The 144,179-nt window shown below is 42.7% G+C and overlaps 3 protein-coding genes across 6 annotated transcripts in view; 1 reads left to right on the top strand and 2 right to left on the bottom strand.

Annotated features, from left to right (window-relative positions):
* NSD3 (nuclear receptor binding SET domain protein 3) overlaps nucleotides 1–37,298 on the bottom strand; it is a 55,139-nt gene extending 17,841 nt beyond the window's left edge. The window contains 14 exon segments of the mRNA XM_042473326.1: nucleotides 2,453–2,626; nucleotides 4,354–4,551; nucleotides 5,048–5,174; nucleotides 6,723–6,851; nucleotides 7,571–7,701; nucleotides 8,130–8,175; nucleotides 10,661–10,761; nucleotides 12,796–12,922; nucleotides 15,001–15,513; nucleotides 16,937–17,088; nucleotides 17,300–17,459; nucleotides 18,622–18,693; nucleotides 21,514–22,235; nucleotides 36,951–37,298. Coding sequence (XP_042329260.1) covers nucleotides 2,453–2,626; nucleotides 4,354–4,551; nucleotides 5,048–5,174; nucleotides 6,723–6,851; nucleotides 7,571–7,701; nucleotides 8,130–8,175; nucleotides 10,661–10,761; nucleotides 12,796–12,922; nucleotides 15,001–15,513; nucleotides 16,937–17,088; nucleotides 17,300–17,459; nucleotides 18,622–18,693; nucleotides 21,514–22,191 — 2,608 coding nt within the window. The 5' untranslated portion in view covers nucleotides 22,192–22,235; nucleotides 36,951–37,298.
* Nucleotides 37,299–42,670: 5,372 nt separating this feature from the next.
* On the top strand, nucleotides 42,671–52,108 carry LETM2 (leucine zipper and EF-hand containing transmembrane protein 2). 2 transcript variants are annotated; one of them, XM_042477200.1, is made up of 11 exons: nucleotides 42,671–42,725; nucleotides 43,496–43,575; nucleotides 43,993–44,440; nucleotides 45,510–45,653; nucleotides 46,489–46,626; nucleotides 47,155–47,358; nucleotides 48,532–48,651; nucleotides 50,166–50,279; nucleotides 50,895–50,972; nucleotides 51,241–51,315; nucleotides 51,705–52,108. In XM_042477200.1, the coding sequence occupies exons 2-11, from the start codon at nucleotides 43,529–43,531 to the stop codon at nucleotides 51,753–51,755; spliced, it is 1,419 nt and encodes a 472-aa protein (XP_042333134.1). In that variant the 5' UTR covers nucleotides 42,671–42,725; nucleotides 43,496–43,528; the 3' UTR covers nucleotides 51,756–52,108. The 2 variants fall into 2 exon arrangements, with proteins under 2 accessions (XP_042333134.1, XP_042333133.1); XM_042477199.1 differs by lacking the exon at nucleotides 42,671–42,725 and having other exon boundaries at nucleotides 42,997–43,575.
* An 11,874-nt stretch (nucleotides 52,109–63,982) lies between these two features.
* Nucleotides 63,983–141,926, bottom strand: FGFR1 (fibroblast growth factor receptor 1). Of its 3 annotated transcripts, none has more exons than XM_042476235.1 (18): nucleotides 141,469–141,926; nucleotides 118,424–118,658; nucleotides 97,588–97,851; nucleotides 96,436–96,519; nucleotides 95,967–96,142; nucleotides 91,375–91,498; nucleotides 85,330–85,520; nucleotides 82,239–82,383; nucleotides 78,828–79,030; nucleotides 75,854–75,999; nucleotides 74,879–75,000; nucleotides 74,317–74,427; nucleotides 73,528–73,718; nucleotides 72,609–72,731; nucleotides 70,571–70,641; nucleotides 69,225–69,362; nucleotides 66,996–67,101; nucleotides 63,983–66,559 (listed from the first exon to the last, which is right to left on the bottom strand). In XM_042476235.1, exons 2-18 carry the CDS (start codon nucleotides 118,512–118,514, stop codon nucleotides 66,383–66,385), a joined length of 2,463 nt encoding a protein of 820 aa, XP_042332169.1. In that variant the 5' UTR covers nucleotides 118,515–118,658; nucleotides 141,469–141,926; the 3' UTR covers nucleotides 63,983–66,382. The 3 variants fall into 3 exon arrangements, with proteins under 3 accessions (XP_042332169.1, XP_042332167.1, XP_042332168.1); XM_042476233.1 differs by lacking the exon at nucleotides 141,469–141,926 and adding an exon at nucleotides 139,829–139,848; XM_042476234.1 differs by lacking the exon at nucleotides 141,469–141,926 and adding an exon at nucleotides 139,829–139,848 and having other exon boundaries at nucleotides 78,834–79,030.
* Nucleotides 141,927–144,179: the final 2,253 nt, after the last annotated feature.

Below are 144,179 nucleotides of genomic sequence, written 5' to 3'. Positions count from 1 at the left end.
TCCATTTATCTTTAGAAGATGATTAATAGCACATCTAATGAGCAAGCACGACTTTTTGATCAGCAGCAGGCATTACTGTGCTTTTAGAAGAATAATGCTCAACACCAAACGCTCTGGCTGTGTGTGCTGGGGAATCTTTGAAAGTATAAAGGCGAGGAAAAAATGTGTCAGCATATAAAGTGCCCCCCCTCCGCTCGATTTCGTAGAAAATGCTTGACAAATTATTTCTCTAGAAAGAATCATATATTTTTATAGGCAAGTAACTAGCTACAGAACCCTTGTACAAATTCTATAACCCAAGAAATCTCAGCAACAAACTCAAGAAGTGCAAACGTTTCATAACATGTATTTCTATAAAATACACTTTTCTGTCTTTTCTAACACTGCTGAACACAACTTTCTTCTGCATATCTTATCACTGGCTTCACAACCAAACAATGCTTCTCAAGAAGAGTGTACACAGATTTTAAAATGCTGCAAGCCAACAGGAAGAAATCAGCAAGCCATCTCTTTTGTACATACACAGTGTGACAGAGCCAATTTTGACACCTCTGAAATCTAACTCTTTGGTGGAAATTTTCTTGTTACCATTCCTAGAGGACTTTGGCCCAACTGTGTAGCTTATCTTTGCATCAAAAATGAAGAGTAGCTTGGTATAAAGGCATTCCATGCATGTGGGGCAATCTATAAGTAAGGCTACCGGGCAACATTATGAGTCTGCTGTGCTCCAGTCCTTAGGACTGGAGCGTGGGTTTTGCACAGCTTCCGACCTCTTAGGATGCATGCATTATTTAAACAGCATACCTCCAAAGTGACACGAAGCAGCTTAATTTTAGCCTGTCTCTTTGGGCCCTTAGATATCTATAACTAACTTAAATTCAGAAATCTGAAGACTTTAAAAAGAAAAGCCATACTTTTTAAAAATGAAGATGATGTCAAGATTAAAGTGAGAGGAAAAGGCAGCTACAAGCAATCTAAATCTTAACTGGTAAAGGCTACTGAAGCACACAATACTACCTGGATGTCTACAAGCAGAAGTGAATACTTTGTACCATTCCCTGTGTCACTGCTGCCATCCTTACAGGTTTCAGACTGCCTCAAGGCACATAAAGGGATTCAGACCACCCTTCTCTTCAAAATTTCCTCTAAAGTACAGTATATTGGAAATACTTGCTTTCATACCGTTTCAAGAACCCCTCCTCAAACTCAGCACTCTCAGAGGGTGATAAGGTTCCCCAAATCTCTCACTACTGTTCATACTGGCTGGGGCTTCTGGATGCCAAAAACAACATCTTGAGATCCAAATTTGGGTATCATTGATCTAGAACCATCTATATGCATTGTACATATAAAAATAATTTTACTGGACCAATTTCTATTGATGATACTTTCATGAACCAAACAGAATAACAAACTATCCATTTACTGGCAGAGACATCCATTGGGCTCCATACTTGCTCATATTTTTCCATTTCAGCACAAGAAAGGTAGGTACCATGAACTGTCATTATGGAACATCAGTACCTGTCCTGGCATTGGAGTACTAGTGCCACCCCAAATCACTGCTTGTATCCACAGAATATAAACTAATAGCCCCAGCACCCAGTTATTCCCACTCCTTAGCACTTTCTTCCATAAATGCTTCTATGAACTTTGCCACTACATTTTAAGAATAGAATCTATATAACAGATTCCATTATATATGTAGTTATCTTTTACTGTGTTGTTGTTGCTAACCACCCTCGAGTCAATCTTGACCCATGGCGACCCTGTGGATGAGATATCGCCAAGAATCCCTATCCTGCACTGCTTTGTTTAATTTCTACAAAGTCATAACCATCTTTTACTATCAGATGTAATATAACTAAGTTCATATAGACAAAGGCAAATTAACTATCAAGTCTCTTTCCTTTAAAACAGAAAAAAATGGAAGGTGAAAGATTACTGAAATACTGGTAAAAATTAACTAGAGAACCCCTTCTTAAATCCAATTTAATAAAAAGTACTTTTTCTAAGTCATGTTAGTTATGTTGAAAATTATTTCATATAAAAGCGATTAGTTCATACTATATGAAAAAGTGGCTGTTTTCTAATCTATAAATGGCCCAATCCACCTAGCTTCAAGATGACCCAGCAGGTTCCATTTATATGTCCTCAAGATATTCATGCTTGCAGTGGATGACTGAGGAAATCAATATCACAACATGCTTAAAAGTCCAATGGCTGGCCTGAGGCACTAGGCATCTTAAGAATGGGCATGGACAACTACAAGGCTATGGGAAAATTCAGAGCTGAGACTATCTGTAAAAGCCACGGGGGAAGCTTGAGAACAAAATAATCCCCCAAGGCTTGGTATGTATGGATGTTTGTGAATGTACAGTTCAGTTTTTTAATAAAATCAAGGACTCAACATCAAAGATATAAACAGAGGAAGACAAAAAACAGGGCTCACCTCTTGCACAAACGAAACAAAAGCCTACATTTACAGCTGATGAAGAGTGATTGCTCCTTTTGGGATGGTTACTACAGATGAGAATGTGAGATGACACAAACAAACTTCCTGCAGCAATACAGCCATCTCCCGAGTGATAGGCAATGGGGCATTTCAAACATCTCACCATGCGACCTGTTCAACATAAAATGTATCATACGATAGTCAATTTAGAACATGGTTTGATTTTAGTTTGATATATCCAATCATAGATGTAACAGTTTTCAAAAAGGAATGACATTTTAGCTTCCCTAACATTTCAACACCTCACACGATACAGAGATGTTGTGGATAAATCTAACAGCTACATGTATGCTGGGGATTACTCCAGGGGAACAGAGTTTCAGAACATAGCTGCTTAAGAAGATTGAGGGAGAGAGACGGAGAGAGATTCTTCTGTCCTTATTTCCAAAAACACCCTTGGTTCTAGATCAGTGACACCCTTTCAGTTTATACATCACTACAATACATGAATGGTGAGTGCCACCTACACCCTTTCCTTTTCATTTTCGTCACTAGATTGCCAAAGTTCAAATATGCTGCTTGCTTCCCTTTGGATTAACAGAATTAGACTAGGTCAAAATCTGAATGCCCAAATCTTTCTGTTCTCTTCCTCAACTTTGAAAGCTGCAGCATTAATAGGCACACAGTAGGGCTGGAAAACCTGTGATTTTCTCAGTGCTGACTGACTGAAACAGCCATATATGGGGGTCATATAACCCCTAACCTTCTTAAAAACTATTACCCAACCAAGATATCAAACAGTAATGGAATTCTTTGTGAATGCTTAACAATCTAATGCAGAATGTCTGTAGCTACCTACACTACTTTAAATGAAAGTTCCACTTGTCTGCTTGCACTGTGCACAGAAACCATGCAAAACATAACACTGCTTAATGCTACACACATCTTCTTGCCCCCTTCACGCAGCACAGCCTCAGTGTTCACTGCACCAAAGAACTCTATAAGAGAAAACTCTATAAGATAAGTGAAAATAAAAGAACAAACTTTGCTTTATTGGTTGATAGCCTAAAACTGTATCTACAGTGCAAACAGCATTAAAGATAAACAAATTGTGTTAGAACAATAAATGACACTCCAGCTCTTGGGAGTGAAATTAGTAGAGGAAGTCAGTAATCTACATGTATGTACCTGATTAAGAGCCATACAGATTAATGGAGAGCCTGGGACTAATTTAAGCATACCTCTGTATCTGATGCCTGAACATCAGGCAAACACACAATCAGACACTATGATTTCATTTTTGTTTTTGACAACTGCAATATGAAAGGGCACCCTGAGCTCCAACTGCTGTAGTTCAGCCTAATGATCCAGAGTAGATTCACACATTTATTACATGAAAGTCTACAATCTCCTCCCACCATATCTATTCCAATCTTATAAATGCGACACCTAGATAACAAACACTCTGAAGAAATTCTGCTTCCTCAAAATAAATGTACATTCATTCTCCCATCCTGGCAAGATGCAAAATGCAAATGCAGGCAATACTACTTAAGACTACTAGTAGCCTGTTGTCCCACTACTGTGCAAGAATAAATCTAACACATTCTCCAAAGTAATGCAGTGACATAGGTAAACCTCATGCATGGGTGTCTGTTTCGGCATTATCAGGTGCCTTTAGTTGAAAATCCCACCCAATCTGCCTTTAATGGCAGCTAGAAGTCTGTTTCTCTGGTCAGGTTACTGGAATCCCTGTGTGCTTCCTTATTTTAGCAGTAATTCTAGCTCAACAAGATGTGTGGAAAATGGAAAGTCTGAATACCTTGGGCTTTCATTTAATGCTCTGGAGAGCATGCGGCATCTTGCTCTTCCCCAAAGGGAAGATCTAGCTGTCTTACCTTTGCTTGCTTTATGAATATCCTTGTCTACAGAGCAGGCAGTACAGCAATGCTGTGGACAACGGAATCCTCGGGACTCAAAGACAGCTGTGGCAAACTTGCGCACACAGGCTTCGTGGTAAAATTTACCACAGGTGTTGACAGAGCAGCGTTTCACGTCTTTGCCAGGAACCTTGCAGGAAAAGCATGTATGCTGCCCTTTAGGGGGGGAAAGGAATGAAAAATATCAGTTTGAACTAGAAAGAAAAAGCAAAGACCAAAATAATAGTGTATTAGGACAGAGTAGAATTCCTCATTCAGAGGTGACCAAAAAAGGAAGCCACAGTAGCAGAGTCACCATAACATGGAAACGTCTTGAAGGCATATAACCACAACAAAGCTGATGGCACATCAATGCCATCTTCCTGAATACTTAGTGAAAAGGAAAAGGATGGGACTCAGAAAGGAAACAAGTCAGACAAGAGAATACTCGATCAGAATTTACATGCATAATCATGCCAGTGAATAAGATGTAGACTGGGAAACTGAACACTTTAGTGCATTTTGAAAAGACACAGAGAGGAAAGCCATTACATTTGTTGATGAATATGTCAGGGTAGGAACATGAAGGCTGAGCTGAATAAGCTCCAGGCAGCAGTCTTCAGCACTTCAACCAGCTGAGTTTTGTGTGACAAGATATCATTGGCTCATTTACCATTTTTGCATTCCGAACAGATGAACTTCCCATCAGGCTGTGAGCTGAGTCCCAAGCATTCAGTGTGGAAGACTCTGTAGCATTCGCCTTCACAAGGTACTAGGGACTCGCCAGAGCTTTCACAAATCTTAAAAGAAAGTAATCATTGTAAGAGAACAAAGCAACTAGCAGAGGTTTCAAATGTAACCAACTAGAGAACATAAAAACTGAATTTTCCTCAGCCTGAGTATAGTGCTTTTCCACTTGCACCATTTCCCCAGATATCAAGAGTAGCACAAGTTGAAAGCCCCCAAGAAAACACGACTCAATCCCAGATGGGGCTATTCCAATGAAGACTATGGAGACAGGGAAAGGACAGATTACCAATGACTAGGTCTACCAGGAGAAGTTAGCCCACATCCCAGTGGTGTATTTTATACTCCTCTTTATTTTCTTCCATAAAACTGAATGACTGCCATCCACTCCTATGCCAAAAATTTTCATTTCTGCCATGCAGCTGCAGTGAGCATTCACCTCACTGTGAAAGATCCTGAAAAAAGTGATCACTGGGGTGGGCAATATAGCCTGTCCTACAAACTACATGTTCCTAACTCTCATATTATAAAAAACACAGACAGACGATCACAGAGTATGATCACCTATTCTTATTTGCAGTAATTTGTTTAGATGTAATTTGTACCAAGCAGAAAGGGATCAATATCTTCATCCCTATATTAAACGAACAATATACTGGGATACCCACATCAGAACATCATACTTTATGAGTGGACAAGATTCAAAAATCTCTATTGCCACAGCTCGGTTCCTTCATAAAGCATCGCTGTTGAGATCTAGATATGTCGGAATGATTGGTGTTAATTGTAAGGGGGATGAACAGATTTGATGTATGTCGACGGATATTTTATGTTACTTCTGCCTCCCATTTCAATTCCAATTTTAATTCTGTTTTATTCCCTATGGTAACTATCTTACATACTACTGTTTAATTGTTAACTATTTTATTTTATCTGTTTACTAGTATATCCTTCAGCACATATTGTATATCTTTTAGATATATATATAAGCTGTAGACAAGTAGTGCATGTTCTGGTTCTGGTGCACGCTTAGGTTATGCATATGTATTTATATTGTATGGAGGTTTATTGCACCTAGTGCACTGTATTTACATTTTATATATAGCTGTGTGATACTGCTTTTTATTATGTTACTAGTATTTTGAAACGGCCCTTGGGCTACTCAATAAATTGTATTGTTATTATTATTATTATTATTATTATTATTATTTGCAGTAGCAGCCAGCACCAGAATATTGTCTCAGTCAATGGGTGACTATGCCGAAGTCACAGAAAAGCTTTACCCAATCTGGTGCTGTGTTGGACTACAATTCCCATCAAACCCATGTTACATTTAAACAATATGAACCATAGTGTCAGACTAGTCTTACCCACACTTTTTCTCTGAAAACAATACAGTCATTTCCATGGATGTTTATGGTAAAGTAAATATTTCAGCTACTTAAATGGGACTTGCAACACTGTCGGGGATGCTTTGACTGAGAGTTCCTGCATGGCAGAGGGTTGGACTGGATGGCCCTTGTGGTCTCTTCCAACTCTGTGATTCTATGTGATGGGACTGTATTCTTGACCTATCTGACTGATGTACACCTCTCATTTACCTGACAAATAGTGTCTTTTTTACTAGTCCCAGAACCTCTTCTTGATAAACTGGAGTCCACAGATTGTACATCTGAAGCATCAGCATCTGCTGCAGCTGATGGGCTGTCCGACTGCTTTCCAAAGCTACCCTAAAAGAGAAATCACAACCATATTTCATGCTGCTAAATTTCTGAAAGAGCAATATAAATGTGGCTGATCAAAAGTGAAAACCCCAATCAGAATCCATGATTCTATATGATACATATTCAATTTCCCATGAAATCTTATGGCTCTCATTTTAGGTCAATTCAGAAAAGCACGCTTTGCTGTTTCCAGACAGAGCTGAAGAAATGTTTTTCAAAAAAATCAATACAATGTGCAAAACGGAAAGGCTCATAGTCAGTGCTATTTTAAAAAAGAGATATTGCACCAATATGACCCAAAGGGCGTAAGAAAAGCCAACTTCTGCAACGTGTAAGTTATACAAATATGCCTGATACCAAGAGTTTTCTTCTGCATCTCTTTTGCCCTTATTCATCAGGCACTGCCCATGCTTTCCAAGCACATTTTTCATAGTCATAAGGGCTGGAAAGCTGCTTATTATTAAAAGGGAAAGTAATAGAAACAGCAAGCTAGATTCTTAAAAGGTTGAATTCTATAGCCAGCAAATTTTCCACACACTTTAAAAACCACAGTGTTCATACAGCTTCACGCATCATATTCATTTAATTTTGCATTCAATTTAGGCTCTTCTTCCACTACCCTCAAATAAAATTCTGTGAGATTTTCCTATCAAGCAGTAATAAAAGTGGATAATTATTTATCCATTTCAAAGCTGTAGTGTATGAGAAAATAGGAAACATTTTACCTGTAGATCATTAAGCCCTCTTGAATCAGAATCAGACGTATCTCTGTATGCTGAACTAGTCAGTTCCACATCTGTTGAAGCACGACTCCTTTTCTTTAAAGGCTTACAAGAATCTGAAATCTCACTGGCACCTTAATGCAACATACAGGAATTAATCACAATGATCTCTCATATGTACTCATCATTCAAGGAAAAATTAATGTTGACAGCAGGAAGGGAGAGGCATAGGGGAAATGACAAAACTTAAAACTCTCATTAAAAGTTTTCAAAACTTCAAGTAATCCAATTATTTACAAAAGCAAGCAAATCCACTGTTTTGAAAACTACTCTTTCGCTACTGCAAAATGTCAAATGATGTATGATGACAGGGCACACTCTACCCTGCAGTGATGTATGCACTGAAAGGTATAGAAGGCAGTGTGTTATCAGATCTGGAGTTAAAGAATCTAGAAAGATAGGTGATTATTTCATACTTGTTTACGTAACGTGAAAGGGACAGATGAGTAAGAGTAAACTGGCTAGTCACCAAGAGTGCTGTGTTATAAGCAGCAACGCTCACCTTTCTGTAATCCAGTCTTCATTGCTGTCTGTGGGGCTGTTTCTACCTATTTGGACAGGAAAACAAACAGTTAATAAAGGAATTTTCTGTTCCCTAGTTTATTAGCAAGATGAAATTAATTTCAATGCAAGCAATTAGCATTTAGGGGAACTCATGTTGTCAGTCCAATCCATCCCACCCATCCCACCCCTCCCCAGCTAGAAACTTCAGTTCCATCTCTTAGGGATTTCACTGAGGCTGCCTTCCCTGAATCAGGGAACAAGGCAAGTCTGTGTTTACTTCAAGCATTTATTTTGTGTATTAGGTGATACAGCATGGCTTTATCTTTGGTCCAAAGAGCAGGCGAAGGATTTTAGCAGCTTTGCCTTGGGCTACAGGAAAACCTCACAATAGCTAAGGAAAGGAGAGAGAAGCAGGACGCTCAAGTTCCACGTGACACTTAACTTACTGCCCCGCTTTTAAAAGGTGCTTCCACCCAGCAAGTGCTTGAGCTCCTGAGGCCATGGGCTATTCCTCTGTATAGAGTGCTGCAAAGGCAGAGGGGAGCAGAAGAGAGAGAAAATGCATTGCAGGCCTCTATACAGCTGGAAACGCAACGTCGGTACAGTGCTTGGGGAGACAAGATGGTGACCTTGAGAAAGCACTTCGTAGCCCTTGTGATCAGTGTCTTGGATCCTATATTGGAAGGCGACTTTCTGCCAGGGTACACCCAAGTTGTGAATTTGGTAGTTGCAAGCAGCTTCTTTGCTAAGGTCTTGCTTTTAAGCTAAAAATTGTAATTTGAAAATAAAATAAAATAAATAAAAATAAAATTCTCCAGAGTGTGGTTATATATGCATGTAAGAAACACGTGCCATAAATATATTTATTAAGGATTATTCTATACTTTTTTAAAAATAATTTTATTTCATTGTACAATGGATAAAAACATACAATAGAAGGATTTGTATAGGATACAATTGATAATACAAATATAAAATCTAGACAATCACTTGTATTTCGCTACCACTCACTGTAACAGAATTAACATTTTGACTCTCATTTGTCGTTAAAATTCCAGTTATAATTTTAAACCCAAAAGGATGCAGAATTAATTTGGAAATTCACTGAAACAAAGCTCACCTCTGGGAACAAAATATGGTTGTAGAATTCTCAAATATCAATTCGCCTTTCTGAACATATAACATAACGAAGTTTATGCATTACAGTGCTTCTCTGACCATTAAAGCTTCCTGCCATACACTTTTCCTGAAGAACATCAGTACAATATACTATGTTGTTTTAATTAGCTACATAGTATAAAGCAAGCAAGCAAAACTACTTGGGAAAAGATGACATGTGGCTCTTGTGCTGCAGATAATTAAAAACATATAAATTACTACAGGTTTATCTTTAGGAGGGGATAGTTCAACAATGTGAAGGGGTTTTTAAAACATATGTGTATGTGTGCATATGTGTGTGTGTGCTATTTCTAAGTGTTCAAAGTTTAATCTGAGCAAAAAAAAAAAGTTGTGCTTTAGTCTAATCCGTCCAACTTCATCTTTGTGGGATCCATTCACAAAAGTATTGTGCAGGGGCAGCTCAAAGTCACTTGAACAGAACAAATACTTAAGTAGAGGAATGAAGGTGTACTTTCAAACTCAACCAGGAAATTGTGTGCACCATCCTTATTAAAAGTGCCATCTTAATTTTAAGGAAATTAACTTCTCCAACATGATCTGGCTTTTGAAGGAGCTGTTAGGGGACGATTACTAAAAAGTGTCATGCCTCAAGGTGAATTCCCTTTAAATGTAAAATTAGAGCACACTGAAGAGGATGTAGGAAGAGGGGGAAATCCTATGATGCTCTTCTTGAAACCTACAGAAGCCATAATCTTTATGAGTGGTGCAACTGTGAAGCTTTCCTATTCTTCTTCACTTGCAACTGGCTGTTTTAAAAAGCAGTATCCGGTTTTCCTAGGTCCGTATTCAAAATGAGCGCCATCTGCAGGTTGCTCCTACTTTCCCTGCTTACTCTTGGCACAGAAGGCTTTTTGCCTTTAAAGAACGATCGAGCTGAAGAGCCAATTTTCAAGAGTAACCAAACAAATCCATCTAACTTTGTTTTGGGAGAAAACAAACAAAAACAAAACCTCAATACAGATCAGCAGCTAAACCAAGGGTAAGACGAGAAGGAAGCTGATAGCAATTCCAGAGATTAAAAACACTGAAACATAAAAATCACTCTGCCCGTAACAGAAATAGCAAAAAATGAAACAAAGGCATCAGCTTCATGAAGAGGGTCTTGTGTCACTGTGTTCCCATTCATCCAAAGCATGACTGATGCTGTAAAGTGATACCAGTTAACAACAATGTTTACTGAGGGGGCGGATCTCAGGAAGATAGTCCAAAAGTAAACCCAATGAGAAAAATGGAGGGATGGGTGGGCGGGTGGGTGGGTAGAAATGGAAAAAAATAATAAAGGCATCAATATAAAAGCCACAACAAGTATGAATACAGTATATTTTAACTCTCTACATGGAGGAAGCCAACCTGCTCCTTTTTGATCTTCTTCTTTGGCACAACTTCTGTGGATTTCTCAGACTCTGAGCGAGTTCGTATTGATCTTCTCTGTTGCTTCTTTTCTACAGAACCTGAGGGAAGAGAATGGTTTTCCATTACAGGAGTCTCTGTTTCTCTTTCCTCAATGAGGGATGATGTTCAATAGCAAAGTCCTGATTTCTCTACATTCTTCTTTGAGCGCACAGACTTTAATCCGCCAACTGGCGTTCTGGATGCAGGCAATACATCTCAGCGCTTCAGGGAGAGTCCTGAGTTCAGGAAAAGATCAGCTTTAATATGAAGATAAAGGGGAAAGCTAGTATTCAAACTATGAAGAAGGGAGGTCTGTTGTCTCCAGAACTTTCAGATCAACTAATGAATGTGTTTACATTTCATAAGTTTACCAAGGACACCTAGGATCCAAATATGATCTGAACTTTATTTTCCATAGTATCAGACTTCAGGAGGTGTTTCTACATGTCTTTAGCTATGCAAACATCCAATTCACACAAAAGGAGTCAAATGCTCAGCTGCCATTTAAATAGTCTGATGCAAACAAAAGCAAGTGGAGAATACTTCTACATTAACGTGGACACAAGCCACAGAAAGACTCCAAAGTGGTTTATTGTCACAGCTTAATTCCTGCCTCAGAGTAAAAACTACCTTCAAATCATGCCCCTCCTTCACCAGCCAAGACACACACAGGAATTGGGTCCTGAATACATATTCATAGACATTGTTCACATTGCACGTCCTGGACTGTGCATTTACAATGAAAACAATGATACGAGGTGAGCTCTATTTCTAGTTGTTTTGCCAGGACATGCATGGAAATGGAAATGTGCCTATCCCTGAACTCTTTTTCTAGCCATTCATGGAACAGTAGTCCCTGACATATGCTGTGGAAGTAGGAGAAAGGCTGGTTCCAGGGAGGAATTGTGGAGGCAGTTTGCAAACAACTGCTCAACCCAGCAGCAAATTGTGACAAATATGGAAAATAAGGCATCTTGGAAATGAGTGGTATTCAACCATCACCCAAATACTGTCAACACTGTAGATCCCCCAAAAGATATGAAAGAGTTCTTTTATCCAGTACTAAGCACTTGCAAGTACGTTGTGTCACACAGGAAACACACCACTGATTAGATGTGCCACTAATCTTCATAATTCAAGCTAAAATCACCAGGAACTGCAAGCATACTCAGTTGCACACCTGCACTGTCATTCTTTTCAGAGAGAGTTGTGCATGCTTCAAATGATCAACACTTATTCAACCTTTGAGTACTGCGCAGCTGAAACATCAGATTAAAATCAGATGTGCTTCACTGATGAATACTTAAGCCATGACATTAAACATATGACCAGATTTCAGTCAGAGTGGGAGGATATTTGCAGGAGTTCTTCCATTCCTAAAAGGTCAGCTCCTGTTTGGTTGCTTGTATCAGTCCATCTGCTACTGCAGCACTGGCTATTTCCTCCTCTGGATGGATGGGCAAAGGGATTCGGCAAGATTAATAGTTACTTCTTCTCACAGAAGAAAAGACAGGCCAGTCCAACAAATGTTTCAAGTACATGAGGCCCAAAGTTCAATCGCCCACATATCTTTGCTGGAGGGAACAGCATCAGACTTCTTCCCTAGTCAGAATTTGACAGCACAGAAGAAACCATGCTATTGTTCTGATTGTAAGGTACTTCCTTTATAACTGTCCCCAGAGCTTTCCAAATTGTATTAGCCTCTACCAAACCCTGAGGCTATATCTAAAATCTGAACATCTGATACCGTTTGCTTCAAGTATCAGAACGAAGATGGGCACACACCACCCAAATCTCCATCCCCTCTAATAATATGATTTTAATCTTCCTTGGAGGAAACACATATACTAAGTTTGAAATCAACTGAAACAAATGCAATTTTAAAACTTGTGTATTAAAGACTGCTGCAGTACTGTGTCATAAAAGCCCATTAACCCAAAATATTTTTCTCCATGATCATTCTGGATTCCACATTAGCTACAGATATGGCACTGCTGAACGGTGCTCATGGCTTGAGTATTTTCAAGATACCCACAGTCACCATTTTATGTCAGTTGTTTGGACTTAACCCACAAGTCTTGAATTTTACCTACTTGCCAACCCAGAAGACGTTTCAGGAGAGGGTGACCTCTGTGAAGAGGCTCTCTCATTTCGCTGGCTTGAGACAGAAGTAAGTTTGTCATGTCCCTTGATTATTATTTCTGGTTTGTTTCCTAAACCCTGTTGCAAATCAAAAACAGAAAACAAAAAATCAGTAAGAACTGGAAAAATATTTTGGTTAATTACTATACTGATTAGAAAAACGCCCTTTAAAATTATTTTGGCTGTGTGGTGTAAGCATGCACATATATACACAATTATGTGGATAAAGCAGAACACGCACACACACAGTGTGAGAATAATTCTGCATCTTTGGGAGGGAAGAGCTGAAAACGTAGATCTTCACTGAGACTGGAGTCTTGCAAGGCCTTGCCTCAAAATACTGGGATAGTGAGGTGTTTAGCAACTTATGTTACTTATCATGTGCGATGTTGCCATGAAAGCTAGCACAGACACATGTACTAAGTAGCTAATAGCCTCCATGCCATCAATGTTCCAAAGGACCTCTCTATCCAGTCTGCCTCATCTGACTTTTTAAGCCACTAATGTAGGAAGGCCAGGTTGGCCAAGAAATGTCATCATATATTAAGGGAGGAGAAAGGTGAGGTAGCAACAATGAGTTAAAATGAGAGGAAGATAGAGAAAAAATGTGCATAGGAAAAGAACAAAGTAATTTAAAAGCAATATTAGAAATGGGGATGATGGGGGGGGATCAAAAGTGAGAGGGACAGGGCTCCCAAAGGAGAGGGAGCAGAGATAGGATGGGAAATGCCCTTTCTGCTTTACTCAGGTTCCCTGCCCATTACAAAAATGTATTATGTGCATGTGAGAGACCAAGACAGGTGTCTCCATAACAGCACACATGTTCGGGGAGTGCCTGAAAATGAGGGGAGATATGTACCTGTTAGTGTATTGGGTGTGGGGAGCATCCACTGTTGGTGGAAGAGTGAGAGAATGGTCCAGGCACAGATTCTCCCTGTGCCAGGTTTCCCTGCTGAAACATGTGCCCTCCTGAAAGTACTTATGCCCATGATCCCATAAAACAGCAGATAGAATGATAGACTTTTATTTGACTGTTTCGTACGAGATTGCAGGTAGTGGCTCACATAATTAAATAACCCCTACAATCATGTCAGTTTTCTATACTCATAGAAATGAGGCAGGACATGTGAATCACCACCTGAAGTCTCAGGTTTTACAGTCCAGGCACAGGCTTATTTTCTTTTCTATTTGTGAAAACTAGGCCCATTAAGAACAGCCTTCCAAGATGAGGCAAGGGTCACTTAGTCTAGTACAGAGTCCAAGACTTGCTTTTCTAAAGCAGGGTGTGAAGAGTCAGAAAAGAACCATAGCACAGAGTTCCTCACTCCTCTCCATAACTCTCCCATGCGCGTCCCTCCTTTGCTTTCTGGAGGTTTTTTTTTTTGGGGGGGGGGTGTCATTAAAGCTTACTGCGATGCTCATATTGGAAGACATTTTACAGACAAAATAATTAACTCAAGTATCTTAGCTTGCAAAGATCACATTCTGAAACATAAGTAAGCATACAAGATTGAAGCTCCTATCTCATGTATGGTTGGTTACCTGAGAATACGTCTCAATTCAATGGGGCATACTTTGGAATTGTAATGCTGCCTTATATTGAGTTAGACCACTGGTCCATTTAGCCGTCTGACTGCCATCCATCAGCTCTCTGTGGTTTTAGGCACAAATGTCTCTGCCCTACATGGAGATGCCACAGATTGAAAAGCAGAAAGTCCTTTGCCTTCCCCTAAGGCATAGGAAATTGCCTTTATACTGAATCACACCATTTGGCTTAGTTTTGACTGCATCAGAGATAAGGAACCTGTGGACCTCCAGATAGAGTTACGGTTTTAATTTGTTAGGTTCACACAACACCATTGCAGTAGGTGTAGTCCTTTTGAGGATAACAGGTTCATCATCCCTTGGCAGCATCCTTCTAAGGTTTCATTTAAGCAGGAGCCCCCCCCCCCCCCAATCCAGGGATTGCCAAGATGCCAGCGATTGAACCCGAGATCTTCTACATACAAAAGTGCTCTGTCTGTTAAGATGCAGCCTTTGGGAACAAGAGTAGGCTAAGTGACCCTTGCCTCATCTTGGAAGGCTGTTCTTAATGAATTTAAACCTTTTAATTCACTACACATTTATGCCCTTTACAGAAATACACATCTCTTTACCTTGGTAGAGTAAACAAACTGATCAATGAACTTTCCATTCCCAGCTGCATTCTGAAGAGCAAAAACTTGTTCAATTTTAACAACTGGAGACATATTACATTTCTGAAGGTCCAAGGTGCCCTGATGCATGGTTATGGATGCTGGTAAGGATTTTCTGGCTGCAGCAGTCTTCCATGCTATTTTCACGGGAGGCGGCTCTTCTTCCACACTAGGCTGCCTTCTCTGACTATGCCTCCGCACCTCAGTATTGGATGGAGAGGATGTTGCCAAAACCTCACTGGTCTGTTCTGGCTGTGGACTAGGTGACGGTTTAGATCGACGATTCTTTTTAATCTCTGCCTTAGGCACACCAGTTCTCTTGGGTTTTGTCAAACCCTCCACAGGCTCCTTATCTACATAGATGAAGGTGTACTGTTCTATCCTCTCTTCCCGGCTCATTTTCAATGCTTTCTCAGCATGGGCAATACCAATATCCCACTGTGCACGCTCTCTCTGTGGCCTTGGTTTGCGAATCTTAGGAAGAAAGAAGATAGGCTTATTGCATGTTTTCATTTCCACTTACTAAGAATACCCAGTTGATAACAAAATGTTTGTATACAGCCACAACTTTCTCTGTTCTGAACATATAACTACAATACATGTTCTGAATCTCTCTGTGCTCACATGTACACAAGGCCAATCATGGAAGAGAAGCATGAAACACTGGAAGGAACAGTCAGTAGAATTCAGGATGTACACATGGCGATATCCATAACATACTGCCAACATCTCTCATCAGTTAACATAAAGAATTCAGACTCCAAATTCCCATCTTAGTGGACAATTTGAAGTATGCAAACAACCACTGTATCTTTAGATAATATTTGGACTTGGAAACTCGTGAACAGAAGAGATTTGGTAAAAATCCAATTAATAGTATTACTGCTGGATAGACAGGGCACAGGGGTTTTAAAAAGTGTTTAAGAAGTAGTTTGGGGAGACTGAAACTAACCAAATACCTCTTTTGTGCATTCAGATATGCAGGTACATTTCAAATGTGTGCAGTGTCAAAATCAGGGCTGCTTCAAGACACTGTCATTAAGTTTATTTATTGATTGATTTATATCCTGCCTTTCTCCCACAGTGGGAGAAATAAGTTATTCATTTATAGATGGTGCATGCAGATGCTTTTATGGTTTTTAAATGGCTGCATGCAGAACACAAACCAATCACAATGACACTGGGGGGAAAAACAGAAGCTGTTCTAGACTTCTTTTTGCCACTAAGGTAAGTGCAAGCAGAGAACAAGCAACAGGCACACAAGAGAGATCATTAATGACTGGACATTTGGATTTAGACTCGATCCTAACAAATCAAAGGAAATTAATTAGCCCTTATGTCCCGTTACCAGTAAGATGATCTGAAAATGTCTTTAACTCACTTTTCCTCCCTCTTTTCTAGACTTTCCAAACAAAGGTGTCTAAACAGGATTTTATCAATATTGAAATATTGTGACTGAAATGGAAAATTGTACATTCAGAACCACAGCAGCTATGTGGCTGACCCTCATCTCAGATTGCTGGCACTACTTTCCTGCTCCTTTTACCCAAAGGGGTAAGCCTAAGAAGCAATCTCCTACCCTGGCTGGTGAAGTACCTACATAAGCAACCCAAGAAAATAATCTGAACAGTTATTCTCTCATCTAACTGGCAAAGTGATGGGAATACTGGATTAGTACTCCTGGAGACCAGTGTTCAATTCCCTCCTTGGACCATGGAATCCCACTGAGTGACCACAGGCAAGTCACACGTTCTCAACCTTAAGAGGATGGCAATGGCAAATCTCCTCTGATCAATTTTTGTCAAAAAGCATTGTGACAAATTTGCCTTAGGATCGCCACAAGTTGGAAATGTCTTGAAGATATGCAGCAACGGCATTAATTTCAAACCATACTCACCTTTAGTTTTTCAGACTGGTTGGCTTGCTTAGTCGCTTCTGCCACCAACTGATCATACTGTTTACGCCCTTTGTACTCTCGTACCCGCTTTTCATGCACCCATGCCCTCTCAGGCTGATTACTAAAGAATTGAACATGATATTCTCGTGCACCTGAAATTGATAGAAAGCATTCTGCTAAGAAATCTTTTAGCACAAACCTCCTTTATGTTTTGGAACAAATACCCTTCCACACTTTTTTCAACGGCATAGACAATAAAATTTTAATAAAAGGGTGTGTGTGTTTTATGAACAAAATCATAAATTACGTTAGCCACACATGACAGGTTTCTAATGCATCTACTAAGAATTCTTATTTTCTTACCTCTTGTGTTAATTTTGGTATGAACCTCAAGTTGTGGGTCTCTTGAAACCATGCAGGGCCACCATGGATATGTCCCCACTTTGGACCAGACAAGATCGCCAACCTCAAAATTGACATCACTCTCTACTTGTGTTGGATGAGAAGGAGAGACTTGCTGTGCCTACACAAAAATAATAAAGCGGAAGAAAGGAAGTTACCTACCAGACCTTCTGCACATAGTGTATACAACATATGAAACTATGGAACATGTGGATAAACCAGCAGTGGGTAACTGTGGAAGAGTAGGGGACCAAATCAGTCAAACATAATTTTTGATCCCCTGCAAGCCAGGAAATAGTCACACTTTGTCCACCCCAGGATAAAGAGACCTTTCACAAGAACACCCCAGCAAATGTAAATACTATAATATGTTTCAGGCCTCTTGTATTTAGTTTTTGTATAGCTGGAAGAAAGACGTAAAAACTGTTTCTATGGAGTTATCCATATCTTCCTTTTTTGGGCTGACTACAGCACGCCCGCGCCATACGCGGCCTTGAGCATACATGCTCAAGCTGCGGTGTGCGCGCAGGGCAGAAGGGGCGGCGCGTCCCATTCAATTGAATGGGCGTGCGCACCCGTTGCGCCCCGCGCCGCCGCGCACAAGCCCCATTGTTTCCAATGGGGCTCGAGCATAGGCGGAATTCGCCTTACGCGGCAGGATCCGGAACGGATCCCCCGCGTAAGGCAAGGACGGACTGTACAATCCTTAATCAATCAGCTAGATATATCAGTTAAAAGCTTTTCTAAAATAATTAAAAAATTGGTCCCCCACTTAATTGGGCAACAGTTGAAGAAAGATTTAAGTTGCAGATGACATACATAATTTCAAAAACAGGAATTTCATCTTCTGTAGGGAAGAATGCGTCTTCAGAGATGGTGCTGACTGTGACATGTATATGGACCAGCGGAAAATATTTTGCTGCAATATTACTGGCTTAGTTATAGGCAAACATATGAAGTCTTAATGAGTGGACCAAGTGAAATTCATGTGATCAGTCAGCAGCAGCCTCCATTTTTGAATCACTGATTGCTTCAGCACACACATGGAGTCTATTCATCATATAAACTCCTTCTCTGTAGCAAGGTCTTGGGCTTTTACATTCTCTCAGCTGCCTTCCACCCCTCTGAGAAAAACTGCTCTAGGACACCTGTCCTGTGTCATGACCTCCTCAAACCTTGACCCAACAAGCTCATGACATTTCTGGTAATCAAGCATCACATTTTGAGGCATATTTGTTTCAACACCATGAAGTATGTAGAAATAGAAATGCACATGTACTAACCGGAGTTTCATCCACCACTATTGGTTCTTCCCTTGGTCTTTCAGGCGGTGTGCTAAGTCTCTCATTTGGTCTCTATAAAATAAGGCAAAACAAAAAGGGAAAAATCAAACATGGAACAAGCAAGAACAAAGAGAGGGGGAATTACAAAAGAAACAGATCAGCAGAGACTGATACATGATCTCAGTAGTGCTGCCCTGAGTCCCAGTAATATTCACAGTGAGCAACCATGTGCTAACTCCTTTGGAGGTTTATGTTAACAGGATATAGGTCAAGGTATATAGCAATGGGAAATACAGGTTGGGAGAGCTATTATAATCAATGAAGACATGCAAACTATAACTGTAGAATGGTTATATGTAGCACTGTTTACATTTAGCAGCCCAAGGATCCTTCTTCAGAAAAAAAATACCCATCTAGATCAATAGGTTATTTAGCTGGTAATGAAGTCCAAAGCGCTAAGTTCACTAACAAGCCACACAGATGAAGGTGGAAGAGAGGATACATGATATTAAAGACACATTTCCACAAGATATTTACCTTTGAAACAAGATTGCTGACTGTACTTCTCTTCAAGTACATTTATTCCCTAATTAGATTTATATTTTGTGCTACAAAACCTGTTTAATACTGAATTGACTATCTCTGTATGAATTCAGTCAGTGCAATGGGTTCAACACAAACAGATGACTGCTCTGGTCCATTAAAATCAAAGAGAGTAAGTTAGGAATAACTAATTTTGTCATTTCCATGGATCAACCCTAAACATGGCTAATGTCTAGCCCAATTTTCTGAGCTAAGGAAACATTCCAACACCCACAGCACTGCAATGACCAGTTTCACTAGCAGACAAGCTGATCAACTAGAGACAGGAAAAAGACAACAGTCAAGGGTTTCATCGTGATTCCACTACAACCTCTCTTTCAGTCTTCAACTCTGTTTGGCAACACTGCAGATCTTTCAGCCTGGCAGTTTGCAGCAGGGATGGACAACCTCCAGCCCACAAGCCAAATTTAACTTCTTTAGGCTAGCCTTTCCAAACAATGAGATGGGTCAGGATGAGAGCCAACTCTGCCTCCCCAACCAATCCCCTCACAGCTGTCAGTAAATAGAGAAATGACTGATTCACAAATTTGAGGCCATGATTCTGCCAGTTTGCTCCTTTCTAGCATTTCCTAGGCAAGGAATGTTAGAGAGAGGATCAAACTGGCTGTGGACTCAGACAGTGCATTCAAAATACTGGTCTAAGCATGAACATAAAATCATAGAATCATAGGCCTGTTACAGACTGCCAAAATAAAGCTGCTTCAGGTCTCTTTGGAGGTATGCTATTTAAATGATGCATGCAGCCTAAGAATCCGGAAGCTGCACCAAAGCTGCACTCCAGTGCTTAGGAACGGAGAGTGGCTTTGGCGCGACCTCCAGACTCTTAGGACCCATGCGTCATTTAAACAGCATACCTCCAAAGAGACCCGAAGCAACTTTATTTTGGCAGTCTGGAACAGGCCATAGAGTTGGAAGAGACCACAAGGGCCATCCAATCCAACCCCATTCTGCCATGAACTCTCAATGTTGGCATGTATTTCCCAACTCCACCTCATAGTACTGTATAATGCCATTCTAGTACATACTGCAATTCACATAAAGCTTAGCCTTATCCTATCTCATTCCAGCCTTACTTCTCTAATCACCTGAACCAAGGAACAGATGCCAGCACAATGTGGAAGAGGCAGAAGATATGTAGAGGCCCAACGACAGCACAAAACAGCCTACAAATGCTTGATACTTGGTATAAATTGTGACTTCAGTGCTTCAGGTGGACAACTTAACAATTTGTACATTAGAAAGGAAACACTACAGCCCTACAAAGTATGCAACCCATTTCACTAAACAAGCAGTTTAGCTGCTAAGAGTTTAATGTTGGTGTACACTTATATGGGAACAAATTCAGTGAATAGTGGGATGTGAAATAACATGCATAGTATTATTCTGCCTTAAGAAAATGAATTTGAATTTCTTGAAGAGAAAGGGATCGCACAACTCTCTTGTTTCAACAGATTCACATGTGTTACGATGTGTGTTTTAATCTGGTTTTAATTTTTTTGATAGTTCAATCTTCTTTTAACTTTTGCATCTTGTGAATTTTTACCAAAGTGTGTTTTAATGTGTTGCAAACCACCTTGAGCCAGGAACTGGGGAAAAGGCACGATAGAAATAAACATAATAACAATAAATCTCCCTCTCCTCTATATTTTGTCTAAACTTTACACAATATGAGTCTGATGACCTAAGCAAAGTAGATTACATTCACTGACAGTTTCATGCAACTACAACACATGTAGTCAGTCTACATTAACTGAAGTCTGTTCTGGGACTTATATATACAAAAAACCTTTTCACACTATTGGAAAAGGCGTCCTTTAGACAGAGTTTGCTTGTTTGCATACATTCAGGTTTCACAATAAGCCAGAACCTTCATTCAGTGTAAATGAAACAGTATATTAATACATGCAACCCACTGCAAGAAGGAGCAGCTAAACAAACTACAGACCCCAAGAGAAAATATGATGTAGTTTTTAATAGCTGTCATCTTATCCGGCGGTAATAAAAATCACTGAAAGGTAGATTAATCCCATCAACAGTACAATTTAACTGTGGCAGGATTTCAAGCTTCTGACAAACCTCTCTGATCATTTGCATACTTTATTGTGAAGGCAGAGTTTGGAGTCTCTTTACATAGAGAGCAATTCACCAAAATAAGTTTAAATCACAAAAAGAAAGTAAACTGTGGGATTCTAACTGCAGTGTCTGATTTCTTTGATCATCTTTTAGCATGTAAACAATAACAAAAACAAAAAGGAAACAAAAAGGAAAGACAAAGCTTATTACACTTACATTTTGTTCCTCTGGCTCTAGTTTTGGAATTTTATGTGATTTGCGCTCTTCTGAGTGAGAGGCGTCATGTTTGTTACTCTTTTTCCTTTTCTCTTTCCTCCCTTCATGCTTTGACTTCGCATACTCACTTGCTTGTACTTCATTTAAAAGGTCCCCGCATAGAGAGGACTCAAACAATTCCCTGCCGTTCTGGATAGTTTTGGTTATTTTTAATTTGATTTCTGGTGAACCAGTCTTCTTTGGGATCACCGTTTGGGATACGGAAGGAGGCGGAGGCTGTGGGGGAGACTGTTTTTCCAGGATTTCATGTGCCCTTAAGTTAGAGTTCTCCATTTGATAATACTCAGGTGGACTAAAGTTTCTAACTGAGCCGAAGCCATTGGCTGAGCCATTGGGATACTGACTGTACGACTGATATTTGGCTTGGGGTTCATACATGCTGATTGGTGGGAATCCATTAATGAGGGGCGGGAGGTCCTCTGTGGTTGGCGTAGGATACTGAAAACCTTGCTGCAAAGCAAGGGCGGCTTCGTATGGTGTCTGCCTGCCATCTTCAGTGATGTCACTGCTGGCGTCAAAAGCATCCTCTTGGCGGTTGTTAGCCGAGTCAATGAGTTGAGGTGGTTGCTGAATTGTGTTTCCCATGATCCCTTGCATGAAAGAGAAGGAGAAATCCATTGTTCTGCTCCAGCATCCTTAGCTTTCCCTTTTTCTCATAGGGCCTAAAAATGAGAAACAGAAGGTAAAGCAGTCAGTGGAAATCCTGTGCTGAAGTTCAGAAAACCAAGGAAACTGCTTGGAAGTGGATTTATAAACAGTTCCCCTCTTCAATAATACAAAGGGCCTGGGACATCTCAAAGGTTTACTGTGAGATGGGCGTTGTTGCATTAGAATTCACTTCACATCAGATTCATGAAGTGCTATCTATAGTTTATAATTATATGTATCTCTCTCAGGTCCAAAACACACTGCAGAAATAATCTAGTGTGAGACCATTTTAACTGCCTTGGCTCAATGCTAGGGAATTCTGGGAACTGTAGTTTATTGTGGCACCAGAGCTCTCTGACAGAGAAGGTTCAGTGTCTCACAAAACCAGTTCCCAGAAGTCCCTAGCATTGATTCAGGGCAGTTAAACCGGTCTCACACTGGATGATTTCTGCAGTGTGTTTTGGACCTCAGACACACACCAGTACAGAGGGGGAAAGCAGAGGGGCTAAAAGGCCATGAAATGCAAGGATGCTTTGACATTCCTAGAAACATCACAGAGTATACCTTCTTGCATTTTGCCACGTGGTAGCTGCCTATATCCATACATATTTGCCCACAATAAATCTGCTTGCTTTTGAAGGCATTGACTACACGGCTCTTGTAGCGACAGACTATCTCTGTGAATCTTAATGTATTGCCCTGAGTCAACTGTTGTGTTTCCCAACTGTTGTGCTTCCCATGTATTATCAGTCAAGAGATATCTACCTATACATTATCCCACTGTATTCCTCCTGGGGATGATTCTCCATTATGATGATTGTGTATAAGAATAAAATACATTTTGCAGCACAGACAACAAACAATGTTAGCATGCATCTCCTATGTGTAAGTTTCAAAAACAAAGTTTTGACATGCAAATTTTGGCAACCCCTCTTGGTTAAAAAGTCAACTAATTAATCTACAGAAATGCAGTGTTAGAAGGTCAAACATAATCCCTCTATGCTTCTATAATTCAATCTAAATAAATGATTCTCAAACTTTGGTCCTCCAAGTATTTTGGACTTCAGCTCCCAGAATCCCTAGCCAGCTTGGCCAGCAGTCAGGAATTCTGGGATCTGAAATCCAAAGCATCTGGAGGAACAAAGATTGAGAAACCACTTATCTAAGGCTCTTTTCACGGTGGTGGTGGGAGAAAGTGAAAAAGGTGGTAGGATCTGTATGTGATTTTGATAAATGACTGATTGAACAAGGGACTATCTTTGAGAAAATGAAATCCTTGGTGAAACTATTTTTACAGGAACGTAATATCCCAACAAAACTCTGGTCCTAGGATAAGGTCCCACCTCGCAATAATACTGGTTCAGGTGGTAACACTCCTGGCAGCAAGAAATCACACATACACACACACACACACCAAAGTACCAAGCAAACAATGTGGTTTTGTAAATTATTTGTTTCCTTCATCCATTTGAGATGCTTTGTGGCATATTTGCCTATCTATATCTCCATCCACACTGAACACACTACACTCAAACCTCCACATTTGCTGGGGTTAGGGGCATAGGACCCCCATTAATGTGGAAAAACCACAAATAATAAAAATACCTCTCTAGAAATCTCTAGGTCCTCCAGTGCAACTCTGTGGTCAACATCTGCCAGACATTGGAGAGAGAATTGCTCTGGAGGAGCCACAAAATGCTTAGTGGAGTGTTCTCTGTAGGAATCTCTGGGTCTTTCAGTGAGTCTTTTAGTTAAAGTTGACCACAGAGTTGCACTGGAGGACTTAGCTATTCCTAGAGAGAACCTATTAATCAAATCCATGAATCATTAAATCCACACAAGTCAAAGCTGCAAATGTGGAGGGATGTAGTTTTTTGGTACAGTACTGCTGATCCCTATCCAGTAAATTGAAAGCACAGCCCTCCAACAACCCACAAACTATTTTGAACACACACACCATATCCGCAATTCAAAATCTAATTCTAAATATCCTTTCACAATGTGCAAAGCCAAAATCTTTCTGCATTCATTAAGCATTACTTTGAACTTCTCTAATTATTGTAGCTGAGGAACTGGAATCCCAAAATTCAAAGGTGTTCCTAGCATATGTAAGAAGCTGCATATTTAGTTGGCTATACCCCTTCATACACAAGACTTATTTCATCTGGAGATAAAAGTAAAATACACTGTTGACTATTTAAAAGCAATATGAAGAGACAGGGCTTTACTTTTAAAAAATGGCATTCGGCATTAAAATTCTTTCCATAATCCTGCAAGTTAACTTATGACAAAAACCAATGGATGCTCAAGTCCCATTAAATACAATGGCATAGTAAAATGGTGTCCCTTGTATAAAATGGCAAAATCAAGGGTTGCGTTTTGGAATTTATATGTTTTTTAATATTTTCAAACAGGGGAGGGTTGAATCCGTGGATAAGGCATCAGTGGATATGGTTACTGTGCTGCCATTCATTTATACAGTGGAAAATGAACTGCTGCACTGGGGGAAAAAATGCATGTCACTGAGTGCAAGGTGTTTAAGTGCGATATACAGCTTTCCTATAGCATCTCTCTCATACACATGGTTAGCATCCAGCATTCCCTTAGTGTGGCATAAATATTCTCTCTTATGCGCATGCTGCCATCCAACATTCCCTCAGCGTAGCGTAAAATATCTGTATGTGAAGGTACACTATGGCAACACTACTCAGCACCCATGCAGAACAGCAACACTGCAGAAGACATAGCAATGACCAAGTTCCACTGTGCAATGCATATTATGCATAATGTGCAATCACAATGGGCAACACTGCTGTATGCACTTCATTTCCTCCACCGTCAGCAGAATACATCTGCTGTACGACACAAATAATTCACCCCAAACGCATATACGCTTCTGTATGTCGCAAACAGTACGCCAGTCATTTTTGATAGTTAAACACACATACTGCACAACATTTCATTCTGTGGCTGTCTAGCATCCAGCTTCTCAGAGGTTGCTCTGGAATTGTGATTTTATTCACAACCCATTTGCCCAATGACTTTGAAGATATTAAATCAAAACCTGTGGACACCCAGAAGTTGTCTGGTTTTAATTATGCATAAACCAAAGAAAAAAAGGGAAGGAGGGAATGAGATACTTCTTCAAAACAAACACACTGCGCACAGCCTCAGATTTACCCAGACAAACTAGTCTTTCAGTCCTTTTTCATTGTGTTGGATGGAAGCTGTCTTGTGTTCCCAACCCTGGGAGAAAGGTGGATGACGAATCAAGTCAATCACAAAACCCTCATTGTAAAAGCCAAATCAAATGGCTGGTCACCAAATGGAAAACCAGCCATGAGTTACAATATAATGTGATCTACAGATTCTAACTTCACATATATAGTGGTAGGGTCCAAAATAAAAAGGCAAATTCCACACTGGAGATCATACGGAAATGAATCAGTAACAAAACTGGTAATATCCTTGTGCCTTTTACAACTCTGAAGTGTGATCACACCTGGAATGTATACTATAGAAGAAAATGTATACTAGTGTATACACTGTATACAAGTATACTGTAAATGTATACTATAGAAGAAAAACAAAACCAAAGTACAGTATGCAACTGTGACCCATCACACATCCCTGTAGTTATGGAGGGAAAGAGAGAATTCTCATATGATATTGTATTTGTAATCTAATGGACAATTTTGTAATGGAAGAATGAAAGATTCTTTTAAAACCCACTTATCTTTAAAAGCTAATGCTAAGTGACTTATTGCTTTACCTCAAGGAGTGCTACAAGGCCTCCCTTTATCCCTCATGAGAGAGGCCTTCTGCGATGTGGGAGTGGGATGTCAATCTGTATGCAGCTGACATCAAACTTTGCTTCGCCTTTTCACCAAGCCTTGCTGGAATTGTGGCAGTACTAAATGTGTGCCTAGGATAAGTAATGGAATAGTTATGTGCCAAGAAACAAGCTTAATTCCAATAAAACAGAGATGCTGTTGGTAGGTGGCTCAACCATACCAAGAGATGGTGATGGGCTTATTTTGGACTGGGTTGCACACTCCTCAAAGGATCAGGTTTGTTTGGTCTGTTATTAGATCAGTCTGATCCTTTGAGGATCAAGGGACCTCAAAATGTGTGGCACCAAGCAGGGCTCATGCTCCAGCTAGAACCTCCCCTGCACAGGTACATAGCCGAGAAGCAGCCTTTCAGACTCTTCTAACATCTCAATTGCCATAATGGAGTGCATTGTACCTAGGAAAAGCTCTGACAATGGCTTGAAAGCTATAGTTAATATGATGGGCCGTTGTTATCCGCTGGTGTTTGCTTCCAGGACCCCTTGAGGAGACGAACATCCATCGATGCTTAAGCTCCATTAATCACAATGGTGTAAAATGGCATCCCTTACATAAAAAGGCAAAATCAAGGTTTGCTTTTTGGAATTTATATATTGTTAAAATATTTTCAATCCGTGGATGGCTGAATCCGTGGATATGGAGAGCTGACTGTACTTAACACAGCAACCGGATTACTAACTGGGGTAGGCATACAAAATGCATGTTGCCATTAAAAAACAACATCTAGCCACAATGCAAAGCGCCTGTTTCAAGTCTGAAACCAGTCCCTGTACTGGTAGGATGGTGGGATATAAATAAACAAAATATTACTACTAATAATAATAACAACAACAATAATAATTGGCTGTTTAGATGCTGAGTGTGGTAAGAGTTTGAAAATGTGATGTATTGATCCTCATGCACTCTCTATCTATCCATTCATCCATCTATCATTTTTTGGTGTTTTACCTGTGTTAGCCACTCATCTGAATAAAGGCCTTTAAATGAATTAATTCAATATCACTGCAACATAGAGCAGAGCTTAGATCATTACAGAAAAAGCAATATGTTACTCATTAGATTCCCCCCAGTCCTGCATAACTCATTAGTAGTAAGCAATGTAATGTATTATTAACACATTACTCTCAATGTTGTGCTGTTGTTTTTACAAAAGGAGTCGTTTAAAACAGCCATCAGTGGTTGCCAGCCCTGCCAGAAATGCTTCTGAAATAATATGCAAGCGTTTGTTGTGCAAAAACAAACATCAATAGCACTGTCACTAAAGCAGTTATAACTAAATGCGTTGGCCTTTGTTATACAAAACATTTTTTAAAACGAATGATCACATTACTTTCACTATGGCATTTTTGACCTCTGACATCGAACCATGGAGATCAGCTAGAGGCAGCATGAAACTTTACACATATTGTATTTTTACACATACAGTTATGTATGTCTTGCGTCTTGCATAAAACCCACTGGAACTTGAGGGAAATGGCTGCAAAAAAGGAAGCCAGCAACATTTTCATGGTAAATGTTCTTTTCAAAGAATTCATAATAAAATCTGATACCCCACAAAATCTGTTTTTATGTCAGAGGCTTTACTTTCAGTGTTTTGCTGGGAAAAAACATGACATTTGCTGGAAAAATAATGACATTTGCACTAGGAATTATATATGGATTATTGGGTTTGACTGAGCATGTGAATATATTAGAAAAGGTGTAAGAAGCTTTAGGCCCAGAATAATTAGAATTCTGTATTATCCCCTAGATTTATAAACACAGAATTCACTGCTAAAATATATGTAGCTGAAATGGGATATTTCCTCAAAGCGATCAACAATATGCTACTCGTTTTTATCTTGGGAGGAAAAAATTCACATTTACATTTCCTGGAGATGTGTCACCATCGGCGACAGAGGAGAGTTTTTATTTTATAAAGTAAACATAGAATTCAACTCTAAACATTTTAATATTGTGATCAATGACCATTATTCAACATGTACTAAGTATGTTGAAGTCCCGCCATTCGCTTAGGTCTTTGGCAAAAACCGGCAAGACCTAAAAATGTTTCGTAGGTCATGCGCGTTATTCCAAGTCTATGTGAAAGAGCAGCAAATGGCTGCTGATGTTTTATAAACTTTGAAACCAAAGTACAACAACTAGTTTTAAAAAAAGAAACTTGATGCACGCTGTGAAAATTGTAAGGTATCAGCCTCACATATAAAGCGCGATCAATTGAAGTGCTTCTACCCAGGACTCAAAAATCGTATTCAGAAACAGAGAAAATGATGATGAAGCTTTGGAGACGTCAAACATATTGACCCAGTTCTGGAAAATCTATTGTAACTTCCCACTTGTTTCCAAGCCCAGTTTAAGGTGGTAATTGTTTTGTTGTTGTTAACTGCCTTCCATTCGACTTCAACCCATGGCTACCCCTATTTGTATGAGAGACCTCCAAGTCAACCTCCTTAGCTCCTCCAGACTCATGGCCATGGCTTTTCTGATGGAGTCTATCCACCTGCAATGCATTCTTAGTCTTTTACTAATGCCCTCAACTTTACCAAGCACTATAGCCTTGTCATGAGAGGGCCAACATACAACCACTTCAGTTTAGTTGTTTTTGCTTCTAGGGGAGAGTTCAGGCCTGATGTTCTCTAGGACCAATCCATTGGTCTTTTCTGTAATACACAATATTCTCAGAATCCTTCCCCAGCATCACATCTCAAATGAATTGATTTCCCCCCCTCTATCAGCTTTCTTTACTGTCCAACTTTTACAACCATACAAAGAAATGGGAATACGATGGCATGGAAAAGCCTAATCGGTATTTAATGATATGACTTTGCACTTCAGGATCTGGTCTAGCTCCTTCATAGCTGCCCTTCCACGTCCTAGTATTTGTCTGATTTCTTGATGATTATTTTCATTATTGATCTTTTAATTATTGATTTCTTCATTACAGTACTATTATTTCCCAAATCACATGCTGTGTTGGTCAGCCTTCAGCCAACCTTCTCTTCAACAGGCCAGGGACATGGGAGTCTTTGACCATGGCCAGCGCAAATCTTCATAGGGATTGGAATAGCTGAATTACAGCACCTAAACTAGGCTACTAAAAAGATGGAGTGGTTTTTGCAGAGTCCATTTGCCCTACAATTTTGAATGGCATCTGCATTGTGTCTTCCGTTCCCTTCCTTCCCTGAGAAAGGGCAGCTCTGATTGGAAAGCCAGGGAGGAGGTGGCTGGCAATACCATTTTCACTCCTTCTGCTACTACTCAGTACTGTTTTCCTTCTCCCCCCCCCCCTTTGAGTACAAACCTATTTCCCTCCCATGTCGTCTGTGTCGCTTTTGCCTTCTGCAGCCCTCTCCTCCTCCTGGAATAGCTTCCAAAGTCCTGCCACTTAATCCCAATTTTAGGTTTTTTTATTGAAATATAAACTGGTTAACTGGCAGAATTGGATAATGCGGAATACGATTTCACATCTTCCTTTCAACTCCCCTTTATTTTCTTCTCTACAAGCTTTTCTTCACAAGCATTTATACACTACAGTCTTTTCTCTCTCATTCCACTCTTCGCCATCAAGAAAAAGAAGCTTTCATGATCTGGGACAGTGGATCCAGTAACCTCCTGGCATACCTTCCATGAAAAGCATCTGTACATGAAAAGGCCTTCTAATTAAGGTTATATTGCTATTTTTCACATACAGCTTGGTATTCTGTTTTAATTTTAATTGTATTGCTTTATTGACTATTTGTACTAATTTTATTTTACACATCACACTATCCTGTACTTAGGAAGTATACGTAAACAGCACGGAGGAAAGCACATTGAAGGGCCGAACCTTATGTCTTAAACTTCAATAGCAAACATAATAAATTACATGGAGGTTTCTCTGAAATCAATGGCAGTCCAACAAAAGTGTGCTTGGACGTAGGTGTTAGGGATTCATCACCATCAATGTTGCATCCACACAGTCCTAGAGAGAAGCAGGGCCTTCCTTCTGTCTGCCATTTTCATGTGCATCTAAGCAGCCTTTTGCTCTACAAAACCTTCTCATGGATTGATTTCTCCTCGGCAAAATGAAATAAAACCGTAAGTGTTTTTATGCATTGAGAAACACAATGTACTGATTTTAATGGATCGACTGGCTTTCAAAACATGAGAAAGCATGCAATACACAGTTCTAGTATTTTAAAGCAAGATTGGTCCATTATAGCTATTGTCTTAATTGGCGACTGTTTCACATTCCAGTAGAACTATGGACATCTGAAGTGTTTAAATAGTTAACACAATCCAGATTATGCTTTCCATAAACAGCTAAACAGTTTATCAGACCAGCCATCATAAAATGCGATGAGTCATTTCAACCTTTAAATACGTGCTGCAGCCAAGTTGAAAAATAAAAGCGATTCAAGTGAAAAATTATAATTCCTAGAAAGCATTTTGCTGCAAGCTTCCTTCCTTTCCCCTTCTGCTATGAGGGTTTATATGAACCTTCATGTATCTTGTCCTCTCCACTGAAGCCAAACATCACCACTCGATGCAGTTCAGGAACATCTTGTGTCACCCATTGATCATCTTTTACTATGACCCACTTAAAAGGAAAACAGTCACTGGAAAGAAATGCAGCAACACCACAGTTCCGACATTGAGCATGACCGAGTTGTGAAATGCTAATGAGATATTAGTATATTTCACCAAATTATTTCAGCCAACTGTAACGATAAATTGTATTTTGCACCAACAAAAGATATATATTTCTAAAAGGCAAAAAACAGAATCACTGAAAAATACCTGAAAGGGGCATAAGAACGAAGGGAGCATTCAAAAATCTGCTAGTTGGTTTGGGCATAGGCTTTATCAACACCGACAATGGAGAAAACACACAAAGATTGTAGCTTATTTACAAGACATTCACATTTGATGCTCCAGTTGTGTCAACGCAGTAAAAAGAGAAGGAACAAACTGAAAAAATATTAAGGAATATGGAGTCTTCCAATGCACACAGACACAAAAAAACCTCTGAAATGCTATCAAACTGAACAATATTAATCAAAACACCACACACAAATATACCTGCATCCCACTAACCAGATACCTGAACCGCAATTTGTCTCACATCTGTCGTCTGCTGTATGTGAAATTCAAACAACAGCGTTTGCTCAATTCAATGACGGTTAAAATATAGGCGCATCTAGCCATTTGCATGAGAATACAGGCAAGAAAGACCACTGAGGGGAAAAACCTGGGGTTGGGGGGGGATCCTTCCATGTATTATATTTAAACATAACCAGCAAATAAGTTTCAGTGAGCTGTGCACAAACAAGTGTGCTTTTTGCCAGCAGCCTTGGCAAGGAAAATTCCTTGTTTACTCAAAAGGAAATCACGGGGAAACGGTTGCATCTCTTTCAGCCGTTTATGGCGGAGGCGGCCCCCTCTCTACCTATTTCTGTTTAAATCTTTGTGGAAACGGAGAGGGTGGTGGGAAAGAAATGTTTCTATACAACCCCACTGCAGATTTGTATTGAAAAGGGTTAATTCCTGCACCGCAGTCCCTTAGCAGTCCTGGCTGCGGAGAAGGAAAGGGAGGGAGGGAACGACGTTGCTTTCTCCGCTTGCTTAGGATAAATGTCAATAAATGGTATGATTGCAGAAAACAAATTAAGGAGCAAGGAGTCAGAACCGAAACACCATTTTAAACCCAAACCAAGGCTGGTTTCCTTTTGGAGGGAGGAGGTGTCAGGAAGGGAAAGAGATTTACACTGCAGTATCTGGCAGCAAACATGGCTGCCTCGGCCCCTTTAAATCCAAATGGCCCTCCTCTTCCTCCATCATATTATCTGGTCTATCCACAATTATCCTTCGCCCTCTTTAAAACAAAAAAGCAAGGGGAGCCTCTCCTATGTCAACAAGAGAGCAGGATTTTGGAACCCCAGGTCCCAGCTCCAATGGGATATCCATGCAAATGTATATACGTAGGCACTGGGTGCACACACACACACACACACACACACACACACACAAGGCTGCTTCATTACCAGTCCAGGATGAGACTTGCCCAACTCCAAGCCCAGCGCAGTCCCATGACTCTTCACGCCTTTCCACTCAAAATGTCACACAACAGCAACTGGCGTCACACAACCACACAACCCACCGAGCCTCTCTAATCCAAAACCTCACATTTCTTCCATACTGCTTTAACTTAAGGCCATCTCTCCAGGCTCCCACACATGCCTCTTCTATGACTAAACTGGTCAACGCACAGCACAGTGCTCTGCAAACCCTTTCCTTCGCTGCCCATTTTTGTTTTGTATTATTTAAGCCACTGGTGTTGAAATTCAAATACTCCAAATCACCTAACATCTGTCTTTCCATCACATACAACCCTTTTACTATATTTCCCCCATAGCCTTCATATATGCCAATGGAGTTCCTCTTCATCACAGAGCCACCCAAACAATTCACAAACTGGGTTGGTTGCTTCAAACCTCCTCCCTGACACCCATAGCTTCATGTATTCCCAAAATCTTGATGCCCAGCCCTTCATACAAGGCCTGCGTTGTTGTTATCATTGTTGTTATTGTGTGTCTTCTAGTCATTTCCGACTTATAACGACCCTAAGGCAAAGCTATCATGGGGCTTTTGTTGCAAGTGTATTCAGAGGGTGTTTGCCATTGCCATCCTCTAAGGCTGAGAGAGTGTGACTTGCCCAGGGTCACCCAGTGGGTTTCCATGGCCAGGCCAGGATTTGAACCCTGGCCTCCAGAGTCATAGTGCAATGCTCAAACCACTACACCTTGCTGGCTCTCTACAAGACCCACACAAGACCTATCCTCCTGCCATTTTTCTACTTCTATTCCACTTATTCTCAGCCCTTATGTTCCCTGTTTCCTTAACGTTATGTCCTCACACTCCCTGATTCTCAACTGCTCACACTTACCCCAAAATGTCTGCTTCCTCCTCAAAACACTATTTATCACATACTGACAGGAACTAAACTGCGGTGACTATTATTACCCAATTCTATGTTCACGGAAACACTCTGCAATGTTATTTTTATCATATGTTTTGGAGGCCACTACTCTTAAGCATCTAATGTGTACAAATACTATGCTCCTGTCTTATACTAATGCCCAGGACATATCCTTCCCTATGTAATGGTCTTATAAGACTCTCTTCCCCAACCTGCTGCCCTTTAGATGTAGCAAACACTACAGTACTATCTGCAACCAGCATAGCCAACGTAAACGTTGGCTGGGAATCATCCAAGGTATTCCCCAAGACATCTAGGGTTTGCTATTTTAACTCCCTTTCCATAGGAGTAAAAGTCCCCATTTCTAACATCACCTTTGCCATGATCTTAAACCAAGTCCCCCTCTCTCAAGAAGTACCTGTGCTATTGGTTATTTTTGTATCTTGCAATTTCTCCGAAGACTTTAAGACTTCTCCAACGTGTAAATTTCTTCCAATTTAAGTTTCATACAGATTTCTGAATGTTAAGGTTGAGAAATGGTGGCTGGCTTGAGGTCACATAGTGCGCTTAATGCTCAATAGGGATTTGAACTCCTATCTCCCAGCAACACAAAAGCTCAAGATTACTGAGGACTACTTACTTTGGAATATTATGATAATATATATAGTCGAAAGTGCTCTGTAGTTGCTATTAAAACAGGCTCCAAAACCAAACAGCTGCTCTTGTTGACAACATGTACAACTGGTTTCTCAAAAGACAAAGCTCTGCTTTCCTAAATCGTTCTTCCTTTCCCCTTTTAAGTCCCCAAATATCTCAAGCATATGTGGGAAAGCTGGAAAGAAAAGAACAAATGGAGGCAAAGTACCATGCAGCAAGTGAAAAAGGAGAGGAAGAGAAGATACTATGACTCTGGAGACTAAGGTTCGATTCCTCGCTTGGCCATGAAACCCACTTGCGACCTTGGGCAAGAAGTCACACTCTCTCAGCCTCTGGGGAAGGCAATGGCAAATCTTCTCTGAACAGATCTTGCCAGGAAAACCCCATGATAGATTCGTTTTAGGGTTGGAAATAAGTTGGAAATGTCTTGAAGGCATGTAGCAACAGCAAAGATGTGGAGAACCTAGTAAGGAACGAAGAAATGGAGGCAAGACGCAACACAGGAAACAAGAAAGGAGGAGAAGAGAGGCACACAAAATTATAATTATGCCCAAATAGATGTGGGAAAGTTGGTAAGAAAAGAAGAATTTGAGGCAAAAGAGATACACAAGATCACAAGTAAATGTGGGAAAGCTAGTAAGAAAAGAAGAAATGGAGGCAAAGCAGGAAGGAAGGGAGGGAGAGATACACAAAGTTACACTTATGCCCAAGTAGATATAGGCAAACTAGTAAAAGAAGAAGCATTGGAGGCAAAGCAGGAAGGAAGGAAGGAGAGGAAGAGGAGATACACAAGATTACAATTACGCCCAAATAGATGTGGGGAAACCGTTAACAAATGAAGAAATGGCGGCAAAGCACCACGCAGAAACACGAAAGGAGAGGAAGAGGAGATACTCAAGATAGTCATTGTGCCCAGTTACATTTCTACAATACAAACTGTCCCCCATTTCTTTTTGTCTTCAAATTTTCACACATCTATTGGGTATAATTACAATGTTAGGTATCCCTTCTTCTTTTTTACCAGCTTCCCCACATCTTGTGTTGTTGTTGACGTTGTTGTGTGCCTCCAAGTCATTTCGGAAATGCATTTGTCATAATTACAACCTCGTGTTATAATCTTATATCTTGTGGTTTTAACTTGGTAATGGTTTTTTTTTGGGGGGGGGGGCTTTGTTCTAGTAAGCAACTTTACACACACCAAAAGTCCCTCCAAAATCAGCAGAACAATTAAGAGATCAATCTTTTAATAAGCCTACACTGAGCTCAATTTCCATGAAAGGGAAACTTTCTATCTGACTCTTTGCATTATCATTCTTAAACTTCTCTTTTTGCTTCCTTCCTTCCTTCAAATTCAAGAGCAAAAAAGGGGAAGAGATTATTCGTTTAGGAGGACTTTGCAGAAATCAAAATTTCTTAATGCATTTCAACTTAAACTTCTACTTTCATGATATTTCATTTTTACTTTTATGTTCTTACAATGCTGTTCTGATCACCTAAGACTGGCTTGCTTTCTTTAACCTAAAAAAGGGAAGAGATTATAGCACAAAATTGGAATTATGCCCAACGCATTTCTAGTAAACAAAATAACACACACCAGCCCCCTCCAAAAATGCTCTCTATGGCAATGAACCTGGGTTCAAAAGACACAGCAGACATAATCCAGTTTGAGACCGCTTTAATTGCCATGGCTCAATGCTGGGGAATCCTGGGAACTGTAGTTCTGTGAGACATTTAGCCTTCCTTTGCAGAGAGCTCTGGTGCCACAACAAACTACAGTTCCATAATTCCAGTCAAAAAGTGGTGTCAAACTGGATTATTTCCACAGTGCGGATTGGACAGTATGCGCTGAGGCTGCTTCCGCATTGCAGAAAAAACAAATCCAGTTTGATACCACTTTAACTGTTGCAGGGTTTATGGAATGCTGGAAACTGTAGTTTGTTGCGGCTCCAGGGCTCTCTGAAAGAGAAGGCTAAATGTCTCACAAAACTACAATTCCCAGGATTCCCTGGCATTGAGCCAGGGCAGTTAAAGTGGTCTCAAAATGGATTATTTCTGCTTTGGAGATGGAAAACGAAGGAAAAACCCACTCCCACTCAGGACTAGAAACTCTGAGAGGCTCATCTGCAACAATGGGAGGGGTGTGTGTGTGTGTGTGTATATCTCCATAGATCTCCTGATCATGATCTGCAACTGCAGCAGCTTCATCCAGTGTTTTTCGCTCCTTGTCTATGTATAATATAATAATAATATACATCATATATTATTATACATTATATTTGATATTACATATAATATCATACAACATATTAATAATGTATATACTATATATAGTATAATATTATACATAATATTATATATAATATAAATGTATAAAATATTATCATATATAATGTTAACATATAAATGTATAATATATTATTATATATATTATTTACATATAAACATTTAATATATTATATATATTATTTATAAAATGTTGTAAATTTTGCACAATGCTGTATATACAGAAATAATATAAAAAAATTAAAAACCTGCCTAAGATGTAAAATCTTAAAATACAACAAACACAGATATGTAATAATAATAAAATATATAATAATAATATTATAATAGATTAATATAATGTATATATAATATGTTATAATATTATATATATATAATCCTATATAAATTATATATAATAATGTTATAATAATAACAACATAATATAATAAAATAAAAATAAATCATTTATAAAGTGCTGTAAACAAGTATATACTGAAATGAAAACAAAGTTAAAAATTAAAAGCCTGCCTAAAGTATTCAATCGAAGTAAACAAAAATAACACCATTAAAAATTATCTTAAAATACATCAAACAGAGATATAATAGCAAAATATATAATATAATAGATTAATATAATCTATATTATATATATTATGTTATAATATATTAACTATATATAAATACTATATATATAATAATATAATAATAATAATAGTAAAATAATAGAATAAAAAACAAAATTAAAAAAATTAAAAGCCTGCCTGAGGTGTTCGATATAAGAAAACAAAAATATGTATCTTAAAATACAACAAACACAGACAGATACTAATAATAATACAGTAATACTAATCATTCAAGTATGAATTGGGAAGCTTCCCTAAAGACTGAACTTCCCTAAGCCACGCCCCTTATACAAAACCCGCCCTCTTCACAAGCTCCTCCCACCCCTCCTGAGGCCCCGCCCCTTCCTCCCTCCTCCCGCCCCCTCCTCCTCTCACCTTCAGTCTGTTCCATTCTAACTCCCCCCGCCGTATCGGACCGATGGCAGCCGAGACACAAAACGCGGGAGCCGAGGAAGAGGAGGAGGGCCGAGCCAGGCTGGGCCCGGCGGGAAGGGGCGGGCCAGGCCCCGCAGTAGGCCGCGCTCGATCCCCGGCCTCAATTTCCGCGCCTTCCCGGCCTCCCAGCGCGGCTTCAGGCACGGCCGCCGCCGTCGTCCCGGAAAGAGGCCTCAAGGAGCCCCGCAAGGAGGGAAGGAAAGCGGCCTGGCTGCCTCACGCAGAGTCCCCCGTCTCGGCCCCGTTCCTTCCCGCTGCCGCCTTCGGCCTCCGCCTCCGCTTTCTCCTCACGCACACAAAGCAGCGCCACACACAGGCAGCGCCGAAGAAAGGCGCGCGCTGATTGGCTGAGCGCGCTGTGACGCGCTATGACGCGCACCGGGGGCATGCCGGGAAATGTAGTCTATCCTCCCCTTTGACAGCCTTAGGGAGCTTCTTGAGGAGGGGACTTTGCCCTCCTTTCTAACCAAGGCTGCTGAGGGGGCAGGATATTAAATATTTAGATTTAATTAATTTAATGTAACTAATTATAATTAAGTTAATTTAATTATTTAATTTAATTAACTGTAATTTGTTTAATTTAATTATTTTATTTAATTAACTATACTTAAATTAATTTGATTATTTAATTATTACATTAATTAAATTATTAAATATTATATCTGACATCCTTTTAATTTGTTGTCTGCCTTATTTCATTGAATGTTTTTAACATGTACTAATATGTATTATGTTTAATGATTTTCTTAGAATGTATGCCACAGGCGGCTTTATTTAAACCTATTTAAATATATGCAAATATTACAATTTTCTACAGTATCCTCCTATTACCAGATATGCTCATGTATAAGTCTGCCTTGTGTATAAGTCGAGGGCAGGTTTGGGGGCCAAAATTATGAGTTTTGATATGACCCATGGATGTTGAGGGTAAAATTGAGGGGTTTTATAGCAAAGGATGCAAACTAGGATGGAGCAAAGGGGAAATGGTGCCAAAGGGCTTAGAAATTTCTAGTTGGTATAACTGTTTGTGCTTTCCTTAAAGGCTGGATGAATGAGGAGGAGACTATGGTAAATGGAGGGTGTGTGATACATGGAGGCTAAGAAAATGTGTGCATCATGTCAAAAAGGATGTAAAGTCAAGAGTTAAGGTAGAGTATTAACTCTCATCATAAAAGGAGCCATCATCTTCTTTGAGTACAATGATAAAAGGTGAGAGCTGAGTCTGTCCCAGGAAAACTTAAAGAAGCATTGACTCTTTCTACTCTTTTGGCACTCCTTTGAGCAGAAGTGCCAAAGGGCTGCCAACACTACTACTGCTATTTGCCCACCCAGGCATTACGATGCACCATAATGATCCAGTGATGCTGAACCTTTCAGAGGCCAAGTGCCCAAACTGCAACTCAAGACCCACTTATTTATTGCAAAGTGCCGTGTCCCTCTGGCTTTCTAGTAACAAACTCTGGCAAACTCTGTGCTGGAGTGACGGCACATGTGCCAACAGAGAAGGCTCTGTGTGCCACCTCTGACACGCGTGCCATAGGTTTGCCATCGCTGGACTAGACTTTGGGACCTGCAGCTAATGGAGAAAATTGCAGACAGTAATAATAATGAAGGCTCACACTCTGGATTGACTTTCCCCACGATTTGGCACCCACTTATTGAATACGTCCAGCAGGCCTTGGTTTCTAGACACCCCCCGATCTCATCTAAATTTTTACGGAAAGATGCCTTCCAGGATCCCTGAACGCTCCTTTTGTCTATAATTACCAGGGCATTACTTTGGGTTATGGTTTCATTCCTGCTTTTTTGATGAATTAACCACATCTGAGGGTTTGTTGTCTCTGCCATTGTTTTTATCTGTTATTGTTCTTTTAGTATATTGTTGCTCTCATTTAAAAAATATGCACCAAGGTGGAGAGAGTGGAGGTGTTTGGTGCATCATTTAGGCTCTCTTGGGTCGGATTAAGCTCTCACCTTTCAGAGAATGGGACGGTTCCTTTTTCTTTTCTTAAAATAAGAATTAAGGTACAGTACTTACACTGAACTTTTTAATACATTTAAGGTATACCTAAGAATGGTATGCGCACTGGCACCGCACAGTGTTACTTCCAGAGAAGTGCCCATAGGACTTCAGCCTCATTAAATATTGTCTGACGTGAGCAAGGCAGTATTTGGTAATGCTGAATATCGCATGCCGTTTTGAAACAGAAAGAAGCAAATGATTGAATGTCTGAAACAGCTCCCTCCTCCTCCCCTTTGCAGCCAGAAATGTGTGGCTGTCATGGGATCTTGAAAAGATAGGAGCAAATCAGGAATTAAACTGGCTGATCAGTTTACATCTTTAAATTAAAACATATACCGCACGCCGCACGCAGCAGTGAGATGTTGAAATGGCTTTAATTAGGGAATAAAGTGCATTTAATTATGAATGCATTGTATACAGAGAAGAGAAAGATGGGGAGAGGAGGGTCATGGATCACAGCATCTGTCTTGGTTTCTGATTGTAGCTTCTCAAGGTTTGCTATCCTGGCAAGAGAACTGAGAATGCCTACAATGGTTCCAATGCAATTTCGGATGGGAGCTATTTGCAATTCAATCCATTCTTGCCTGGATCTCAAGCACCCTAAGTAAATAGCTTTGGAGATCAAATCTCTTGCATCTCTAAGCCAACAGGACTGTGGAGGGGTGGGAGGAAAGGACCACTGAATTGCATTTGCATGCATTTACAATAGCTGTTTAAAAGAAGGAAAGTGGATTGGGCGAGGTGTGAAAACAGTTGCTTGTTACTAGAATAATCAGCTGAAGAAGCAAGATAAAGGAGCAAATGATCTGAGATGTTTCTCACTTTCTCAACAGAGGCTGAATATGCATCCTCACACTTCTCCATTTGCAACCACTGTCACAAGCAAATAAACAAGGTTTTTGTCTTTTCTGGGTTCATGATATAGTCAGACTCCTCAGAAGGAATTATTACATTTAAATGTGGAAGCCTGTCTAAAATAGGGCTGGCCTAGAAAATGGCCAGAGGTTGCCCTTGCTTTCTAAAACGGAGCCCCCCCCCCCATTAATTGATATTACTGAAATGATCTTGCCGGAGAAGTAAACGAATTTAAACAAAAAGGGATTGAAGTGTGTCCTGGTTCTTATTGTGTTTGGAATTGAAAATAATGAAATTGTTTGGATTTCCCCTCTTTCTGTTATTCCTCTGCTTTCTTCCTTTTACACACTGTCTTGGGAGTGAATCTCGTTGAATGGTGACATGGATGAGCAATTGTCAATGTGTGTGGGTGTTAAATATTTCCCCTTGCCATAGTACAGTAGTTAGTAGGAGGCAGGGCCTAAATTGCCTTTGCCATCCTCTGAGACTGAGAATGTGACTTGCTTAAACTCACCCAATGGATTTCCACGGCCGAGCCGGGATTCGAACCTTGGTCTCCCAGTGTCCTAGTCCAACACTCAGACACCATGGTGACTATCCCTCTGAAGAAACTTGACAAGAAAACCCTGATATGAAAACCTTCAGAGTTGTCATAAATCAGAAACAAAAGCACACCACAACAACAATGGGCACATACAGACAGGCCAAAATAAAGCTGCTTCAGGTCTGTTTGGAGGAATGCTATTTAAATGATGCATGCGCCCTAGGAGTCCGGAAGCCACGCAAAAGCCATGCTCCAGTCCTAAGGGCTGGAGTGCAGCTTTGGTGCAGCTTCTGGCCTCTTACGATGTGTGTGTCATTTAAACAGCATACCTCCAAAGAGACCCGAAGCAGCTTTATTTTGGCCTGTCTGTATGGGCCCAATGTAGCCTAAATACCCTAAAGGCACCATACACTATCTCATATTAGATGTACTTAGTACTGGGATGGGAGCTGTGGGCTGTTTTTCAGAGCAAAGACCTGGCAAAACCACTTCTGAGGAATTCCCAGCTAAGAAAGCCCTGTGAAATTTGTGGGGTCATCTTAAGCCGATAGGTAGCTGGAAGACATATGTACACACACACATATATAAATTCTTTATGAGAGGTGGAGGGATGAGGCATAAAAAGGCTGGGCACGGATTGAAAGAGTGTTCAATATTACATAAGTGTGCTTTTCTTTGTTCTGTGTTGCTCACAACACTGCTGTGTTGTGACTATTCTTCAGGCTTGATAAATATGTTTTCTTTCCCCTGGATGTCATGTTGTTGTTCTTGGAAAGTGTGCAGAAATCCTGCTTTCAGGGATGCTTGTTTTTCTCTATGGCTCCTCTCCTCCAAAACCAAGGACACTGGGAGTGTGGGAACGTTCATGAATCGGAGGCACCTGGAGACTGGGGAGTCTTAGCTGGAAGCTACTCAATGGTTATCCACTTTCATTTCTCTGGCTCTGTGGTTCCTCTCAGTCAGATCGCAGCTGGGTTTGCAATGAGTCATAACAACGTTTCTCTTTTTTGGATGGTGCTTTTTAGCCTGTTTTGTCGTATTTTTCCAACAGATTTTACAAATTAAAAAAAAAAGAAGTGAAATAACATTCAGAACAAAAATGCAACAATATTCAGAACAAGCATAATGTATAAAGTTGTAATTTTTAGTAATCCCGGTAATGTATGTCACCGTTGTTTGTTGTTGTTGTTGTTGTTGTGTGCCTGATTTCTGATTTATGGCGACTCTAAGGCAAACCTCTCATGTGGTTTTCTTGGCAAGATGTGTTCAGAGGAGGTTTGCCATTGCCTTCCCCTGAGGCTGAGAGAGTGTGACTCACCAAAGGTCACCCAATGGGTTTCTATGGCTGAGCCGGGATTTGAACCCTGGTCCCCAGAGTCCAACGCTCAAACCAAAACCTTTGCACAAAGCGCAAATTGCCAGTTTTATGACTGTATTCGTTTTCTTGTTAGTTTTGTTATTATTTTATATTATTATTTTCTTATGTCCCACCTTTCTCCCAATACAGGGACTCAAGGCGGCAAAGAAGATAGTTGAAAACAATACAATTTAAAAAAAACAATGCAAAATATTAAAATACACAAATACACAATTTAAAAAAAGACATGCAAAATATTAAAATACACAAATACACAATTTAAAAAAAGACAATTAAATAATTTTAAAGATTACAATAGTAACCCTGAGGACTGCTTTAAAGCTAAGAGGGACTCAAGTAAACAGATGTATGGCTTGTCTTTGGCTGCATCTACACTGCAGCATTAATGCAGTTCCACCCCACTTTCAACTGCTGTGGAATCCTGGGATTTGTAGTTTTTCTGTGGCCCCAATGGCTCTCTGACAGAGAAGGCTAAACACCTCACAGAACTAAGAATCCCAGAATTCCACAGCAGGGAGCCATGGCAGTTAAAACGGTGTCAAACTGCGTTAATCCTGCAGTGCAGATGCAGCCTCAAAAACAACAGTCCTTGTTTGAGTGTAATTTAACTGAGAGCAGGAGGCACTCAATCTTCCCTATCTGTGCTGCCATTGGCTCCTTTTGAAGCTATGCCCCGCCTCCTGGCTCCGTCCTGCGTTCCGATTGGCTGGATTTAAAGCCGCCTGGTCTCATCTGCGGTGGAGAGCAAAGCGAGGGAGCAGTAGAGGCGAAGTGCTAGAGCGGCACGCTGACCTGTTTCCTGGGCGGGGCCGCTTGGGCTGATTGGAAAACACGGATGACCCGGAAGAGAAAGAAAGAAGGGCGGAAGTGGCCGGTTGTGGGTGGGGGAGGGGGTAATTCATCCCCGGGAAACAGGTAAGAAGGAGAAAATGGGAGCATTGTGTAGTTTTTAAGTGTGTGTATGTGTGTAGTTGAAAGTCTCTAGCTTAGTTTGTATATATATACATAGATAGATATGGATAGATGTGTGTGTGTAGTTGAAGGTCTTTAGTGTGTGTGTATCTATCTATCTGTATAGATGTGTGTATATATGTGTGTGTGTTGTTGAAGGTCTCTAACTTGGTATATACACACACACACACACTTGTTTCTTTGTGATTATGTTTGTATGTATGTATATAGATACTGTGTGAGTGGTTGTGTTTATATATGTGTGTACATGCAGGTCTCTTCATTTGTTGTGTGTGTGTATATAGATACACACACACACACACTTATACCTCCTTACCTGTGAGTATGCCTGAATGTGTGTATATAGTAACGTGTGTGTGTGTGGTTGTGTTTATGTTTATGTCTCTGTGTGTGTGTGCTTGGAGGTTTCCAACTTGGGGTGTATATGTGTGTGTTTATATATATGCATATACACACACATACACTGCCTACTTGCCTGTGAGTCTGCTTGTATGTACGTACTATGTATATAGTATGAACGCATGCTTGCATGGGTATAGAAACATGTGTCAGTGGTTGTGTCTGTGTGTACTTGGAGGTCTCTAACTTGCTGTGTGTGCGCATACAGTGGATTTCCATTCACATTGTTCATCGCTGCGTTTGTGGAGGGAATCTTTTTAAAGCAAACCTAAAGTAATAGTCAGCTCTAAATGCATCTTTTCTTCCTGTTCCAGGCCATAGACCCAACAGACCGGCTCCAAGGGACCATGGCCATCTATTGCTATAAAGCTTTCCGCGCAGTCGCTAGGTCCAGGTAAGAAAGCGATTCTTCATTTTGTTTCTGTGGATCACAGCATGTGAGTGTATCTGTTTAAATGTTATGTATATCTTCTTAATACTTCTTGATAATCTCAAATATCTGATTTGGGGGAAATAGCCAGAATATACTTATTCAAAAAAATGAAGTAGGACTTTCAGGGCACCACTGAACACACGAAAATACATTTAAGACTCACATGCGTAAAGAGTCCTCATCATCCACAGGCTTGCCATCCTCAGATATGAGCAACCACTGATGGCAAACCCTGTTGTCCCCAATAGCGGCATACAGCTGTGTACATGTCATGCCACCATTAAGGACTTGTGACCAAGGCATGCCAAGATGTGTCCATTTCCAGATGACGTTGCAGTACTTTGTTATAGCAAAGATTAAGTCTGTTTTCTCTTACAGGGGACCTCATCTGCTTGTCCACTCCAGCTGCTCCCCATTTTCCCCGCTGGTTGCATTTGTACAGCTAGTGGATTCCCACTTTAACAGCACACCTCTGAAGGACTCTGTGAGCCAGCAGCTTTTCTTCAACACACAGCAAGGCATTGCGCTACCTCACTTGAGAACTAAATCTGTGCGTATGCTACACACATCGGCTTATTGGCACCAAGAGCTTCAGGACAAGCCTCCGCCTAACCAAAGCACTGCCAAAACAGACAATGAGGCAGCCAAGATTCCAGCGGATCAAGCTGTGCAGGTTGCCAAGAAATCACTGCGACAGAGGATTGTAGATGAAGTGAAACACTATTACAATGGATTCCACTTGCTTTGGATAGACACTAAAGTTGCTGCTAGGATGGTATGGAGACTGTTACATGGGCAGATCCTCACCAGGAGGGAAAGACGACGGGTGAGCACTGGTGAATGATGTCAGGGGTAGATGAGCGCAGTGATGAGTGCAGCAGAGCTGTTTCTCCTTCCTGAATGGGTGGCTTCAGCAGTGGGTTCCAACCCACTAGACAAAGCAAACAAGCCCACTTTTGGAGCCTTCTCCAAGTAGGAAGGGCACAACCTTCCTGACTGCCCAATTTGTTTCTGGATAAGGGGCAGGCAGTGTGGGTGGTTTGGGTGGGGGTTGGATGGATGGCTGGGTCTCTCTTTTCACCTCTTTAGTCACTAGTCTGATGGAACCTCTTGCACAGGTAAGCCTAACATTAAAACATGGAGTAACATGACATTTTAATTAGGCTTCAGAGTTGCTGCTTTATACTGCTTTAATACATGGAAAGTTTTGTCATTCTGATTCAAAATTTAATTTAGCTTAATTTTATTTCTAATTTTATCATTCTACTTTGAATCATTTGCATTGAAAAAAATGTTTAGATGGATTTTTTTTTGTTTTCTTGCAGAGTTCAGTTCTTTCAAGTAAATCTGTTGGAAATTATTCACCATCATTCTTTGCAATATCAGGGCAGTTTGTTTTTTAAGTTGGGTGGGTTGCCTATGGGCTTCATCCCACTCCATTCTGTGACTTCCAAAAGCCTCCCACTACTGCATTTTGATATATATATTTCCCATTTTCAAAAAGGAGGATTGTAATCCTGGCTCCTACAGGAAGAACATCTCTTTTTTAAACAAGAAGGATTCTGTCCCTCCATCCAACTTCTTTTTTCAAGCAGGAAAGGTGTGGGTTAAAAAACCCATATTCCTGGAATCTGACCAAGGGGGAAAAATATAGGAGAATGGAAAGTTGCCTAAACAGAATTATTTACCTGGCTTCCCAAACAAATAAGCAGAGATATGTACTGGGAAGCCTTTTGAAGTAAGAAGTTCTAGACAATTCTATCTACATGTTCAAGGGCCTTACTCTTGCGAATAGTTCTTCCCTAAAATTTGTTCTATGGTTCAGGGCCTCCCTGGCTATCTTTGTGGGCTGAAGATCAATGTACTACTTTGCTTTGTGGTCTTTGTCTCTGCAGCTGATGAGAACATCTGCGGATCTCTTCCGGCTGGTCCCCTTCTTGGTGTTCATCATTGTACCTTTTATGGAATTCCTGTTACCAGTATTTCTGAAACTGTTTCCTGAGATGCTTCCCTCAACATTTGAAACTGAATCCAAAAAGGTCAGCCATGATATTTCCTGGGCTAGTCATCCTTCCTCAGCCTGACCTCTGCCTGCAAACTCTGGGAGAGTAAATGGATGGAGGGAGAGTGGCCTACATTGCTTTTAAATCCATGGATTGAGCAGGGAGTTGGATATGATCCATGAGGCCCCTTTCATTTCTAGGGTTCCTTGTTTTTTATTGCACCCCCCCCCCCCCTTGTTGGCAGAAAATCTGTTACAGGGAGATAAAAGATGGAATAGCTGCATAGTATCTTCTGATTGCTAGAGCGAGGAGCCCCCATTTTGGAAACACTGTCAGTAACTGATCTACTATAAGATAATGCTAAGAAAAATAACTTTCACTGTCAACATGGCTGGGAAAAAAGAGTGAGTGGCTTCAAGTGAAAGGATAATTATATTGCTCTGCTTTATGGAGTTGTTGGAAGAATAAATGAGAAGGGCTTCTAAAACATAGATGGGCAACTTTGGCAGTTTTAGGAGCCAGTCTTGGCCTTTTCCAGAACCTGTTAGGGATTATAGCTGGAAAAACTGAGTGGAACAGTTGCGTGGAAGTAGAGAAGAAGTATAGTGCTAGTGTAAAACAAGGAATGTGGAGAGTGCCCAGTTTGCTTTAAAGGAGAACTGTGCTCCTAGGAGGTTTCCAGGAGCATGAGTCTCATTTTGAATAAAGTGTGCCACCTTGGTGTAGTGTGAAAATACAGGAATAGAGAGGGGTATTGCTGTACTGCCAAGTTTGAAGGGATGGCAGGAGGCTGCCACCTCACCAGGGTGGGGAGGACCAGATGTGGATTGTACATTAAGTGCTGTTTTTAATGACTGTTGTTTGTTTTCAGGAAGAAAAGCAAAGGAAGAAACTGAGTGCGAAGTTGGAACTGGCCAAATTCTTACAGGAGACCATTGCAGAGTTGGCTAGAAGGAACAAAGCCAGTACAACAGACGCTACTCAGCAGTTCTCTTCATATGTTCAAAGGGTACAAACAACTTACTAATTCGTGCAATGGTAGTTCTAGAGCAGTGGTTCCCAACCTTTGGTCCCCCAGATGATTTGGACTTAATTTCCCATAATTCCTGACTGTTGGCCAAGTTGGCTGGAGCCTTTGGGATCTGATGTGCAAAACAAATGGAGGACTGAAGTTAGGAATCACTGCTGTAGAGGAAGATACTCCAGTCCCTTCATTTCAACACTATAGGTGGATTTTTAAAACCTAACTTGCTATAATGGAACAGAAAAATCTTTAGCTCTTTTTAGAAGATGCTCTTAAACCAGAAAAAAACTTCCCCTTGTACCAAAGCAGCCTAAAAGACAAGGCAAAGGAAGCAAAGCCAGCAGAGGGAAGGGAAAGTAGAGTCTCAGTACCATTTAAACCTCATAAGCACAAGAGAGATTTTGAATCGTATCCAAAAATTACATAGTATCAGATGATCTTGTATAAGGATTGAATTCTTCAACTTGTTTGTGGTTTGAAAGGAAACAGAGTGACATCCTTTGCTTTGTACAGGTTCGGCACAGCGGCCAACAGCCCAGCACCAAGGAGATTGTACAGTTTTCCAAGCTCTTTGAAGATGAGCTGACCCTGGAACACTTGGAGAGACCACAGCTGGTCATCCTCTGCAAACTGCTTGAGCTACAACCCATTGGCACCAATAACCTCCTCCGATTCCAGCTTTTGATGAAGCTCAGGTCTATCAAAACAGATGATGAAGTAAGAAAGGGGAAGAGGGGAAAGGTTGCATAATAAATATGGTTAAATCCCCCCCTTTGTCTCAGTTATTTCCCCATCTGCCTTTCTGTCAGTCATTGTTCTTTTCTGATTTGTGATTTACTACTTGAGTTTAAAATAAGTTTAAATGTGTGCAAGTCTCAGAAATAGGAATTTGTTGCTTTAAAGCGACAGTATTTCAGAACCCCCATTTCTAAAAATGATAAATCCAAAGACATGTGTTCAAACCCATTGAAATTTTCAGCTGATGTAAACCAGGAGTGGGCAGGTTGTATTTTTCTAGATGCAAGTGGACTATGATTCTCACCAGTTCAAGCCAGGTAAGGCTGATGGGAGTTCAACCATTTAAAAGTTGCTCACAGTTTACATTCTGGCTTCACTCAGTATGGTCAAGTTGAGCTGTGCCATAGCATCTCCAACCTCTCTGCTTTCCAAGGCCACTTAACCAGTTAGTTGCTGCTGCTGAAGCAGCTGAGCCAGTGGATGTGAGGGGGGCCAACCCAGCCGAGATATGTCCACTGTGAGATTCAAAACCACCCAGTTAATACCATTAAGATGCTTGGCATAGATGATTAAAAGCTAGGTAAGAGACTGTGAGAAGGAGTCAAATTTTAAGGAGGAAACCTTTTACAAGAGAGTGAAAATACAGCCCTTTGTTCTTAAGAGCTTTATCTATGATTTGTCACACCATTCAGTGGTGTTAGACTGAACACCAAAGTATTTGGTGACACTTCTTCAGCATCTATTGCTGTTGGCTTCCATTGACTTTTGAGTGTGTGTTCTTGCAGTTTTGAATTGTAAGAAAGGTCTCTTAATCCCTACGGAGTTGTTAATGAATTGACTTATCTACCTTTGAACTCACTGATTGTTTAATTGTTGAAAGTGCATTTCACTAAAATGTCGGTATAGCTAAACTTCAGCAGCTAATGGAAACATGAGAGTTTTAAAAAGTAATCTGCTTAAATTTACAAACTAAGATGGAAGTTTTTTCTTTAAAAATCATGCCTGGGCATCCACATCACACAGAATATTTTAATGCGCTGTTTCCTACTTTGCTTATGGCTTTCTCTCAGAGTGTGCTGCCTGCTGAAAGGGATTGCGTTTGATTTCTGGAAGAGTTAAGCAAGGTTAACTTGAATTCTCTTCTCTGTGTAGATGATTTCCAGGGAAGGTGTTAATGGCTTGAGCGTGTCTGAGCTGCAAGGCGCATGCAGGACAAGAGGGATGAGATCGTTGGGCCTTACGGAGGAGCAGCTGAAAGAGCAACTCAACCAGGCAAGTCAAGGAAGAGGGAGGATGAGGTGTAGAGCCAAGAAGGAAACCTTCCACCTGCAGCATTTACATATTACTTATTATAGATGCGTAGAAGGTGCATAAGGAGTCTAAGCACAAGGTTGCATTCACTTTTCTTGGGATTAGTCTTAGTCATAAAAGATTTGGGCACTTTCTAAGGAGACAGTATGCGGCTGACCAGCAATCAGTTTTCTGAAAAATGTAGGACCAGAAAGAATTTTCTTGGAAAAGTGAAACTGGGAAATTTTACAGTGCGCTGACAATGCTGTCTGATTTAGCACATTTAGTTGAAATGTTATATTCAAACATATTCTAAGCCAGGGGTAGGCAACCTTTTTGAGCTGGGGGCCGGGTTGCTGTCCCTCAGACAACTGGGGGGCCAAAGCCAAAAAACAAATAATTACATAATTCTTTAAAAATTAAATAAATAAATAAACCGGGACAAATGTAGGACAAAATTTTCAAATGGAGGACACTTTTCTAAAAAGATGGAGGACATGCAAAAAAATTGCTGATTTTTAATTTTTTTTAATATAAATGCATGTTTCAAAGGCTTCTATAGACAATTGCCCCCCTTTGCTTGCTGCTTGCCCCCCTTGCCTGCCGCTTGGCCCCCCTTACCCAATTCCTCCTGATAGGCCAAAGGCTTCGGCGGCAATCGGCGGCAGGACCAGGCTGGGGCCGGTCCCAAGGCCTTGCCGGGCCACATCCGGCCCGCGGGCCGCAGGTTGCCTACCCCTGTTCTAAGCTTTATGTGGAAATTATGGGAGTATGATTTTAGAGAGCCACTGTGGTGTAAAGGTTTGAATGTTGGATTAGGCCTCTGAGGGATCAAGATTCGAATCACCACGTGGCCATGGAGAAATTACAATTCTCTCAGCCTTAGACAAAATTAAAGCCAAAATCCCCTCTGAATAAATCTTGTCAAGAAAACCCTGTGATAGATGTGCCTTAGGTTTCGCCATAGGTTGGAAATGACTTGAATACACACAGCAACAGTAATTTGTATTGCAAATATAATTCTCTCTTGTGTGTAATGTGTCATGTGGAAAAATTTCCACAGAAAAAATGTCTCCTTGGCAAATGTTCCACTCTACATATCTGCCACTGAATACCAGTTGCTAGGATATAGCAAAGGGAGATGCAGATGTTCTTCATTCCCTGCTTGTAGGTTTCCTGAAGGCACCTCATTGTCTGCTATGGGTCTGGCTGATTTATTTTGGGAAGGAATGCAAGGATGTAATAGGATGGTTTCTGTAGTTTAAACCTGACTCTTCTTGTAGGATAGACCTGGTGATAGAGCCTGTGAAAGCAGGTAGCCCAATAAGGGTCTAAAGCCTGACCTCTGTTTGAACATCTGCGTAAAGGAATGCACTCTAAGATAGTCCATGTTCCAGCTCTGTAGAGGCCTCTGTTTCCCAGCAGGTTCCTTCCCCATAGCAGTCGTAAGTCAAAGTTCTCTTCAGCAATCTGCATTTTCCACTCTATTTACACAGTGGCTAGATCTGCATCTTCGAGAGAACGTTCCTCCTTCTTTGTTGCTGCTTTCCCGTGCCTTGTACTTGACAGAGGTGAAGCCCAAACCAATTCCAGTGATTCCAGCAGCTGAGGTGAGTGGGATCTACAGTCTGGATTTCACACAGGCTTGGCCATCTCTCACAGTTGCCTGATAAAGGACTCTGTTGGGAAGCCACAGATATGGTAGCTATACTGGAGATGATTTCTAAAGAGATACAGAACCCCCATTGAGTAAGAAGAGCTCTTCCTTACTTATCTTCAGACAACACACAATTATTTGTCAGGAGCACCAATATCTTATATATATATATAGGAGAATTAAGAATTAATTTAAGCAGTGCTCTGTCTATGTTTGTGTGCACATAATTCAGAACACTGGGAGATGGGAGGGCTGGAGAGTGAAGCAAAGGAGGTAAAGGAAAGAGGGTAAGAATGAAGACTAGGAAGCTAAGTAAGAAGGGGGGAGTTGTTGGTGTTGTGTACTTTCATTCTTGGCACAATTTTTTGGAGGAGGTTTGCTCTTGCCTTCTCTGTGCTTAATGTACAAGCAGTGGTTCTCCTTTTTACATATCCTGATATGAAGAGAGTATTACTGCAAGCTCACATTGGCGTAGCTTGAAAAGTTCATTTTTTTCACTGGGCAGCTTCTCAATGTCAAGGCAGTATTTTTTCTAGGAGGTGAACTAAGCTTTTTGTTCTTTCTTCAGCCTCTGAAGACTGAAGAAGTAGATGTTGAAGATCATGAAACCTTGTTGGATTCTGCTCCCAAAGTGCAGGAAAGAAAGGTGAGAGACAGTGTTTATGTGTGCTTGTTGGCATGTGTTCCCTCATGAGAATAATCCTGCAAAGATTTGGCTCACAGACAAGCTACTGCATTAAATTGGTATGAATGGGTCTGCCTGGTTGACAGGCAGTGGAGTGGGTTCAGTACAGGTGCGTCATCTGTGTCTCAGAACAAAATTGCTTAAATCCAGTAATATTTCCCTTCTTCTCATATCTTGGTTTGAAGCCTATGGATTGTTAGTGAATTTCTTTTCCCCCCCTCCATTGAAGAGTGAAGAATTTATTGTGCAGCCCAAAGAGAAATTACCAGTCCCTGAGGTATCAGTCAAGCCTCCTGGAAGTGAGGTAAGTTTTAATGTCAGTTGACAGCAGCACCCCAAGACATGTTGCTGTCTGAGACAGCAGCAGATGGCACCCCACAAACCCAGAACTTCAGTACCCAAAACTTATTGTGCTATATGAGACAGAAAATCCCACAAACACCTTCCTCCACACTGATAAAGTCAATAACTAATTATTTGCTGCCCTTTCATTGTACCCTAAATGATCTTCCCAAATGGTAGGCCCAGTCTTGGTAGATACATACTACTTGTTGTACCATAGCTTGTTAAGAGATTTCTGACTGAGCACACAAAACCTAAAAGTGTTGTTAAGGGGCTCAGCATCAAGATGTGACTATTGCTGTGATCGTTCCAAAGTGGTACTTTTGTTACTGATATTTCCCTTTTTTCTAGACAAAATTAGAAGCCTCTCAGAGCAGCAAAGCCAGTGCTAATGGAGTCTAGCTCTTCTCCCAGCATGGACCTGGGCAGTGGAAAAAACAGTTCCACTTTGAACCTGATTGGGGTTCGCAGAGGATGGACATTCCTTGTGGAGGAGCCCCTTTCCACGCACAGTTTTCCTAACCCCCTGAACTGCTCCAATATGATCTGGATGGTTTTATCCACATGTAAACCAGACGGAAAGCACCTTGCGTATAGTGGCAACTTCTCCATTTATTTTACCTTGTGTAATGTAACTTATTTTTGTAGATATGTACATAATCTATGACCAAGATGTACTGTAACTTAGGCAATATTGTCAGACGTTAAGATTTGTATTTCCTTAAATTTTTAGTAAAGCAGTGATTTATTCTTAACTTTTCTTTTAAAAGCCAAACTGTTGGCAGAACTTGGAGTGGCACTTTCATATGGAAACGCAGTCGAGTGCTGGGTTTCCTAACCTCATAAGATGATATACTTGGACTTTAATCTGATTTACAGCCTGATGCTAGGCATCTTTCATTGGAAGTAACTACTATGGGACTAACCTCTGTATAAGGAAGGAGCGGTGTGTACTATTCCAAACATGGGTGCGTAGCCTCCATGAAATCAGTGGGATGATCCCACTTGAGTAAGTGTTGTCCTAATGGCATTCGCAATTCCATTTATTGCATTAGTATGGCGTTCCATAAGTATTCCATTGAGCTTCCCTTTGCAGTGCCTATAGACCTGTACTGTTTTCCCCACTCTCTCTCTGTCTGGGGTTAAAAACACATCACTCCAGTGACCCTTTACATGTTGCACAAAGGGCCAATGCCATGGTAGAGTCCAAGATTGTGCCATAATTTAGTTTAAATGGCAAGGGTTTCCAGCTGAAGTATGGCTTAAGCTACAAGGATCCAGACCAGCCGGTAAACATCAATTGTAACTTCATTACCTGCTTTAATTGAATTTTGAAAGTGAATTAGCCTATGACAGGTACCTCTGAGAAAGGAGGAAGAGTTTGAAAGGTCTTTACTGCTGGGACTCTGAGGTCGTTGTAAGCCCAGTAAATTAAAGCTATGGGGTCCAAAAGGTCAATTTAGCTTGTATCAATGCAGCTGAGCAGCTGGGCAATGAACAACCTGGGGCTTGCATCAAAAAAAGACACTAGCTCCCAAATGGTCTTACAGAGGATCATCTATTTTAGCATTACCTTGGTTTGAAATAAACCCTCCTTGTAAATGTAAAATTGGGGGGGGGGATCTGTCTTCTCCTTTTACCTGTGCAATGCTATATTTGACACATTTTAAAAAAACAATTCACTGTAACATTTAAAGTAGATTGGTCTACTTAGGGCTAGTGTTGCAACCAGACTGACCTGGTGGCACCTTGTTGGAGGAGCATTCTAGGCTTCTTGCTTTTTCAAAGCAAGCTGAGACAGCTTTTATATTTGATGTGCTGCAACTGTTACATTCAGACGTCACAGCTGAAGCTCTGTTTGGGCTGGGTAGGTCCAATAAATAGCCATACTGTGCTGTTGTGTCTCCTGCCTTTGTTATTTGCATTGGGGGCATCCAAGTGAGTTGCTTAGGTTCATGCAATGAAATGACCTGCTCCTCCCCACAGGGAACACCTTGAAATGGACCCTATGGTTGGATTCACTGGAGGCAGCTTTGAGGTGGAAGTTCCTAGCTTTCCATTGCATGTGAGAGCCATTGCAGCTCTAACACCGTAGACAATTTCTGTAGTATTTCAGCAATTAGTAGGCTTTGTTAGGAGTCCCTTCCCACGCTCAGTTGCAAAGCAATGGGCAGAGTAAACCAGCGTGGAATAAATCAGTCTGAACAGCCTGCTGGTAAAGTATTCTTCACAGTTATTTGCTTTTTCCTCTGCAGCTGTAGTGGCTTGAGATGTTTGTAGAGCAGCAGACAGCAGCTGATCTAACAACTGCCAGGCAAAGTGCCCTGCTTGGATGGGTCAGGCTGGCCTGGTATTTATGAATTGCTGGGTCATACTAACATTGGTCAACCCCTGTTGCATATTTACAGTGTCATAAACCAATTTATAATTGCGCAGTTTAAAATTGCAGTGTTGCACAAGAGGCATATTCCCAGGAGGGAAACTTTGTTATAGCTGTAGCATTGGAACCATTATGTTAGCATCAGACATTCTCCTCCTATACAGATGTTGATCTCCCTAAAGCCACTTTAAATTCTGTTTTTTGTCCCAACAGAAGTCTAAGAATGGACAGCCATTCCCTCTCATGCTCAGCAGGGGGCAGCACAGCATTTCTCTGAGGAACCATCATTGAGAGTCATTGGTGGAGTAGGGAAAATACCAAATGAAAGTATTGGTATCAGCTAACTTAGGTTGCTGCCATACTGCAGAATTAATGCAGTTTGGCACCACTTTAACTACCTGTACCGATCCCTGATCTGCTAATCCCTAACAACTTTCCAGGAATGAAAAGCCATTGTAGCCGATGGATAAAAATATGATGCTGGTCCTTGGCACAATAGGAAAAAATAGCTCCAAGTCTCCCATATCAGATATGACTGGGAAGCACCATTGACTCTTTCCACTTTGTGTGCACAACAACCTTGAAAGGGAGGTCATGTCTGGGAAAAGTGGTTGACCCCGATGAGTTTTGTGGCTCATGGCTTATCTAGAAAGGGTTGGGGGCATGTCCTGAAGGTATGGAGATGTTGCTGTGTGCCTTCAAGACATTTCCAGTTTATGGAAATCTTATTTTCTTGGCACGATTTGTACAGAGGGGTTTTGCCATTGCCTCCCTCTGAGGCTGAGAGCGTATCACTTGCCCAAAGTCACCAAGTACATTTCATCTCCAGAGTCGTAGTCCAATATTCAAGCCACTGTGCCACACTGGACTTCCCAGTTCTTTTTGTTTTGGTTGTTCCCTACAGAGTCTTCATTTTGCACCCCAACTCTTTATTGAAACGTGAAGTCGAAGGCTTTCATGGCCGGCATCCATATTTTTTTGTGGGATTTTCGGGCCATGTTCTAGAAGAGTTTCTTCCTGACGTTTCGCCAGCATCTTTCTTGAAATATTCCAATGTTTTCCTCATTCCCTCTTCCCTTGTCTCCTCCCGCCTTTCTCTCCCATGGATCATGTCCCACTATGCAACACTCAATCCACTACACAACACTGGCCCCCACCATCTTCTACACAATTTGAAAACCACTGAACTGTGCAACACTGGGTTATCACAAGACAACCGCAGAATTCTTACCGACTTGAACACATGGCGCAGCTCTTTGAGTTTGATCAGTGGCTGTTAAGGAGATGCCAAGGCAACTAGTGTGTGTTAAAAGGGGGGGGAAGTCTTTGGATGAGCAATCTTTTCAGTTCACAGGAGTCATCAAGAACTGGCATGCCAAACCCTTCCCAGGCAAGAGTTGTTTTTCTGGAGAGAATAGGAGTGAGATAGAGAGCAGAAGGGAACCATGCAAAGGGATTCAAACCTGCCAAATAAGCCGATCATTAGTGGGCAGCACAATGAAACATTTTCTGTCCCAGTTCAGCTTCAAAAGCTTCTGCTTCCTCCATGGCAGGGGCTGCAAAAGCATCAAAGCTTGGGCCATGGCGATGCGTCGCTCCAGACGGGTTCCAACCAAGTAGAAACGAAAGCCATGGCTTGAACTTCCGAACTCTCTTTTGGTTCCTTGCAAGGCAATGTGAACGTCAGGCCTGTGCCAAAGAACAATTGGGGCCGGCAAGGCAAGGCAGTTTGTGGGAGCTCTCCCCTTGCCCCCCAAATAGCTCCCTGCATGCAGAAAATTGGTATGGGACAAGGATTTCAGCCTAGCCTTGGTAGGCTACTTGTCTTCCTGCAAGGAGTTCCTTACCCCATCTAAACAATGGGGAGAAAATATTGAATACAGTGAGCCCTTGGTATCCGCCGGGGTTTGGTTCCATGAACTATTATGGATACCAAAATCCATGGATGCTAAACTCCCATTCAGTACAATGGTATAGTAAAATGGGGTCCCTTATATAAAATGGCAAAATCAAGGCTTGCCTTTGGGAATTTATACATTTTAAAAAATATTTTCCAGCTGTGGATGTTTGAGTTCATAGATATGGAGGGCTGACTGTATGCATCCAGGGCTTCATCTACATTGCAGATTTAATGCAGTTCAGCACCATTTAGCTTTCTCTGTCAGAGAGTGCTGGTGCCACAACAAACTACAAAGCCCAAGAGTCTTTGACAGTTAAAGTGGGATTAAACTGAATTAATTCTGCAGTGTGGCAGCAGCCCAAGTCTAAAAAGGAACTCATAGGGGAAACTTTAGCATTTTAATCTCCTGATCGCATAAGTTGGCTTTCACACCAGGATCCATGCAAGTAAGTCGGTGGAACCTCTGATTCATTTGCCATATGGTGGCTCCTTGCCTCATACAAACAGCCGTACAGTATTGGTCTAAATTCAGTTGCTCATCCCAGTTAAAGTAGACCCATTGAATAAGTAGAATTTGCATGCATTGGCTTAGGACATCACTGCAAAATGGCTATTAAAACGGCCATGGAGGTTCCTCTAGGATTCTTGCCCGAAGGAAAGTTATACAGTAATACTAGTCTCAGCCAAACTCCTACGTACACATCATTTTTTATTGCTTGTGTTTTTCCGCATTCTCACACATCATGTATGACTGTTTTCCATCCCTCTTAGCCTGCATCCTTGCAGTCCTGTTCTTTGTTTTCTATAGCAACTTCAGTTAAGAACGGAGCCACCAGACAGGCGTCTGCAGAGACGGAGCTCATTCCTCCGCTTGTAACTTTGGAAAAGATCACAATTTCCAGTGTGTGGGCCGAAAGGGTGCAGGCATCTTCCTCATAGTTTCCTTCACCACTCAGAAGTTGGTTTCTTTTGCATCCCCAAATCACAGACCCAATCTTCAATTGTTGTTTGTTGATGTTGGAAATGCAGAGTTTTGCCTCTGTCCAGTTTTCTAGGAAACCATGAATGGTCAAGGTTGGCTGGAACAAGGGCTGAAAGAGCTTGCAAAAGTTCTTGCTGTACAGCCAACTCTAGAACTCAATAGGTCTCCTAAAAGGGAACTCATACTCTGGTACAATTTCCCATTGAACAACAGTATATAATATTTAGCTTTCAGAATCATGCAGGGTAATGGAACAAACCAAGCTGGAACACTAAGAGTTTCCCCAGACAAGGCGGGAAGTTGCAATCTTTGTTTCTGTAGATCATCATCATCATCATCATCATCATCATCATCATCATCATCATCACCATCCAGATATTTACCAGAATCCTAAATTTCCTAGGCTGGCTGAGGGTTTTTTCCAAGCTAGTCTAAGTCCCTTTCCATAGACTTGGTCTACTTCCCCAGATGCATGCAAGACCAAGTCTACAAAAGCTCATGCTACAACTTCTTTTGCACAGTTAGTCCCAAAGGCACTACAAGATCCCTTTGCATAATCATATTCCAGAATAACACAACTTTGTCTCTGAATTCCACCCTGTTGATGTTAGTTTTCTAAGGAACATTGTATGTTGACCCTTCTAAACCTGCTGTTCCTCCCTGTTTTGCAACCCACAGACAATGATATTAAGCTGTCCTCTATTTGTGGAGCCCTAGAAAACCTCCCAGAAGACACCTGGGAAAGCTCTCTCCTGTTGTGAAAACCTGACAACAAACCAAGACAATCCCACACATCTCTCTGTTGTGTGTTTGTATGGCTCTAGCATCACTGGATCAAGGCAGGACTTGATCCTTTTGGCTTGATCTGGCTCAGATTTGAACGCCCCATCCAGGATCCAAAGGGCGTTGAAAGAACAATCCTTTGGATGAAGTCCAGCCTAAGGCCAGGCGGCCAACTTGTTCAGAAAAGTGCATCTCGAGTTCACCTGAAAAGACCAAAACAGAAAAACCTTTGAATGATTGTCTAGAGATTCGGTCCCTTCCCATTATCCTGTATTAAATGGGATAAGATGTTCTCTTCAGATACATTTAAAGCCTCTCCAAGAGAGCAGCTTTCATGGGAACCTTATCCCTTTGCAGGAAATTAAGGATATTATCTCAGTCATTTTCTTTTCCGTTTCTTGAAGAGAAACCAGGGAGGAAAATGTACCAACAATCTGTAACTTAAATCCCAGTTATTTAGTATACTTAAAATATTGCAATTTTATGTTTGAATAAAATCAGCCTTGTTTCACCGGAGGCACAAAACATACGCAGCTGAGAATGGCTTGCAAAATAACCATCTTTTGTGTGTCAAACCGCACTGGAGGAAGAGACCGAAAGAGCTAAATACCCAAACTGGCATTCTCCAGATGAAATGGACTAAACTCTTACAACAACAACAACAACAACAATAATAATAGTAGTAGTAGTAGTAAAAAAAAATCAATGAAATAATGTTGAGTTGATCAATCGGTTGCCTTTTAGTCAACTGAGAGATTTACACATTGTCATAACATCAACAGATATGTCTTTTGTTCAGCAAAAAGCGGGATGGCACAGTTCTTTGCATGTGGACATTGGATTGGACCGAATCAGACCCAATCCAGCCGTTCATCTGCCAAAAGAACTCAAGGTCACTCTAGGGTTTTTGGGAAACACTGGGATTTCCCCCAACTTTGTTGCATTTGGAGCAAAGTCGGGTAAAAGGGTGCAAAAACATGGCAGAAAAAACACTTTCCATCTTCCCAGATTTGCCAAGGATAGTGCCAGTTAATCCTCTGTCGTCCCACTTTTTCATTTGCTTTCCCCCTTTGTCCTCAGCTTAGTTCAGTTGCTGCCCATAGATTTCAAAGTGGAAAAAGTAGTTAGCATTCAATAGATTCACCAGTCAAGGCAAGGGATGGAGAGGAAAGGAGGGGTGGAACCCTTCCCTTCCCTGCAAATTCAGGCAAAAGCAAACTGCTGCAGCAGCTCCTCGCTTGTCTGTACTTCCTCTTGAATCACTTTCTGTCATCACGACCGCACTTGAAGTTGTCTCCATATGTGTCTCAGTTTTCATTTGTGAAATGTTGGAAGGCATTTGAGCCTTGGGCTATGACTCTGGAGAACAGGGTTCGATTCCCAGTTCAGTCATGAAACCCACTGGGGGACCTTAGGCAAGTCCCACTCTCTCAGCCTCAGGGGAAGGCCATGGCAAAACTTCCTCTGAGCAAATCCTGTTAAGAAAACCCTGTGATAGGGTTGCCTTAGAGTTGCCATAAGCCAGAAATGACTTAGGGGCACACAGCAACAGCAAATGCTCCAGCGTTGAGAAGGCTCCAGCCAGTATGGCCAGTTCAAGAGGACGTCATCCAAAACAGGAACTTTTTGAAAGGTCTGGAAAATCATATGCAGGCCTTACAGATGTGGCTTCCTCCCTCCATGTGAGTGACAGGATGATTTGCACCACTTTCTTCATGCTTGCCTGGCGTCTCCATGCAGCCAGGAGGACTGAAGATGAAAAAGCATTTGGATAAATCAGACAGCGGCAGCATCCACCTCACCTTCATCTATCTCTCTTGGCACAACTCAAGGAGCGTAATAGGCTTCGTTGGGAGAAAGTGGTGGGTCTGACTCTTCCCAGGAAAGGCTCTCCAAAGAGCTAGGGCTCACCGTTGTTAATCATTTGGGCATATAATCCGGCTGCCATGTGGGACAGATGGATATGGATTTTATTGATGCTTGTACCTCTAGGCTCTGCCTGATTAACTCCTGTCCTGGCAACTCTATAAAATATCTCCTATAATGTTCATTAGTTATTCCTTTGTGGTTTGGAAAATTTATAGAGGTTACCATGTTACATTTCCTTCTGTTGTTTTATAATATTAAGTGTGTATGTGTGATGTTGAGATTTGTTCGCCCATTATTAGCCTTACTCAGAGCTAAAAGAGGATACTTTTTGGAAATGTGTGTCTTCAAGTCATTTCCAACTTATGCAGTTTGCAAAGCTCTAGCATCACAACAAACTGCAATTTGCAGGATATTTTGGATAAGGGAGGCTCAACCTGTAGTGTTTGAATTTCGGACAATGGCCTGGAGTGGAGTTGTTTGTCCCCACAATGCCTGGGAGTGAAGCCATGTTGTCAGGGCATTGTGGGAAGTTTAAATGTCTGCTTCCATTTAAATCCATCCAAGTCCTGGATTTAAAGGGTAATCCAGGCAGGCCTCCACTTTAAACCATGTGCGGTCAAGGTGTGGCCCTTGAATTGTTGGACTGCAACTCCCCACATTCCTCACCATTGGCAGCCCTGATGAGGACTGCTGGGATTTGTAATCCAACACCATCTGAAAGGCCACACTTTGTCCATTCCTCCTTTAAACAAAATAACAGACCAAAAGAACTGGATGAGCTACTGGCCAAACAGGTCTTGGCTGTTCTCTTGTGTTCTGTGTCATTCCCTTGGCATTGTCATCCTGGATTTTCCTTTTTTAAAAACAATTGGTCACTCATCCAATCTCTTTGGAAGCCTTTCCCCACATCTGGGTTCTCCACCTGCTCCTTGTGCGAATTTGGGGTCTTGGCTCTTACCATTGAGCATGGAGCCAACTTTTTGGCTGTTCTTTGGCATTCTATCAGTGCCTTTGTCCGACTGAAGAAAGGGAAACCACACAGCACTTAAGAACTACATCATGGAACCTTCCTCCTTCCGTGTGTTGTAATTTGGGCAATGAACACATACCTGAGATGAGATTCCTCAAGTACTGAGGAGACCTTGGATGGCCAAAACAACAAACAAGCGAGTCCTTGAACAGATCAAGCCAGAACTCTCCCTGGAAGTCAAGATGACAGAACTGTGGCTGTTGTACTTTGGCCGCATCATAAAAAGGCACGGCTCACTCAAAAAGACATTGATGCTTGGAAAGGTGGAGGGCAACAGAAAGAGAGGAAGACCCACCAGATGACTAGACTCAGGGAGGGAGGCCACAGGCATGAATTTACAGAACACAAGCAGAGCAGTGGAGGAGAGGAGTCTTGGAGATGTCTCTTTCACTGGGTTGCCATGAGTCGGAGCCGATTCTAGGGAAGTGAACAGCAACAACTGGAGATTATCGTCATCCTCTCAGAGTCAACTTGGAGGCGCATCACAACAATAAAGCTGCAGAGGGAAGAGTCAGTGTGGCGTAGCGATTTATGAGTTGGACTAGGATCTCCGGAAACTCTGAATCCCCCCTGAGCCACGGAAACCACTGGTGCCCTTAGGCAAGTCATACTCTCTCGGCGTCAGAGGAACGCAATGGCAACCCTCCTCTGGATAAATACAGGAGAGAAAACCTTATGAGAGGGTCACTGTAACTTTCAGTGGAATGAAGCTCCACAACAGCAGCAGTAACAACAAACACAGCTAGGCTTGTTTCCAAGTAACACATGGAGGATTTGGCTGTGAGTGCGATTCCATTTATCCTTGTTGGGAAGGAAATGCAAGTGGGCCTTGAAAGACAAAAGGAAACTTAGTCAATCTTTTGGCATTGTTCTCTCCTCCCTCCATTTCCTTGAACTCAAAATGCCCAGCTCCAGGTTCTAATGTGTTGGGATGAATAGTGTCTAGCAGTAGCATTTCCCCCTATTCTATATATATTGGTCCCGGTTTGTTTTCAGTCTCTGGAGGTTCACTTGACACATTCAGACAGATGAGGTAAGTCGATAGGAAAGCAACCTGGCACCTTCCATTGAAGGGTTTCTTCTTCCCCTAGGAATACATTTTGCATTAGAGACTGGAACTGCGACGCCAGTTGAAAAATTAGCATATTCAATAGGCCTTTGGATGCTTGGTGTCAAATAGGTAAAACAGCGAAAATGGCAGGATACAATAATGTCAACAGAGATCCTGGGTTTGACAAGAGACTCCCATAGAGAATAAAGAGTTGCATACAGTTAGTTCCCCAGAGCTCAGGATTTCCATATTGAATTTAGACCTTTCTTTCATCTGTGTAGAGTCAGTGGATTTGGATGCATCATGATGTTCTCTTGGCAAGATTTGTTCAGAGGAGGTTTGCCATTGCCTTCCCCTGAGGCTGAGAGCATGTAACTTGCTCAAGGTTACTCAGTAGATTTCTATGGCTGAGTGGAGATTCGAATCCTTGTCTCCAGAGTCAGAGATCAACACTCAACACACTACACTATGCTGGGTTATGCCATTTCATGACTAATATATATTAAGCAGCAATTGACTTTTTAATATATAAGCGAGGCATAGTATTTAAAAATCTAAATCTAACAATTTATTCAAGCTAAGGAAATCTGTGCCTATTTACTGTGCGTAATTCATACTGATCACAGAATCCAGTGTTTCTTGAGGGTATGTGTGAGATGGTTTTGTTTTTAAGCACATAACGTTACTGTTCAGTTGCAAGACTGATAGAAAACACTGGGAGATAAGGTCACTGAAGATCTGTTGAACTTAGGGGCATGTAACAAAGGATCTAAAGGATGAAGCAAAGGGAAAACAATGCCAAATAACTTACCAAATTCCAGCAGGCATAAGTGTTTGTGCTCACCCTAAAGACTAGGTGGATGAGAGAGTAGCAGGTCAATGCGTCCAGGACAGTTTACAGCTCAGGTTTTTTGGGGGGCAATTTTTGGTCTAAAATTTCTAGATTTATACATGAGTACATTCAGTAGATTCCAGGTTGGCAGTATTAAAAACAGCTCATCCTGGCCAAGAATGAAGGAGCCCATGAGACTGAAAAAGAAGGTCCGCCTGTGAAGCAGGATCCACAGCACATCCCTGTGGCATAAATCTCAAAGAGCAGAAGAATGAAGTCTGGCTGGAGGAGCCAGCTGACGTTTCTGAGTTTGGTCAGCCAGCCAGCTCCGTGCCCAAAGGGTCTAAGAACACAAGGCCCAGGACCCTGGGAGAGATTTGCCCTCTGGCCCAGCAGAGATGCAGTTAAAGTTCCCGACTCAATTGGTCACATTTCAGGATGTAACAAGAGCCCAGCTGTCCTCAGAACGGAGCTATTTCATGAGAGAAAAGCAACAAGCGAGCCATTGCCAAAACATCTGGCCTTCATCGCCCGTGGCTAATTTCCTGAAACATTTGCTGAAATAACCAAAGGGTCAGGCTCTGGCCGATGGAAGCAGCATTCAAGAGTCAGTCCTTTCTGCAGAGGTTTAACAGGGCCCCTAAGTATTACATTCACTGCTTCCCATAAGGATAATACAAGAGAGGTGGGGTTGGTTGTTATGGACATTTGTACCATGTCGAGGAGCACTTGCGCGCCTACAAATCCAACTGTGGTGTCGGAAGGGGTCCGGAATTTCTCAAGGGGCGACGGTGGAAGGATGTTCGAAAGAGGAAAAACAGGAAGCGTTTGTGAGAACACAACGGCAAGGCCACCACAGTTGTTTTGAGACCTGCTTTGGTGTAACGGCAGATCTCTGGCCATAGGCTAACAGAGCCAAAAACTTCCAGAGAAATTACATTAGAGGGAAGAATGCAACTACTTCATCTCTACAGCAGCATCCAGTAAACACAGCTCCAGCTGGCCTTGGGTTGGAGACAAGGGGGTATGTTTAAAAAACCCAGAAAACTACTCTTTTTTAATTACCCAAATGATATTAAGCTTCAGTTTTATTCTGTGGGAGTTAGAGGCAATGTTCAGTTCTATGGAAACCTTCCAGAATTTCCATTGTAATGCTTTGCATGGCTGTTCAGATGTTAGGCCTACTGACCTAACTCCACTACAGTGTCAAAAAATGCACCGCACACCCAACTAGAATGGATAGTTGGCATCCGCTGGGGTTTGGCTCCAGGACTCTCCATGGATAGCAGCATCTGTGGATGCTCAAGTCCCATTATATACAATGGTGCAGTAAAATGACATCCCTTATATAAAACGTCAACGTCAAGTTTTGCTTTTTGGAACTTTTTATGTGTGAATATTTTCAGACCATGGATGGTTGAATCCATGGATACGGAGGGATGACTGTACATTCAACTTACAGGTTCTCAGTAAGCATTGCTTCTGGACAGAGAGTTGCCACCACTCCAGTCAAAAGTCATTGTAGCATGACTGCATCGTTCCCTCTTTGATATATGTATATGCATGCTTGCGTGAAGGAAAAACGAAAGAAATTGTGATAAGAAGTAGAAGTGCTACTCACTTACTTAGTATGTAGGTATCCAGACTCCCTGGTGCATAAATAAAAGCTTCATCAGGAATCATCCCAGGCAACAAAAAGGCTCCCTTGTTAGCTAGGCATAGAGGGGATCTGTGAATTTAACACTGCTGAAGCCCACAGGCTGAAACGCATGGACTCTAGGCTTAAAACAGACAATGTAGAGTTGACATAAATGTGTATGGTTTATTCTTATTTTCCCCCTCATAAGATTCTGGAAAAAAGGCACACAAAAGAGAGGCAACAGGAATATCAGCTAACGTTAGGAGATTTCAAGGACTCAGTTCAAATCTTTAAAAAAAATAAATAAGTTACAAGAAATCCCAATCCATGGCAGAATTTGCCTTTAAACATAATAATCTGATTTCCATACAAAGGCAGGGCAAGCTTTCAAGTATGACTGGCATGGCTCTGGCTTCCAGAGTACCAAAAAGGGAACCAAGGATGGAGGTGGGAATTGGCTTTGGGAGTTGAGAAGTTGATACTGATTCTGTAGACAAGTGACAATGTTGTGAGTGCTAGTTGCGGCATTCAGAGCATCAGCCGAGGGAAACAGGTCTGATTCCACCTCAAGCTCAAACTATAGATTAATAATTGAGGTTTATTGAGAAGATAGATTTCTGGGGAAGATGCTTTTTTTGTGTGGCAGGGGACAGGAGAGGATCCTCATTGTAGCTTGAAGACCTCTAAAGGCTTGAGGGTCAAAACAACAACTAGGAAGAACTAGGGAGAGAAGAAACCACCCGATCATTTGGTGAGGCTCTCCCTATGAACAAAAAAGATAGGGGTGGGAGGAAGGAATTGATTAGGAGGATTAGGAGGAAAGGTGGAGTTCCCCTTTATCTTCTATTTCTCCAGTGGAAAATAGGCATGACAAGCAGGGCCTCATGGCTATTTCTAAGGCACTCACTGAGTTCCTCTTTGGCACTGCCCAAAGAAGGGATAAGGTTTACTTGGCCAGGGGACTGGCAATGGCTCTCGAGATGCTTCTGTGCTGGGTTCCTGGTTACCAAAGCAAAGGTAAGGATAGTCTGTGGATTTGCACTAACAACACTGCTGCCCACTCTCAAAAGGGGGTTGGATGCTTTAGTCTCCAAAATGCCAGCCAGAAGTGTCCCCACTCCACCGGACTGGGCTTCCTACACAACCGCATGGGTGACCAACACTGTAATCTTGAACCTAATAACTGAACTATGGGTGCACGCCTTTCTTTGCACAGCATGGTGAAGTGAGGGTCTTTGAGCTGGGGCTCAAGTCCAAAGGCTACAACAAGTCCCTCAAATGGCTAGAGATGGGGCCAGAGCAAAGGTTAATAGTATGTGGGGAGGGGGAGTTATTCCATGACATCTCTCCAAAGGCATCCATGTTACCAACAAAAATCACTGTTTAATATGACCTCATATAAAACTGAAGCAGCAGCAATTTTTATTGACGTACCTAAACCGAAGTAAGTTTTAGAACATAATTTAAAAACAAAAACAAAACCGGCAAAAGTAGCAAAATATATGATTTGTTTTTCATAGCAACTGATACCTAACCAGCCACTAGTAACTTACTACCAAAGTGATATTATCTCTGGTAAGGACCGTTTTTTTTAAAAGACATGTAAATATATAATTCATATTTATACATTTTGCAGCTATATACACAAGATTTTTGTTGGTTGGTTTTGATCTTCTGAGCACTGGTTCCATTTGGCGGCCTCCTTTGTCGTGATACGTCAGTGCTTCGAAGATGCGGGATGCTTTCGTACCTCGGTCGCTTTCCAAGTTTGGTCAGCAAAGCACAACGTAAGGCTGCAACCTGATGCACGTCATCCTAGGAGTAAACCCCATGGAAAAGAGTGAGGTTTACTTCTGAGTGGAAAGGCACAGGATTGCGCTGCATGAGTGCCAGAGTGAGGAAGCGGTCACGAGTGAGGATCCTGGATTGGTACCAGATTTTCAGCAGGCACTCCAAATGGCAGGGGCTGCAGCTGGATTGCATGAAGACGTTGCAGCTGGATCTGTAACATGTTGATGCCGCAGGTTTGCACCTCAGCTCCACTATTAGCTTATTGAGCTGTCAAAGGATTGGATTGCTTCAGTCAGCAAATAGGAAAAAGGAGCGGAAAAGACTCTCCTCTTCATAGGAATGTTATTCTTCCCAAGAGAAGTGACAGCATGTTGCTATCTAGGAACCAACCTCTGGGTCTCCTCTGTTGTTGTTGATAAGACACTGGCCAAAAGGGGAAAATACAACAACAGCTCAACTGCAGTCTATGAGAAATGTTTAAGCACAGATTCCCTCCCGACTCCTCTTCCAGAAGTCGAGGGGCTTGCAAGAATGGCAGCTTTGAGAAGAAGATGGCGGTGTGAGTTTGGTTATTTGGAATGGAATCTCTGCAGTTCATGAATACAAGAGCGAAATGTGACTCTGATGGCTGCCTCGGTAGGCGCTCCATCACCAGTCCAGCTGGAAGGGGAGTGCACACACATGCGTATGCACATTCACTCATTGACACACACACGCACACCACACTTGTATGCACAGCGGGCTTGCAAAGGGTCCCATGGAAGTTGCAGTATCAGCGTCTTTTGAGTCCTCCATTGGCAAGCTGAGGGGGGTGTTTAGGAAGACAAGGTTCGTCAGGGAGGGGGTCATGGGAAAACACAGAGTCCTCTCCTGAAGAACAGGTTGAGCTGCGGGTGTCTGGGAAACTGGGAGAATACTGGTCCAGTGGCATGGAGAGATCCAGGTATTCCTAGACGAAATGAAAGGAATCATGAGGCGTTGTGCATTGAAGGAAAGTAAATGAACCGATGCTCCTAAGAAATATACAATTGCTCAAGAGTTTGAGAGAGGAAGCACAGAGCAAAGTGGGTCTAATGGAATGAAGGCACCAAAACAGAGTCAAATCCAGTGGCTACTTCACTTTTGCAAGTATCACTGGAATCTCCACTCCAATTGTGGACCCTCACACCCCAAACCAGAAAAATGACTCAGACGACACTGAAACCAGGGGTATCAAGTTGCATGTATTCAGAGGTAGGGTTGAGAACTTAGCACTGACCCCTTGGTTTAGTCATAAACAAATAGAGAGCTCCTCATAACCTACTGGATCACAATAAAACAGAACCACCCCCAAGTTCAGATTAGGAAAATTTTGTTCCTTGAAGTGTGGTCTTAGTGGTTTTTACCTGGTTAGAGGTCATGGCCACAATCCTATCTAAATCTTCTACCAGCTGCTTAAATGTGGGTCTCTGGGAAGGAACAGCATGCCAACAGTCTCGCATCATCATATATCTGGAAAGAGAAAACAAATGAATGAGTGCCTGATCTCAAGGAACCATACGGTTAGAACCCCAACATGAACATGCAAAAAGTATCATCAAGGAAGAAGACTTGGAATGAACAACAATCTAGTGGCATGGCTAAAATCATAGATCATTCAGCAACAGACTGGAATATACCAAGGCCTTCCAGGTAAGGCTCAACAACAGAGAACTCTGGGAAGTGAAGTCCAAAACATCTGGAGGAATAGAGTTTGGGAACCACTGCTGTAAAGTCATTTAAAAACACGTAAATGAAGTTAAAGATACAACACAAGTGGCATAAATGACTCCCTGCAAGCAATTAAATTTGAACAAAATTAATGCACAGTTGGCCATCTGTATCCATGGATTCAACCATCTCTGGCTTGAAAATGCTTTATATTTTCAGTATATTTTATTATCTGTACTGACTATTTTGTTTTATTCTGCATTGTGTGTGTGCCCCCCCCCCCAATTGTATTTTAGTATTTTATTTTTTGGAATAGTTATAAATGTTCTATTCTGTAACTCTCTCTATAAATAAACGATATTAATTGGGGGGAAATAATTCCAAAAAGGAAACTTTGATTTTGCCTTTTTATATAAGGGATGTCGTTTTACTCTGACATTATATAATACGCCAGTGTAACGTAGTGGTTTGAACGTTGGGCTTAGGACACTGGGAAGCCAGGGTTCGAATCCTGACTTGGCCATGAAACCCACTGGGCAAGTCACTCTCTATGCCTGAGGATGGAAATGGCAAAGCTCCTCTGAAGAAACCTTGCCTCTATAACAAAAAGGCACACAACAACAACAACAACATTACATACTGTATAATGGAACTTGAGCATTTGTGGATCAAGGTATCCACAGGGGTCCTGGAACCAAATGCCAGCAGATACCAAGAGCCCACTGTAGTGAATTAATTTAAGGGTTATAATATTTATGATAGTGATTTCATCTAAAACAGGTAATTAAATTGCTAAGGGCTGCATCCCATGTGCTTTTTCTGTGTATACACCAGTCACAGAAAATACAAAGTGGAATTAAAAAATGCATTTATGTGAAGTTGTGGTGATGCTAGTGGTTCGTGTGAGCTTCTTCTTAGGGACCAGCCCCTACCCTTCTCAGTAATGGGGTGAGAAACCATGCAAACACTGGCAGGATTGGTTAGAACAACATGGGAAAGGATGGAGGTTCATTCAAGACAAAAGGCTGAGTGGGTCCCTGATGAAGCAGCCTTACTCAGGGTCAATTTGGGATACTTTCCTGCTGGGAAAAACAAAAATAAAGAGGAAAGAAGTCTTGGTTTATTATCACGCACAGCTTTCAGCAGGGCTGGGAAAGTAACTCTGAACCCCTGCCAGTCACCATCATCTGCATCTGCTAGTCAGCAGGGGTTCCATTATGCCGTGCCAGGCGGCTGAGCTTGATGGGTCTTTCAATGTGGGCTCTCTCTCTATCTCTCTCTCTCAAACTTGGCAGTGAAAAACATCTTGGGAGAGCCCATGTTAAAAACAGACTGGCCCCGGGATTCAGAGAAGCACCTGGACAGAATCTGCCGGTCAGAGTATCATCACAGGTCAGAGTATCATCACAGTGGGGAATTTGAAGATCTGTAGCAACAGGGACTTCACAGCTGTAGCCCCAAGGTTCTGGAAGTAAAATCTTAGGTGATGTTTCATTAATTAACATTTCTCCTGATGTCCAGCACGGAAAAGCATAAACTTCTTTGTTTTGGCATTTCGGCTAAAGAGACCTGTTATGTTTACAGTTGATTCAGATACAATTTCAATTTTGCTGCAATGTTTTGTGTGTGTATGTTGTGTGCCTTCAGGTTGTTTCTGACTAAGGTGGACCTGTCATGGGGTTTTCTTGGCAAGATTTGTTCAGAGGTGGTTTGCCATTGCTTTCTCCTGAGGCTGAGAGAGTGTGACTTGCCCAAGGTTCACCAGTGGATATCCATGGCTGAGCGGGGATTTGAACCTTGGTCTCCAGAGTTATAGTCCAATGCTCAAACCTCCACACCAGCTTACCAGATGTCAATACAACTGCATTTTAGTTGGATATGCAGATTGTGCATTGCTCCCACAAAAGCTAGACAACGACACTTACAGTTCATTGGTGCAATTACTAGGCTTGTCCATTCGATGGCCCTCTTTCAGCAACTTGAAGAGTTCTTCCACTGGTACTCCTGGGTACGGCGATCCTCCCAGTGTGAAGATCTCCCACAACAGAACACCAAAGGACCACCTGTACAAACACATCTTATGTTGAAATATACAGTAGGGTACCCATGCACATGCATGGGCCTTCTCACAACATCTCTCTTGCCAGAAAACCTGATACTGATTCCAATCATAGCACTTCTACAAGGGACATACAAGTATGTGGCCTATACAGTGTGACCCGGTTCATGTCTGTTGACCTCCTTCTGAAGAATAAAAGGGGAAGGAAGGAGGCATTTGAAGACACCAGAAAGTTTTCCTTTCTACTGCTAGTTCATCTGGAGGTTCCATCAGACAAGCTCATTTCTCCATCTATGTGTCTAATAATCCTCATTTAAAAGTTTTCATGGAGAAAGAAAGAGAAGACATTTCTAACAAAGAGCTTAAAACTCTCTGAAGGAAGTACTGAACTGGCAATGAGGTTGCAGCCTGCAGTGGCATTCGAGTAAACAAGCCTCTTTGCTAGCAAGCTCAGTGCAGGCTTGAAATACTGTTCCTGCTTATAGTAATTAGCATTTAATTAAGCCAAGATGAATCACATGAGGCCTGTTTCACCACTGGGAATAATACCTAACATGCCAAGCTTAATTGGAGATGCCAGGAGGCTAGAGGGGTGCTACCTGCACCTAGATGAGGAGGAAGGGAAAAAGCAGGAGGAGGTAATGGAAATCAGATAAAGAGGCCCATAAATGAAGAAACATTCCAGGCAGGAGCCATAAGCATAATGAGACCTAAGCAGTGGGGAATATTGAGCACTTTGCAGCTCAGTTGTAAACACAGCACAGTGAAGCCCCAGCATAGCAAATGACACTTTTAGGAGATGATGCTGGGAAGACAAAAACAGGGCAGTACCCATCGACTGGGTTGGGCAAGTGGCCAGTGAGAGTTCATGCCTCATCATTCAGGGGAAGTGTGTATGCTTTGGACAGAGAAGATCCTTGAGTTTGGAAATTTATTTTGGGGGACTATAGCACCCAAAATCCCACAGGTTTCCAGAAGTGGCAACTGACTCATTTCAGGCGTTTCTTCACTGGACTTGTTTTTCAAATAAAACACACACACACATATACAAACAAACAAGCTTTTTGTGGTTCAGAGGGAAACAGGTGGCTGGTTGTAATGAAGGGATTGCAAGTTCTACAATCTTCGCCCCTGAGCAAGATGCGTCACTGGACTGATTTATTTAATGCACTTTCACACACCCCTACAAGAAGAAGCCAGAAAGGTACTTACACATCACTCTGATGGGTGTATATCCTGTCAAACAAAGCCTCAGGGGCCATCCACTTGACCGGCAAGCGACCCTGGGATGAAAGAAAAGACCAGAGCATCAATCCAAGGCCATGGGGAAGAGAAGAACACAAGGAATATGTGCATCATTGCAAGGACTAAGGGGGCAGAAGTCACAAAACAGAAGTACTGGAACATCTGGATTTAGCAAAGATCTTTAGGTTTGTGCTCCGTTGCAAATTTGTTTCTTTACCTTGTAGTGCAACACATAGATTATGCATAGGGAACATGTTTGGTTTTCAGTTAGGAACAAAGCTTCCTGTAGGCCAAACTATCTGCAGTCCTTTGGGGAACTGTAGTTTCCCCTGAAGTATGCAACTTGTTTCATTATCTTGAGTCACTTGCAGCTACACAGTCTCTACATATTTTCTATGAAATAAACCCCAGAATAGGTTCCCCCCCCCAACACACAACAGTGCAAATTCAGCAGAAAAGTATGGCAAAAATAACTTCCCAAAAGCAAACCTTCCATGTGCACACAGCCCTTGCAAACCCCCAAATGCAGAGCAAATTGCAAATGCATAAGAGGCAATCTTGAATACAATTCTAGTTCTTTTGGTTAGCAAAAATCAATCATTTTCTAGCTGATCTGATTTGCACTCACTTTCCCCAAAATTTAAAAATTTTGTACTGTTACCGATAGGACATTGCAAAAACAATTACAATTGCTATGTTGTGCAGAACACTGTTAGAATGGATGCTGCATCTCAATATGAATTTATTTGAATCATCTATGTATAAAGGACATTTGTTGAAACACTAGAGCACTTAGTGCCATACTAATCAGATTCTTAGATAATTTTTATTTAAATTAAAAAAACTTCCCTAATCATTAATCAGTTTAAAGAGATGATATTGTATCACATGCTTTACATTCAGATTGCAATACTTCTTCCTGTCCATTTTAATGTTGTGCTTTCATTGCAGTTGGCTTAATGCCACTCAAATATGGATGAGAAAATCTCTAAGATTAAATTACTATGTTTTGTTCTCTGGGACCAGAGGTATCTTCATTCCATGTGCTTTAAAAATCTGCTTCAAGAGGCATAGATAGCTTAGATGATCTTCAGTCTTCTATGGGTAGACACCATGTACAATAATTGAAATATGCATATATACACATTGTCAGAGCATGTGTCAATCTGAGAAGATCAGTGGTTGTAGCCTTAGGTGTACCCCAAATTGGCCTATATTTTAGATTATATGTGCATTCTTGTCCAGTGCCTCATTTGTTCTGGTCGGCAAGACCAAGGTAATATACACTGGAGCATGTTTCATTTTCTAGCTTGCTACTGCTTCTCTAATGTGCAGTCTAACAAATTCTTGTGTTGCAAACCAATCAACCTAAAGCAGGGTGGACAATTGTGTGGGGACCAAGGATCAATTTCCCCCGATTGCCCTTGGGTCACATTCTCCTAGCAAGCTCAGAGGCCTCTGTTTTTCTCTGCAGTCCCTCTCAAAATGGCGACAGGAAATGATATGATACTGCTGCCATTTTGAGAGAGGCTGCAAAGGAAAGCAGATGTATTTGGGTGTACTATGGAGTTCTGGGGTGCCTTTTGGCTGTGGAGATATGTTCACATGTTTTGGGGAGCTTTCCATGTGGTTTAGTGTACACAAACTTTGTTTCATGCATAAAATTATTTTAAAATATTATGTACAACATTACCTTCAGGCTATGTGTATAAGGAGTATATGAAACATAAATGAATTTCATATTCAGAATTGGGTCCCACCTCTAAGACAATCTCATTAAGGATATGCAAATATTCCAAAATCTGAAAGACTCCAAAATCCAAAATACTTCTGGTCCCAAGCATTTAATATAAGGGAGACTCAGCCTGTACTCAAATTTCCATGCATCTGCTACACAGAATGTACATCGGCCTATTATGTGATCGCAGAAGACTGTCCAACAGCCTGGCATGTGATGATCAGGCATCAACCTAATTTGATTCTTCCTCCTGGACGTGCCACTCACATTTGTTGTCTTCTTGTAGTAATCTATGTGATGGATATCTCGAGCCAGGCCAAAATCAGCTATCTTCATCACACTGTCTTCTGTCACCAGGACATTCCTGGCAGCCAGATCTCGGTGGATGCACTGAAGAGGAGACACAAAAGAGGAGACACAGACCATTAGGGACCTTGAAAAACAAAGCAAGCCAGGCAGACCTTGGCACATTCCTCAGTACAGAAACCTCTCCTGCTGAAGATCAGGGTTAAAAATGCCCAAAATGCTCCTAATAAAGTGCAGAGAATCTCCTACAGCAATTGTGAGTGGTATATAAGTACAGTAAATGGATAAATAAATAGGAGGCAACATATTTAAAAGCATTGAAATTTTACTGTCTTCGCATACTATATAAACTGTGCAAGTCTGTATAGCAAGAGTAGACAACTGGCGGTCTGTGAGCTGCTTGCATCTCATCCGATTTTGCGTCTCCCAGAGCCTTGAAATCTTCATCTATTTTTAAAAGGGAAGAATTGTGCCCTTGGAAGCCTCCAGAAAGCACGGTTCTCCTTTAAAACAAGGTGTGAAAACCCTACCCCAAGTTTTGGAAAAGCAAAAGTCTAAAGAGCTGCAAGGTCAATAAAAAAATTGTAAGCAAAGTCAAGGGGGGCTTCAAGTTGCTCTTCCAAGTCCTGCTCTTCTGATTTCTGGACCACAGTCTCCATTGTGAATAATGACTGAGTCAAGGTATAGAAAATCTTTAATGATTCCAATGTTTCCATTACCCAATTTAAAACTACGTAAATCATCTGTGGTATTTATTTTTGTCTTCTTAATATTCAACCCAATCACTCAATCAACTAGGAAGTCCATACACCCATCTCCTCAGTGACTCCATCAAGAGTTCTAGCTGCATCTACCATTTCTTCCTGCTGTAATCTCTCACCTTTTTGGATGCCAAATATTCCATGCCTCGGGCCACTTGATAGGCACAGGACACCAGGTCTTTGAAAGAGAGCTGCTCTTCTGGGAGGTGGGTCGGGTTGTAGCAATACTCCATGCCTGGAGGGCGCCGAGCCTGCAGGTATTCCCTCAGGTTCCCTTTGGATGCATACTCCACTATCACATAGAGTGGACCTGGCCAAGGGAAAGAAGTAAAGCCTGAATTCAGGCAGGGATATAGTCCCAATCCCCAAAGAATCTAACTGGGACTTTCAGTACCTAACTGTGTAAGTGGTGACCAATGCCAGTCAACAGAGATCTGTACTATGGAAATCCAAAGCCACTGCTCTGCACCAATGCCTAGCCATTCCAATGTAGTTTTTCAGTTTGGTACAAGATGGTGGCCTTTGTGTGACATTGTTGTTTTTCTATGACCCAAGTTTCTCCAAGAAACTAAGGGACAAACATAGTTTTTTGTGGTTCTTCTGGGCTATGTGACCATGGTCTAGAAGAGTTTATTCCTGACGTTTCGCCAGCATCTGTGGCTCTTCTAGAAATTGGCTACATAGCCCCAAAAAACCACAAAAAACTATGGATGCCGGCCACAAAAGCTTTTGACTTCACATAAGGGACAAACACTTCTTTTCCAAAGCTCACAGTCATATCGCTAAGGATGGGGGAAAGAGTTGTTTTAAACACATTGACCTATTGATGTTTTCCGAAGTAATATACACACTAGAGTGCAATTATCCTTTGGTTTTTACATTTCTTCAAATTTTAAGACAGCCCTTACCATCCTGAGTACAAGCCCCAAGGAGGTTGATGATGTTCTTGTGCTTGCCAATCATTTTCATCATCTCCATCTCAGAGATCAAGTCAGACAGATCTTTTTCTGTGGCATCCGCTGGGGAAGAAGTTAAAAAATGTGCATCTTGGTGAGTCAGGACTAAGAACATTTCAAGTCGGATGTCAGAAGCTGGGGATCTATGGACTAAGTACAGAACCCTATTACTTTCAATGAGAAGAATGACTTCAGGTCCAAGCATACCATAGATTCACACTGGAAGACCCAGAAATGCCTAGAGAGAACATTTCTCTAGTCATTTCTAGGTCCTCTAGCATGATTCTATGGTATGCTTGGGCTGGAAGTTGACCACAGAATTTCACTGGACGACCCAGAAATGCCTAGAAAGAACGTATTTTTCAGGTGTGGATAAGTGAAACCACAGATACTGAATTTATGCATATTGGGGTTGTGCTGTACAGACTCAAGAACATTTGTAACACAGCAGGATCTACAACTCTTGAATTTGGAAGGAACTGTGGTAATGAGTCACACAAAGGCAATTACTTACATTTTAGCATCTTTACGGCCACTTTAGTTACTCGGTTCGGTTTGTCTTTGTCTAGGCCAATTGCTTCAGCGAGCACTACCTGCCCAAAGCAGCCTTCCCCCAATGGTTTACCTAGAATCAGCCTAGAATGAAGGAAAACAAAATAAAACAAGTTAATAATAGAGAAGGAATGATTCTAATATACAAAGATATGAATTTCACTGCAATGTTCTACTCAAATGGAACCAGTCCCAAGTACTGTCTTTCCATTTTTGCTCAAGTAAACTGAACACAACACAGTAGAAAGTTCTTCAATAGTCATCTCAGGGGCATTTTGCAAATAGTTCTGGCTTTGGCAGGCTGGGCTTAACTGCCAGGGACTACAGTTGAATTTTACCCTTAAGAACAACTCTTAATAATAATTTATTTTAATTCTTTGCCTTTCAACAATAAGAAAACTTTGGAGAACAGATACATTTATCTGGAGAACAAATGCATTTATCCTTGTGCTTCTGAAGCAACCAGAGATCACAATGAAAGTCTTATATCAAACAATGGATGCTTTGGATACAGATTATACTTGAAATTGGTAAGGCATAATGTATAGTTGTTGGCAACCCATGAATGAGGCATCTGTTAGACTTCCTGTCCTCAACCCCTATCCAAAAAACTTCAAAGTCCAAAACATTTCAGGTCCCAAGCATTTCAGATAAGGGAGCTTCAACATGTATGTGCATTTTGAAAGTAGCTCCATCTCCCCATTTTTAATGCCTCTGCTTCTAAGGTTTCTGGAGAAGTCACTTCTTCTCAGAATGATGAACATTCAGCAAATACGAATTTACTTATTGTTGTTTTATCTGACACAATGGGAAAGGAAGCAATGGGTCCCGAATCCAGTGACTACAAAATCTCCATGTCTCTGACATGTGGGGGCACAGATCAGAGAAGGAACCACTCAGAAAAGCCATCATCCAGAGAATAAGAAGGAGTTGTTACCTGTCTCTGGGCAGCTCCCAGCGAGGATCTTCTGGCAACTCATACTCAGAGACACCCGCCAGCATTGGGGTCCCACTGGAAGAAAGCCGTGAGGGGCGCATGAGCATTACACCTGAGTTCATGGAGGAGTTTGAGTCAGCTGATACCTGTGGTAGAATGAACAAGAGTGTGGGGGTTACCCTTCGGGAAAGGACCCAGAAGCAGACAAGTTTGGGAGATCTGTCATTAAAGATGTTCTCAGCCTTTGGTCTTCCAGACGATTAGGACCTCAGCTCCCATAACTCCTGAACATTATTATTATTATTATTATTATTATTATTATTATTATTATTACATTTTATTTATAAAGCACTGTAGATTTGCACAGCACTGTCCAATATTAGTAGCCAAAATACAGATTAAAGGCTGCCTACGGCATACAGTCTAAAAATAGAAGAAAGTTAATAAAATACTAACGTAATTAACGTCCTAAGATCAAACCAAAATAGTACTATTATGGCTATTGACCAAACTGGCTTGGACTTCTGAGAGATGAAGTTCAAAAGGAATGGAAGACCAAAGGCTGGGAACCGCTGCACTAGAGGCTGGGAAAGGAGTGGGATACAAATAATAATAATAATAATAATAATAATAATAATAATAATAATTTTTTCTATTTGGGCTATGTGCATATGCTTCCATCTCCATCCACCTCCTAAAGCCACACCATTCTAGGTTGATTTAAAGAACATAACTGCCTCTATTCTGTGATCTGGAACATGGAAACATGGACTTTGGTACTGGTTCTCAACTGCAGCATCCTGAAAATCTCAACTTCCTTCCTTCGCCTGAAGAATAATTTCCCTGTCAACATGACTGCACAAAATTGCTTGAAAGTATGCAGTGATTGATATAGCTTCCGAAACTGCAGATGTTGGAACCAGTTGGCCCTCCAGATGTAGGGCTACAACTCTCTGCAACCATAGCTACTGCAGCCAGGGGCAAGGAATGGCGGGAGTTGGAGTTCAGCATCTGGAAGGCCACACAATTCCCATCTCTAAACTCAGGGCAGAAGTGGACAAAACATCTTGTGGCCAAGAGGGGAGATAGACGTCAACTGGTTTAATTTCCATTACTCAGTACAGGTCAAAATCGTTCAAGTTCTCCTTGGCACAGAATTTAGTTTTGTTCTCAGTGCAGACTGTTTAGCCACATGATGAAGGTTGAGATGGCAAAAGCAGCACCTTGCCTATTAAAAGTGCAGTGTAAATAATGCTAGTAACAACAAGTACTATGCTGGGGATGCCAGACTTTCTATTGCCAAAACCTTAAATGATGCCAGGAATAAACTCTTGCTCTTTGTGCTTCTATGTTCTCTTCACCTCGCTGCTATCCTTGACCTCTTCTCTTGGCTCCTGTCCCCAAAAAAAAACTTGCCAGAGCATGCTTCTTTTTCTGGCATCTGGTTCATGTGTGTCCCATCCCAGAGAGTGCTCTTTCAGTAGTTGCATCCAGTGGATGCAAGAGTCCTTCATTCTTCCTCTCAACAACTATCACTTTCTCCATTCCTTGGCTCCTAGCTCTCTATCTCTCTCTTCCCTCATCTCCCTCTCTCACACACAGATACACATACACACTTATGTTCCTAATTTTGTGCACTACTTTCAGGATACCAGGGGCTACATCCAACCTGACCAGGAGTCCCATCCAGTGACCAGCATCTTTGACATAAGTCTTGAAACTTATGCCAAAGTAAAGAGAACCCACTAGTCCAGTGGCTCCCAACCTTTGGTCCTTCAGATGTTTTGGCCTTCAGCTCCCATAATTCCTGACTGTTGGCCAACTTGTCTGGGGTTTATGGGATCTGGAGGACTATTGCATTAGTCCCCTTACTTTTGCAGTTCCTAGGAAAAGTTGTCATGCCCATAATCTGCTCCTGCTTCCAAAGCTAAAAAGTGCCTCTGACCTGGAACTCTTTCATACAACACAATTAGAGCAATATGATTCCACTTTAATTGCCATGACTGCATCCTATGGAATCCTGGGATTTGTCGTCTGGTTTAGCCCTAGAACTCCTTGGTTAAGAACTCTCAATACCCCTCTATGAAGTAAGAAACTGGGCAAGCTTGGGTAGAGCCGACAACCACCGTTCAAATAATGCTGTTGTAGGTATGTGTGCTATGGGGGAAAGAATATATCCTAGAGCAGTGCTTCCTAACCTTCGGTCCTTTAGATATTTTGTACTTTATATTCCAAAATTCCTGACTACTGGTCAAGCTAGCTGGGGCTTCTGGTAACTAAAGTCCAAGACACCTGGATGACCAACAGTTGGGAACCACTGACCTAGAGGACTGTCTATTAAAGGGTTAGATAGGGCCAGTCAGAAACAGAGACAGGCCAGTTAGAAAGAGAGGAACAGAAAGATCTGAATTGGGTTTGGAGTCTGAGAATCTGGAAGCAGCTCAGGGAGAAAGGTTGTTTTGTTTGAAAGTGAGTTGCTACCATGCACTGTGTCTGCACCCAGCACAATGCTAGATGTTTATTTTAACGGTTACAAAGAACCTTCCCTGTTTTTATTTTCTACATTGCTGTCTGGATGTTTTCATTTAATAATTAACAAGGAAAACTGGTCATGCTTTACTACATTGAACCCCGTGACCAACATCACCACTTGTCCAGAAGTGGGGTCACCTTGAGGCCCAAATACCAAGTCTAGGGAGGGATCTTAAGGGTAAAAGGACAAGGTGAATAATAGCAGCCCAAGGGTTGGAACTGCAGAGCAAAGCTAGACAGGGATTTTGTCACACCTTCCCTAAATTGCAAATCCGAGGATTAAGTAGGATGGAACTGTAGCAGTTAAAGGGGAAATCACAGCACTATGAATGTGTGTGGTGAAAGGGCTCCCAAATGCAGCAAGCTTTGCTAGACATGCAAGCAAGGCTCTTTCAGGGCTGAGTGGGCCGTTAAAGTACAATCAAACCCCCTATCTACTTTCTGTTACCTGTCTGCGCAGAGGGATGCTCTTGGCCAGCTTATGTACGGCCAGCTGGCTGTTGAAGTCGGTCTTCTTGGTGGTGCTCTTCATCTTGTATATGATGATGGTCACAATCATACAAGAGATGAGGAATCCCCCTGTGCAGTATATAATGATCTCCAGGTAGAGAGGGGAGGTCATCATAGCTGGCTTGTCTTCGATGGCTGGATCAGTGCGAAAAAGGCATTAGCACAAGACACACCCAAACAACAGTAGTTAAAAAATAATAATCATGTGGCAGCTGGTTGTGCTTCCAAAGACACAGAAGGGCAATGGGTGCACAAACAGTAGCTCTGGGCTGAAAAGTGATTTTAAATTTGGAAACCAGTGCAGGGGTGGGATGGAGTGGTTGGGTTTTTCCCTACCTGTTTCAGGATCCCAATGTGAATCTATTTATTCCCTGTCACCCTTCCTGGCCATTTTTAAATTGGAAGACTTCAGCACCCATTACACCTTCATGACTCTAGTCCTCTAGATCTGAATTCAGCCACCAGAATATACTTTCAGATCTAGGTTAAAATGCAAGGGTATGGGTTGTTGACTCTCTCTTATCCAAACCAGTCTTCCCAAGAAATGTCGGAACTGCATCAAATCTTTCAGTGCAAATATGGAAAACATTTAGCCCTTCAGATGTTTTAGATCAAGGGTGGGCAACTGTGTAAGGCTGTGGGTACACACTAAGCCCCCCAAGAGAGCTTGAAGGGCTGCATCCCCATACACTGCACTGACTCCCAGAAAAACTATATCGATTTTTGTGCTCCTCTAGAGGAGATGAGGGCATTCTCACTATGTTTTGGGCCCTCCCAAAAACATTTTAGGTCCAGGAGAGGACTTTTTAAATGACAGAAAGTGACTGGCATTAAATCATAGCAGGAAGTGTGTGTCATCCCAGGCTATTTTATTCCTCTTTTGGGCAAAACATGGTGGACATGTTCCCCCATGCCCTAGATGACATTTGGGGGCAAAAATGTTGCCACCTCCTAAACATTGTTGGGATGCCTTCTACACATCCTTGAGGGCATATACCTGGGGGACCTTGTGGGACACAAAAGCAGCCTTGAGGGTTGCATGTGGCTCTTGGGCCACATTTCGCCCACTGTTTTCGACTTTCTTATCCAGGGACTTCCAGAATCCCTTTCCACTGACCATGTGCTACAGGAAAATTAGAGCTGCAGGCCAAAGCATTTTATGGAGGAAAGAGTGTCCTCCACCTCTGTTTTAGAAGAAACTCAACCCTCATCACAATAAAATTTTACACTGATCCAGCAGACTGCTAGAAGGAACCATGGCCTTCCTATCTCCTCCTGCCCAATACGAATTAACAAGAGAAATACTGAGGGACTCTGAAGCAGTAATGAAATTGCTTTTGTGGGTGCAGCTTCAAAGACTTGAGCACACAGCAGAGAATCTCAGGACTATTATGGGCATTAAGGAAGAGGTTTCCAAAGGTCTGTAGGTGGATATGGCAAAGTAGCAGAATCTCTGATATCTGTAGTTCAGATCTGGTTTTCCTTGTGACTTCCCAACCCTTCGGGAGCGGAAAGAAGCCATGCTGAACCTGTGAATCAACTCAAACCTTTCGGAACCATAAGTGCATTTTCTGTAGAAGATGGATCAAATGTGTCAGCTTCTATCAAATGAGCCATCTTTTGCAAGTCTTGCCCATAAGCATTCTCAAGTCAAATATGAAGCATTTTGCAAGATGGCAGCATCGCCTTGCCTGGAGTACTTCCAGATGTAGCAGCAATTTAAGGCTTGCTCACATGGAAAACGGGCAGCAAGAAAGCACAGTGCTAGTGTAAGTGATAAGACACTTTACAGGTATGGAAGAGAGAAATAGGTTGCAATTTAAAGAGAATAAAGGGTGGCAGCAGGGAGATATATATGTCCCCCCAACCCACTCCTCCCAGTCCCAGAAAAGACATAAGCATTAGAGAATGACTCGGGAGTGAAGGGGTTGAAATATAGAAATGATCACCATCTTACTCCATTCAGGACTCTGAATGGGTACAGGCTCAGCAAGAGGAAAAGGGACTGATAACTCAGAAGGTTTTCTTATTGCCTATATGAAACTCATAGAAATAGCACACACCCCTTTAAAAAAAACCTTTCTGGAGTCATAAGTTATCAGTTCTTGCCAGCCAGTGGTTGATGGCTGAAAAATAAGCCCAGCATCAACCAAACAAGGATGAGCAGTAGTCTGTAAAACAGGAGATCATGCAGAGTAAATCCCAAAGAGAATGCGGAGGCACAGCAGACACTTCAACTCAGAAAAAGCCAGACTCCATTCCCTTTCTGGCCAAGGCAGTGGAGAAACAAATCTGTGTTTGGAATCGTAGGGGAAAAGCAGAATCTTTGGGAATACATTTTCTAGTCTCTGCTTTTGTAAGGACTGGGAACTAGTTCCTCCTTTTTCTCACAGCCACTTTACATAGAAAGGGATCCCATTATGGGCCATCTCCACCCAAGAGCTTCAAGATTTATGCATGAAAGCCTTTTAGATGGTTTGTGCGCATGATGCAGCATGAGTTGCTGAACTGACCTCTCACTCAGTGCAAATGTACCTGGGGACAGCACCTATGTACCTACTAGCTTTATGTCAGCAGGTAGTAAAACTGTCTGCTCTCAGGATGTGTGTGTTGAATTTGGACTTTATGAAATTCAGGTGATACAGAAAACACCCTCTGTTATAATACTGTAGCCCATCTGCTACTGGTTTTTGAACTACAAGAAGACAGTCCTCTTGTGCATGCACATGGAGATGTGCACAGTAAGAGTTCTTACTGTGAAAACCTGAGAACTAGAAAAACCCTGTGCTATTGCCTTTATCCACAGTCTCTGTGGAGTGTGGGTGGCATGTCATATTTCCAAATCCAGTATCCAGTGGAGTTGCTTCTTTTGGTATTATTGGGCATAGGAGGGATCCTGTTTAAGCACTAGCAGGTACATCAGCTTCCCTTCCTCTCTGCTGAGAGATAGAGAAAAACATGGGGGTGAGGCTGGGGGACATTGGCATTAAATAAGAGAATGGAATCAAACTAATGAAAAACCTGGACCTAATCTCTGGTTAAACCTAGACTGGAAATTCATGATGCCTTGGCCTTCAAGAGTCATCCAATAGGCACATGGAGTGAAAGTTTGGCTGAAAAAGAACCAGGGCATATGTCTCCCTGGCAAGACTGAATATGTTTTGTACTCTGAATTTGAACTGGCAAGTCACTTGTCCAACCAGATTTGTTGCTAAACCACACTTCCTTCGCCACCATCAACCCACCGCCAGGAAGACTGGCTCTTGCAAACTAGGACTCACTTAACACCAAACCAAGAAGGAGAAGGCAAGGAGGCAGAGAAAGGAAGAGAACCAGTATATACCTTCCAGAACCGTCAACCATGCAGAGTGGTGGGAGATCCCAATAGAATTACCCGCCAAACAGGTATACTGCCCAGCGTCCTCAAAGGAGACATTCCTTAAGTGAAGGACTTCCATTTCTTTGTCAGTTGTGTTAACACCAGCCGTCTAGAAAGGGGAAAAATGGAAGGGGGAAAAAAGGAAAGAGAAAGAAAAAGGGAAATAGTACAAGCAAATCTAAGACCCCTTCAGGAACCAAGGTGCAGGAGAAGGAGGGAAGGGGATACACATGCCCCCAAGGCCTCCTAAGGAGTAACAGACACCACGGCAGACCTAATTTAACAGAGAGCCTTAGGACAACCTCTGATCCAGGCAGGCCTAAAGAGGCAATGTTAAACAAAACAAAAAAAACCCTTCACCAAACTGAATTTCCCTGCCCATCTGAACATGCTGGTGATGGGCCACATGGAAAAAGTGACCTCGGGTGGAGGAAGGACCAGCTTAGTTTCAGGGGATGGAAATGGCAAAGTGATGGATGGAGATGGAAGAGAACAGGAAACAATCCAAGTTTAAGAAATGATATGCAATTGGAAGAAGAGAGAGGTCATGCGGCTTCGAAACAGGGATGTAAATAAGAGAAAACGTAATTTTGCTTTGTGATGGAGACCAAAAGCCGAGGAACTCAAAATCAGAGGTACAAGTAGTTCTTCCAAGTTTGCATGGGTTTAATAGGTAATCAGTTACTTGGTGACAATCGATTTAAAATGAGTGAGACTGATGGGCAAATGGGTAAATCATTCGTTTTGATTTTGCTCTCTCGGAAAGGCTACTATATTTAGGTTTTGATATTATTTGAATTGATTTAGTTAACCAGTGACAAATCATATAATTACAGCGTTTCTCTGGAAGGCTTAGCAAGAAACATACACAGAAGCCAATTTTAGAAAGGACTACAATGATAACCTTCATCTGGTCTTTTGAATTAAAGGATTCTGAAGATGATTTCCCAATTTGGCTTAATTACTACACACACACAGAGAGAGAGAGAGAGAGTTAAGACTAGGAAGAGAATGATCTGTTAGAAAGGGGAACAGGAGGAGGGCATGAAACTGAGCTGCTTCAACCTCACCCAAGGATTTTTCCATGGCTTACGGCACCAGAAACAGAGCAGAAACAGGAGAGCCACAAGAGTTTATTTTCTTCCCACCGATGAGGACCGAACTGTCCAAGCAAGAGCCCCCAAAGTGGCCTTCTTCCCGTTTACCTTCAGCCATGGGTCTGGTGACGGTCAGCCACGCAGACTGGTTAGCCTCACCAATATAATTGGAAACCTTACAAACATACTCCCCGCTCTCAGCCTCTGTCACATTATACAGGGTCAGCACCTCCGCATCAGAGCTATTAATTCCCGAGTGCTAGAACAAGACCAACAACACACAGGAGTCACTCGGTGGCCGGTGAATGGGCGCCGCAGCTCCGAGATCAACAACATTATGCACATTAACATCTCCCTCAGTTCTCACCAGAAGCAAGACATGGGGAACTCAAATTCTCTACCCTCCACCAACCGCATTTCATCCCTTCTGGAAGAATCATGAGCAGACATGGCATCCCTTATTTCAAAGAAGAGGAATGAATTGCACCCTGCCATGTCTTGTCTAAAATAGGTTTAATGTAGCCTTCCCAACCAAGGTGGTCATCCAAACTTCCCACTGTCCGCAGCTAGTTCAACCACTGCCAAGCTGCATGTATATATGTGCCTTCAGGTTGCCCATCGTCTTATGGTGGCCCCATGAATAGGCTTTTCTTAAGCAAGGAACACTTTCAGGTGCTTTTGCCAGTTCCTTGCTCTGATAATGGGAGATGCAGTCCAACACTTTGTGAGGGCATCCAGTTGAGGAAGGCTGGATTAAGGGCTATGTGCCAGGATTAAGTTTAACCAGACACTATCTTTCCAGGAGAAGCTGTAAAGCCACATACCAATCCCTTTAAACTAAAATATCTTTTATTTATTCATTTTTACTATAAATAGAAGATCAATAACTATATTCCATTCATGTCACAAAATAAAACATTTATTTTGACACATAATTGTAAAAAGCAAACAAACATGAAAATATTGTCCAGTATCTGTCATATTTTCCACCTTTGTCCATAAGGAAACAGTTTGCATGCTATTTAAATAGCACTTTACCTTTGTTATACCACCATTTTGGTGGTGATCTAGATAGTCAGTAAGTGGCCACCTTTCATGTATGAATGTTTCTGGATTAACCTCTATGTTTTGGCCTTGATTGCTGGGATAAAATGGCCCAATAAAAGTGAACATCAATATTTAGCCATCATCCTTTTAAAGTGGTTTAGCATCATTCTACCAATTTTACTGGGGAATTATTAAAAAGCACAATTGTACCATGATGGCACTATTTTAGTATCTCTACTAATGGTTGCAGCCAGATGCAAGGTAGAGGCTTGGGCAAGCACATAGTGTCAGTAATGAACTGGTTGCCACTGGGCCACACACTTGACAATATTGGTATTACAACTGAATTCTTAGATCTGAATTCCTGACATCCAGCCTAATTTAGAGGGAGTGTTTCTCTGCAGAACATGATAGAATTCTATGATTCTATCTTCTACACAAAAGTTCTCACTCCACCTCATCATTTTCTGCAGAGAAACACTCCCTCTAAATTAGGCTGGATGTCAGGAAGACTTGAAGCCTTTTTGACAACCCTGATCTACCTGCTGCTCATTTGTGTAATACCTTGCCCAAGCAGAACAGGTTTGAACACTAAAAGTGGATATCATTCCTTCCCACTATTTCCCTTTCCTGAACATTTGGAAAAGTTACTTTTGGACTCTGTTCCCTGATATATTTCATGCCCAAGTGTAGCCTTTGCCATATAATTCCAAGAGTGCAAACTTTGCTGATTTGACAGCGCCTGGATAATCTACCAGACCAATTTCCTAGAAACAGTTTTCTCTCTCAGACTGCACTAAAATGGTCTTTCCCCCTATTCATACTCAACTCAGAGATCACCTTCCAAAGACTATTATTCCCTACACCTCCATTAACAAAAATGTCACAACGCGCCAAATGGAGGTTCTTACCTTCAAGACCTGCACATAAGGCAAGTTATTTGGCCCAATCTTGCTCCCATTGACCTCAATGTGCTTTAGCCACTGGATGTGAGGCTGAGGGTCACTGTAGACTTTGCAAACAAATTCCACATTGCTACCCAAGGAGACAGTCTTGTTTGCTGGGAGCCCAGCTTGTAAAATAGGCCGGTGGGGTGATCTCTCTGGAAGAGACATGGGAGAAAATAGTTTCAGATAGGTGTCACCAACTAGGTCATGGAAAAAGAGTGCAGAAATAAACATCCATTTGCTTGTTTATGACAGTTACATACTACATGCCAACCAGTTCCTGGGACAGTTTACACAAGCAGATTACTATAAAACTTGAGTTTATAAACCAATAACCAGGTGAGCTTCTCTGGGTACGCAGTTCTAAACACAGGGCACTAATACTGAGAAGACTCATTCCATGGTCATCACCTTCTTCACCTCTAATGGTGCCTCCTAGCAAACATTGCAACCTAAATCCACTAATCTCTCTGAGCTTCAGTCCGAAGGCATTCAGAAAGCTTTCTTACTTAGCATGGAAAGGGTTGTTTAGCACGCCAAAACATAGTCCCCACCCATCTCAAACAAGAGGGAAAATGTAGATTTGGTTCCTTCTCTAGATGACCACAAGACTGGCCAAAGAGTTATTTGGTCTGAAGAACATCAGTGTGTCCTTGGATGTAAGTTTGGTAGGACTCTGAATAGGATTGCTGAAGAGGGTTCCTGTATCTTTCATGTTGTATGCAAAGAGATCTTGCAGCACCTTTGAGACTAACTGCAAAACAGAAGTTGGTAGCATGAACTTTCATAGACTTGAACATACTCAAAGTCTACGAATTCTCATGCTACCAACTTCTAGTCTCAAAGGTAATGCAAGATCCCTTTGCACACTGATTTCCCACACTATGTCTTTGATTTCATGGTTGTGTAGATGAGGGCATTTCAGCAGGTGCCTTTGGTCATACAACCAAGTAACAAGCAATGCCTGTTGATAGCCTCCCTTCTACACAACTATTAAAGATATAGGAGAAAGATCAAATTTTCAATCTAGCAATTCTACGGCTGAGGCACTGCTCCATCAAATACTGCGGAGGCAAGCTGGAAAATGAAATTATGGGAGTTACAAAAAACACACCACTTCCCACACTAGTTTCCAAGCGGACCATTGTTGATAGGAGCTATGCTGGCGGTTTCTCTTCAACCGTCAATGTGAATTTGAGCTTCCCAAGTTAGCTCATATGCTCCCTCAATGTGGTACTCGGGAGAGCTGTGCTATACTTTCGGGCCTTTAACCATCTTCACACTCTTGTATGCACTTGCTAGACACAGACACAGGCATCCTCCAGACGTTACTTGCATGAAGAAGACATCATGCAAAATAATACATGAAAGGGGCTAAGTTTGCCATGTGATTTAGGGCTGAAGAAAGGGGATCTGTTAGGTTAAAAAAGGAAATAGCTTGGCCCTGCCTTGTCCTCTCTTGTCCAGTCAAGGAGGCTGCAGAGTAATCCATGTGAATATTAACAACTAGTCAGGTGCAGATCAGAAAACAAACTTCACAGAAACAAAAAAGAATTAGGCTGGCAGGCACAGAAACGAAAGCCTCCAGCCTCGCAGCCGTCTGCGACCCTCACATCTTCACTTGTGATGTGACAAAGCAGGGATTAAGAAGTTATTTCCCCCCCTTCATTGCAAGAGGCCGGTGCCAAGATCTTTCTTTCTTGTTTCTTTCCATCCCGGTCAGTCACTTATGAAAAATACGAAGGGAATGCTTCCTCCTCTAATCCCTCTTGCTAAGGATCTTTGATGAGTGGGGCCCCTCTGTATCCAAAAATCATATTCCGCTTCCTGAAGTAAATATCACAGGACCAGACCTTCCTCTGCCAAAGGGTCTCATTGCCTCGAATTAGAGAGAACACTTTCTGCTGAGCCTCACAGGGCTTTTCTGAAGCAGTCAAGAACAGCCGGTGCCATATTTCCATAGCACTGAGCCATGGCAGTTAAAGTAGTGTCAAACTGGATTATGTCTACAGTACAGATGCAGCCCTATCTTAAGCATATGGTCACATAAGACCTGATCTATACAGAAAACTGATTCCAAAGAAAACTATTAAAATGCAACAATTAAAAGGGGATGAATAAAGCAACTTCAGAATAAATGTAACATATCAAGTAACATACATTTACCTTTGCTGATATGTTTGTGGTTGTGTGTGTGTATATGTGTGTGTGTGTATCAGAAGATCAGTCCCAATACAGTTATGTTTCCGAGGTACAGTTTCAATCACAAAAACCATGAGTGCATATGAACCTCACTATTATGTCAGATATCAATATTACAAGACAGATTTAAAACCATGGGGGATATTCAGCTTTTCCTAAGGACACTGTATGTGAAAAGAAGGGAGATTCAGATATTTAAATTAGAAATTGCTGCCAATTTAGATCTCGCTTTGTGCTCTACATTAATTAAATGTGTGAGAACGGAAATCACTGGTAGGGATGTGATTCTCAGTCTCACCTTTTTTGTTTGCAATAAAAAGGCAGCTACTATCTGTTCCTTAACCAAGCTGACAATGGGCACCATGGGTAGGTTAAAAAGGCACCAAAGGGCCATTAAACCACGCCAAGAGATCCTAGTGCAAACAGATCCCTCTTTTCACACATGTCCAAAGAAATCCCAGCCACCTGGGCTCAAAATGACCCAGGTTATGGTTTGACCAGGAGAATGCAAAAGGTTCTGAGCCATTTTAACTCCATTTGACCCAGAAAATATCCAGGTCAGTCACAGCCAAGAGGAATGAATAAGCTAGGCCACGTTCCCACACGGCTCGCCAAAGGTTCCTGGGATTTCCATTGTTTCTTCAGAGCCTGTGTTACAATACCCTAAAAAGGCAGCTCTGACACTTGGAATGGAGTTGAGCTATAGAGAAGCAAAGGGTGGGGGCTGGAGTCCTAAGCAGCAAACCAGCACCAGTTTCACACAGAAATAGCCATGGATGCGGTACAAACACATCCAATGAGGCCAGGGAATTTGTGCCTTTGGCTCAAGTGTTTGTACCGCTTGCAGAAGCCTTTCAGGGTTTCAGGCAGGGGTCTCTGCAACTGCTCCAGGCAAAGTTGGGGCTTGAACCTGCAACCTTCAGCATGCAAAATAGACCTCCTTCATTGAGTTACAGTTATTTATAAGGGATTGTTGCTTCAATATCCACTTCCGGCCACAACTGCAAAAAGCTCATGGCTGAATAAGCCATCTTTGAAAAGTTCTATGCATGCAGCAAAATTAGCCTTGCTACCAAAGATGTTCTACCACAGGGTGGGCAAAGTTCAGGGCTATTTTTGTGGCTCTCAGGGGGTCACTTTTTGCCCCCAAATAGCCGCTAAGGAGTGTGGAGGGCATTTCTACCAGATTTAGGGGTCCCCGTACCAACCTCAGCCCAGGAGAGGCCTTTGTTGAAACAAGAAGTTGTGGTGGAAATTCCTTTTTGAAATATAAAAACTATAGAAAGATGGAGTCACCTTTGTCAGCCAGAGAGATGGTTTTTGAAATAAAGGCTTGGAGTTTAGGGAAAACTAGAGCAAAGGAATAGTGAGTGCATCTTGACCTGGATGGAAGCTGGCACCAGTAGAAAGACATAACATAAACTACTGAGATAAGGATACATAGTTGACATTCAGAAGCAAGGTTAGGATGAATTCCACTGAATTCCTACAGGAGGGGGGTAAATAGTGATGATGCAGTTTTAATGTATGCATGTATTTCTGTTCTGATTGTAAGAATTCTGTATGTTTAAATTGTAATTAGCCAATCAGGTGTATTGAAGAAGCTTCTTTGTCTTGAATAATATAAAAAGAGCCATTTTGTCTTGTTCGGGGTTCTCAGCTTTTTGGAACTTGAATTCCACTGAGTTCAATGTTTTCCTTTGTCGACAACTGGAAATAAACTTATGGATTTTCAATTACTAGGTCCTCTTGCTAATCCTATTGATCTGCCAATCCTAGAAATCTAAGTTTCCTGAAATTTCTGTTACAAAGTGAAGAGGAAGTGAGTGCCCTGAAATACCTAAATACATGTTTAAAATGCCCTCATGCACCTTAGAGAGGATTTATCTTTGTTGTGTGTCTTTAAGTCATTAAGTCACATTTATTCGGAGAGGGTTTTCCTTTGCATTTTATTTATTTGATTATTATTGCAATGGGGGTATTGTCTTCCAAGGTCTCCAGAGGGACTAATGTGACCCCCCTAGAATTCCACAGATGAGCAGGGACAAAACTAAGGGGAGCAGAAAGATCGGGTCATGGCAAAATAGGTTTAACTGAATGAAAAATTCATCTGGGTGCAGAATTATCATTGGAGGGCAATGTTCCACTTGCTTCCTCCATTACATCTCTGGTTGCACTCTAACCCCTCCTACATTTGATGGCTTCAATGCACATATGAGCCCAAGTAACCAACCAGGCAACTATGGCTTACCATAACTGCAAACCATCAAGTATCTTATTTAAGTGAAGGACTTTCCTGGCCATATTCCAGGTTGCCTACTCTGGTGAATGGGGGCTCCTCTTGGAAACCCCAACAACAGGGGGGAAACCCATACTGCTGGTAGTAAAGGAGAAGCGGACAGGTGAAATTCTTGTCACAGAACTAGGGTTGGGGTTCAGGGGAGAGGGGATGGTGGTAAACATGGCTACCTATTCACCGGAGGTCAAAGGTCAAACAAACCTAATGAGGGCCCGGCGGATGAACAAAGACCCTACCACTGTGGTGAGTGAGCATTAACAAACCCCTTTGTTCCCCCTTGCAGACTATTCCCTTCAGTTTGCTCAGTGTAATCAAATTAAACTGCATTCTTAATGGTTCATTTAGTGGCATTTAGAGCAACTCCACAAGTGGAACGGCAGAGATCAGCCTGCCTGGGATGGGAATTAAGGCTAATAAGGAGATTAATTGGGGAGGGTGGTGAGGAGGAGAGAGAGTTTCTTGGATTGCCTCTCAAAGTATTGGAAGCATAGCATGAAAAGAAAAGGGGGAAAATGAAATAAAACTTCACATTTGGCTTGCAAAGTCAGCCTCTTGAGCTCAACCGGTGGAAAGAAGATTGTCTGGCATGGGGATTGGTATATAAGTAGATGACTTAGAAAAGTGAAAAATCAGGGCAAAAGGCTATTAAAGGTTGAAGACAATAACATTCAACCACTTTCTCCAGTCCCTTCCAGTCAGCCATATACGTCTGGCTACTTACAAAAGACTCCTGACTGCACAACCCCAGCAACTACCAAGGAGCAAAGGAAGTGGCAACGATTAATAGCTCGGCTATGAGAACATAAGGGTCATTTTGCTGAAATTAGACCAAGATAACATTTCATCCAGGCTTCTGTGGTCACTAATAATGAGTAAATACTCTCTCTGGGTAACAAGGTAGTAGGGGAGCTTTTATGATCAGAAAATCACCCCCTTTCTCTTTGAGCTGGCCTATGTGCCACTGTTTTATCTTGATATATATTTATATGCTACCGCTTCTATTATTATTTTAAAATCCAAAGCAAGGAAATAGCCACCATAAAACATGGGCATTTCAAACTGGGGGAGGATAACCCCTACAGTTAAAGCAGGAATTAAATGAATGAATGAATGAATATATATATATATATATATATATATAGTGGCATCAGTAAAAGAGTCATTGCAGTGATACCATCCACACACAACCTTGTGTACACTGTACATATAAAAATGGATAAAATGCATGCACCTGAAAAACAGGTATAAACACTTTCATCAATGGGAGAAATGCAAACGCTACAGAAAATTGTGTACAAAAATATATACGTTAGGAAAATATGTGCAAAAATGTGTACAACTTTCCATCATGTATATTTATGTTGGGGGACAATCTTGCAATTGATGGCATCGAAGGAGGTGACTGATGTACAGGAGGAATTTGGCAAGATGCAACAAAATAATGATTTAAAGGCTTTTCCACATTGCTAGCTCTCCGAGTTCTCCTTCCTATGCCCGGATTTCCTTACCAACAACATCAAGCTGATAGGTGTGGTTGATCGTTCCGTATTTGTTCTCCACAATACAGGTGTAGTTGCCTTTATCCGACGGCACAACTGAATCCATGATGATACTCCAGGTTGCATGACGGACCTGTGGAAAAAGACAGCACAGCTAGCTCAGCAAAGGTGCCTGTTGAATGATGACTGGGGAGGAACATGTGTAAGTGGGGAATGAAGAGGAAGTAATACTCTAAAGGCACCAATCCCATCTTGAAAGTTAGGCTGGGTCAGCCCTGGTTAGTGCTTGGATGAAAGCTGACCAACGAAAACCAGGCTCTGTTTCAGAGGAAGGAACTGGCAAAACCACCTTTGATATTTCTTGCCTAAGAAAACCCTACGCAGTTCATGGACTTGCCATATCTTTACAGGCAACTTGAAGGCACATACGCACACAGTGACAATGTCCTCTTTTGCTTCTTCGTCTCAGATTGGGGCAAAAGGTCTTGCCAGCTCCTGTGCTCCGCATTCTAGACGGCACGTAATTGCCATTTGAGGTCATGTTTCCCCCTTTTGCCATGGACAGGGAGTAATTGCTGCCAGCTGCCGGCTGACCACAGAGCCAGCTACATCTGGAAACCGATACTATTGAGTGGGACGAGCTCTTTTTGCCAGCACAGGAACCAGTCTCAAAACTCCTCCAGCTCCTCTCCCACACAAAGGAAGGCTTGCTATGCCCAAATCTAACCAGAGGGCTGAAACGTTTATGTGTGTCATATATGACTTCATCCACACAAACACCAGTTCTGGATCTAGCATGGAATTTGATGTCTGGACAATCCCACCTTCCTTCCTTCTTTCTTTCCTTCTTGATGAACTTATTGATTGCCTTTAGTTCCCTGCTTTTAGGATGCAACCTTGTGCAAGGCAACTTGCAGAACTGCCAGTGTACATAACACCAACCAATAATAGCTTCAAATACAATGAAACCATAACAACTACAAACGACAATATGACACAGTTACAAAAGGAAGAAACAGTTCTTTGTTCAGGAGAAACTTATGTGTATGCAACTTCAAATGGTCTGAGGACAACACCACTGCTACTAGGACCCTCCAGGCACAGTCTGTCTGCCAATTTCCTCCCCCCAAAATCCCCAAAACAAAACAAAAATCAATAAGGTTTGAAGTCCACATCTGGTTTTGAAAAATGGATTACTTTGGGACAGTAGAGGGGGCCCTCTGTCCTATTTAAAAGGTGAACAACTGTCCTGGAGGCTTTCAGGAGAAACAATGTCGTTATTTTTTAAGCAGATAAAAAGGCAATCCAGTGGAGTCTGACCAGTTTGGGCCTTTGCAAAATTGGCTTTGGAGGTCCATTTGTAGTCCTAGGTCTGCATTTCACCCACCTCTGCTTTGTAAAAGTCAATAGAATGGCCCACAATGGAGAGCTACCTTATAAAAATGTTTCCCCATGAAGAGAATTCTCTCTATACACAAACCATAAATGCTAGGACCAGTTCTGGCATACAGGGGACAAGGCATGAGCAACTTGGTGTTCAACCCCCAATGCCAGCCACAGGTCTGTGAGCAACTATTTGAATTTATCATATTATCTTAGGGTTGTCAGGTCAGGACTATCTCAAGCCCTGAGATTTCAAAGCCCAAATCTGAAAGGTAGGGATGATCCTGTGTAATATCACAGCAGGCAGCCCTGGTGACATCACTGAGCACAATACTTTAAGCATCAACCACTGATGTACAGAGTACATCATACAAATGAAAAACAGCAACGATAACCCAAATTCAACAAATGAGAAAAATATATATGCACACATCTTTCAGATTGGCATTGCCCTGAGATTTCTTGTCTGTGCCTTGAGGTTTGGAAAAGATAGGCCAGGCCCTGAGATCTGGGAATCCTATACTGTCTTGGGGGTATTTTGTCTTAGGCATTGTGGAATTCTGGAATATTGTTTGGAAGCCCCTTTGGGTCCCAGAAATTTGGCATATAAACAAAATAAATATATAAAACTAGGTATGGCCATGGGAGGGTCCACCAGAAAGTGCTTTGGCAAGGGCTCCCATCATATGCAAGTTATATGTGGCCATGAAACTGATCCATAAATATGCATGGTAACCTTGCACACAGGTTGCTGTTGTTGTTTTTAAACATACTGCAGAAATGGTTCTGCTTTTGAAAAGGAAATAAAAAGCCCCATGCATATTTCATGTTCAAATTGTGCCAGCAAATCTTGCTTTGATTTTCACTCTACTCTCCCTTGCTCCCCTTTTGGACCATGTCTTAAACAGGAACAGAGTGAGATCAGCAGAGCTGTTACAACAGCTGAACTTCTGGTATCCCATTAGACCCTCTCAGGAGAATGGCCAGTCTCTGCAGTTATTCATGTTAATACTGTCATGTCCAGATTCACTGGTATTCCAGGGTAACCAACATGAGGAGAGGACACACATCCCTTCAAGACAGGATTAGAGAGCCATATCTGAGTGGGGAATGCAAATTCCTTCCACAATCTTCCAGGGAATGGATAATGCCTTGGGGACTCATAGGATCCCTGACTTTTAATCTTCCATGGGGCTCGGACAGTGACTGTAGATGCTGGCTGGCTTCCTTCCATCTTCTCCACATTGCAATTGGAGTGTTGCTTCAACATCTTGGATGCTTGGCCACCTCTTTAATGTTTGGAGAAAATTCACTGCTCCACTGAAATGGCAGCCCTCAAGTGCCAAGTGGATAGGGAAGAATGCACTCAGCCAGACCCTGCAAAGTCTACCTAAGAATGGCCAGTTTCAGTCCTCCTACCTTTGTGGTGATACATTTGACCACAATAAAAGTACTGGTTTCAACAGAAGACACTTGCTAGCTCTTGCCATTGGTCTTTCAAATGGAATGGATTATCAGTAGCTGAGCTAGGATCAGTCCCAGCTCCACAAAGCAATGCACTTTGCCCATCTAGTGCTTGAGAGCATGACCTGAGCATTTCTGCTGCGGTCTTGCTCCTTGACGGCAGATGATTTGGGGCAAGACTTTTTCCAAAGGCAAAGCTTGAAGAGGCCTCCCTTAGTCAAGGGTCTGTGTCACTCCTCCTGCTGCAATTGTTCACCAACATCTGCCAAGATTACAATCCAGTGAAGGCAGCAAAGGAGTAGCTGCAAAAGGAGAGTCGGATGGAAACGAAGGAGCTGCAAAAGGACTTTTGCTGGAAAGAGGCATTTGTTTCAGGAAGGGACAAACAGCTGCCACTTGCCTAGGTCAGCCCAGGAGAAAAATGACAAGGACCAGCTGATTCATTAAAGCCACTATTGATTCCTCAGGCAAAGCTCTTTTGACCAGAAATGAAGATTAAAGAAGGAAAAGTAGAACAGGATGGCTCTTGTCCCTGCCAGTGGCTATTGCTAAAAGAGTTTTATTATTAGCACAGGGGCCTGGGCTGCGCTCGCAGTGGGAGGTGTGGAAGCCACACTGAGCTTGTGATTCACTCCGGATGGAAACAAGTTGTTCTAACTGGAGGCAAATGGATGAGGCATCCAAGAGAAGCCAGAAATGCTGGCCAGCAAGTGCCAGAATGACTTCTGCATTGTCACTCGTTCAGACATATGCTGCCACTTGGCTTTGGAGAGGTTTGGAAAGAGGTAACAGAACACTTACTGATCACAAAGCTTTGGGCAGATTAGTCATTTCTGTTAAACAATTAATTAATTAATTACATTTTATATAAGAGCACCCTACTTCTGTGGGAGTCTGCCTTCTAGCTTCAGACTACTCTACTGGTATGTCTAGAAAGAAGCAAGCTAGAGTGCAAAGTGACTGCATTCATACTGTAGAAATAATCTAGTTTGACATCGCTTTAACTGCCATGGCTCAAATACTGTGGAATTCTGGGATTTGTAGTTTGGTGAAACATTTTGCCTTCTCTGTTCGAGTTTTCATACCATAACAAAAGTACAATTCCCTGGATTCCATATCATTGAGCCATGGCAGTTAAAAGTGGTGTCGAACTGGATTATTTCTAAAGTGCAGATCCAGCCTGTGAGATACGCAAACTTTTACCTATGAAGTCAGTTGGAAAATCAATTATTTCCTCTCACCCTTCTTGCAATGCCTTCTTCTGTTCAAAAACAGCATTGCCGATTACAAGAACTCTTAAGAAAGGCCTTAAGATATTATCCAAGGAATTATTACCAGGCTCTGATGTGTCTTCAGATAGCCTCTAAAACCAAACCGCAGTTAAATAAACACACATACACACAAATGTCGAAGAGCTGAAAGGCTACTTCCATTACACGCTGAAGAGGCGACCCGCTTCAACTAAAAAGCAGTTTGTCTCTTCTGCACCTCTAACCTTCTTAGCGGATACTCTGAAGAATTACTTATAATATGAAAAAATACAACAATTGGGGCTTGTTTCGGAAGGTTTTGATGGTTGTCAAGAAAGAAAGAGGGCCAAGCCACAAAGGAAAAACAGACCAGAACAGCAAATCTCCACATAACAGAGTCTGGAAACTAGCGCATTAGAGTAGGAGCAACCCACTTCTACATCCTCTGTTCTCCAATGGGTCATTACAGGATTTAAACATCAGAGACCAACGAGAAAATCCTACCTTGTATCCACCAATACGATGGTCAGGTTTGAATTCCCTACCATTCTTCAACCAACGCAACGAAGGAGTAGGTGTCCCACTGGATGGGCATCTAAACTTCACTGTCTTGGCAGCAGGGACTGCATGGAGCTTCTTCTCCATCTTCTCCGGATAAGTCCAGTATGGGGGAATAGCTTCTGAAAAAGATTTTACACTTTACATTTTACTGTCTGTGTCCACTGTTTTGTAATCAGTAAATGCAATCAGTTTAAGAAACATCCATACAGAAAAGATGAGCAGACTTACAAACTGTACATGATATTCCCAGCTTGGCTGGAAATGCAAAATTGCTCCCAAATGGACTTATAACAAGGAACTCCAGATTACAATTGGGACTTTTAGCTGAAAATTATTGAAGTTACTCAAGTTAAAGTTACTCAGGTTATTGAAGTTACACAAGTTATGGAAAGAAATTCCATCAAATACATACGGTTTGGCTTGGAGTTGTCTGCCTCTTTCTCCTCTGAGGAGGAATCATCGTCATCGTCATCATCTTCAGCGGATGGAAGAGCATCTGAGAGAGAAAAAATATGGACGTGAGATTTGAACTGATAGCATGAAAGTTGGCAGTGAGGCAGGAGAAGGGGTGCCCACAAAGTAGCACCTCTCTTTCTATGAGTCGACAATTCAGATGTAACTCTTTTCATCCACAAATAGTGTAGCAAACACCATCTTACGGAAATCAGTTTTGGCCATCCGAATCTACTAGAGCAGTGCTTCTCACATTCTGTTCTTCCATATGACGTTTAGGACTTAAACTCCCAGAATTCCAGAATATTGGACACATTGCCTGAGGCATTTGGGAGCTAAAGTTCAAAACCTCTGCAAGACTAGAGTTTGAGGACCACTGTAGCAATGGTTGGCTGATGCTCTGTTGTGTATGACATAATAATGGAGAATGGGAGGCTGAACAGATATTGAAAACAAGAGACATATGACTATCTTGTGGGCCCACAGATTCACAAATGCACTTACCACTGGCAATTGCATTTTTAGTTCTGATGACAAATCCAAGCCTGAAGAAAGGGCGATGATCTTATGCTTAACCTCAGAGACATCCTAATGCCTTCTGAACCTCTTACAGGCTCAATGGGGGAAAGGAGAGCCTCTGACCTTAAGCCAAATCTGGGAGAAGAGGTCAAAGCTAAAATCTGTGATATCTGTGGTGCAGCCAGCCATTTAGCAGCCTTTCAGGAGTATCTCATCAGTCACTACATATGAATTAGCAATCTTACTAAGAGCACATCACACGAGAGAACTGTGCCTTGACTATCCATATTATAAAATTTCATATAAACAAAAGAAACGTTAGGATGTTGAAAGGAAAGGAAAGGAGAACATCCTATCTGAAAGGCAAGCACATCAGGAGAATCCAAGAATGCTTCTGCTCAGTATCCATTCTTAGTTTTGCAGAGCTCTCCTCCAAACAATTGTAGGAGGCAAATGAGGCTGCAAAATAGTAGGGCATACTCATGACAAAGACAGGAATCTGGAACTGAATTTTGTGCAGTCAGACCGAACAACCTCCACCGTGCCAATACTGGCTTGAAACCGGTCAGCCTTGCAGTGACCTGCTACCAACCTGAGACGTTAACGGAGAAGTAGGTGGTCTCACTTCCCGAGGGGCTGTTGGTCACACAAGCATAAAGCCCTGAGTCCTCGGGCACAGCGTCCCTGACTTCCACCTCCTCCCCTGTGATGCGTGTCCGGTTGTTCTCTGCCAGCTGGACCCCGTCTCGAACCCAGTTGATGCTCTGAACATCATCCCGTAGCCGGCAGCGCAACTGGAGGGGGTCGCCAGGGTGAGCCGACAAAGACTCCACTTCAATGCTTGTTTTGGGCAGAACTGGAAATGTTAGGGGAGAAAAAGAGACAGAGGGGGGGAAGGGAAGCAAGGCATGAGTGGTCTATCGCAGATGCATTACTCTGGCAGCATGCAGACAATGGGGAGAGGGCATTTCCTTCCAGTCATGAGACGCAGGGCTTAGCTGCCATGCGGGTCTTTGGGAAGAGCAGCAGGGACAACAGCATGGGATGGGGACTTTCATTTTGGTTATTGATGCAGCACCACTGATATATACAATGTCTTTTTTTAAAAATGTGATTAGAAACCAGCTGCAGCCACAAAGCGATGGGGAAGCGGCTGCCTCTGACCAAGTCCAAGACAAAATGGCGGAGCAATGTGGCAAATCCAACTCCAACTAGAGCTCCACCTGCCTGAAGCTCAGCAGCTTGCAAGCCAGCTGCCACACAGCCTTCAGAGCAGGGAGAGCAGAGAAGAGGCAAGGGTTAAAAGCAACTGCAGGAGGATTAGAGTGCTTCTTCCCTCTTTCATTGCACTGTCCACACTTTGGTATGGTCTTCACCATTAAATCATTACAAGACCACTGCTCAAGGTTTGCTTACACACGCTTCATTGAGGTAGTTCCATACAAATAGCTTCACATGGGGTAACTGAGCCAAGTGAGCTGTCTAAGGCTGCCTAGCAAGCTGTTCACTATGTTCATACAGGGTGAGTCTCCCTTATCTGAAATGGTTGGGAACAGAAGTGTTTTGGATTTTGGAACATTTGCACACACATAATGAGACATCTTGGAAATCGAAACCAAGTCTACATAGGAAATTCGTTTACGTTTCATATACACATAACCTGAAGGTAATTTTAAACAATTTTGTGCATGAAAGGACGTTTGTGTAGACTGAACCATCAGAAAGCAAAGGTGTTACACCATCTCAGCCACCCATGTGGACAATATTGGATTTTGGATTATTTCGGATGTTGGGATAACCTCTATTTGAACAGATTTGCCATTGTCACACTAGCTCCCACATCCATCATGATTCAATATCAAAGCTAAAGCTGCCTTCCAAATTATACTGAAAGAGAACACAGTAGCCCTTCAGGTTTGATGGACCACTGGTTAGGGGGTCCCTCTAGTGGTTCTGTCCCATGTTGGTCACTCTCTTCTGGCTTATGTGGCAATACAGGCATAACTCAATTAACAAACTACATTTCCAGGCATTACTTGTTGAACAGAAAATTTGGTTTTTGGGGGGGGGGGCAGAAATAACATAGAATGAATAGAGGCAAGTTCCTAAACCACCAAAAAGAAGGGAACGTCAACATGTTTCAGGATACTTTATATTCAAAACTAACAATATGCACATGTGAAATGAAACAAGCAGGTCAGGAAAGCCTAACATTAAGTAAACAAAAACATTTTGAACCTTCTAGAGTCCACTTGAAAGCTGCTCCCAAAATGTACCATTTCTTTCACTAGCTTCCACTTTCTTTACAGTTTCCATTTTGGTTGCCAAACTTACAGATCTATGTTTTGTTTTGTTTTCTGAAACATGCTGGGATGCTGACAAAAGAGGCTTATTTGCCCTGCTCTCTTTTTCTGTTTTGCTGTTCACAATTTTGGAGGTGGCTACTGCTTTCCTTGCCTGTTGTATGCAAGCATACACAGATACAGTACGAACAGGTAGAGCAGAACCAAGTTATTTTCTCACTGAAGTTTTATCTCATTGTTTACCCCAGACACACTGCTACAACTGGACACCCAAAGTCTGCGAAGTTGAAGGCTTTCATGGCCGGCATCCATAGGGTTTTTTGTGGGTTTTTTGGGCTATGTGTCCATGTTCTAGAAGAGAAGGAGATCTCTGAAGATGCCAGCTACAGATGCAGGTGAAACGTCAGGAATACATTTTTCTAGAATGCGGCCACATGGCCTGGAAAATCCACAGAAAACTATGGAAACCAGTCATGAAAGCCTCTGACTTCACAGAGGTAAAGAATTGGTCATGTCAAGGTAATCGGCCCAGGGACCTAACCAAGGATATTATATGCCAAGATCAGCTTCCTTTGACCACCATGAGGTTGCCTGCAGGATACCAGGGCCTTGGAACTGTAAACAGAGGGATACTGGCCTTTGATGCTAGCACTCCCTCCTCTGGACACTGGGAAAAGTGAATAATGCTTTCATTTATTCCAGTGGAGAAAAATGTGCAAAACTAAGGTCTATTACCGATGAATTCCTAGGCACAATTCCAAAACCAGGTATCATTCGAGCAAGCCACTGATCAACCTTTCTGCTGATGTATCTGAGGAAGTAGGCTCAAGTCTACGAAAGCTCATGCTGCCAACCTCTATCTTTCGGTCTCAATGGTGCTGCAAGATCCCTTTGCATACTGATTTTCCAGATGGACACAGCTATGTCTTTGAACCTTTCTGTTGTTTCTCTTCCACACAGGATCCAGTTAAGAGTCTATATGGGGTTGTTTGTACACTACCTTCTCAGCTCACCCACCCTCCTGCCTCCAGTTTCTTTGGAGTATGATATATCAAGTGAGCAAGGCTCTGGACAATACAGGCCTTTCAAGCTTTACCATAGCAGAGTTGAAGCCAGAGTGGCAAATCAATATAAAAATCCCTGCTGGCAGGCAGGATCAGCTTCAGGGGAGTATCTAGCTATTAGGTGCTGTCTGCATAACTCCAGGGTTGAGAATATATTTAGAGAGAAGGAAGGCAGCTGCTGCAAAACCAAGCATTTGTTTGGAGAGCACAAAGGTCCTTTTTCTTTTGCTGCTGGAGCTCTCCAGCTTGGTTAGATCTACTTGCCCTCAACTTGAGTGTCTAGTCTTTCTTGAATCCAGAAAGAAAAACAAGTAGAGAGGACAGAAAGAGAGAAAAAAGCAGGACTGAGGAGTCTAGAAACAGAAAATGTTCATTCCACAGCTTACATTTTCTAGTTCTTGAAAGACCTTCCCATCTCAGTCTCTACCTTCACACTCCTTTCATTCTCAAACTGTTGCGTGCATCATGTTCTTCTGGCACAAGCGCAGACTATGATTTTGAACATTGATCTTAACCTCTCTAAATGACGTTGCACAGTGATGATGTACAAGAATTGCAGTTAATGTACCATGAGCAATGTCTTTATAATCAGAATGTATGACTAGCCATGCATATGTTACATTTCTATGGCTAGTCACACAGTCTGATTATAAAGATCCTTCCAGGGAAGCACTTCACTCCATGCATCTGAGGACATAAACAAAGACCATGAAAGCTTATGCTACCACTTCTTTTGCATTGTTAGTCTCAAAGGTGTTACAAGATTCCTTTGGAGAGTAACATACCCATTAATGCTTGACTTACAGTCCTACTTTTAAGATCAGACTGATGGCTCAGGAAGCAGAGTATGAAACAAAGCGATAGGTCACACAGTCCTTTAGTTCCTAATCTATAAAAGTTTGAATGAACAGTGACTCGGATCAATAATACGAACTGTGAAATGTGCAACAGAGTGTCAAGTTATATATCTCTCAATATAAGCATACAGTAATCTATCATCAGTGCTTTAAAGATAGTCTCTATAGAGAACATCTTATTTGTGTAGATATTACTTTCGCCTGTGCCAATGTCATTTTTCTAACGGTGATCAAAACCCGTCACATTTTTATTACAGCATTCCTCTGTGCAATACTCCTGCGGGATAGCCCTCAACTGTCTCCATTTTACAGATGTATAACTTAATCTGAAAGACAACAACCTGCTCTGACAGCACAAGAAAGCCCCTGGCAGAACTGAGATATAATAAATGTGTATTGGCTGAGCGCTTAAAATCTAAAAATATGAGCCCAGGATTCTCAGATGGAAGGCGAAGAGAAAGCAACCAGATTACATTCTGCTCTGTGTTCCTGATAATTTCTCCTCTCATTATTCCTTTCCTCCTCTGTAATTTTATGACAAATTGCAAGGCTTCCCCACCCAATTGAAAACAAACTATCCAGCTTCTCTGAAGTGGATCAGTCTGTTATGATCAAGTCTACAGAGCCCATGCGGATGGATCCTGTGCTCCAATTCATGTCTTCCAGTCCTCCATGTTTCTCAATGCAGTCAGTGGCCAAACCGTGACTGTTTAAGGCTACTATCCAAACAGAGTGGACACTTGGTTTGACTAAGTGCTACTTTAAGGTTTTGAAATTGTGGACACTTATGTTCTGAGTAATCTATTTTTCAGCAGGATTGATTTCTAAGGGGACTGCAGACTTGGCCTTCAAGTAAGTGATCTTGCTCACTGTCCAGACATGTGTACAAAGAAAGCAAAACTCAAATCTGTTTAGCTTCTGAGCAACTGTTTCTGAAGTACATGCATGTCGTGTCATCTAAACATTCTGGATTATGCAGCTAGGCTGTAAAAAGCTTCAATTCCATTGATAGCCAATATGTTTTAATTGTTACAGCTACCAAAATAAATGATCAGAAAGGGCTTTCTAATCCACCTCCATGATCCAGGCCACCCTAACCATGAAGGAAACCTTTCAGCAACAGGCAAAGACCTTATACAGATGGGCCTTTGGCAAATAAGCTCATTTACTGCTTTTGAAGGGGCTTTTCTTCTTTTTCTTTTCTGTTTTAAAATCATGTTTTAATTTTGTATGCCTTTATTCATTTTATGCTTGAAATGTATTTGTTCTCTTTGATGGTGAACAGCCTTAAGTCCCATGCATGGGAGAAAGGCAGGATACGAATGGAATACATGAAATCAATGAATGTTAAAATATATATCCATGCCCAAATGATGTTGTGCAAAACAAGAGGAATGGAAAGGTGGCACAAAGTTCAGAAGATCCTTTCAGGATGACAGCCAGATGTGCTTAAGTCTGTTGATTTCCAACACATCTGTCCTGTTCCATTGGTCACTTAGGAAATTCTTGAGACAGGACTAAATTGGTTTTAATCTAATCTCAAGTGTTTTCATTTCTACTTCCCCACACCGCTCCCCTTCTGAAAAACAAAAGTTAATAGTTGGTGCTGGAAAAAGAGGAAAGACATTATTATTTTTCAATTACCTTCAAGGATATAGACCAGTCAACTCCAACCACAAGCTATAAATATGCTGCATGTTGTTTCCTAACTGCAGTGCAGCTCAGTCTGCATTGGCTGCAAAAATCTTTCCTCGAGGCTGGTTTTCCCCTATTATTCCCAGTTGCCTATTAAGCAACAAGTTTTGCAAATGTGTCACTTGGAAAAGGAGAGAGGTGTCAGCCCACCCACCATCCCAGCCTTCTGCTGTTATCTCTCCTGGCCCTGATCTTCAAAGCATATACTAAACATATGAAATGACTCACAATGGCTAACATCCTGTTGGTTGCTCCCAAATACAGTAGACTTCTTCCATCAGCTGTTGAAGGGACAAACAATGTGGAAGTAAATCACATTGATTCAATGGGTCCACATTGATTTGGAACAATGTCTTTGCTTTTAACTGGTTTTTAAAAATCTGCACTTCCACTAAGGTTGCTCTCAGTTTTGCTTTCTTTTGTTGTATTGATGCTGCTTCTGGGTTTCTATCTTCTATTTTTGTATTTAAATGATTGCTAAAATGCCTTTTATTATAAGCGAGGAGTAGAGAGTGTCCTCCCCTGCCCCTAAATCCTGTAAGACTGCAGCTCCCATTACATCTAGCCAGCATGACCAGTGGCGATGGGTGTCGCAGTCAACATTCTGGCAACATCCAAATTGTTGTATGCAGCAGCATTCAAATGTGCTTCAGTAAGTAAACTGGGACTTTATACAGCGGGCGATCAGCACTTCTGACTATGATAATAGAATGGTACAGGCTTGATGAAACTTTCAACCCCAGTGCTATTCAAAATGGAGGTACATAGACTGCTGACAGTCAGCAAGACACTGAATGACAGTGAGCTGAAAGTTTCCAGGAAAGAAACAATGGGCACAAATATGATGCCAGATCCTGGAACACAGAGGGGAAAATCCTACTGATTCTCACCATCAGTGGCTTAAGAAGGATTGTATTTGGTGTGTGCCTTTTAAGTTGTTTCTAAACCTATTATGGGGTTTTCTAGGAATGTTTCTTCACAAGGGTTTGACACATCCATCCTCTGAGGCCGAGAGACTGTGACTTCCCTACATGGCTGAGCCGGGATTCAAACCCTGGTTCCAGAGTCATATTCCAACACTCGAACCACCACACCATGCTGAAGCATTACTATACACCATATTTCACACTGTTTTCATATGGCCAGGATGCATGACTAAACAAATAGAGAGCACATCCCCTTCTTCTGTTGCACACCTGAACTTGTAACTTGTCATCATTATTGATCTATCCTGTCTATTGGCTATATCAGCATCCTGTTTTGAGAGTTTTTGTTCACCCTGCAATGTCTCTGTGGAACGCAGATACACTGCAATAAAATGTGATGCACATGTTCAGTGGTGCAGTCTATACTTCACACAGGGCTTAGAAAAATTACTTTTTGGATTACACCTCAGAATGCTCCAGCCATCCTGATAGTAAGAGACTGGATGGTTTTTACTCCCCCAAAGTAACTTTTCCAAGCGCTGGTGTAAAATACAAATGCTGTCTCAGTCCCTGAACATGTTTATAAGGGAGACAGATAAGATGTATAGCATAACACAGTACATTTATTGGCTTTAAGGTTTAAGACCACTTTCAAGAAAAATGGTTCCAGCATTGAAGGCAACCTACTGAAGTTTAAATATAAACCCCAGCAAAATTGCTGCACTGAGTTTGATAGAAAAATAAGGGAGGGCAATGCAATCTAAGCCAAAGGGTTCTTAGACTGATCAGTGGTTCCAAAAAGGAGGGCAATGTAAACATGACAAACAAAGCAAGATCTCCTTTGAAGATGGAGACGTCAAAATGAAAGTTGATGTGCAAGTTCAGAACACAATAATTTGTGTTCACACTCAAGCTAGACACCCTGACCCATTTCTGCGAATGCTGGGAGCATCGGCTCTCTGAAATACTACACTACAACGATTGTCATCGTTTTGGTTGCATGTACGCATATGTAACTGGCAAGGAAAAAGACATCTGAGTCAGTGCTTACACAGATATTTTACAGACATGGTTGAAGCACTATCACAATATGCTGGGATAAGAGTTGACACAACGTTCATTAACTGCAGAGTTAGTGGTCTGAGAGCTGCCTTTTGAGCTCTCTTTCCCCTTTAATCTGGGTCAGCTTTCTAAAATGAATAGTTACATCAGATCTCTGGTGGTTTTAATTTCAAATGCTTAACTTTGATACATTACCCTTGATTTAACCAGATAGCAGACTGTTTACACAAAGGCCCAGCCTCTATGGAACTGCTTCCTTTCCCCATCTTCCCACCATATAATTGTATAAAGATCCACCCCACCCTCCCAGCCGGAAAGATTTAGTACAGTATCTCCACATATCCACAGCGTTACAGGTCTTGGCACACAACTAGCCATTCCTGGTGGATAACAGCATATTATTAATGCACAGTAACAAATGGCTATTTTGGGCATTAATTTTATAAATAGCAAAGCAATGCAAGGTATCACAATACACAGTTCTGTCCATTAGGCATAGTTATGTGTAGCTTAAAAGGCTGCCTTCACTTGAACCAATGAAAACAGCTGGATTTATGACCACCATTTAAACAATTTTCATTCTTTTAGGAAGGAGAGGCTATGATTCTGAAAAAAAACCTTTATTTTTTCCTTTCTTTTCTTTTTTGGGTAATGTAAGATCTTTGTGGCTGTACTTTAGGTGTGTCCATGCATATTTAAAGACCTTCAATTTCAAATCTAAGGATGGTCAACAAACAGCTCTGAGAGGACACAGGGTATCCAAATTGTATCAAAGACCCTGGGGTCCCTAATGGTCTAATGAAAATGTGGTAGGAAGTCTTCCTCACAGTTTTACTCACAGGAATAAGAAACAATTGTAAGACAGAGATGTAGTCCACATTTTTATGTGAAATTAATGCTTGGGTTCGCTTGTTGGTAGCTGGCACTGAGCTTGAAAAGTTACTTTTTGGAGTACAATTCCCAGCCTGCCAGATACACATGGACCTTCACAGGTACCATAACTGTCCTTTCTTTCTGTCCAAAATTTGTTATCTAGTGTGGTATACTTGTTCTATACATGGAAGTCCTATTTAGTTGCATGATTCTGGGAGCTGTTGTCTAAAAAAATAGTATTTCCAAGCTGTACATGGCACAAAAACGACAATACACTTATGCCTCTGGCTTTCACAATGATGGCTAGAGAAGCAAGCTCCCGCCCCACCAAAACGACATTAGTTGCTCATCTCTTTTCTAAGCTAATTCTCCAGAGCATCCTACTTGGAACCTAACTACTTGGCACTTTTGACCATCTAATACTGGATGCCTTTTTCATTTGCAAGCATCCAACTTGCTTTTGGCCTCCGGAGAGCGTAGAAGAGAAGGAGCAAGCACTTTAAAACATCAGCTCCAGCAGCCTGGGCAGGGTCGTGTCATTTCCATGTCAATAAAAGCCTCCATTCCCGCCACTGTTCTACATTAACTGCCATGACCAATGGAAGCTCAAAAGTGCAGGGATGCTTTTCTGTCTGTGATAGACAGGGCTGCTCTCCCAGCCCCAGCTGATGAGTGAAGGGAGTCAGAGGGCAAAGGCAGGCCGCTGGCCTTTGGTAACCCGGACCACAGACTGGTAAAGAGGCACGGTGGGAACGCAGGGAGAATGCATTCACAGGCTAATGACCATATCCAGCTTCACTAGTCTCTCCAGGAATGGAGAGACAACACAATCTAAGCCAAAGGGGTCTTAAATTGAGCAGTGGTTCCAAAACATAGCCTCGCCATCTTAGTTACTGGGAAAGAGCCCAGGTTTACTGGAACCATGGCCCAACAGGTATACACATGGCTGGATTTCTCTACACTTATGGTTGAGTGAGAAAGCCAGTGGTTTGAGTGTCAAACTATGACTCTGGAGACCAGGGTTCGATTCCCAGCTTGGCCATGATGCCCACTGGGTGACCTTGGGCAAGTCACATGCTGTCAAACTCAGAGGAAGGCAATAGCAAACCTCCTCTGAACAAATTCTGCCAAGAAAACCCCATTATAGGTTTGCCTTAGGATAGCCATTAAGTCGGAAATGACTTGAAGGGGCACAACACACGCACACAATGTTGGGTGACTAGAAACTAAACATCCACAGTGACTAGAGATGCCTGTTCAGGATCATCCCAGGTCTTGAGGTTTCAAGATCAAAACTTGAGACTCAGGGATGGCTAGTGATGATTTTATTAAGCATTACGCATTAGCATGGTGTAGTGGGTTGAGTGTTGTACTATGACTGGGGAGACCAGGATTCAAATCCTGGCTCTGCCAAGTAAATGCAGTGGGTGACCTCAGGAGGAAGGCAATGGCAAGCCTCCTTAGAACAAATCTTGGCAAGGAAACCCCATAATATGGTTTTAGCATTGCCATAAGTGGGAAATGACTTGAAGGCAAACAACAACAACAACAACACCTGATCACAGCTTGTCATTCAAGCTCGCATACACAAGCACACACAGAACCTATTTTCCTGCTTGGAAATTAAAACTTAGTTGGAGGAGATGTTCCCAGATGAAGGTGAAAGGAGGGGATTATTTCTTCTTAGGGAGAGGATGACATTTATCTGCTTCTGGGCAGAAGGTGAATGCAGAGCAAAGCAGAGGGTGAACCTTAGAGCCATGCCAATGGGGAAGCAAGGAGGAAGCTAAGTAAATCCACAACCCCCCTGGAGAGTCCTTGAATGCTGAAGCAACAAACCTATAAATCCTTGCAGATTGTAGCAAACTGCTGGATTACTAGCCAAGCTGAATATCTGCATACAGTCCTTTCTGCTTGCCTGGAAGTGAGCGCAGCAAAAGTGGAGAATTTGCACCATCAGCTCCCACATCATTGCACTAGCTCTCTTTCAAATTACTAAAACAGGTAGATTAAAAACCTGAAACCTTTTCCTACAACTCCAGGAATGTGTGTTTGTGTGATTTAAATCCTGCCCAGCCAGTGTGGCATAGTGGTTTGAGTGCTGGACTACAACACTGGAGACCAGGGTTCGGATCCCAGCTCGGCCATGAAACCCAGTGGGTGACTTTGAGTAAGTCACACACTCTCATCCTTAGGGAAGGCAATGGCAAAACCTCCTCTGAACAAACCCTGCCAAGAAAACCCCATGACAGGTTCGTCTTAGGGTTGCCGTAAGTCAAAATGACTTGAACGCACACAACAACAACAACAACAACAACAACAACCAGCATTCTTCAAAAACAAAGGACCACCTGGGCTTCAAGGTGAGCATAGATGTCTGGGTCAACTCTTCAGGTTGCCTAGGCAACAGGATGCTGCAACATCAGTCCTACCCCTGAGCTGGACCAGAACCAAATATTTCAAGATGCTTTTGAGCCCCCCCCCCCCCAAAAAAAAGAACCAACAGGTTGTGAGCAGAGACAACAGCATTTCCCACAGATGCCTCCCCCGCATAGCCGACGGCCACAATGCACAATAAAAACCCCTCTGTTCCTTCAAGGCAAGCCGGCCCCCACAGCCCCTGAGTGATGCTGCCGCTTTCTTCTTGCTTGAGCATGTTAATTAAGGGGAAACCCCATTTGATCACTGGGCTCTGTCAGGCTCAAATGTCTCTTTCATACCACATCACTACTACTTTTGTAACTCTAGGCAGAGGCCAGGTGCAGCAAGGCTCAGTCGAGGGAGGGCCCCTGAGACAACACACCAAGCACACCAGATCCTCCGCTAGCAGCTCTTCAACAAGATGCCCTCCTTCACTCCCCATCTCTAACAAATCTTTAATAAGCCAGATGATCTCTGTGGTCCTTTTGTGTTGGCTCCCATTGTGAAGAGAGACTCAAGAGACGCCTGGGGCAGTTCCAGGGCTCTGAGAAAAGCTGTGGCCTTTAATGGAGCCTCTGGTAATCACCAACAGTTTGCATCCAGGACATTTCCATAACAGTGAGGGAATGGCAGGACTCCTCTCTCTCATTCCCAGAGAAGGAGGGATGGGTGTGTGTGTCTGTGTGTGTGTGTAGCTGTGTGTGTGTAGCTGTGTGTTGGGGACTAGGGAAAGAAGGAAGATTCCAGAGTTCTGATGCTTTTCTTTTTTTAATGTGTGGGACCCATCACTATTTCTGCTGTCAAGAATCAGAGACAAAGGGCCCGTGCAGACAGGCCAAAATAAAGCTGCTTTGGAGGTATGCTCTTTAAATGATACATGTGTCCTAAGAGGTCGGAAGCCGCACCAAAGCCATGCTCCAGTGCTAAAGACTGGAGCACAGCTTTGGTGCAACTTCTGGCCTCTTAGGACACATGTATCATTTAAAGAGCATACCTCCAAAGAGACCCGAAGCAGCTTTATTTTGGCCTGTCTGCACGGGCCTTAAGTATAGGTAAGTCCATATCTTCTGAAGGTTGTGGCTCTGCTCCTGTGGCTGCTGGAAACTGTGCTCTTGAGGCTGCAAACCTGGCATGTCTTCTGGGCTCTCTATTGAAGCCTTCATTCTCTGGCTCAGAGTCCATCCCAACATCTTGGAGCCATGGCATGACACTTCCCTTTCCTTCTTCCACTGTGTTTGCTCTGTGTTATCAAGTTATAATGGGCTGAAAGCCAGTTCCCCCAAAGGTGCAAGGATCATGGACCCACTTTTATCCATACAAAGAGGCAGAGCTAGGAAAAGTTACTTTTTTCCTTTACTACACTTCCAAATGCCATTGATGGCTGGGGAATTCTGAGAGCAGTGGAGCAGGGGGGAAAGAAGTAACTTTCCCAAACTCTAGAGATAACTGATCCAGGGCAAAGGAGCAGGCTATCGCTGCAATTTGTGGCTGGATGCACATACTTCAATGACAGAGAAACTGAAATAGCGATGATTAATGGGGAACCGCAAAGCCCTGGACCATGCTGCATCCCTCAAGGGATTTGGAAGAGAGTGTCTTTTAATACCCCACGCCTGGGGCTGTAACACGAGATTTTCAGCCTGGGACCCACACTGCGGAGTGTGCCGCCGGGGCGAGGGAGACCCAACGCCAGATATGGGATGGGGGCACACCCCTGCCAGAAACGTTACGTAAGAGTTTTGAAACAAGCCTGAAAATTGCAGGCATGATGTAATGTCCAAATACTCTCTGCTGCACTTCTGACAATGTGTGTGTGTGTTCCTGTGTTTTAACCATAGCTTTGAAGCTGAATTAAATCCCAAAGTTTAGTCTGGCATGCTAGGCCAGATGGCAAAACTCAACAGGTTCTTAGGGCGGTTATTAGCTTTCCAAAGATGTGGGAATGCGGCAGGAGAAGGGATGGGGGCGAGTGGGGAGAAAGCAACCCAACCCCGCCATGTGCCCAAACCCAATTTTGTGTGAAGGGGATGAAAAAGAAGATAATTTATTGGTAGGAAAATTGGGGAGAGAGGGGGAGAATGGGAGGAAGGAGCAGTACAGATTAACCTTTAGTCTTTTGGTATTCAGCCAGGGCTTCAATACCTTGCATTGATGAGGAAAGGGGTTTTGCATGCAAATGGCCCTGTGCCAGACTAGAGCCATCTGAATGTTAAAAAGAAAAAGAAGGGGAGGGAAGAAAGGGGGGAAGGGGGAAAAAAAGAAGAAGAAGACTTCACTACCCTTCTGCATCCAGAGGGTCCTCACAAAACAGTGCAAACTGCTGTTATTTGCCAGGGCCCAGGATTGCAATAATGCAGCCAACAAAGAGATGCAGCGAACAATAAAGAGCTGAATGGCTGAGATCAGCAGGTCCCTTTGCCGGTTGCCTTGGAAACCCCCACCAGGGCTTACTAAAGGTATTTCCTGAAGAAAAAGCACACACATGCCCAACAGCTCCGCTAATCCCAACAGGAAGCGCTTACTGGGCCTCTGGGGATTGGCCTCTTTCTCTAAGGATGGGTGGCTGGGAAGGGAAGCATCCCCCTTGCTCCCCTCCCTTGGCCTTTCCTCCAGGATGGCTAGGATCCCTTTGCTGGGCAGGAGATGCTCAAAGGGTGCCACGCCAATCCCCAGTTTGCAAAGTCTCCCATTCCTATGCATCGCGTTCCCTCTCACGCACACAAGCGCAACCTCTGTTTCTTGTTACACTATTCCATCCCGGCGGAGGGCAGGCAACCCCCTTCCCCTCGGTCTCTCTCACAAAACAACCCCCCCTTCCCAAAATCGTAACATGGATGCGTTCCAGACCAGTCTGCTTTATGCACGCCGGCTTCTGCCAAACATTAAGGAAGGGAAGTGGTTTGACACACCAGGGAGAGAGAGAGAGAGAGAGCTTGTGCAAAAAACAGGAGCCGTCTGTCCTCAAGTGCAACCAGAAATTGAGAAGGGCCGGAGCAGGGGGGGATGGACTGAATTACGTTGGGAAAGGGTCAGCCGCTCAAAAAATTGGGGTTGGATGGGATCAAGCAAGAGGACTTGAGGAAGGCGGCTTCCCATGTGTCAGAGCTTTGGAAAGGTACTTGTTTTTGGCCTACAGTTTCCAGAATCCGTCAGCTAGTATGGTGTCTAATGGACATTAAATTTCCTTGACTTTGAAAATCTACCAGTGACCGCATGACCGCATGGACAAAGCAGGAGGTGCCAGCCCTACCGTCCGAATTAAGACCAGAAACAGAAAATCATAGAATCATAGAGTTGGAAGAGACTGCAAGGGCCATCCAGTCCAACCCCATTCTGCCATGCAGGAAATCCAAATCAAAGCATCCCCAACAGATGGCAATCCAGCCTCTGTTTAAAAACCTCCAAGGAAGGAGACTCCACCATCCTCCACGGAGGAAGTGTGTTCCACTGTCAAACAGTCCTTACTCTCAGGAAGTTCCTCCTAATGTTGAGCTGGAATTTCTTTCCCTGGAGCTTGAGTCCATTGTTCTGGGTCCTGTTCTCTGGAGCAGCAGAAAACAAGCTTGCTCCCTCCTCAATATGACATCCCTTCAAGTATTGAAACAGGGCTACCATATCACCTCTTAACCTTCTCTTTTCCAGGCTAAACATACGCAGTTCCCTACGGCGTTCCTCATAGGGCATGGTTTCCAGACCCTTCACTATTTTGGTTGCCCTCTTTTGGACACACTCCAGTTTCTCAATGTCCTTTTTAAATTATGATGCCCAAAAGTGGACACAATATTCCAGGTGGGGCTTGACCAGAGCAGAATAGATTTGGACTATTACTTCCCTTGATCTAGACACTATACTTCTATTGATGCAGCCTAAAATTGCACTGACCTTTTTAGCTGCCGCATGACTAACATCTTCAATCTGATGAAGACGCCAATGTGACTTCGAAAGCTTGCGACATGTAATTGTGCATTTTGGTTGCCCCGACAAAAATATCATTAGTTTTCGGTGGGGTTTTCAGGTTATGTGGCCTTGTTCTAGAAGAGTTTGTTCCTGACGTTTTGTCAGCATCTGTTATTTTTGTTACAATAAAAATGGTAAACTACATACAGTAGTTCCAGGACCCTGGGAAGCCCTATTATATACAATGGGGTAGTAAAACCTCTTATATAATAGCTAAAGATCCCTAAAGTTTTACAGCCAGATTAGAGAGAAAGGGACAGTGTAATCCTTTCTAATCTGACAATGATCTACTAATTGATTTCTAATTAGTCAAATTGACTAATTTGTCAATTTTGGTTTCTCTTGACTTCTCATTTTCCCACACTCTTAGGTTTGTCCCTTTCTATTTCCAGATCAACTTCTTACTTTATATAAAGGGAGTCTGAATAAATATTTGTGCACGTTTTCCAACACGCTTCCTATGTGCATTTTTGCAAGCAATTTCTCTTAACGTAGTGCATTTTTGTATGTTATTTTTCCTGATATATACATTTCTGTTTCCTTTCGTATATATTCCTGTGTCGTTTGAAATGGAAAAACGCCAGCGCAGAATTGTGAGGAATGTGAGTAGGGAAGGAAAACTGCTCTGGTTTGTGTATTGGTTCCGGAAAGACAGGTTTGCATTTGACTGCAATCTGACTGAACGTCCCCCACATCTCTAGAGTTATCTGGGGATAAAATCCAGCTGAGAGGAAGCTTATTAACAGCAGAAAGTATGCCAGCCACCACACAGTCTCAAATTTCCAGTCCAGGAGAAATATTTACTATGCAGGGACTGTAAATATAACACCCCCCCCTGTTCCAGCTCCCCACCTGGCATATGCCTATGGCACAGAAACCAGCTGGCACAAGTCCATACTTAGACCCACTAAAGCCATACTGAAATAAAGAGGAGAAAGAAAGGGGGCATTCCTTCTCTTTCTTTCTCTTAATGGGAAAATATAACAGGAAGAGGAATATAGTGATATTATAAGAATTCACATTTATATAAAAGGCCTCATACTGTATTTTAAAAAAGGGCCCATGGCAATTTAAATTTTCTACAAGGCACAAGGATTCTTCAACAGAGAGGAGTTGATGTGCAAAATGTTCCCTGAAACAATGCTTCTTAAGTGAAGTCGAAGGCTTTCATGGCCGGCATCCATAGTTTTTTGTGGGTTTTTCGGGCTCTGTGGCCATGTTCTAGAAGAGTTTATTCCTGACGTTTCGCCAGCATCTGTGGCTGGTGTCTTCAGAGAACTCTCTTCCATGCCAGCGTTCTCTGAAGATGCCAGCCACAGATGCTGGCGAAACGTCAGGAATCTCTTCTAGAACCTGGCCACCTAGCCCAAAAAAAACAATGCTTTCTTAAGCTTTCTTAATGCGATGGACCAGCAAGTCCCCCACCCCCCATCAAGGGACCTGCACCATATTTGTGCCCATTGACTCCAGTTGTTTCTTCTCCTCCTGAAAACTCTCCAGGGACTGGCAGCCAATGGCTCACTTAATAGTAGCAATGCCTTGAAATTTTTCTGACTTGGAGGATTCCTTTCCAGTTTATTCTGGATTCAGGTGTTTCCAAAGCCTACCTGTGCTTTACACACATATTACCCCCCCTCCCACGCATGAACACTGGTTGGCCTGCAGACCTTCCTAAGGATCAGATTTCTAAAGCCTGACTAGCGCATGGTGTCAGTGCTGGCCCAGGCAGGCTCACACTAGAGAGCTAGAGAACCCTTTCTTGTTGTTGTTTGCAAGAGTTCAGCCAGGAATGCTGGGATACTATGAATGCAATGCCTCCACGTCCCTGCCCCCATGTCCCAGGGGAAAAGGGGGTTGTAAAAACATTGCCCCAGCTGCTAAGCATGATCTCTGACCTCTGGGCTGTTTGGCAACTGCTTCTCCTCCCCACATCTCCCCTCTCCCCTGACCACATCCTAGTAATTAATCACAGCATCAAAAGCAAATCAGTAACCGATGCTCTCTGGCCTTCGGCCCAGCTGATGATTGGAGCATAGATCCTTCCATGCTCCACTACCATCACTCTGTGGCCAAATGTTGTAGTGGGCTACTGAAGCTTAGAAGGACCCAAGCCCATCACTACATTGACCTAACTCTTTAGAGAAGTGGAGAGATTCGTGGGGACATACCAGTTGGAATCTTGTTGGTGTGCTATACTAGCAGGTGTACTTTTCCTCCCCATAGTTATGAAATGATTGCAAAGGTTGATGTTGTTGTTGCTGCTGCATGCCTTCAAGAGGCAGCCAGTTCAGTTTTATGCCTATAGCTCCCAAACAGCATTGCCAGAGTGAAAATTGGAGAGGATTCCCGTACCTTAACGTTTGTGTAGACGGGGGAATTTCAGCAGGTATTATTTGTTATCTGGTTCTGTGACAAGCAATATCTGCTGGAAAAACCCTGTTTCACACATCTCCGATTTGCACAACCCTACTCCCAGATGTTTGCATTTGGCAAGGCAGCAGCTTCTCCCCAGGAGGATGGCCAACTTTTCCACCAGCCTCTGCAGCTGTGCAAAAGCTTTGATATGCAGATATCAGCAAAATACTACCCTAACCTCCCTGCTGGAAAGAAAGAAAGAAAGAAAGAAAAGTTTCACTTGCTGATTTCTGCATATCAAGTTGCTATTGTGCTTTAACAGCTTAACAGTTAAAGACACCAAGCTTTGACTAGTTTGTAGCTCTTTGTTTTTGTTGTTCTGTATCTTCAAGTTGTTTGTGACTTATGGCAATAAATCAGGGGAAACTGTCAGGTAATCTGCTAAACCTTCTCCAAATTACTTTTGGTTATGTGTTGTCGTTGTGTGTGCCTCCAAGTCATTTTGGACTTATGGTGACTCTAAGGTGAACCTATCATGGGGTTTTCTTGGCAAGTTTCTTCAGAGGGAGGTTGCCATTGCCATCCTCTGAGGCCGAGAGAGTGTGACTTGCTCAAGATCACTAGTTGGATTTTTATTCTAGAGCAGAGATTTGAATCCTGGTCTCCAGACTTGTAGTCCAACACTCAAACCAATCCACCACGCTTTTGGTTATACTCCCACAATAATTACTTAAAATGTTCTGCTATATAACAATTTGGAATTATGGAAACTATATTTAATTGCCTTCATATGATCCTTCCTTAGTGTTTTTAACGATATCTCTCCCCCCCCCCCATACACTTTTTTAACAGTAATCTCTTTATGTGCATAGCACTGACAGGTAGATAAGCATTGATTTCCACATGCCTTGCTTTATCTGAATGCTCAAGGTTCTAATTTAAAGCTTGACCTCTCTTCAGATTAGAATCCAAATAACCCAGGCATGTGAAAAATCAACGTTTGGGTCCACTTGCTGCAACCATGCGCACAACAGATTCACGTTATTCTCACATGCCTAGCTTATCTCGACTCTCGGCGTCTTTCTTTAAATATACTTTGAATCTTCAGATTAGGACCTCAAGAATCCAAACACATAATTGTTGGCTTTAGATCAAAGGGGTGGAAGCAGAAGCAGAAAGGAGATGCAAGCTTACTCTTGATTATTTAGTGATTTCAGTCCAATAAAAATAAATTCCTGGTTTCAAAACTCTAAACAACCTCATTCTGCCTGAATCATGTTTCAGAGACGGCATTGGAACCAAATGTCCTTTAAAAAGAGGGGGAAAATGAGAGACGAGGTTCTCTAGCATCCAAATGCTACAGATATCAGGTTCTGTTTGCATGGAATTGCGGTCAATGAAGCATAACACTGTGACTGTCATAGACAATTATGGCCCATAGTAGTACATGGCTGGGCACTGACATCATGTTGCATCAGTCTCTAATAAAGCATCTACTATGTGCTATTAGCTCCGCTGGAGACAAAAATGCAAGCCAAGCCCAACACGTCAGCAAGTTTGCTAAATATTTGGGCCAGTAATTCCATATGGCACAGAGAAACCACAGGAGGTGCCAGGCTTCGATGGGAGGGAGATGGAGCTGGGGAGAACTCAGCCACCTCCTCATTTAAGAGCAACGCAGGACCTGATTGTCTCAAAACAAATGCAGTTTGAATAGAACCTAAATTTGGAAACAGATTTGCACTCGCTGACCTGTCGGAAAGTTTCCTTTTCTGGAATAACAGTACAGGTTGCGTCCGGATAAGGGAGACCCAACCTGTACTTCCCTTTTCTGCATTTCAGTCAAGAGGCGGCACTAAATAATGCTATAGTTTTGCCACTCAAGTCTTCTGCCAAAATACTCCAACAGTCATTTCTTGACAACTGCAAAATGTTAGCATCATACCATTCCAGCTATACGACTACAGTACAAAATCTACCAAAGAAAGCTGACCCCATGTTGGTGAGTCCAGTCTTTCTGTCCTAACAAGTTATACCAGTATATGTCACTAGATTCTTCATTTGCAATTCTAACTACAAGCATACCTCACTTAGTGAAGCAGACATGCTCCTGGGCATCGCTTCTTTAACAGAAACTTAGGTACCAATGGCAAAAACAACATGAAAAGAATAGAGACAGTTTCTTAGACGAACAAAAAGAAGAGCAGTTCAATATGTCCCAGCTATTTTTTTAAAATTCAACTTTAGCAATATGCACACATGAAATGAAACAACTAGGTCAGATAAGCCTTCTATAAGTAAATAACAACATTTTGAACCTTCTAGAGAACACTTGAAGGCTTCTTCCAAAATGCATCAAGGGATTTTCTTTCTTTCACCAGCTTCCACTTTTCTTATAATTTCAATTCTGATAGCCAAACTTATAGATCTTTTTCTTGTTTTTTTCCATTCTGGTCATGGCTCATGAAAGAGGCTTATCCATTATTATTATTATTATTATTATTATCATCATCATCATCATCCATTCTCCCTTTTTCTCTCTGTTTTGCTCAGATGCTCAGTATGGGCTTCTGGAGTTACATGCTGTTTAACTAATTTGTCCAAGGCTGGCACACATGGCTTATAGTGGAAAGAGCTAAAGAAGAATCTCATTCTTTCTCATATGAAACTTATTGCACTGTTTACTGAAGACTCACAGCTGCAACCCAACACCAAACCCCTGTCTTTCTCCAGCCTACTTTCACCATCCTCAATGGTGTCAATGCTGCTAAACCGCTTCCAGGTAGACAAGAGGATGAGGAAGAAATGGTGGGGCCGGACATAAAAAGACTTTGTAAAAAGGAGCTTCTTTGCCAGAGGCTTTGTTAACTGAGGTATGCCTGCTGTAGCTTCTGCCCACTCCATTTTAAAATCCAGCCACTGATCCAGGGTCAATTGAATATTCATTCCATGTTAATATACAAAGGGATCTTGCACTGCCTTTGAGACTAACTGTGCAAAAGAAGTTGTAGCATGAGCTTTCATAGCATCTTTCCCCAGATGCTGCCTATGAAAGTTCATGCTACCAACTTCTTTTGCAGTTAGTCTCAAAGGTGCTACAAGATCCCTTTGCATGTTGGTATTCCAGAGTAACACAGCCATGTCTCTGAATTCTTGTTCCATGTTAATATTTGGGTACAGTTGTTTAAAGCTCCTATGACAAAGAGCACCAAATCACCTAGACACATGAGCCCCCGCTCCCCATCATCAGGAAACATAATCCAACCACACCAGCCACCAAGAGGTATTTCTGCATTATCTGGCCACCTTTTTCAAAAGAAGAAATTATTCCATCCTAGATGCTACAACACAATTTGAATGACCTACTGAGGCAATGGCTCAACATATCGCAGCCGCAAATCCACAGCCCAACTTATCCCACGAAGAAGGATAGAGAGAAAATGCCTTCAGCCAAAGTATACTTTGCAATACCTGAACCATATTCTATACATAGGGCAACAGTTCACCAAGGCACACGGTCCTTTTGCCTTCAAAGAACATAGAATTGCATCCCAAGCTTTAAAAATAAGTAGCTGTGTGTCTAAACATCATTTCAGAAATGGGGCATTTAAAAAGAAGGGAAATGGATAATAGGATCTCTCTCAGATCTTACTGTTTTCATCACAGGGCTTATAAACTGAGCCACACACCTCCGTCATTTCAAATGTTGTATTCATTCACAACACATTTGTACATGCACACAATACAAAAGAGACATATTTACACCCGAGCATCCCTTCTGAGCTATTTCAGTTTCGTGGCAAGACATTGCTCCACTAAGCTTCCTCCAATTCACCAACAGCACGGAAATGCAAAGGTGAAGACCAAAACCATATCCATACCCAGCAATGAAAGAAAAATACTTGTGCTTTTTACCTTGCTCTGGCAGGGTTTGCGCTGGTCTTGCAGAGGTCAGTGTGGCTGTGACCAGCACAGCCCAAAGAATGAGGCACTTCCACGTAAACATCCCAGTTCTCCAGCTACTGGTTGGCAACTGTGCTCCTAGACTCCATGAGGGCTTCGACTTTGGGTACCTTTTAGCAAATGGAAGGAAAGTCTGTTGCTTGGTTCTCCTCAGCCGCTTGTTCTCCAGAGTACAGGCATTTGAACACTGTTGATGAAGGGGAGAAAAGAGAATTAATGGACAGTCTCAGTGAATTAATCAACAATCTGTCAGGACTATATAGTGTTTACTAGAATAGGTTGTCACAGTTACATACAGTACCTTGAATCGTTCTGACACAAAAACTTTAATCCATCCATCCATTTTTGTTTCTTGTTGTATGGCCTCAAGTCATTTCCGACTTACTGCAGCCCTAATGTGACCCTTTCATGGGGTTTTCTTGGCAAGTTTCATCAGACAGGGTTTGCCATTGCCATCCTCTGAGGCTGAGAGACTGTGACTTGCCTAAAGTTACCCCTGGTTAGTTTACATGGCCGAACCGGGATTCAAACTCTAGCTTCCAGAGTCATAGTCCAACACTGAAACTACTACACATGCTGCACTTATTCTCACTTCTGAATATTTTCTAAGTTGACTGTGGCTACCTACTATTTGTCTATTTTGTTTGCAATGGCATATTTACGCATGGAATCACCTGATATTTCAGCCTTCAAGTGATAGGCATGCATCCATAAAAGAGCCCTAAGTCTCCCACCATGGAAAGTTCATTTGTGTATCTTTTCAAAGACACTTTGAAAGCGAAGATACTTCTGAAGAAACAGCTTCTTTCAGAAAGTGTTTGGAAACCCTTGCAAACCCATTGTACAACTGCTCTCATGTGTCTTTCCCATACTCACAGAGCTGGACTGAAACTTGTTTTCCATGTTCTCCAAATGTCTGGTTATATACCTATCTAATAGCCATGTTGCTATTTTTGGCTGTTGCTGATTTCTTCTATCTGGTGTAATTATGTAGCAACCAGATGCTTGTCTTTTGTTGAAGATGAAACATTCTCTTTAAAAAATTAAAAGTAACATGACTCTCAGTCATCCTTAGGACCAACTTGCTCGTTGCCTCCATCCTCTTAATCACAAAATGCTTTTCAGAAGGGTCATAGTAATTCAAAAATTGGGAACCTTTACTTAAATGCCCACCAAGAAGAAAGGAATTCATTCTCATTTACTTCCACCTCCAGAGAACACAATTCCAGAGACAGGAAGCACATTTTTCCAGGGGGCACAAGCAACCCAGTATTAATCACAGCCCTCCTACAGATCTAACATTAAACTATCATCTAATAATACATATACAAGCAACAGCCACCCTCTCTCTGGCTTTTGCAATCCCCTACTACTCCTTCTCTCCTAATACAGAGAACAGAAGCATTCACTTCCTGGTCTAAACTAATAGGAGTTTCTTGTTACATTCAAATGTATGCCATTGTTTATGATCCTGGCATGTTTCAACAAACCCAGGATTTCAAATGCTACCTCTGAACATTAATTCATTTCCAGTGCTCATTATGGTGGTTTTGAAATTAAAGCTGCCATGGTATGAAAAGTTAAGTTGTCACTTGTTTGCATTGCTGCTTGCTATTGGATTACAGTGGTACCCCGGGTTACGAATTTAATTCGTTCCGCCGCCGCTTTCGTAACCCGAAAATCTTCGCAAGCCGAAAAACCCATAGGCGCTAATAGCGAAAGCCGCGATTTCGTGCGAAAAAGCGCCGAAAAGCACCAAAAATTTTTTCGTAACCCGAAATAACCTTCGTAACCCGGAACAGTTTTTTTCAATGGATTTTTTTCGTAACCCGGAAATTTCGTAAGGCGGCGCATTCGTATCCCGGGGTACCACTGTACTTCCTATTACCTAAAAATCCTAGGACTGATAAGAGAATGGCATGACATTGTCCTGGCCAACATACCCCAATAATAATTCAAAGAGTACCTTTGCCTGCTGGTATAACAGATCTTGCTAGTTTGGAATGAATTAATCTATGGATTACCATGTAGCAAACAATCCAATATTAATTCAAAGGTCATGGAAGTTAAAGCAGTATCAAACCACATTATTTCTGCAGTGCAGATGCAGTCTGCCATAAGCCACTAAAGGAGTCCAAAGGATTAAAAAGTACAGTGGACCATTGGTATCTGCTGGGTTTTGGTTCCAGGTCCTCTGGGTGGATGTTCAAGTCCCATTAAATAGAGTGGATAATAAAATGGTGTCCCTTTTATAAAATGGCAAAATCAAGGTGTGTGTGTGTGTGTACTGAATACTTTCAAGCTGTGGATGCTTGAAACTGTGGATGAAGAATCCATGGATGCAGAGGACGAACTGTACTGTACTTTACCTGGCACCAGAAAGATATAACAATGTGTTGCTAAGCAAGTCTCCTTGAGGAGTCAATTCCAGAAATGAAGTCACTACTGCAGCTAGTTAATTTTAGAGTCTGGACATCTTATTGCCAAAGCAGGACCTTTTGGGTGGTTAGATATATTATGTCACTTGCAAGTCAGCCCTGATGCATTTGGGGGCTTTCTTGATCATTCTGATAAGCAGAGCTCTGGATATGTGACCCAAGGTCCTGCCCCATTGGCACCACTGAATAGGGCACCACTCAAATGCCCTTTCCTTGACTGCCATCTGGCTCAACTCTGTGGTCAGTCAAATGTAGTGATTCCCAAACCTTGGTCTTCCAGATGTTCTGGACTTCAGCTCCCAGAAGTTCTAACCATTGGTCAATCTGTCTAGGGCTTCTATGAGTTGAAGTCCAAAACACCCAGAGGAGCAAAATTTGGGAATCATTGGTCTAATGCCTTTGGGGGGTACCCAGGTTCCATTGCCATCCTTATAAGGGCACTGCGTTGGTGGAAAACCAGCCAGGCAGAAGCTATTCATAGCTGGATGTCCGACAAAACCCCCCTTGGTTATCGACAGCCATGGCGCCTAGGATTTGTGTACTGACCCAGACAGTTAAACAAACGTCGGCACCAGACTTTGAGCAGGAGAGGAGCCACGTGGCCTGGAAAGCACATTTTTAAAATAGTTCACCAAATATTATCAAACATATTGCTAAGGAGCGAAATACCCGGCTGAAGAGTCCTTGGCATTTTCGGGACTTGGTCACCCGCAGCTCCGAAGGGCCTTGTTTATCAGGCGCACAGGTCATTCAAGACAGCCTAATGGGAAATGTTTCTTGTGACTAAGGCCCTTTTTGAGAAGAAACGTGTTGAGTAGAAAGGGAGGGAGGGAAAGATTAGTGGAGCTTGGGGCGGGCATGAGCTTGAGCTGGCTCCGAATCCTAAATTCTTTCCCCCTGAAACACCTAAAGGATGGCTCAGGAAAGAGTCATGGGGAAGCCTGTCCCGGCCTCCTGAAGTGCCCAGTTAATATTTCCAGCATGAATCTGAAGGACAAGTCACGCGCGGTGATGTGTCTGTCCTTTAGACAACACTGAAAAAGAGGCGCTGAAGTAGCGTCAGCAGAAAACTATCCAGTTCTGCAGCCAAAGTGCACTGAGAGTTTTGGAGCAGGAGAAGGGGAAAGGGGGGGCCTGGATAAGCCACAGCCTTCCTTGTGACGCATGGAACCAAAAAGAAAAAGGTTCTTTGTTGACTGTAACCAAAATACCCTCCGCCACCCTCCCCAAAGTGGCAATGAACCCAGTATTTTGAACTCTGTTCAGAGGAGATTAACAGGGAAAAGAAGGAACAGGCAAAATAAAGAGGCTTCCTTAATCAAATAGATTTTCAGGATAATCCTACAGGTGTCCATTCAGAGGTTCTGCTCAGTTTGATACAATTTACTCCTGGGTCTGTGTAGAGCCAGTGTGTTGTAATGGTTTGGGTCTTGGACTAGGAGATCAGGATTTGAATCTCTGCTGAGCCATGGGTGGCCTTGGGCAAGTCACATTCTTAGAGGAAGGCAATGGTAAAAACCTCTCTGAACAAATGCTGCCAAGAAAACCCCACAGCAAGAGCAACAGCATGTACGTTTCCATACCTGTTATCAGTGAACTCCGCGTTCTCTAAGTGGTTTGCAATCTGTAAGCCAAGCGCCCTCAACAAGCTGGGTACTCATTTTACTGACCTACGAAAGGATGGAAGGCTGAATCAACCTTGGAGCCTTGGGACTGAACTCACAATGTTGTGGTTGCAGTACTGGCATTTAACTACTGTGGCACCAGGGCTCTCTATGACAGATTTGCCTTAGGGTCATCATAAATCAGAAACAACTTGAAGGTACACAACAAGTGTAGGATTTCAGCCTATTAAAGTGTGCATGAGGCCCATCACTTGAAGATCTAAGTCAACACAAGCATTAAGTAACAAGTGAGAGGGCATTTCCTGCAGGTGCCACTGGACAGAGCCCCAGAGTAGTGTAGTGGGATTTAAGTAAAGACCAGGGATTGAATCCCCACTTGGCCATGAAAACCCATTGGATGACCTTGGGCAATTCATGCTCTCTCATCCACAGAGGAAGACAACAGCAAACCTCCTCTGAACAAATCTTGCCAAGGACACACTACAGTGGGTTCACCATAAACTGGAGCTGACTTGGCATAACAGCAACAACAACCAACTAGAGGAAGAATGGGGATCATGAGGCTCATAGGGTCCCCATTATTGCTTGAAGATCCCCAGGCAGTCTTCTGTTCCCCCAGTGGCCAGCAAACTTGCCTATGGGAAGCCTGCCACAAAAACATCAGTATACCCTTGGCACCTCATGCTTCCCAGCATCTAAGAGGGGCACTGGAACTGGAGATCATACACATGCATCCTGACAAGCTCCCTGTATGTTAATGCCACGTTCATTCACTGTGCTTCAAACATCTCACAACAGCTTTAGGGTTAGTGTCTTGGGCTGCATCCGCACTGCAGAAATAATTCACTTTGACACCACTTTAACTGCCATGACTCAATGCACCAGAATTCTGGGAGCTGTAGTTTTGTGAGACATGTAGCCCTCTCTCTCAGTGACCTCCAGTGCCACAACAAATTAAAACCCCCAGAATTCCATAGCATTGAGCCATGGCAGTTAAAGTGGTGTTAAACTGTATTACAGTATTTCTGCAGTGTGGATGCAGCCTTAGTTGATGATTTGGGAGCTTTAGTCAATTCAATCCATAGACACTTTGTATATGAAGATAATGCATAATTTTGTTTTGTTTTTATATATGTATATACAAAGTGCCTGCAGTCTGTTGTGTGCTTTCAAGTTGTTTCCACCCCTACTACAGGCCCACAATAGAGTGACTTAAAATCAATAGGGAAGTGTTTAAGGCTGTGCCAATAATACTGTCAGTTCTGACAGTGCTGTTTTACTGCCAGCATCAAACAGTGCTCTTGGTCTCATGTAGCCTATATCCTGATCTAACCCACTGACTAGTTAGGTCAAGGTCCAACCAGTTAGCAAGCTCTGCACTCCAAGAAGGTACAGTATTGCTAACCAGTTTTTCCACAAGACATGAAATATGGGGGTACAATTTTGTGCTGCTACCAAGCTGTTCCCATTGGGAACAAAGGTGTCACCCATCCCACCCCAAATAGGCCACATAGGAGCAAATACGGCACATGAAAAAGAAACACAGAAATCCTTCATTTTCTTGCTTTCCAGCCTGCCCAGCCCAAGGGGCAAGTGAACGTGAAGGATGCTTGTGGGAGCATAATGGTGCAGCTCTTCTCAGTATTGACACAGTTTTTATATAAACCTGAACAGCACCGCCGTTCATTTCACAAGGCTGGAACGCAAACAGAGCTGCCCTTCAATTCCTTCCTTCCCGTGTGGGAACCTGCCTGCCGCTTACCTCCAGCTTCCTTTGCCGCCCCCTCCTACCCCACCTCAGCACATCCTCCCGGTTACAAGGCTTCAACTGTTCAAGAGACATTTTAGAAGGCTGCTTTGACCACATGCCACCACAGCCTTTTCCTCCTTCCTCCATGTGGCCCGTCGGGATTCATGCCCATCCACTGGCACGTGGACAGGGTACCAGGCCATCTCCAAATACACACATCCCCCATGTGTATAAATTCCCATAAATCATGCCATTTCCAGAACATCCCACTCCATACACCGGAAATTGCTGAAGAACACTAGCATTACTGTATACTAGTACTGTACTTGCCAATGTGGCCCACAGCACCATGCAGAAGAAAAGGTCCATGAGGGGAGAGACCTTCAAATAGGCCTTGATGAAAACACACTGAAGTTTGCATTGTGCTCCTTGGCCCTGTACAACACAAATACAAAGAGCAGATATGGAGCATAAAACTGTAGACTAGAATCATAGAGTTGGAAGAGACCACAAGGGCCATCCAGTCCAACCCCATTCTGCCATGCAGGAACGCTCCATCAAAGCATCCCCTCTGACAGATGGCCATCCAGCCTCTGCTTAAAGACCTCCAAGCAGGGAGACTCTACCACTCTCCGAGGGAGTGACTACAAAGACATTGCCATGTTAGTCTGCAAAACCAGTGTACAAAAGGATCTTTTAGCACCTTTGAAACTAAATGTAAGAGGGAAGTTGGCAGCATGAGCTTTCGTAGACTTTGAGTTGACACCCTTGTAGGCTACTCAAAGTCTAAAAAAGCTCATGCTACCAACATTAGTCTCAAAGATGCTACAAGATCCCTTTGCGTTATGTAGACTACATAAAACACCCTACCCAAACATCCCATCCCGTTTTGAGGCCCTATATTGGGAGAAAGATGGATAATAATAATAATAATAATAATAATATTGCTGTAAGGCAGGGCAGGGCTGGAGTTGGGGGCAACAGGAACAGAAGTGGGGTTGATGCTCCTGTGGTCACCTACTGTACCTGGTCCACTTTCAATGTCCCATCTGTTTGCAGGTAGAGTGGAACCCTTTAAATCTGTGCCAAAAAATCCATTTTGGGGAGAGGAATGTGTTAGAGAGGCAGAATCCTCTCCTGGGCAAATGGAAGGGTTATGAAATCATTGTTGTATTTCTGATGCAGCTATAGCCTTAGAGCAGCTTCAGTCAGGGTACAGCTGCTCAATACATTGCAACGGTGTGTATGTTTTTCACGAGGATTTCACCATTGTGGGTGTAAAACTAAAGCACCTCATTGCACACATATATTAGGAAGCACTTCTCTTTTCTTTGCACTGGTAATTTTTCTTCTCAAAACGATACAGAAATTTTGATTTACATCTGCACACATCCCTACATAAGGTGGAAAGCAATGGCAGGAGAGGAGAGAGTTTGCAAAACAGTGAGAAGCAACTCCTGCAATAACTTTTACTCTAGATTACAGAGTCTCTTGGCTGTTTTAAGGTGTCACACAAAAACAAACACACCCTCACGGGGCGGAGGAAGCCCTAAGAGAACATTTTGAACTTGCAAAGCATCATGTGTAGCCTGACCAGCAGAATCTCCCTTAGAGACCATTTAAGTGATCAATCAATTTTACACACTGAGACCATGTCTACCCATTTCTCTCTATTGATGACTGCTAATTCTCTAGGCAGGAATTCTATTACTTATCTGCTATAGATCAGCTTGGGAAGTCAGTCCACAAATATTACCAGCCCATTCCTCTTTGTCCATCATTTGTAACACATCACCAAAATTAAGAGGATGAAAGGGAAAGGATGCACACTCTCTCCTCCAATTTAGAAAACTTTTCTGTGACTGGTGATACTAATAAGCAATATTATAGAGATATATATTTTTAGCATCTGAAGTACTTTAATTCATTTCTATCATTTGCAAATATTTTTATGGTGTGCGCCATCAAGTCATTTCTGATTTATGGTGACCCTAAAAAACGTATCATGGGGTTTTCTGGGGCTGAGAGTGTGTGACATGTCCAAGGTCATTCAGTGGGTTTCCATGGCCAAATGGGGAAATGAACCCTGGTTTCCACTGTATAAGTCCTATGCTCTCTGCAAATATTTACATATCACTTATAAAATGTAAAATACGCACAATGCACAAACACACAAAACACAACACGCACATTATTTTCCAAGGTCCAAAACACAATGAGGAAATTATCCAGTTTGAGTCCGCTTTATCTGCCCTGGCTCGATGCTGGGGGATCCTGGGAACTATAGTTTATTGTGGTGCCAAAGCTCCCTGACAGAGAAGGCTAAATGTTCCACAAAACTCCAGTTCCTAGAATTCCCTAGTATTGACCCAGGCAATTAAAGCAGTCTCAAACTGGATTATTTCTGCAGTGTGTTTTGGACCTAAGTCAAAGAAGCAGGTGTTCAGTTGGACTGAGAAGAAAAGACTTGCGCAAATAAATATGTTTACATTGCTTTGTGTCATAAGCAATCATGCAATCCTCACAGCAATCCTTATAACAAGGTAGAAAAGTTTTATGATATCCCTGCTGAAGCTGGGAGCCATAAACTAAGCCTCTAGCGTGGGTCATATGATCAGAATCTGGCCCATATAGAGTTGCACCTCACTCCACATAAGCCCCGCCATCTGTAGCCAGCGGAGGGGAAAACCCACTGTTATCTGTGATCGGTGACTGCAGAAGCAAAAAGGTGATGATTTTCCTGGTATTTACACAGCCTGAGTCTGCAGTGCACCTGTGAACCTCACAGGGCTGGAGTGCAAACAGAGCTGCCATTCCTTTGTCATCTGAAGGGCAGAGATTGAATCAGTGACTGGAGACAACCACAGAGTCCCCGCTTGGGCACCACTCTCCCTCCCAAAGCAGGACTGAGCAGAGCTTGGAAAAGTTCCTTCTGGTGGGGTACAGACCGCCAGAAAGAGGCGGACAGGAGCCGCCTCTCTTTTCTGCGTAGCCACGTTGCAGCAACCAAATTGCGTGATGCGGCTATGCAAGAAAAAAGGAGCGCTAAAAGTGGCGGCGGCGCGAGGACTTCGCTGTTGTGAAGCTCCATCTGGAGGCCACACAGCAGTGACGTCATCGCTACGCACGCCATCTATTCGGCAATGCGCAGCAAGGACGCCCTCTTCATGTGCGAGGGATGTCTAGAAGCGCCGCCCCTCACATGTGATGAGGACATCCTTTTTGGCCCATCTGTACCGGGCCTGTGTTAACTATGACTTCAGAAACCTGCAAGGCACTATAGGTTTGCTTGGAGAAGTTACACATATATATTAAGATTTTCAAATCGTGGATGGCTGAATCTGTGGATAAAAAAAAAATCCATGGATAAGGAGGGCCTTCCCTATTTCACATTGAGGGAGGAAAGAGAAGCACAGAAAAAATGAATGAACAAACAAATATATATATATGGAAACTCACACCTTGGGTAAGTCACACTCTCTCAGCCTCAAAGGATAGCAATGGTAAACCCACTCTGAAGAAATCTGTCAAGAAAGCCCTATGATAGGTTTGCCTAAGGGTTGCCATAAGACCAAAATGACTTAAAGGCACACAACAACAACAACATTTACTATACCATTGTATGTAATTGGACTTAAGCATCCATGGATTTTGGTATTCACAGGGGGACCAGGAACTAACATGCAGAGGATACCAAGGGCTCACTGTAATAGAGAAAAAGTAACTTCTGGGAAGGGGAACAGAGCACAAAGCTAGCCACTCTCGTTTTTGCTGACTGTGTTTCCATGTGCGGAAAAGGGAGGAAGAATGACACCAGCTGCTGTCAGATGGCATTTACAAACACGAGCCATGACTCCTGATATCACCCAACACCCAAAGGCTAAGGGGAAAGAAGATCCAGCCCCCTCCCCACCAACCCTGATGCATTTCCCTTCCTCTGGCCTAGCCTAAGGTTCAAGAGGTGACTCAAGAAATTCCTCAAGTTGCATCTGCACTGTAGAAATAATCCAGTTTGATACCTTTGCAACGCAGAATCAGGTAACTAATGCAGATCAAACAGAATGGGGTTTATATGTTCTGTCCAATGCCAGATAATAAGTTGGTTGTGATGTTGTTGGACCAAACAAAGGTATTGGACAATTTCCAATATTATTTTTTCTTTGAATGGAAAAAAAAAGAAGAAGTTGTGGTTGAACCCAAAGACAGGAGCTTTGCTACAAGCACCAACATCTCATTTCGGAGACTTCTCTGCTCCAGAAAGAGATCAGGGATATAAAAGAGATAAATCAAGTCTCTCCATGTACCTTGGACACAAGCTGCCTTGAGGCTTGATTTTGTTTAGCTACAAAATTCGCTCTTCATATTTCACATTGAGGAAGGAAACAAACAAGAAAGGAAGAAAGAAAGAAAATAAGTCTAAGAGAGGTTGCTGGGTGATTCAGCTACAACAGAAACATTAATTCACCACCTGGCTCCTTTGGATGTCATCAGCCCCACTCTATGTTCTTTGCTATCTAATGTTGTGCTAAAATCAAGGCTCCCAAACAGATCCGCAGGAAGCCTAAAATAAGGCCATGCCAATTACGACAGGACAAAAGACAAGTCTAAGAATATCCAGAGGTAAATGGAGAGTGAGTATCTCTAGAGACACACCATACTTGTTTTTTTAGTTCTCAACATCTGTGGCCAGTCACATCCACATCCTCTCCTCCTGACCAGAGAATGGTTCCCAAACCAAAATACCTCTGATTATGTGTAGAGCTTATTCCCCTTACATAAAACGAGCCCTGCTCAATCAGGTTCATCCAATCCAACATTGCAGTTGCCCCAATACCCTTCCAGATGCTTTAGGGAAACCAACAAATATTCCATGGAGGCAAAACAGCCTTCTTGGTGACCCTCTACAACAGTGCTACTCGAAAGTGGTGGTTCAAGGACTGGTGCCAGTCCATGGGACATGTTACTGGTCCCTGGAAGGTTTCCAGGAAGGAAGGAAGGAAGGAAAGAAAAAAGAACTGTAGTCACTGGGCTCAAATATGGTACTGGTCCTTGGCTTGTCCCTCACAACAGACCACAAGAAGTACTGCTCTACAGCATTTTGCATCAGCAAACATACTGTGGGTACATCCACAGTGTGCAATTATTAGCAGTTTGATACCACTTTAATCGCCGTGGCTCCATCCTATGGAATCCTAGGACCTATAGTTCATGAAGTATCTAGAACTCTCTCCAACACAGTTCTGGTGCTATAGTTTAAAGGGTTCCCTAGCAATCTCAAGCAGACAATTCTCTATCCCTCATCAAACTACAAATCTCGGGATCCAAATTTTTTCCATTTCCCCCCAACAAACCCAGGTAGAAAAACCAGTTATTTCCCCATGCCTTCAAAACTTCTGGAACTTTTATATCTCTGTCCCTAAAGGCATTTTTGAATTCTCTTGTATCCACCCCCCACTAGAGAAAAAAATCCACCAAAAAAAGGGGGGGGAGGGGACACAACATTTCCAAAAAATATCCAGGAACATGGACTGTTTACAAGTGGTAACCCCCTTACACTATCCATCCATCCATCCATCCATTCCACCTATTCATCATTTTGGAGAACTGGCGCAATCAGTGGTGGGTCACAAGGAATGAAAATCCTCCTTGCTTTAGATAGGTCAGGGTTCAAATCTGTAGTAATCTTTATTTGCAAACCTGTAAATAGGTTACCATTATCATGATCACCAGACTGCTGATGTGGTCAGAAGGAGAAAGTAAGAGAGCACATTGATTTCTTAAGGTCACCTAATGAATCTGTGACAGAGTGGAAATTTGAAACAGGGATCCTGATTCATAGTTAGGATCTTAGCTACCATGCTATACCAGCCTGAAATATACCTAACAAGGAAGGATGCAGCAAATTCCTATCAGTTTACAGAGACTACCTAGCCAGGTTCAAGGCCTGTAGATAAACACTTCCAATAGATGTCAGATGAGCGACCATTGATAAGTCAGATGAATTCACGCAGTGCCTGATTTCCCAGTCAAACCATGACCACACTGTATCCTTGTTGCCTCAAAGTGCAAATGTGTCAGGCCAGAAATGATTTGCTTAAATAAGACATATTTAATTGCTCTGGGGAGAAAGGGAAGGAAACCACCCCAATTAATGGTTGAAGCAGATTCAGAAAAGTCAACATCCAGATATGCAAAACACAGCCAACAGCCTCCTCGCCGGGATGTGTACACAGGTCCAACAGGAAAAAGCAGACTCTGAAAAAAGACACACCACTAGCAGAGATACTAAAATTAAAACCAAAATGCAGAGGCCTCCCCATGAATGGCCTGATTGCTTATGGAGTGCACACAATCTAGAAGGTATATCCAGATGTGTTCAGTATTTCTGGATCCAAGGATGGCCCTAAGCCACTATCTGGCCACAAAAAGTGGTCTCAAGTCCAGTCTGTTAAGGCAAAGTAACAAAGATGCCTCAGGTAGCATAAACCTTGGGGACAGATGCCACTCCAGCCTGATTCTATCAATGGTTGCAGGCATCTTGTCCTTTTTGCCTCAAGGTTTTAAGAGAAACGCCTTGGGAAATAAAATAAGTTAGCATTATTGAGAAAGGATATACAGTTGCCCCTTGGAATTCGAGGGGGATCCGTTCCAGACCCCCCCTTGCGAGTTACAAAATTTGCACATATTCGAGCCCCATAGGTTTGAATGGGGCATGTGCCATAAGTTGAAAATGACTTGAAGGCACACAACTACAACAAAAATAGTGAGAAGACCTAAGTTGGCATGCCATGCATGCAACTAATATCATGCATGCATGCATACATGTACATAAACACACAAATCTCAGAACCAAAATATAATCAGAGAACTGGAGAAGGAAAATCGAAAAGGGTACCCACTTTTTCCCCTCAAGAACAGGACAATCCATTGAACAGTTCTCTTCAGAAAGGGCTGATGACGTCAACGCAAGATTCATTTCAATAGGGATCAAATAGGAGAACATCCAAATGGATTATGGCCCAAAGCTTCCCTCTTGCCCACTCTTGTTGCCATTAAGATCCTCTAAAATGGCTGCCAGGATGGGCTGCGTCCAAACTAAGTTCCAATGCAGCTTCCATTTTCAAATGCAGAAAGAAGGAAGGAGGCTGAGCTAAGAAACAAGCCATAAAGATACTAGAAAACCAGAGAAGTCTTTTTAACACTGGGCCAGGCCCAGTAGCCCTTTCTTGTTAGAAAAAGAACTGTTTGCAATAGAGGACTCTCCCACTTTCCTCCTGCAGCTGACATCTAGTTTCCAAGCCGCAGCTTCTTTTCTATTCCAGTCAGCGACTGTCTTGATGTATTTTAATCCCCTCCAAAGACGACAATGGAGGGCACCAATGCATGCCAGCCACCCCTGAGATTACGGAAGGGAAGTGCTTGAGTGTGTGTGCGGTGAAGGGGGGAGATGGCCTCCTGCCAAAGAAATATGTGACAGGACTCGACAGAGCCAAGACTTGGCAGGCTCCCCACTCCTCTCTTTTCCTTCCCCTCTGCCCCATCATTTACATTCAGCAGGGCTCAAGGAGGCAAGGAGTCTGCAGGAATCTGTCGGCTCAACTCTGGCAACTTATTTCAGCTCCTTCCCCCCCATTTTGAGGGCTGCTTCGGATACTGCTTTAAAACCTGGGTTGGAAAAATATGGATGTTGGGGAAAGCAGTGCCCCAAAGGATGGAATTGCAGCTCTCACACATCCCCTCTTCTGTTTTGTTGTTATCCACCTTAGAGTCAATCTCAACCAATGGCAACCTGTAGATGATACATCTCCAAGGCTCTCTGTCCTCCAGTTTCTGCAAATACATACCCATGATCTCTTTTAGAGAGTCCATCCATCTAGCATGTGGCCTTCCTCTCTTTCTGCATCCCTCCACCTTTCCTAGCATTATTGTTTTTCCAATGAGTTGTTCTTTCTCATGATGTGTCTAAACTAAGACAGCCTTAGGATTCCAGAGAGATTTCTGGTTTGATTTGTTCTAGCACCCATTTGTTTGACTTCAGCAATCTTCTCCAGCACCACATTTCAAATGAATTGATATTCTTCCCTATCCATCTTTCTTGTCTGTCCAGTTCTCACATCCATACATGGTAATAAGGAATGCAATGGCTTGTACGATTCTAACTTTCATGCTCAGTTGTATATCTTTACATTTTAGGATCTTTTCTAGTTCTTTCATATGAAGACTATGACAACCTCCCTCTAGGCCCTCTCAATCCACCCCACAAAAAAGTGGGTTGTCTCTCATGGAAGTCACCAGGAGTTGTACCAATTCAGCTTTTATAGGTTACCAGGGTTAAAAGGGTTAGCAAGTTTAAACAGGTGGCCTGCATTGTTTAATATCCAAAATGCACATACTGTATTCTTCAAAATCAGGGACCCATTTTTGTTGTTATTGTTGTTGTAAGCCTCCAAGTAGTTTGGTAGGTTCCTCAGTGAGCAATCATACTTCTCTGAAAAGACATCTGACCCTAAATAACAGGCACAACATTGGACAGCACTGACCCAGAAAGAAAGGTGGGTACCTTCTTGGACAGACATAGGGCCAAATATACACCGTGTGAACCTAACTGCAAAAAGGGAGAAAGGGAGATTGCTTCCTGGAGTCATCCACAATATTCAGAAATTCCCTGAAAAACATCTAAATGTAAAAAGCGTTCCCTCAAGATATGGACGTCTCAACATCACTTTGTTGCTGTTGTGTGCCTCCAAGTCTTTTTTGACTTATGGCGACCCTAAGGTGAGCCTATCATGGAGTTTTCATGGCAAGTTTCTTCTGAGCAGGTTTGCCATTGCCATCCTTTGAGGTTGAGAATGAGTTTGGTCAAACGTTTCAGACTACATGCAACTTATGATGGGAAATCTTGTATTTCAGCTCAAACTTATTAGATGGTTTTAGGCAAGCTTCCAACTGCAGTATGGGGATAAAAGAAAATCAGACTGTCTTACAAGGTTGTTGCAAGGACAAGATAATGTATCCGAAGTACTTTGCAAGCTTGAGTATTATTGCCATGATCAGTTTATTTACATAGGGGGGAAAATCCAGTGAGCTGAGATGGAACTTTTATCTGCAATGAAATGTGTGTTGCATTAGGAGCATCAGCCTCCCCAAAGCAATTATCTATGCACACACTTGACAACTAGCAAGGCTTCTTGAGAACTAAAGTTCAAGAGATAAGAGAGACAAAGCTGATCAGATTTAGCTCCCTTCTGAATGCACAATTTCTAAGGTCTTATAAGAAGAGGGAAGTAATGGCTTTACTTAGGCTAGTTTAGGATTGTCATGTAAATGAGGACAGAGCAAGACGAGGAAGAAAAAACATCCTTTCAAAACTCTTTCCAGCTTTGCTTAAGAAGACATGGAGAAATCTTTTTCCCTTTTAATGTTGTTGTTGTTGTTGTCTGCCTTGAAATCATTTCTGACTTGTGATGATCCTAAGGTGAACCTATCAAAGGATTTTCTTGGCAAGCTTTGTGAAAGGGAGTTTGCCATTGTGTTCCTCTGAGGCTGACTTGCTCAAGGCCACCCAGTTGGTTTCCATGGCTGATAACATCCACTTTTGTTTCCAGGAGCAAATATCCTTCTCAGCGGCTCACCATGTTTTGAAGTCCACCTGACATGCATCTCTGTGCAACGTCCCCCTATATGTACAGTGGTAAGTTTTAGGAATTTTGCCTAATACACAGCATTTTAATACTATTTTCTTGGATGTATGTATATGTGTGTGTGTGTGTTTGTGTGTGTGTACACACACACACACACACACACACACACACACACACACACACACACATATTAACCAGAGAACTGAGTCACAATTGTCAGGAAATTGTGAAAACCAAAGGATAGCACATCACAGTTTGTACACTAGTATTCAAAATGTGGAGTAGGACAGTTCACATTGAAATGTGAACCAAACAAACTTCTTTCCCATCACTAGTTTTTGGCAAGATTCATCCTTGGACATCTGTATCCCATCTAAGCCACAACCCCACCCTATCTAACTCCAACAGAGATCACAGAAACATGGACTCATACAATCATAGGGTTGGAAGAGACTCCAAGGGACATCCAGTCCAACCCCTGCCATGCAGGAACTCACAATCAAAGCATCCCCGACAGATGGCCATCCAGTCTCTGCTTAAAGACCTCCAAAGTTACTATCTGACGTGCTTCACAACCATACTTGATCCCAGATTATTCAATCCACCACATCCACTTCTAAAGTCTGAATGAAACAGACTGAAAGAGAGTATGGTGTAGTGGTTAGTGTATCATATTAGGCGAAAGGCTCAAATACCTTCTCAGCCTTAACATTTAAACCTTGGACTCTCTGAAACAGTGGTCTCCAATCTTTGGTCCTCCAGATGTTTTGGATTTCAGCTCCCATGCTTCCTGACCATTGAACAAATTGGCTAGGGCCTCTGGGATCTGATGTTCAAAGGAAATGCAGGACCAAAGCTTAAGAACTACTGGTCTAAAAGGTTTGCAGAAGTAGCAAGAGGTGAGGAAAAACCTAATGGGGCAAAACCCAGATAACATCTCAGAGAGGTCTGAACATCATCAGTAGCCAATGGACGCTGAATGACAGCTGGCAAAGAAATGGCTGGCATCCTAAATGGGGACAATCTTGTTAGATGCTCAAGATACAATGCTACGTTTTGTTGCAGGTCTCACTTGTAAATAAAGAATGGTGATGACTCATACAAAGATGAAATAAATAGCTGCCTATACAGTATAGGTACTCCTCTCTGCATCTTGGCTGAGTGATGCAATTGCATGCAGGACAGATGCAGCTGCCGTGTTACAAACTCACTGGAAGGTGTGCCAAACAAACATGCAGACACACAACAGCCAAGCCTCCTAAGAACCTTTGGATTAAATTTATTACATAAACTATGGATATAATCTAATAATTCTCTCACAGAATACTAATCTTGGCAATTACTGCTCTAGGTATGAACATAGGAAGCTGCCTGATACCAAGTCCATTGGTGCACCTCACCCAGCATTGTCTGCTTCTCCTGACAACCACTCTCTCGGCTCTTACACAACGGCCCTTTGCAACCTTGATACTTCTGGCCCTTTCCATGTAAAACAAAAACAAAAACCTAGAGGGACCTTTTGCATTCAAAACATGTGCTCTGCCATAGAACTATGACCCATCTCCAGTGTTTCTAAGATGTGAGGGACATTTGGCTTTCAGCCATTGTTGGATTGCAAGTCCTATGAGTCCTCAGCATTGGTTAGGCTTCCTAGGACTGAGATGCAATCCAGTATCTAGAGTGCGCACATTCCCCAAATCTGCCTTATACCAACAAGCCAGATGAAAAGCATTTATGGTCAGTGTTAACCCATTGTTTTTTGTTCAGTCCTTTCTCCTCCGCAGCATATAACAGGTTCTTTCTCTCTGTACTCCCACCTGTTATACCTTTGCTCTTTTTTCTCAGCCTGCAACATGATGCGCTCTACTCACTCTATCTGCTCCCTTTCTTCAGCACCTGACATCTTCAAACACCAAACGCAGTGGCCTCCAGATGTTTTGGCCACAATACCCATCTGCCCCTGCCAACAAAGTCAATAGTCAGGGACCAAGACAACTGTGATCCAGAACATCTGGTGGATATCTGGTTGTGTACATTCCAACAGTCTTGATTTATTTGGGACAAGCATAGCTTTATACCATTGTCCAGAAAACCCTCACATTCAACTACATCTATAAAGTCACTTTCACCATTTTGCACTTTACACACCACAACCCACTGGGTGACTTTGGGCAAGTCACACCATCTCAGCCTCTGGAAAAGGCAATGAACAAATCTTGCCAAGAAAACCCCATGATAGATCTAACTTAGGGTCACCATAAGTCAGAAATGACTTGAAGGCACACAACAACAATAAAATGTGTTAACTATGACCGAACCCTTATGCAACCAGCAACAGAACGCACAGATCCGTTTCTCCCACAAAGCCTTCCAAGCTGCACTTTTCTGAACTCACAATGTTCAGCCATAAAACCCTGAACCCACTGCGCCACAATTCAAATGTTTCCACAGTTTAAGCAGTCTGAAATAAATAAATCAAGTTTGGCTAAAGCAAGCAAAACAAAGATTCAAGGAGCAAGAAATCAATTTGTACAGATCCTATATGCCTCATACATGTTCCAGGAAATGCTCTTGTGCAGCAGTAAAGTCCAAGATTTTGAAAAACCATAGGCAATTAATACTTGGTTTGTACCCAACATTTGGAGAGTGAAGCAGGTCTTACTGAAATTAATAGGACTTGCCTTCAAGTAAAATGTTTATGATCAGGGCAATATGTCAAAATCTACCCTTAAGCATTCCCAAAGCTGTATGACATTTATTTTGACAAAGCTATTTGCATGTAGATATCAAATGAGATGAGGAAGCAAAAAGGCCTGAAAATATAAATGTGACATTTTGGGGGCTTTGCCAGGAGAAAGGCGGGCAATGAAATAAATAAATACTAAAGAGCAAAATGCATATCCATTTTAAATACTTTTCTCTGCAAAGCAACTCCACACAGTTGGAGTCTAGGACTATCTAGCAATGTGCCAAGATAACACAAATCTTGCCCCAAGAAGTATAGTATTAACATTGTTTAAAGAATTGCACATAATGCAATCTACACATGGATAAATCCAACTGAATACAACAGTACTTCCAAGTAAAAGTGCAGCCTTATTAATAATACGTACATATATTATTTGTTTTACATAATTATACTACAAAAGGGCAAGTTACTACTGCTAGACAATAAAGCTCTACCCATGGCTTGAACATAGAACATAAATCAACTTTTCTTTTTTGTTCCCCAGGTATTAGACATACGCTTTCCAGCTTATCTCTGCAGCCATAAGGACTAAGAACTTGCTTAAGCAATCACAACAATATTAGCAAAATATCACTAAAACCTTATGCATGGCCTCCTAAGAAGCTCCATTTATTTCAGGGGGACTTGTTACCAGATATGTATGTAGAGCAGTGATTCCCAAACTTTGGTCCTCCAGGGGTTTTGGACTTCAACTCCCAGAAATCCCAGCCAACTTGGTCAACACTTTGGAGTCAAAAACATCTGGAGGACCAAAGTTTGGGAACCATTGCTCTGAGGGCTTCTCAATCTCATTCTTAGAGTGAGTCTTCTCCCTTCTCTCTTTCCTTGTGATGCAAGGAGGGTCCATTCACTGGAGAAGGCAACCCCACACTGAAAGGTACTAGAAGGCAATACTGGTTTGGCTGATGCTTCTTAGACCTTGGAAGACAACATGACAGGACTCTGGACATGTCGCAGCCTCCATATTTGAAGTGCTCACTCCTCCATCTCCTTGAGGACTACAGTTTTGGTCTGGTGACCATAATTACCTGACCACTTTGCAGATGGTTGGAATCATGCAATAGGTTTAGTGTTACTTAAGGGTAAGGGTTTCAGAGGTGTAGGACTATGTGCTTGGATGATATGAGGTCTCCATCTGGAGTGAGGACTGAGGGACCTCTGCTCTTCTACAATTAACTGGTTTAATACATCTGTATCTTACCTTTCCATTACAAAATAGCATTCAGTACAAAAAAACCTAAATACGCAACGCAAGTGAACTCGACAGTAAACCGTTTTACTGTAAATCGTCACTTTTATGGGGAGCTGGCGCTACTTCAGACATCACTGTCTTGATGCTTGCTTGCTTCCCCTTACTAAAGATGCATAGCTGCAAATCACTCATTACTGTATTACAAAAAAGGCCACAGATCTATAATACTCCACTACCAGGAAACTAACCGTGTAAAACAGGAGTGGGAATTGGCAATCCTCCAGGTGTTGCTCAACTCCATTTCCCAGAAGCCCCAACGCAGCAGAAGTGGAAAATGCTGGGTGCTTCAGTCCAACAACATCTGGACGGCCACATGATTTCGACCCCAATGAAAAAAGTAGCAACGATCTGGAACATACCCCTTAGGGAAGCCACAACATAGTAATGCTACAAAGTCATCCACACATACTTGGAAATAAATGCCATGGGGATTGCACTGTAAATCATCTGCAAATTGCTCTTATACTTTTTTTTTCCATGGAAGCATAGGCCTCTGGTTAAATTCTTACTTTAAGGTCCAAAACACACTGCAGAAATAATCCAATGTGAGACCACTTTAACTGCCCTGGTTCAGTGCTAGGGAATCCTGGGAATTGTGGTTTATTGTGGCACCAGAGCTCTCTGACAGAGAAAACTAAGTCTCACAAAACTAGTTCCCAGAATTCCCTAGCACTGAGCCAAGGCAGTTAAAGCGGTCACAAGATGGATTATTTCTGCACAACTAGACCCACAACAACCTACTATGCTTACTATAGAGAGCGTGTTCCACTGACTTCAACAAGGCTTGCTTCCTTTCACCTAGCCATGCTTTCCACGGTGTGTTGCAATACATTTTATTTATTGTCTCTTTATTGCACTTATAGCTCATGTTTCCTCTAGTAGGCAGCATTTACAGTATTTATTTATTGATAACTAAAACGTAAGCAAGATGGAAGCCTCCCTTGCCGTAGTGAGGCATTCACTACTCCCCTTCCTTACCTGCTCAACCAACATCTGCTTTCAAGAGTCAGGAAGGGCTGCACAATTTGATGCTTACCCAAAAATACAGGACAAAGAGGCACCGAGACTACATCCAAAAGGCAGCACCTCCAACTTTTTCCTCTCCACAACCCTTTGAGGTAGGTCATGTCCATCCTGAAAGCGCCATGGTTCAAGTGCCTTCTTCTTATCTTCCATATGTTTGAGCTTTACCTCGAAACGGCCCTGGACTACAAAATCTCTGGCATTTCAAGGACTTTTGGCCCAAGTGTGTCAACACTCTCTTTGCCAACCTTAACCAAAGGTTGCACCGAAGGAACTATAGATTCCTAGAGCGAATGCTCCGCTAGGCATTTGTGGCTCCTCCAGTGCAATTCTATGGTCAATGTCTGGCACTGAAGGACCTAGAGCAGTGATTCCCAACCTGTGGGTTGGGACCCCTTTGGGGGTTGAATGGCCCTTTTATGGGGGTCACCTAAGACCATTGGAAAACACTGATTTAATTACAGTTATGAAGTAGCAACGGAAATAATTTCATGGGTTTGGGTCACCCCAACATGAGGAACTGTATTAAAGAGTCGCAGCATTAGGAAGGTTGGGAACCACTGACCTAGAGAGTCCTAGAGGTGTTCTCTCAGGCAAAAACATAGTGTTTGTGTTATTTGTGTTTTTTCCACATTCATGGGGGTCCTGTGCCCCTGACCCTTGTGAATGTGGATGGACGAGTGTATTTTGGAATTCAGGATTCCAGATAGGGGCAACGCAACCTGTATTTGGATGAGAGACTTCCAAAAATTACAGGTGCTGCAGTCAAAGCCCCAGAGATGGCGAACCACCTCTGGATATTTCTTGTCTAACCTGATGAAATTCATTGAGGCTAACATGATTCGTAATTCAACAGGGGACTTGAAGGCACACACTCACACATATGCTGCTCCTTTTCAAACACAAGAACGTTCTCTCCTGCCCATAAATGCCTGCAAATCCAAGCGTGTGCATCAAAGCCAAGCGGGCGAAGAGAGAAGCTGCATTCCTCCTCTAAGCCAACCTCAGGAAGAGAAAGAAACAGGTACAGAAATCGACAGCTTAGCAAAGAAAAAGGATTTGGGGCACCTGGCCCTGGCCCTTGGTCTTGGCATCCACCAGACACACACACACACACACACACACACACACACACACACAGCCTCATCCTTCCAAGACAAATAGATTTTAAACTTTAACAGGTGGCACCAGGCAGCAAAGTCCATTCTTGGGTCAATACAAGTGGCACAGACAAGCTCCTGATGTCACTTCTCAGCCGGATCAACAAAACAGTTTCATGGAGGACAGGATGATTATAGCCTTCCTCACCACCACCCCAGCAGAGCAGCACAATGTCCCAAAGCCACAACTACACAGAGCTTGGGAAATGTACTTGTGGACTACAACTCCCAGAATCCTCCAAGGGGCAATAGGATCTACAGTCCACTCAGAGAGGGGTGGTCTCCCTCCTTGAAGGTCTTTAAACAGAGGCTGGATGGAGATCTGTCAATGGGGATGCTTTGATGGAGAGTTCCTGCATGGCAGAAGAATGGGGTTGGACTGGAGGACCTTTAGGGTCTCTTCCAACTTTAGGATCCTTCTATGATCCAGCTCCTTCTCCTCCTCTTCTATGTACCATTAGTTCCAGCAGTTCCTGGGCACAAGCCACCCAAATAGCACATCTTTCCTGCTCAGTGTTAGTTAATCCCAAATCCAAGTGGTGCAGCCAACTCCCACAAACTGTTACTATTCCCACAGTTCCTTGATGCTGTACAAAGTCCCATAAGCAGCCATGTCCCTGGCCTCCAGGAGCTGACCGTCTCTGGGACCCCAAAAGGGAAAGCTGAGGCAAGGCTTGACAACAGATGAATGCAAGCAAAGGCAGTTTCTCCTGTCCTGTTTCTTCCCAAGGCTTCAAGAGGCTTCTTTACCTCTAAGGCACCTCCATGCCATGGCTTTCTTTTCCCCTCCCCTGATACTGAATCGCCATCCTCTGAGGCTGAGAGAGTGTGACCTGCCTCCAAGGCATTTAGGACCCATGGAGACCTTAAGGGGAAGCTTCCCTTGGGGTTCTTTGGAGGGGTGCTTGTTGCCCTGGCCATCATCCTCTGAGGCTGAGAGAGTGTAACCTGCCTCCAAGGCATTGGGGGCTCTTGGGGAGCCTCAGGGGCAGCTTCCCTCCTCGGCAAGGCCTCTGGGGCTCCCTTCCAAGCCCAGGAGGAGGAGGAGGAGAAGGAGGAGGCCATGCTTGGAGGGGCCCTTTTAGGAGGCTCCCACTCCCTCTCCGCCTCCCCCCCAGTTTCCCCCCGAAGCCCCCCATCCAAGCCCCCCCCAAAGTTGGGGAGAGGCAAGGCAAGCGAGGGCCCGGGCCCTGGCGCCCCTGGCAGCCTTTTCCCTCCGGAGGGAAGAGACCCCGAGCGAAGGGAGGGGAGTGGGCCAGCAACGAGGGAAGCCATTTCCTTCCGGAGGAGCCTTTGTCGACCCTCCAAGAAAAGTTTTCCGGGGGAGAAAGTTTCCCTCTCGGCCCTTTGGAGACTCACCGGGGAAGGAGGAGAGCAGGGGCGCCGGGGCTGGTCCTCCTTTCTCTCCTTCTTCTTCTCCTCTTCTGGCCTCCAAGGGTCCCAAAAGCCCCCCAAAAGCAGCCCCCGAAGAAAGCCCCCTCCGTCTGTGGGGAGACCCTCCAAGGAGGCGGGAAAGGGCTGGGTCTGTCTGGGGAAGAAAGGGGCTCCAGCCCCGGCTGAGTCTCGGATGGAGGCTGGAAGGAAGGAAGGAAGGAAGGGGAGGAGATGGAGAGGCTGAAGGGGCTCTTCGGGGCTGGAGCTCTCTCTCTCTCTCTCTCTCGCCGCCTTCTTCTTCTTCTTGGAGGCAAACGGGGCCCAAAAGGAGCCCGCTCCCGGAGGAAGAGGAGGAGGAGGAGAAGGGGACTCGCAGCCAGCCGCCAAAGCCGCCTTCGCCGCCTCCTCCTTCGCCTCCTTCTTCCCGGCTCCTGCTGCCTCCTCCTGGCCAGGCTGCTCCTCCTCCTTCTCCTCCAGAAGGGCGGCCCAAAGCCTGCTGCCGCCAGAGAGAAGGAAGGAAGGAAGGCAGGCAGCTGAAGTTGGGGGAGCCAGGAGCCCAGTCCGGGCCCTTGTTCCCAGGAGAGCTGCCAGGCTGGCAGACCCTGAAGGGACAAGGGCTCCTCGGGGCATCCATCCTCTGAGGCTGAGACAGTGTCACCTGCCCCCAAGGCCTTTGGGGCTCATGGGGACTCCTAGGGGAACTGGAAGAGGGCCGCCCTGGCCATCCTCCTCTGAGGCTGAGAGGTGTCACCTGCCCCCAAGCCAATTTTGGAGCTACTATGGTAGACCCTCCTCAGGGAAAGCTTCAGAGGGCACTGAGAGGTTGACACCTGTCTCCAAGCGCATTTTTTGGACGCTATGGACCCTCCTCAGGGGAAACTTCCCTTGGGTTTTTCCCTCAGAGAAGCATTGAGAGAGTGACCTTGCCCCCAAGCACTTCAGGACTACCCTCTTGGCACAGGGCTCCTTCAGAAGGCCTTTCCTTGTCCTCGCCACCCTCCTCTGAGAAGAAGACAAAAATTCACCTGCCCCCAAGGCCTTTTGTGGCTCATGGGGACACATCCTCAAGGGAAGCTCCCCTTTGGGCTTTCTCCAGGCAAGAAGGCTCTCTGCCCTGGCCATCCTCCTCTGAGGCTGAGCAGACATATCCCCTCGCCTCCAAGGCATTGTGGACCTATGGAGAACCCTCCCTCGGAGATGAACTTCCATTTGGGTTCCTTCCCAGAGGTGGTACTGAGAGGGTGTGACCTGTCTCCAAGGCCAATTTTGGAGCTATGGAGACCCTCCCTCAGGGAAAACTTTCCCTTGGGTTTCCTCAAGCCAGCATTTGAAGAGTGACACTTCCCCCAAGCCTTCAGGACTCCTCTTGGCAAGGGCTCTTCCAGAATGGCCTTGCCCTCTGCCACCCTCACTCTAGAGAAGCAAGAATAGTCCACCTCCCCCAAGGCCTTTGGGGCTCATGGGACTCCTCCCAAGGGACAGCTCTCCCCTTGGGCTTCTCCAGGAAGACAGGCTGCCCTGGCAATCCTTCTCTCCGAGGCTATGACAGAAATACCCCCTGCCTCCAACTCAAGTGTGAGACCTATGGAGACCCTCCCTCGGGAGACTTCATTTGGGTTCCTTCAGAGGTGTACTGAGAGGGTACCTGTCTTCCAAGGCCATTTTGGAAGCTCATGGAGACCTCCATCAGGGGAAGCTTTCCCCTTGGGTTTCCTCCAGAGAACAATTTGAGAGAGTGACCTGCCCCCAAAAGGCCTTTCCGGACTCCTCTTGCAAGGGCTCTTCAGAAGGGCCTTGCCCTGTCCAACCCTCACTCTGATAGAGAAACGAATGTCACCTGCCCCCAAAGGCCCTTTGGGGCTCATGGGGAACCCTCCTCAAGGAAGCTCCCCACTTGGGCTTCTCCAGCAAAGAAGGCTGCCCCTGGCCATCCTCCTCTGAGGCTTAGAGAATATCCCCTGCCTCCAAGGCATTGTGACCTCATGGAGACCCTCCTCGGGAGAGAACTTCATTTGGGTTCCTTTCAGAGGGGTACTGAAGGGTCTAACTGCTCCAAGTGCATTTTGGAGCTATGGAGACCCTCCCTCAGGGGAAAGCTTTTCCACTTGGGTTTCCTCAGAGAGGCATTGAGCAGGTTGAAACCGGCCTCCAAGGCATTTGAACTCCATGGCAGACCCTAAATAAAAGGCTCCATTGGGGCTTTGCCCTGCCATCCATCCTCCAAGCTGAGAGATAGTCACCCTGCCTCCAAGTGCACTCTTGGGAGTTTCTTTCTTGGCAAAGGTTTCTTTCTTCAGAAGGGGTTTTGCCCTCTGCCATGCTATTGAAAGGCACAAGCCACCTCTCTCCATTCTGCCTAAATCGAACATGGCCATGCAGAACAACCCCATCCTGAAAAACCTTCCTAGAAAGAAAAGAAAGGGAAGGCTGCTTAATTAGGGTTGCCATGAGTACACCCAAAAGGCCTTGGAGGCCACAGGACAGGTCGACTTTCAGAGCACTTGCCTGGCCATCTCTTGGGAAGAGAGTTTGAGACTTGTACGCCTTTTAAAGGTGATAAGCCACTTGTCTTGAGCTAAAGGGGGTATAATAAAGTCAGTAACAACAACAGAGGAGCTTTTCCTGTCAAAGGGCAGTTTGCAGGCGAGATCTGTGCAATTTCTGCACTTGGGTTAACAAATAAATATAGTAAAAGC

Source organism: Sceloporus undulatus, chromosome 6 (genome assembly GCF_019175285.1).
Source record: "Sceloporus undulatus isolate JIND9_A2432 ecotype Alabama chromosome 6, SceUnd_v1.1, whole genome shotgun sequence".
Lineage (NCBI taxonomy): Eukaryota > Metazoa > Chordata > Lepidosauria > Squamata > Phrynosomatidae > Sceloporus > Sceloporus undulatus.
This window is presented reverse-complemented; position numbering and strand designations above follow the sequence as displayed.

Coding starts and splice junctions, on each gene's coding strand:
- LETM2 (XM_042477199.1), top strand. CDS start 43,472: ATGCATCTTTTCTTCCTGTTCCAGGCCATAGACCCAACAGACCGGCTC. Junction 50,973..51,240: donor CCAAAGTGCAGGAAAGAAAG/GTGAGAGACAGT, acceptor CCTCCATTGAAG/AGTGAAGAATTTATTGTGCA. Junction 51,316..51,704: donor TCAAGCCTCCTGGAAGTGAG/GTAAGTTTTAAT, acceptor CCTTTTTTCTAG/ACAAAATTAGAAGCCTCTCA.
- FGFR1 (XM_042476235.1), bottom strand. CDS start 118,514: ATGTTTACGTGGAAGTGCCTCATTCTTTGGGCTGTGCTGGTCACAGCC. Junction 85,521..91,374: donor CTATCAGCTTGATGTTGTTG/GTAAGGAAATCC, acceptor TGTCTCTTCCAG/AGAGATCACCCCACCGGCCT. Junction 72,732..73,527: donor AATATTTGGCATCCAAAAAG/GTGAGAGATTAC, acceptor TCTCCTCTTCAG/TGCATCCACCGAGATCTGGC.